This window comes from Orcinus orca, chromosome 3 (assembly GCF_937001465.1).
Source record: "Orcinus orca chromosome 3, mOrcOrc1.1, whole genome shotgun sequence".
NCBI lineage: Eukaryota > Metazoa > Chordata > Mammalia > Artiodactyla > Delphinidae > Orcinus > Orcinus orca.
The window spans coordinates 26,843,833-26,988,011 of NC_064561.1; the positions used below are offsets into that span (position 1 = coordinate 26,843,833).

The 144,179-nt window shown below is 47.6% G+C and overlaps 1 protein-coding gene and 1 pseudogene across 3 annotated transcripts; both read left to right on the forward strand.

The window, feature by feature from the left end:
* Positions 1-7,223: 7,223 nt before the first annotated feature.
* Positions 7,224-119,880, forward strand: SH3PXD2B (SH3 and PX domains 2B). Of its 3 annotated transcripts, XM_049708092.1 has the most exons (15): positions 7,224-7,466; positions 38,551-38,631; positions 52,131-52,206; positions 59,052-59,128; positions 72,078-72,169; positions 80,434-80,459; positions 87,447-87,581; positions 92,400-92,504; positions 94,039-94,122; positions 97,430-97,547; positions 100,612-100,838; positions 102,888-102,937; positions 103,814-103,933; positions 113,339-114,850; positions 119,595-119,880. In XM_049708092.1, the coding sequence occupies exons 1-15, from the start codon at positions 7,392-7,394 to the stop codon at positions 119,730-119,732; spliced, it is 2,916 nt and encodes a 971-aa protein (XP_049564049.1). In that variant the 5' UTR covers positions 7,224-7,391; the 3' UTR covers positions 119,733-119,880. The 3 variants fall into 3 exon arrangements, with proteins under 3 accessions (XP_049564049.1, XP_049564050.1, XP_012389292.2); XM_049708093.1 differs by having other exon boundaries at positions 113,339-119,880; XM_012533838.3 differs by lacking the exon at positions 94,039-94,122.
* Positions 38,741-38,840, forward strand: LOC117202238 (uncharacterized; annotated as a pseudogene).
* Positions 119,881-144,179: the final 24,299 nt, after the last annotated feature.

Sequence of the window (144,179 nt, forward strand, 5' to 3'; positions counted from 1 at the left end):
ATGGTCTCCTGAATGGCTCCTGGTTGGGGGCTGGTCACCAGAAAGACCAAGCCATCATGATTAGAAGCTTAGAATTTTCAGCCCCACTCCAATCTTCCAGAGAGGAGAGAGGGGCTGGAAATGGACTTAATAACTTATCATGCCTACGTGAGGAAGCCTCCATAAAATTACAATTGTAGGGGGTTCTTTGAGCGTCCAAGTTGGTGAACACATCCACAGCAGGGGGGCAATCCAGCCCAGCTCCATGGGGACAGAAACTCCTCTGCACAGGACCCTCCCAGACTTTGTCCTATGTATCTCTTCATCTGGCTGTTCATCTGTATTATTTTTTTTTTTCCTGGTCTTATTGAGATAAAATTGACATACAGCACCGTCTAAGTTTAAGGTGTACAGCATGATGATTTGACTTACATACATCATGAAATGACCACAACAGTCAGTTTAGTGAGCCTCCATCATTTCATATAGATACAGAATTTAAGAAATAGAAAAAAGTATTTTTCCTTGTGATGAGAACTCAGGATTTACTCTCTTAGTTTTCATACATAACATACAGCATTGTTCATTGTATTTATCACGTTGTACATTACATCCTTAGTATTTACTTATCTCATAACTGGAAGGTTACAACCTTGTCTACCTTCATCCAATTCTCTTTACCCACCCCCAACCCTGATAACCACAAATCTGATCTCTTTTTCTATGAGTTTGTTTGTTTTTGAAGCACAAAAATTACAACACTGTGTTAGTTCCTGTTACACAACATAGTGATTCGATATTTCTATACATTTCAAAGTGATCATCGTGATAAGTCTACTTATGATCTGTCACCATACAAGGGTGTTATATAATTATTAACTATATTCCCCCCACATTTCACCCCCATGACTCATTTATTTTGCAACTGGAATTTGTGCTGCTTAATCTTCCTCACCTATTTCTCTCCTCTCCCTTCCTCTGTATTCTTTATCATATCCTTTAATACACCGGTAGACATAAATAAGCATTTCTGTGAGTTCTGTGAGCCACTCTAGGAAATTAATTGAACCTGAGGAGCGGGTCATGGGTAGCCTGGGGACCTACTACTTAAAATTGGTGTCTGAAGTGGGATGGGAGCAACCTTGTGGGACTGAGCCCTTAACCTGTGGGATCTGATACTATCTCCAGGTAGATAGTGTCAGAATTGAATTAAATTATAGACACCCAGCTGGTGTCACAGAGAATTGCTTGATGTGGGGGGAAACCTCCAGATATTTGGTGACCAGAAGTAAAGTGTTCTGTGTGAGTAGTAAAGGAGACACACAGGAGAGGAACAGTTGTAGGAGGGAAGAACTGCAGTTTTTCTTAATACAGATGACAATGGTGATAAGTGCTGTGAAGGAAATACACGTGGGAGAGATATGAGGGGGGCTACTTAAGGAAGAGCCACCAAAGAGATGACATTTAAACTAAAGCCTGAAAGACAGGAATGGGCCAGTTGAAGGAAAAGCATTCCAGGAGGAGGGAACAGCATGTGCAAAGTGGTGAGTGTTCTAGGAATGGAGAGAAGGCCAGAGTGGGTGGAGGGAGTGTGCCAGGGGAGGGGCATGAGATGAGGGCAAGAGGTCAGCAGAGGCCAGATCCTGCTGGTCCTTGAGGTCTGGGGTGAGGACTTGGCTTTTATAGATATTATCTAACTGGTCTTTTCTAAAGACCCATCTAGAGGATGGCTTTACAGGGTGTCTTTGTCCTTTTGGGCTGCTGTAGCAGAATGTTATACACTGGCTGGCTTATTTTTTAAAAATAAAACAGAAATTTACTTCTCACAGTTCAGGAGGCTGGGAATTCCAAGATCAAGGTGCTAATTTAGAGTCTGGTCAGGGCCTACTTCCTGTTCATAAATGCCTGTCTTTTCACTGTGTCCTCACATAGCAGAAGGGACAAGGGAGCTCTCTGGAGTCTTGTTTGTTTATTTATTTATGAAATATTACATTTAATAATAAAAGACTTAGGAGCCCTTTATAGCTCATATACATTTAGATACAATGTAGTAACATAATGTTTCACTGTTAATTTTTGCAGCCTTGGAATTTTTGTTTTCACTGGGCCTCATTTTCAGTCTCTGAAGTTTTTGCTATTTACTGTAAATAATGAGCTCATGAATAAATGCAAGCTGATGTTTTCTTTACATTTACATTTCTAAAAATGTTCATTCATAAGCTTCCTTTTGCATATATCTCATGACTTTTTGATTTTACACAATTTTGTTTTTATAATTGAAGTGTAGTTAATTTATAATGTGTTAGCTTCAAGTGTACAGCAAAATGATTCAGTTATACATATATATATTCTTTTTCAGCTCCTTTTCCATTATAGGTTATTACAAGATATTGAGTATAGTTCCCTGTGCTATACAGTAGGTCTTTGTTGTTTACCTGTTTTATATCTAGGTGTGTGTATGTTAATTCCAGGGTCTCTTTTTTTTTTTTTTTTTTTTGCGGTACGCGGGCCTCTCGCTGTTGTGGCCTCTCCCGTTGCGGAGCACAGGCTCCAGACGCGCAGGCTCAGCAGCCATGGCTCACGGGCCCAGCCGCTTCGCGGCATGTGGGATCTTCCCGGACCGGGGCATGAACCCGTGTCCCCTGCATCGGCAGGCGGACTCTCAACCACTGCGCCACCAGGGAAGCCCCCAGGGTCTCTTTTAAAGGGCACTAATCCCATTCATGAGGTCTCTACTCTCATGACCTAATCACCTCCAAGAGACCTCCCAGCTCCAAATACCATCAAATTAGGGATTTGATTTCAACATGAATTTTGAGAGGACACAAACATTCAGTATATAGCAGAGAGACACCTGTTAATGGAGGGGAGCGGATACAAACATTTAGAAGACACCAGCCCTTCCTCAAGGGGGCTCTGGCTTCAATGGAAAGAACACAGGTCAAGCAGCCCAGTAATTCTGAGTTCACATCCCAGCTTCACCACCTTTCCATGCTATGACTCTTGGCACCTTCTCTAAGCTTGGTTTTCTCACATGAAAATGGGGAAAATAATTCTCACACTGCAGATTTTGGGGGCAAATTAGGGAAATGGATATGGAATGCTTGGGGCTGTACATAGCACTTGGTACGTGCTGGATAAAAGTTACATTACCACACACACAACTCTTTAAAAAGTAGGGAAAAAGGGCTTCCCTGGTGGCGCAGTGGTTGAGAGTCCGCATGCCGATGCGGGGGACACGGGTTCGTGCCCCGGTCCGGGAAGATCCCACATGCGGCGGAGGGGCTGGGCCCGTGAGCTATGGCCGCTGAGCCTGCGCGTCCGGAGCCTGTGCCCCGCAACGGGATAGGGTTAGATGAAAGCAGTACTGAAAGGATCAGGTAATGGTGGCCTTGAATGCCAACCTAAAGCACAGGAACATCTGTGAGCAGTGGGGGGTTCTGAGCAGGGGAGCATCATGAACAGAGCTTCCTTTTCAGAGCAAGATCATTCTGGCTTCCAAGAAAGAGGAAGAAGATGGGAGATGGGAGGAAGGAACTCATGATTGCCTTCTTGCCGCTGAGGAAACTTCACTCAACCTCTTCCCTGCTCCTGGAGGCTCTGCCCTGCCGCCTGGGCACCTGGAATTTTGCTTTAAGGCCTGTTTCCTTACAACCTATGACCTATTCCACAGGACCACATGTGCCTGGCCACTCGGTATTCGCAGGCCTGGCCGTGTTAATTACGAGCCTCTTGCCGTGCCAGCCAATCAGACAGCAGTTGGGGGTGGGGTGGGGAGGAGTCTCTTTCCAAGGCTCCTGCTTTGTCCTGCAAAGAATCCTGGTGCCTTCTCAGAGGCGGTTGACAGAAGCAGAAAATGAGCAGGCCTCAGCTTCCTGGGCCTGGCTGCCCATCCTGGAAAGTTGGGATTTGGAAAGGTGCAGCCTGCCAGCCCGGCAGACACTAAAAATCACAAAAAGACCAGAACTTAATTTACGCTGATGGACTCAATGCTCCTCGAATGTGCAGCCCTCCTCCCAAATAAACCTGCCATGTGGAATTCTGTGGTCCACTGGCTCTAGCATTGATTTTCTATGGTCTGTAGCTCTCAGACTTGCAAAGTGCGCTTCTGAAACAGGAATTTAGAAGGATAAAGTCAGCTAAAGCAGCGGATTTACCATCTTCTCTACCCTGTCTGCTCCACACTACAATCAGGGAGAATGCCAGTGTTCCCAGAAGCAGTGTGGATAGAATGGAGCTTGGCGTGAAGACGTCTCTGGGGCATGGGTAGGGACAAAACAAGCCCAGCCTGGAGTTCTGATTAACCAGGCGGGTGAGGACTGAGTTTCGAGTTAAGGAGATGGAGATGGGTTCATTCATCCTACAAGCATTTCCTCAGGGCCTCTCTGTGCTAGTCTGTGCCGATGCTGGGGGGATTTGAGACAAATAAGACCCATTCCAGCTCCTTGGGAGCTCAGAGTCGGGCAAAGTCATCAGTTACAGCCCAGTGTGATGGCTGCAACAAGACACAGTGTTAGTGAGGGAAGGAAGTGATATCTGGGAGGCAGAGGTTCCTGGAAGAAGTGACATTCAGGCCGGGCTTTGAAGGCTGAATAAGAGGTCACCAGCAGAGAAGGTGGGGAAATAAATAGCTTATGCCAAGGCATGTGGGTAGGAAAAAACAGAATATGTTTTTTTCTGGAGATGACAAGTCATTTCTATTGTTGGGAGAAAATGGAGACAACTGGTGGCAGGTGAGGTGGGACACGCAATCAGGGGCTATAAAGAGGGTCCGGACTGGGAAGAGTGAATGTAGGTCAAGGCAGAGTCAGAATTAAAATTAGCTTTGGGATTTGGATGCAGGTTAAAAGGAGATATTTAGGGGTAACAGATTGGCTGGTAGCAAAGTAACAAAAATACACGTGCTTTACCTGTGTTATCTCATTTAGAGCTCAGAACAAGCCTATGTGGTCAGTGGCTATTCTTATCCCATCTTACAGATGCGGAGATGGAGGTACAGGCAGGTCGACTTGTCCAAGGTCTCACACTTGGTAAGTGGTGGTTGCCAGGGGCTTAGGGAGGGCGAATGGAGAGTTAGTGTTTAAGGGGTACAGAATTTTAGTCTGGGAAGATCCAAAAAGTCCTGGAGATGGATGGTGGTAATGGTTGCACAACGGTGTGAATGCACTTAATGCCGCGGAACTGTACACTTACAAATGGTTAAAGTGGTAAATTTCATGTCATGTATATTTCACTACAATAGAAAAAAAGAAAAGAAAAAGGAAGGGTGTGGAAAGATGCAGGTATTGTATCTCTGCTACGGGCAGGTGGAGGAAAGGTTTGTCTCCCCTGGCCAGGTCTGCCACAGCGCAAGAGGTGAACACACTCGGGAGGGCTGGGGACTGGCTCTGCTGCTCAGGGTGCGACTGGGGACAGGTCTCATTGCCTTTCTGGGAAAACCAAGGAAGCCGGCGGATTCACAGACTTCCTGTAGCATCTGCCCTCTGTGGTTCTGCCTTATTAGGAGGGCTTGGCTCATGCAGAGGATTGAGGCAATAGGCACAGAAAAGCCAGGCCTTCAACATACTGGACCTTTCCACACTCTTTGACTTGCAATTATGATTCAGAAGAAGGTGCCTTACAGGAGTTATATCAATGAGGGTCCCAGCATGAAAGAAATGCCACCCACAAACTGGGTCACAAAGGAAAGTTTATCAAAGAGTTCATTTATAAAGGTGTGGGCAGGGCTTGGGGAAACCAAAGAAGGAGGGTGCAGTATTGGCAGGACAGTTACCACCCTTAGAGGGAGCCCTGAGAGAGCCGGTATGGGGCAGGTACCTTTGGCAGGGACAACCCAGCAGGAAGGAAGCTTGGGAAGTGAATACCCAGACCTCTCTCTTCTCCTGCCCTCAGTCTCCTGCCAAGGACCCCCACTAACCAAGCCCAGCAGGAAGCCAGAGGACAGGAAATCCATACCGGCCAGCCTCCAGAACCAGAGCAAGGTAAAACCTGGCACGAAAGTCAGAGGGGCAAGTGGTGGGGCAGATCCAAAGTGAATCAGCACCAAACTCTCCAGTGGCCTGGCCAGGGCTGCTGAAAAGCGTCCTTTCTGGATGACTCCCACCCTCTTTCAAAGACTGACCTTGGACCCAGGGTGGTAAGGGGCACTGGGCTCTTTCAGGCCTGGAGGGGAGCTGTGCGGTTTGTTGGAAAGAGCCCTGCTTACTGCTTACTAGTGTGAGAACACTGGCCAGGGGCCTAAACCTCCTAACCATGCATTATGTGTACACTCATTCAGATGTTTGCTCAGCCAGTACCACCTGAAAATGACTCAGTGCCCAGCCAGGGCTCTAGGAGGCACTGGATAAAGAAATGTGGAGCAGCTCCGGCCACCCTTAACTTTAACTTGTGAAATATGGCTCAAGCCAGCAAGTGATGGGGTCCCTCCACCAGCTCTGTGACTCCAGAGGCTGCTCTCAGTCACCTCCTCTGTAATACGGGTCAACCACCTTCCCCCGACCCCCTGCCCCCGCAGTTGCCCTGAGAATTCAAAGAGAAATTTTCAAAGAAAAGCAGGAGGCACTGCAGCTGGCATAGAGTGAGGGCTCCACATCTGGGAATCAGTGGCCTTGTTAACAGGCATCCACTGCCCCTCACGCATTCACCACCCTCTTACCCTGTTTTGCTGCTACTCTTGTCATTATATCATACTTGCATTTGTTGGGGGGGGTGGAGAGGGGGCGGCTTTTCTTGCTCCTCCCTGAATCCCCATGGCTTGGGGCTGTTTACGACTGCCAACATTTATAGTGCCACCGACGTCACATGCACTTAATCTTGAGGACAGCCCCGGTTGGTAGGCTGTAGCACTAGGGCCATTTTACAGATGAAGAAACCCAGAGAGCCCAGAGAGGTTAAGCCACTTGCCCAAGGTCACAGAGTCGATTAGCAGCAGAGCCGGAGTTTGAACCCTGGAGTCTGGCCCTCACATCCGGCGCCAGACCGTGGGTATCAGAAGGAGTGAGTGCGGGAATGAATCCACCGGTCAATCAGTGATCGCAAGGCGGATGCGCGCCCGTCCCCTCCCCCAGCCGCGGGGGCTCGCCGCCAGGACAAAGGCCCTGACGAGGCCGGACGTGGGCCAGCCGGGTCCGCGCTCCGGGGGCGGGCGTGGGGGCCGGGCCCTTTAAGGGGGGGGCGGGCCAACGACGCGGAGGGCGGGCCGAGGGGCGGGTCGGGGGCGGGTCGGGGGCGGGCGGCGGCGGGGCCGGAGGGCGCGCGGAGCGAAGGGCGGCGGCGGCGGCTCGTGCTCGGACCGGGCTCTGGATCCCGCTCGGCCCCCGGATCCCGCTCGGCCGGCTGTTCCCGGCCCGCTGTGGCGCGCCCCAACACCCTGCGTTCCCCGCACCCGCACTCGGCCCCGCGGAGGAGAGGCCATGCCGCCGCGGCGCAGCATCGTGGAGGTGAAGGTGCTGGACGTGCAGAAGCGGCGGGTGCCCAACAAGCATTATGTGAGTGCCGCGCGACCCCCACGCCCCCTTGAGCCCGTGCCCCATCGGGGGCGACCTAGAGCCCCCACGGCTCTGAAAACTTCTGCCTCCTGCTCTTTCTCCCCCACCTCCCCTCCTCTCCCCTCTCGGCACTGCTGCTGCGCGGCCCGGGTCTCTCCCGGCTCCTCCCTCTCTCCCCCTCCCCCTCCTCTCTTTTGCCCTGTTCCGCTCCTCCACCGTGTCCTCCCGCCTCGTCCCCCCCTCGTCCCTTTGCCGCCCCTCTCCCCCTCTCCGTCTGCTCCTTGTCCCCCCAACTCCCGTCCTGCCCATCCGTGGAAAAGTCTGGCCGGTGTAGGGAACAGAGAGACAGAGAGAGGCGCCTGTTCTCAGGCCGCCCGTCCTGTCCCTCCTTGTCTGGAGGCGCTCAGACCCGCAGTGCCCAGCCACAGGTAGCCCCAGCAGGGATCGCCAAGTTGGCTCCGTCCTTTTGGAGGAGCCAGCCGGAGCGATAGAGATCTCTGAGAATGGATCCTTTGAGTGCCTGCACCATTAAAAAGTTTTTTTAAAAAAGAAAAAGATCCCTGCCCCTTCTCTCCAATAACTTCTGTTTAAAAATGTATGAAAGTTTTCTCTTGGTTATCTCCCTGGCAAAATGGGAATCTTGTTTAGAGCTGGCGGGGACTTGAAAAAATGGGCCAGTAGCCTCATTTTGCAGACGGGACCCTCAGATGGGCTGAGGCGCAGGGAGGCTTCAGGTTCTGGAAGAAGGAGGAGCTGCATTCGGTTTTCCCTGCCTCTGGAAGGTGTACCTGGGGTAGATGGTGACCCGCCAGATGGGAAGTGGGTTCCACACCAGCCTAGGAGCTGAATCTGTGGGTTCAAGGGGCCCTTGGACTACCTCAGAGATTCTGGGTAGAGGGGTAATGGGGCTGTGTGGTGTTGGGCCCAGGTGAGGCCTTGGGGAGGCCTCTCTGCAGGAGGGAAGGGGGCTATGGTGTCTCTGGTGGTGAGAAGGGAGCAGTGGCAGCGCCTAGCTGCAGAGAAGTTAACCAGGAAGGAAAAAAGAGCAAGAGGGAGGGAAAAAAAATCCTAACAAAGAAGTATAGAACAATAAAGAGCAAGGGGCGTTGGCTGGCTAAACTCAGCTCCTTGACCTCCCTGCAAGTCGTCTTGGGATCTCTTTTCTTAAGAGGCTCGTTCTTATAAAGCAGATCTACATGCCTTACACGAATAGTCTATACAATTCTGAAAGGAGATAGCGGGGAAGCCACTCTGCACTCCCTACGAGAAAGGGTGTGCTGTGTGAGCCTGTATTGTTATTGGCTGGGCAGCCAGTTATTCAAGCCTTAGCCAGGCGGTGGGAAGCTATTTCCTGGACCTGTGGCATCTTTAAATAGAGTGAAGTTTCCCTTGATTCCAGAGCTGGGCTAAATTGTCTCCCCCGCACCCCCTTTCTTTTTAACTGTTTCAAATGCTACCAAATCTTGGTTCCTTGTTTGAGCCTGTTGAGTGTATAACTGAGTTGCCTCTTTGCTATGAAGACAGTTTTTACCAACATGGCAGACAGGAGGAAGTCTGAAATTCCCCATGCTGCCTCCCACCAGATCTGTGAGCTGGGAACACCAGAATACATACAGCCTCCAAGAAATGAGCATCATTATCCACTCTCTCCTGTCCTCTCTCATCACACGACTATCAGGCACAGGTTCTTAAGCCCATTTGACAGATGAGGAGACTAAGGCTCAGAAAGATGAGGTCCTATGCCTGAGGTCACAGTCAGGGCCTGAACAGGAATGCAAATACAAGTATGTTCGACCCCAAAAAGTGTTATTCCACCAGGTCACACCACTTTGCAGATTTCATACCCCGTAGTTTCCCTACGCAAAGTCCTCTTTAAAACTGGGAATTTTGCCATCATTTGTGATCACTCTGAGGCTTTTCATTCTGTTTAGATCCCTCCCTGCCAGTTTTTTGGAGGTGCGGCAGCTTTGAGGGGCATCTCTGTAAGCCTTCAACCACTTTTTAGGGGTTCCTTCAGACAGGTCTCTAAATATTAACATGGATTTGGGTTTAAATCTTGGCATCCAGCTTGCTGTGTAGCCTCTCTGACCCTCAGTTTCCTCATCTGTAAAATGGGGGTAATGGTGCCCACTTCCTAGGAGAAGGGATCTTGTGACTGACAGGGTTGACATTCCATAACCGTCAGATGCCTGCCTCCCTGCCCTGTGGTATCCATGTTACTCTGACTGGGAACATGCCAAAGTCACATGAGGAGGGATTTCACCAAGAATTTATTTTTCTGCATGTGGGTTTAGGCACTCCTGTGATGCAAGGGAGCCCCCTCCCTTCTGGCCAGCCTTCTGGGTTCATCGGATGAATAGGGGCAATGGGTTGAACTGAAGCCTGAGTCATCCACAGGAACAGAGAAAGTTAAGTGCTGTGATGGCAGGAAACCCATCAGCAACTGCCAGTGACCCCTGCTCCTGTTGCCAAACCATACCTGCCCCTGCCACTCTAGAAAGAATGGGCATGGAGGTAGCTATTGGCATGGGTCTGGCCTTTTTTCCCATTTGGTATATCCTCCTCTCTGAAGTTGGCCCAGCCACTCTGGAGAGATGGCATGAGCGGAGGAGTTGGACAGCCCTGGGCTCAGCCACTTCCTGCTGTGTGACCTTGAGCTGGTCAATTTACCTCTCTAAACTGCTTCTATAATCTGCAAATTGTAAATAGTGCTGCGTCCCTCTAGGGCAGAATTTCTCAGCCTCAGCAGTGTTGATATTTTGGGCCAGATCGTTCTTCGTTGTGAGGGGCTGTCCTGTGCGTGGTAGAATGTTCAGCAGCATCTCTGGTTTCTACCCCCTAGGTGCCAGTAAGCATCCCCCTCCCTAATTGTGACAACCAAAAATGTCTCCACACATGTCCCCCAGGAGGGCGAAATCACACACACCCTGGCTTCTAACCGCCCTGCCCCAACCACTGCATGAGAACATACAAGTTAGTTACTGAGGCTTCCCACCACCTGCTCCCTATTTACAGCTACTTCAGCCTCCACCTGTCTCATCACTCAGTTGCCTGGGAGCGAACAGGTCACAGGTGCTGTAGATCTCGTTGGAGAGCTTCACCAGGAGCTCAGGGCTGCCCATCAAGGCTGGGCCACTTGTTCCACCTTAAATGGCATCTTCTCCATGATCAGGGCGGCATCTTCATCACGCCTGGCCCCAGCCTCCTTCACCTGTGGGCAGAGACATCATCAGTGGGCCCAAGGGCAGAGCCATAGGCCACATCTGGAGAATGCAGGGGCAGAAGCTCCCAGGGCCTCCGAGATCCCCATGGGTGGGTAGGGATCATTGTTGACAGTAGTATCAACAGTATTATCATCTGGAGAAAGCTTCCCTGGAGCCACTGCACTCTGTCTGTTGGCGTTTCTCTGCCTGCATCTTCCTGCCGTGGAGCCTAGGGCTTTCTAAATGAATGGAAAGGGGGCTTTCAAGTGTGACACCCTCCCCAGCTAGGTTATCTTCCAGCTTGAGGGGAGGAGGAAGTGCTCCCTGTAGGTTTTGCAGGGTTTTTTTGGATCGCCCCATTTCCAGCACTGGAGAGGGAGGTACAGAAGCCTTGGGGTTAGAAAAAAGTCTCCCTTAGCAGGGGCCAGGAAATACTGGCTTGCTCTGTCTTAAGATCTTTAGATGTTAAGAAGAGCAAGATGCTAGAAGTAGTTATAGAAGCAGTAATCTTAGCAGCTGAAATTTAATCCATTGTTGTGGGCTAGGCACTAGATTAAGCTCTCTATGTGTATTTAGTCATCACAACAGCCCTTTAAAATAGGCACTTTTCCGATACACTAATACACGATTTCAAGTATACAGATACATAGGAGAAGTTAAATATCTGTCAGTCTACATCCAGCTGTCAGATCTTTACGTTTTGCCCTATTCATTTCAAATCATTTTTATTTTGTAAGAAATGAAATATTGCACATGCAAAGCCCCCTGTGCACCCACTCCAACAGTCACCCCCCCCGAAATAAAAGCAATATCCTACATTTGGTGCTTGTCATTCCCATGCACATTTTAAAAATAGACCAATAGATATGATTTTTTTATTCAGTAGCTTTACTGAGGTATGATTTACATACCATAAATTCACCCATTGTAAGTGTACAATTGGCTGATTTCTTTAGATAAATGTGTGGAGCTGTGCAGCCATCATCACGATCCAGTTTTATAACATTTCCATCACCCCCAAAAAGATCCCTTGTGCCCTGTGGCAATCAGGCCCCTTCCCAGCTAGGCCTCGTGTACCTTTTAATGTTTGTACCTTTTCAGCAGTCCCCAAGATCTTGTATGGAAAGTTTTAAAGCTACAGAACATTCCACTTTTGAGATCTATGTTGGTACATGTAGCTTCAGTTCATTTTAACTGCTGATTCATATTCCATTTATGAATATACCCCTGTCTATTCGAGCTCCTGTAGGAGATTTTTAGGATACTTTCTTGTAGCTGCTTCCTTGCACGTACAGCTGAGGCGGGATTGCTGGCTCTTGGGGTTTGTGCATTTTCACCTGTGCATTTAACGTCCCTGGGAGCAGTGTCTGGGGGTCTCTTTGCTCTGGCTCCTCGCTAACACTCCGAATTGTCAGACTTTTTAGTGGGTACGGAATAGTATCTCATGGCAGTGCTTGTTTGCATTTCCCTGCTTGCTAGTAAAGTTACGTATCCTTTCACACCTTTGTCAGCCTTTTGAGTTTCCTCTTCTGTGAATTAATTGCCCGTTTTATCTTTTGCCCCTTTTTTTGGTATATTGAGTTATTGGTTTTCTGTTCATTTATAGGATTTATTTATACACTCAGGATCCTGGTACTTCAGATAGTTACGCTAGTGTTCTCGTTTTCCCCTTGAGACTGGAGGCTCAGAGAAGTACAGGCACATGCCTGAGGTCACACAGCAAAGAGTGGCAGCGTGGGGATTGGCGTACGTGTATGCGGCAGCCCTGGGATCCCACCCCTGAGCCAGGTGACCTTGGGTGGATCATTTAAGCCTCCAGGCCCCAGTTTCTCCATCCTGGCCCTTCCCTCATCTCACTGTTCATTCACTCAGCCTGGACTGATGAAGCACAAGCTGCCACCAACCCTTAGTCATTCTCACCCCAGGGAAGCTCTGGGTTGATGATGCCCCTGGAGTGATGGGTTGGCAGGCCCTGTGCTGCTGGCCTTGAAACCTCCCTCTCCACCTGCCAGACTCTAAGAGCAACGGGTCTCTCCTCTGAGCAGCTGACTTTTGCAGGATGGGTCACGCCCTTATTAGGCATTATTATCAACATTCTTGTTTCAGTCTGTGGGAGACCTCTGGCTGGCAGGCTCAGTGGTCTGGAACAAACTGAATGTGCTGCCCAAATTAGCTGCGTTCTGTTTTCCAGCCTGCCCCATCCCCTGCTGCCCCCAGCACCCCAGCCATCCTGGCACCCTGTTTTGCAGAAACATGGCATGGCAGGCGAACAAACTTGAGTGGAAAGAACTTGGGTATCAGAGACAAACATTCAAGTTCTGCATGGTCTTGGGTGACTGACTCAACCCCCAGCCTTAGTTTCTGTATCTGGAAAATGAGGACAGTGTCACCCTTCTAAGATGATTGTGTGCTTGTTTAGATGATGTATGCATTCAACCTATTCTCCATCCCTCCTGCCGAGGGATAAATGCCAGCTCCTAGCACATTCCTTACGGACGCACCATTACTGCATGAAGAAAGGACCTGGATTTGAGTTCTCTTCATGAGCTCCTGGGCTGGGTGACCTTGCAGACAAGCTCCCCAAGGGTCTGTAAAATGGGGCCAGTAATAGCGCTTACCTACAGGTATAGGGCACCTCTCACACACTGCTGATGCCTTCTGTATAAAGGGCACTCAATCAGTGGTAGTCATGAAAACTAGCATTAACGATAGTAATAGCCATGCTCCTCATCTCTGCCTCTCTCCTGCCTCCTGCCCTAGGGGCCTGCTCTTTGTTTTCCATGCTTTTTCATTCATGAGGCATTTCTGGGGTGCCGGGCCCCCAGGCAGAACACCCTGCTGCCCTGGGACAGGCCCGTGAGCAACGCAGAGCCCGCCTACCTCCTCTACAGGTGGTTCTTGTCCTGCACCCTGTCTGCGTCACACAGAGGTAGTACCCTCAGTAGGCGTTAAGCCCCCTCGGGTCGGTTTTTTTTTAATGGCTCTTGCTTTCTTCGGACTGAAAAATGATGGACCTTGTCACCTGCGCTGTGCCATCCTGTTCCCTCTGGTCCATGGTTGCAAGAAGCCAGGCCTCTCACCTCACCTGCCGGGTCCTCCTCAGCCTGGGCTCTTACACTCTAGGCTCTTGCAGTTGTCTCAAGATCAAAGCGGGTGGGGCTGTCATATCTTAAGAGTTACTTGAATGTCCCTTTAGTTCAGACTTGGAACCTGGGCCATTCCTTGCTTCTGGTAAGCAAGGAAAGTACACCAAACAGCATGCGTTCAGATCCCTGCCCTGCCACCTACCAACAGTGTGACCCCAGACAAATTACTTACCCTTTCTGTACCTCACCTGTAAAATGGGAATAATGATAGTTCCAATCTCTTAGGGCTGACGTGAGGATTAAATGGGCCTGGCATAGAGTAAGGGCTCGATAACTATGAGCTATATTAGGAGTGTACAAACATAGTATCATTTATGATAGTAGACGTTGGGGGCCACTTAAACACCCATCTGTAGAGAACAAGATAAATGAAACGTACTGTATCCACGAGCTAGAATACCATCGAGCTGGCAAAAATTCCATCTTCTGTCACGGGAATATGAAATAGTAAAAGCTGTTGGCAAAACAACGTGCTCAGGCTGACTCGCACCTGGTTACAAGCGAAGGCGCCTGTGAAAGCACAGAAACATAGCTGATAAAATATATGTCACTTTTTTTTTTTTTGCTCATCTGTGCATTGCATTTCTCTATTTTCCAAATGTCCTGTGGGGAACACGTATTCCTGTTTTTAGTAAAACTATAAAAACAGTGAATGCTCATTTTAAAAGAGAAGCAGTGCCACACCGTGACGGCTCCAGCCAGGTTCCCACATCCCCACCACTTCATCCTGTCCTGAGGCAGCCGAATCCTCCAGCTCCTCCAAGAGCCTGTCCTCCCCGGACAGATGCTGGCCTCCGAGACTCTCCCCCAACTCCTGCCATGGAACCAGGGCTCTGGATGTGGCTTTCCAGTCCTCCAGCCCAAGAAGTGGCAAGAGATGAGTTTAAAATACCACAAGGGGAGGAAGGCCTGAGCAGATGCTTTTCTGGTTGAAATGCTCCTTGCTCAGTGGCCTGGCCCTCCCTCCTGTAGTGCTTATATCTGAATAGGTTGGAAAGACTTGCAGGCCGGAGTTCAGCCGTCTGCACCCTGAGGTCAATCAGGTTAGAGTTGTTGCCCCACTCCCCTGGGCAGATCATCCAACCGCTTGTCACCCACCCGGAGGTGCACAGGCGTCAGCAAGCGGCAGAGTTACCACATTGCCAAAAAAGGCCTAGGGGACCACTCCATGCATGGTACTACTTCTCATCTAGGACACTCATATCCTGTTGCAAATCATGCGTGCTTTTTTCCTTGGAGAAAGAGCTCTGATAGGGTGAACGGTCTTGGTTGGTGTGACTCAGTTTTCTCCTTCCCCTGGGAGGCCAAGGCCAGCTGCAGGTCACTGCAGCTGCAGGAAAGGGAGCCACTAGATGAGCATCCTGTCGGCCTGGTGGGCGCAAGTGATGACGCATGAACACCCTTGGCCCAAGGAGAGAAGATGAGGCTTCTTCAGTAGGCCACGTGGCCGGAGGGTTGTGAGCATGGCTTCTGCGCCCAGCAGCTGGGCTCTGGTCTGAAGTTTGAATTTCAGAGAAACATGTAATATTTGGGACCTACTGTCATCCACTCGCTGTTGGCCCTGAGCCTTCTCCTCTGGGAAGTGGACAGCTTTGGTGGGGAAATTAAACGACCTTTTGTTCGGAATGCCTGAGAGGATGCCGCTGGGGCAGCCGTCCTTGCAGCTTCCTGGCCCGGGGTACTGCCCAGAAACTGGGGCCCTGTGGTCCCTTTCACAGAGCCCTTGCCAGTGGGGTCATCCAGATCCTGGGTGGCAGAGCTGGCATCCCTGCCCCCTGCCAGGACATGGGGACAAGCTGACGTGATAGACTTGGGAGGCCTGGTGTCTCCTGCCTGGGGGCCAGTGGGCAGGGGCTGGTGTGGCTCACTCCTCAGGGACTCTGCCAGGAGCCCGCAAGCCCGAGCCTTGCCACAAGCCATCCTTCTTCTGCCCCATTATCCAAACTACAGGGCATTCTCTCCTCATACGTGCTGGCCCAGGTGCAGGCCTGCAGGCGGGCGATGAGCCCAAGCCCGGGGCCTTCTTTAAACGGTGAAGGGAGAAGGGACCAGAGGTGCATCTGTCGTGCATGTGTGTGTGCGTGCGCGTGCGCGCGCCCATGCGCAGAGCTCTCCCGCCTGCTTTTGCAGGTGTCTCCCCGGCCATCCCAAAACTTAGGGCTGTTAGATTTACCAAATGAAAATACAGGATGCCCAGTGAAGTCTGAATTTCAGATAAACATGTAATATTTGGGACCTCCTTATACTAAAAAATGATTCATTGTTTAGTTGAAATTCAAATTTCCTGGGGCATCCTGTGCTTTATCCGGCAATGCTGCCGAGACTACCACTTTCAATAAAACAAGAACCAAGAAACCTTCGTACTTTGTAGTACTGATAATGTTTCTTGAGAATCCACTGAACAAAGGTAAGTCCCTCTAGGGGCCAGGCACTTTTGAGCACAGGGATGATACACAGATATGCAAAGCGGGGATTCAGACCTCAAGGAGGTCAGTGTCAGGTAGAGACAGGTAGACAGCCTTTCAGGGCTAGCCTGGAACTTGGGAATGAGCAGGGGCCTGTGCCTTAGGGTTTGGGGGAAGTTGGACTTGGAGAAGGCAACGCAGTGCAGGTGACCCAGGGCTGGTCACAAAGCATGGGAGGGATGCTGTCAAGTAGAGAAGGGTAAAGGAATTTTAGGCAGACAGAACAGGAGGGAAAGGAAGCTGAAACCCTGGCATGTGGCGTGTTTGAAAAAAGCAGGAGAGATTTGAGTAATAGAGATGGAGCTTGACAGGTGGCTGGGGGCCCCAAGGATCTGGGGGCTTCGGACTGGGCCAAGCCTGGTGGAGGACCTAAAATCCCACAAGCCACGTGGTGTGGCATAAATACATACATACATACATACATACATACATAAGAAAGCATAGACTCTACCCTCAAGAAGGCCACGCCTTCCCCCCCACACACACGCACACACACGTGGCTGGGTGGCCAGGGCTCAGGATCAGAGGTATCCAAGATGGAAGTGGTTGGGAGGAGCTGGGACTCAGGGGCACTCCCCCGGCTTGATGGGCTGGGGGAGCACCTTTCACAGGAGAATGGAGGGGGCAGACACAGACAGACCTGGGAGAGAGAGAGAGCACCTGTCCACAGGAGGACTGTGCAGACAGTGAAGATAAAGTTAGAGAGGGAGGGAGGGATGGGAAATATTAAAGAGGTCTATGATAACCAGTAGGAATTCTGAAATTTGGGAGGGATTAAATAACTCCAAATTCATTTTGTTCTCAAGACTTAACAATCATTTATTGTTGCTATTATTATTGAATAGCTATCGTTTATTTGAGTGCTTGCTGTACGCTCCAGGCTTTTCATGCTTTATGTCGCTGGATCTGAGCAGCAGTTCTGTGAGGTAAGGAGTATTAGGATTCTTGGGCTGCAAGTGACAGAAACGAACCTAACGAACTTAAGCCATAGGAAATGTATTGGAAAGATGGCTCTGGCAGAACTTGGCTCAGCCCCCAGTCACAGAAAGGACAAGGAGTTGAAACTGCTTGTGGGCATCAGAGCATCACCAGAAGCAGGCACCTGCTCCATCCCTCAGTCCCTTTGGCCACTCAAGAGTCCAGTTCAAGGAGGAGAGAATCTGATTGGCCCGGCCAAATCACCTGACCATCCTTTGGTCAGGCAAGGGCAGGATACTGTGATCCACAGTCCCACTGAAATTGCCAATAGTTGTAGGAGATTCAGAGCACTGTTGCTGGAAGAAGGGGGCATGGAGCCTGGACAGGTGGAAACAACAGATGTCTGCTACATAGGTACTGTTATTAGCCCATTTCACAAATGTGGAAACTGAGACTTGGAAAGATAAAGTACTTTGCCCAGGATGACACTCGGCTCTGTTGCCTATCATTGAATATAAGGAAGGGTATAGTCAACTCACCCCCTAGATTTGAAGGGAAACGTTGCCTTAAAGCACATAACAAGAGTATTTTCTACTCTGCTTAATTAAGCAGAATTGCATGGACCCCCTGCCTACTGCACTGGCAAAGAAAGCCAGAAACCCACTCAGTGGCGTCAGCATTTCCTCCTCCCCAACCAAGGTGTGAATCAGCAGCCTGTGGCTTCGGGCCACCATTGGCTGCCAGTCAGTTGCACAGATGTGTGTTTGTTGTCTGCCCTGGGCTAGGCCTGGCCCCAAGCCGAAGAGAGGCTGAGATGACCAGGCAGCCTTTGTCCTTATAGAGGTCACCATCTGTTTGGAACACGTCACCACGGCATAAGGGCTGTGGTGGGGCCTGCAGTAGGGCTCTGGGGACAGGGCAGGGGTCTGAGGCCTGGACTGCCCATTCCCCATTCCCTGCTGGACCAGAGAGGTGGCGCTCTGAGCTGGGGTCAAGAGGAGGTGGGTGCTCTGGAACAGGGAAAGCCAACTGGCAGAGTTTTTAATATGGGTGGAATTCGGAGGGTCCTTGAACTTGGAAGGGGGAAGAGTACATCTTTATTCTCACTAACCTCCAATAGCAATTTAGCACTGCCTTCCATTATGAATGAAGGCAGCGACCCTCAGTGATATTAGTAATACCTGTGACTTTGTCACCAGTAGAAATTCACAGATATTTTCACATCACTTTACAGTTGTTGCATTTATCCTCATCACTGCTTCAGAACTGTGATGTTATTCGACCCACTGCTGGATTTTGTTATTTATTGCATTAATAAAAGTGTACATATGTTCATAATTTTATTTTTTGAAACATTTTTATTACAATTCAGTATTTCATTTGGAATGCTATGTGCTTTAATTTAGTCATTTTTAAATCATTTTGAGAAGCGGACCATAGATTTCATCAGATTGCCAGAGGGCTCCGTGGCACACAAAAAAAGGTGAAAAACTTCTGGGTAGAAGTTTCAGAGTTTGGACTTGGAAGTTAAGCATGGATTTGACCTGCCTCTGCTGGTGACCAGCAGAGTGTGTGACCTTAGTAAGTGACTTAACTTCTCTGTGCCTCAGTTTCTTGCTGAGAGAATTTTTAATGAAATGGGGAAATGCTCACCATGTAACACAGGTGAAAAAGATCATGTATATACAATGTGATCTTAATTTCATAAACTACTTCAACATATAGAAAAAGGGTCTGGGAAGAAGTATAACCAAAGCTTCGTCTCTGGTGGTAGAAATGTGGATGCTTGTTAAGAGCTCAGCCTCTGCCATCAGACTTTATTACCAACTCTGTGGAACAGGTTACTTCACATGCTGGGTCTTACTTTCTACCACTGCTGGGTGGAAACAGTAATACAGTGTAGCTTTATAGGAAACACATCAAGACCATTGGTGGTTGTGAGCCGTTACATTGTTTTACATTGTATTATATGTTTATGTATTATCCCAGGTTTCTCTAGAGAGGAGAGGACAGTGTAGGACAGCAGAGTCAGGAAAGCTTCCTGGAGAGAGGGAGAAAGAGGGGACCCTGCTTCCCTTTTCCCTTTTTTCCTGTCTCATAGACTAGTGTATGAAGCGCAGGAAGCTGGCAGAGAAGTCCACATAGGGGTTCACATCAAGGCTGGGAGGAATAGTCTCTGCCAGATGAGGAGCCCAGCAGGGCATGGGTACAGGGGTGGCCAGGGAACCCACAGAACCTGACCATCAGGACCACATACGATTTCATGTGGGAGAAGGGGCTAGCTACTTGGCTGTACAAAGTTTGGAACCCACTTCTGCAGCCCCCCTACTTTATCTGGTGGAGGAATCCCTACTCCCCTTCTGATACCAATAGATGGCTGTCCCCAGGGTTTGAGAGCTCAGTCCCTCTACGTTCTCATCTAGTTCTTTTCTCCTCTTTCTTCATGTCCCCAAGCCCAGTGGGACAGGAGGATGAAGCTGCATTTATATGGAGGGGGCAGTTGTTTAGGGAGTATCCTAGAAATCCTAATTGACCCCTTTCTGCCTGTCACCCAACCAGGGCACTCAGCTTTGATGCTGAGGTTCCTAGTGGACCAAGCCCATCGTGGTGCTCATCCATTGGATATGACTCTGTTGACTCGTCTCCTCCTCTCCCACCAGCCCCTGAATCCCTCATAGTCTAAGGACAGGTGCCAAGTGTGTTCCTTGAATGAAACCACAACTTCTTGGGCTCCCTCAATCCCTGGGTCCCGTGATTCTAGGATGATGACCATTGATGTTATCCTTCAGCTGACTCAGAATTGGATTCCTTGTGATGACCCCCCACTGACACCAGACTGAGCACTGTATCATAGTAGTTAAGGCACAGGCTTTGGAGGCAGCCAGACCTGGGTGTAAATCCTGGCTTCGTCACTTTCTACCAGTGCTATTTAGGGTACGTCACTTAAGCTCTCAGAACCTCAGTATCTTCATCTGTAAATGGAGGAGTCATCCCAGTTCCCGACACATAGTAAACACTCAAGAGAAAAGTAACTAATTCTCAGTCTAGTCCAGTGGACACAGATATAATATTATAACCCCTTGGGATGCTACTAGGTTGAGCCATATGAAATTGTCAATTTTTGACTTAACAAGTGGCAACTTCACTTAGTTCAACCTAATGATCTGGGTTTGATTTGGGCCTGAGGAACTTACTTTTGCATGGAAGGGGGTAAAGGGCCACCACTGTACCAGGTATCTTACAGACATTATCCCATTTACACTTTACAACAGCCCTGAGGGACAGGTAATACTATTCCAGTCATCCCCTGGTATCCACGGGGGATTCGTTGCAAGGCCTCTTATGGATACCAAAATCCACAGATGCTCAAGTCCCTAGTATATAATGGTGTCGTATTTGCATATAACCTTTGCGCATCCTCTCCAATACTTTAAATCATCTCTAGGTTACTTATAATACCTAATACAATGTAAATGCTATGTAGATAGCTGTAAGTACAATGTAAATGCTATGTAAGTAGTTGCTGGGTCACAGCAAATTCAAGTTTTGCTTTTTAGAACTTTCTGGAATTTTTTTTTTTTTTTTTATCTGAGCTTGGTTGAATCCTTGGGTGCCAAGGGCTGACTGTATTAGCATCCCCATTTACCAAATGGGGAAACTGAGGCTCCTAAGTAGCTTGCTCAAGGAAGTGGTATAGCCAGGATTGGAACCCAGGTCAATCCAACTGAAAGTCTGTGCTATTTGCATTGCTGCTGTCTTGAGACTGGGCTACCTGTTCCACATGGTGTGGCTAGCGAGTTCACAGCATTCTCTTGGGCCTCCTCGCCCAGGAGCTGGCAGCTGTAGCCCAAAACTCCCCGAGACGCTGCCTGTGGGACCCCACATTTCTTGTTCTGGTTTAGACAGTCAGCTTCTGCAGTTTTCTTCTGCTGTGTCTTTGGCTTTGGTTGGGGGACTGGAAGGGGCATTCTGGAGTCAAACAAACCTGGGTTCAAATTCTGGCATCCTCCATAAACAGCTGTGTGGCTTTGGACCAGCCCTCTGACCCCTTTGAACATCAGTTTACTATGGTGTGAAATGGGATGGATAGTAAGCTTCACTCCATAGGGTTCCTGAGAGCAGAGTACTGGGGATTTCACAAGTGCTCATTAGTATTGGTCCTCAGCTGGAGAACTCCTATGCATCCCGCAAGATCCAGAGCAGTTGTTTTTTCATCTGGAAAGCCTCTCTAGGTACCACCAACAGAATTAGCCCTCATCCCCTCTGTGCTCCAACAGCAGCTGTAAAGCGCTCCTTAGGGGGCCTGTGGCCTATGAGAAGACTCTACTACTGTCTTTTCTGTTGAGTACCTACTGTGTGCCAGGCACTGTGCTGGGCCCTTTAGGTGTGAACCAAGACCCATCTGACCACATATGTCAGGCTTTTTTCACCATGTCCCACAGCCCTGGTTTATTTTATTTTATTTTTTTGGCCACGCCACGTGGCATGTGGTATCTTAGTTCCCCGACCAGGGATCAAACCGTTCCCCCTGAAGTGGAAGCACAGGGTCTTAACCACTGGACCACCAGGGAAGTCCCCCATGGCCCTGGTTTAGATCTTAGCTCTGCCACATGCTGGCTGTGTGACCTCGTCTGAGCCAGTGTCACCACATCCCGTGACGTAACATAAATGAAGGACTTAGCATAGTGCCCAATCAGCCCAGTAAACGTGGCTCATTTTGATTCTTTTTCATTACTCAGACAGCTTTACTCCTACTGCCTGTGTGCCTTGCACATAGTGGGTGCTCTCGTTGGCCGCCCAGTTCTCCCCCTAGGCAACCCTGCTAACACAGGAGAGGCCCTCTCTCGGCTCCATTTCCTGCATTGCCCCGGGCTCCTCTGAGGCCTGGCAGCCTCGGAGATCTCCACGAGGCCTCAGTGCCTGCCTTGGAGGCTTTCCTAGAAAGCTAGCCTTCAGGTTGGTTTCGGCCGAGCCTGGCTCCAGCTGCCAGCACCTCTGCTTGCCATTGGAAAGCTCCCCGTGCCGCTTCGGGCCAGATGTGTGCAAGGCTGTGAGTTGGCAGCCAGAGGCCCGGGCTGGCGCTGCACACCCAGTCCAGCAAGTGTTTCCACCAGCTCCGTGTCTCCATCTAGAAGAACGGAGGTGCTGCACCCGGCCGGCCCTGCAAGTGGGTCATGCTGCTTGCCATCTGGATGAGGCTCCGGCAGTCATGGAAGGATGGGCTCCAGGGAGAGGCTGTTGATTGGATTTCACAGAGTGACATTCGTGACTTTTCCCTTTCACTTAGTTCACCTCAAAAGATTTGAGTTGGCCGGCCTGAGCCACCAGCGCCTCACCTCTGTAATGGGGTTATCAGTGATTGCACTCAAAGCTTCCTGTAAGTCAGGCCATGTGCCAAGCTCCTGTCCTGCATTAGCCTGTTGAATCCTTAGCCAACCCTATAAAGTAGGTACGACTATTCTCTCCATTTTACAGATGAGAAAATAGAGGCTCGGGGCCATGAAATGACTTGTGAAGTCCCACAGCAGCTTTAAGCTGTAGAGCTGAGAATCATACCTGGGTACCCTAAAGCCAGTGTCTGTCTTTTTTTTTTTTTTTAATGACACTAAGGAGTGATTTTTATTTTTAATTTTTGACTTACATGTGTGCAGGAAAATTCCCTTTTTTGGTATAGCATTCCATGAGCTTTTATACATGCGTAGGTTCTCGTAACCACCGCCCGAAACAGGATGCAGCATAATTCCATCACCTCCTAAGAATTCCCTCGGGCTGCCCTGACTCTCAAATGGTATGGGATGCTGCCTCCACCTGCAGTTGGAATTGCTCCTGCGCTGTTCTCTTTTTCTCCATCTCCTGTCCAGAGAGGTCTTGGGGTGAGACGTGGACTTCTCTCCCAGGGCTGGGCCCTGTGCCTGCATTCTTCTCTGTAACAAAGCTGGTTCTGTTTCCAGCACCCTTGGCAGTTGAGCTGTTCACTCAGCCATTCCAAGAGCATTGTTACCCCAGACTCAGAGAGCCTTGAGTGAGGTCACCTTGATTTATGACCGTGTGGCCCTGTCTTGGCTTTTTGTCTGTCTGTCCGCCTGTTGGTCTCCCACCAGGCAGTTCCTGAGAGCCCAGTGTCACCAGGCACTGGAAAGATTGTGGTGAATGAGACAGACCTGGCCCCTGTCCCTTGAGGGCTCCCAGGGGAGTGGGGTGACAGTCACGTGAACAGAACAGCACACCCAGAGGAATGTGTGCTGAGTGACGGCAGCCCTAGTGGCTGTGGGAACCCAGAGAAAGGAGGCCAGACCCAGACTGGGGGTCTCCAGTAAGGCTTCCAAGAGGAGGCAGCCTCTAAGCTGACACCTAGGAAGTGAAGAGTTGCTACAAAGGTGAAGGGAGAGAAGATCCTCCCTCCAGAGGCAGTGGCAGGTGCAAGGACCAGAGGCAAGGGAGCACCTGGCCAGGTGCCCCGACATGCCTTTGTTGTCTTCCTCCACTAGGCTGAAAGCTCCAGGTAGACAGGGACTTCTGTCTTCCTCGTTCACGGCCATATCCCCAGCCCTCGGAAGGGAGCCTGGTACACAGTAGGTGCCCTTGTCTGTATTTGCTGAATGAATGAATGAACGAACTGAGGTGTTTGAAGCAGAGGAGAGACACGATTCAATTTGTGCTTTAGAGAGACCGACCCTGTCTCCCACCTCCTGGCCTGGCACCCCTCTGCCCCCAGGTACAATCTGTGACCTCAGCTCCACCACCTACCTGAGTGCGCTGGGGACAAAAAACATCTTCTCTGCCACTCACACCACAAGCACTTGTCTTTGGGCCCCATTCCAAGCAATCACTTAATTGAAAAGAGAAAAATTGGCAGCCGGCCACCCCCAGAGTGTCACTTGCTGTGGCGCCTGAGCTTGGTGATTCCTGATGCTGACTTGGGACAGGAAAGCTCTGGCCTGGGACCAGGAGAGCCGAGGCCTGGCCTTGAGGGTCTGGAAGGAGGAGAAGGGACTTAAGAGGCTGAAGGAGCTGGGCTTGGAACTGAAGTCGCTTACTTCCCAACTGCGTGACCTCAGGCATGGTGGCATCCTGGGTTTCCACCTCCCCAACCTGAGGGCGGACCCCCCCCTTCCTGCCAGGTGTTTCATGATGATTGACAGGATGTTGGTAAAGCACCTTGCACAGGGCCAGCGCATAGCAGCAGGTTCCCCAGCATGGTTGCTGATTTTATCTCGGCCCTCCCGCCACTCATCCTGGTCCTGCCTCACTCTGACATGGCACTCAGGCGGCAGTTCTCAGGATTAAACTTAATGTACCTTCTTTAAAAAGATAAATATGCGTTCCTCAGCACTTCCGGTGGCGATGCTGCTCTGGGTGTTAGGAAATCAAATACACTGTGGGTGTTGCAATTCCAAAAAGAGGTTGGGAGTGCTGACCTACATAGGCCAGATGCTGGGCAGACAGCTGGAGAGAGCTGACAGATCGGAACCAAAGGGAACGTGTGGTCTCCACGGGGACAGCAGAATCATGTTTCCCATTAGTTAAGCCGGTGGAGCCCATCCAACTGCCTCTGCCCTCTCCTCACTCTCCCCCCTCTCCTTGCTCTCTCCCACTCTCCTCCACCCTTCTCTCTTTCTCTCCCTCCCTCCCTCCTACCCCCACCCACCCCCGCCCCAGACTGTGTCCTCCACCTTAAGCCTGGGCAGCAGATAGCCAACGAGGTGGATCTGGAGCCCAGCCAGTCATTCCCAAGCTGCTCCCAGAAACCCAGCCAGTGTGGGAGCTTTATTGGGGTGGCCGGGGAGGTCACACTTACCTTTTAAAGCTGGTTTCTTAAACCAGGGTTTATAGACTCTTGGACTCCCTCGGACATATTCCCAGGAGCCCTCTCTGCAAGGAGTGGGTTCATCTAGATCTCGAAACTAACGGTGCTGCTTGATTTCAGGGCTGCACGTGTTTTTGTATTTAATGAAGGTTGCTCTGGCTGCAGTGCAGGACAGCTTTAGTTATCCTGGGCTAAGGACTTGCTGCAGAAACTGTGTGATCCGTGGGCAGAAGCCATAGCCCCTCAGTATGCTGCGTGAGAGACAGAGTTTTTCCTCCCTCTGGCTAAAAAGGGCTCTGATGTTTCTCAGGTCTGTGAAACAGCATTCTGGAGTGGAACTCCGACATCCTCAGCACCTCCCAAGAGGAGCCCTAGGTCTGGTTCCAACTCTCCTCCTTGCACGCTGTGTGGCCTTGGCAAGTCCCTTCCCCTCTCTGACCTCGTAACCCCAACTATAAAATGAGGGACGGTCTAGAGCAGGGTTTTTGTATATTTTAAAGTCTTGGAACCCCCAGCTGTCGGCCTGAAGCAGGCGAAGGAGGACTGTGGGCAATGGAGGAGCCCAGGCCCTGTCTAAAGTCTCCACTGATGGTTGCCTTGTGGCAGTGCGGACCCACAAGGTCTGGCGATTGGGCCTGCAGGCTGCCAGGTTACACCCTCTTCCATATATAGAAGAGCTAAAAGTGGGAGTGCCTCGTGGAAACCAGGATGGAGAACCCAGAGCCCGACCCACCTCACCAGGAGCCTGGGGCTTCTTGCAGGACAGTTTGACCGCTGGCCTAATCACCTAAGAACTTTCCAGATTTAAAGTCCTCTGGGGGAGTCGTTGTGCAGGAGGCCCAGAGGGGCATGAGGAGCTTGCAAGGAAATTTGGATACTGCCGTGGAAGTGGGAAGAGTCCATAGCTAAGAGTGGAACCCTTAGTGAGTCGCTACACCCCTCGGTTCCTTTGTTTGTTTGTTTGTTTTTAAACAGGATGAGACAAGGTGTAGTAAGTGTCAGGAGTCAGGAAGGGCTTCGCGGGGAGATGCTTTTTTTTTTTTTTAAGATGTTGGGGGTAGGAGTTTATTTATTTATTTATTTATTTATTTATTTTTGCTGTGTTGGGTCTTCGTTTCTGTGCGAGGGCTTTCTCTAGTTGCAGCAAGCAGGGGCCACTCTTCATCGCGGTGCGCGGGCCTCTCACTATCGCGGCCTCTCTTGTTGCGGAGCACAGGCTCCGGACGCGCAGGCTCAGTAGTGGTGGCTCACGGGCCTAGTTGCTCCGCGGCATGTGGGATCCTCCCAGACCAGGGCTCGAACCCGTGTCCCCTGCATTAGCAGGCAGATTCTCAACCACTGTGCCACCAGGGAAGCCCCCCTCGGTCCCTTTGTTAAATGGAGGGGTTGCTCTAGAATCAGGGATGTGTGCCGTACACATCCTCCCAGTCCCAGGTGCCCAGGGCAGACATTGCTAATGGAGCACGGATCTCTGTCTTGCTGATGTTCCTTTCTCACAGCCCTTGCAGGAAAACAGCCCCAACTCTCTGTCCCACTGGTGCCCTCTCTTTAGATGTTTTCTTTGGTCTCCCAGGTCATTCCAGGTTCCCCACCAGCACTGTAGAGCCAGGAGAGGGCTTCCAGCTTGAGAAATGTGGGCTTGTTGGCCTGTAAACAACAGAGCCCCAGACAGAGCGAGAATGGCAAGGAGTTCACTAAAACAGCACCGCCCTCATTGTTGATCATCCTACCGGCACCATCACAACGTTTGGCATAGCCACAAACCCCCTGTACTACATATTCTTAATTCAGTAGTCTTCAAAGTGACTCACTTTTTTACTTCAATTATTTTTAAAGGGAAACTTTAGCTGTCCACCATAAATGGAAAACCAGCAGCCCTCGCTAGAAATAGAAGGAAACTAAATAGAAAGGAAGAAGAAAATCAGTGTGTTAAAGTTCTTCCTGGCAAGCGTTGCCTGCCGTGAGGTCTTCTGTCCCTTCTTCAGGAAATGAGACCAGCAAGTGTTGGAAGGGGTGTTGAAAAGCCGCTATTGCCAACTTTCTGAGCCAGTCAGGGCCGGAAGGGAATGGCAGAGACTAACTTTCTCACTATGGGATTCCCTGCAGTTTAGTGCCGAGCCCTGAATCACCTAAAACCGGCCGGTGTGCCCGAGCTCCTGCATACGTTGAGACAGTGATCTAAGGACTGTCACTTTGAAAAGCGCTTGGACCAGACCCTCCCCCAGATTTAAACCTCTGGCCACTGCAACCCAGATCAAAATGTAATCACTTTGTCATGTGACTAGTGCAGAAGCCACACCCCTTCTAATTAATATCAGCGGGGAATTACAACCAGATTCTTTGCCAGCCCTAGAAACCCCACCATAGAGATTTGCAAAGCAAAGTGAGATTGGAGGACATTCCCCCGTGCCTCGGGGATCTTATTCACTGGGCAAAAACACCTTCTCATGTTCTCTAGTTCACGTGATGAAAGCATATGAGATCACAGTGCTCCGGAGGTGGGGCAACAGCTGTTTCATATCATCCTGCCCTGGGGATGGCATATCGATGGAGTTCTGGGGCCTTTCCAAGAGTTGCGGCCATGGGCAGAGGTGTGGGCCAGTGGGTCTGCAGGGATAAGGCATGTCAGTTAAGCAGAGCTGCCTGGAGCTCGCCTGTTTCTGTTACGTAGCCATGCCCAGGCCTGGCTCCAGCTGTTGTCCAAGGGCCTCTAAGCTTTGTTCTGTTTTAAATCTTTATTCATGGGTGACCTGACCTTAGAAATGGAACATAAATTTCTTTGTGTCTAGTGGGATCCCTCCAGGCACTGGGAGCCCACACTCCATTGGGCTGGGTTGGACCTGCCAAAGGAGGTGACTGTGGAGGAGTTAGGAAGCATTTGTGGAACATTCTCCCTCAAATCCCAGCCACAAGCGGAGATTCTAACCAACACAGATTCCATTTCTGGAGCTGTAAAAAAATACCTCATTCGATCTTTGCCTGTGAGGTAGGAAGGATGAGTGTCCTTATCCCCATCTTTCAGAGAACACAAAGGCTCAAAGGGGCAAAAGACTTTCCCGAACTTAGAGTGAGGTCAGGGCTAAGACACCCTCTGCCAACTCCCAGCTTCCTCCCATCCCACACTCCCACCTCTGTCATCAGCTGTACCTGCACCCAGGAGGTGCTCCGTGATCTGGAAGGATGTTCCAGAGGAACGGCCCTAGGACTGAGCCGAGATAGTGAGGGAAGATGGGGTTCAACCTTGGTGTTCCAGACGAGAGAGTGTGTCAGAGACACATTTCTTCCTGTTCTCCTAGGAAAGTGACATTTTCGTTCTGATTATAAAAGAAAATACACAGTAGAAAATCTGGAGAATACAAGAAAGCTTCAAGAAGAGAATTTTTAAAGTCTTAACATATTCCTACCAACCCAGAGCAAACCATATATATACATGTTTATATATATATATATATATGTATATATATATATGTATGTATATATCAGTGGTTTATAGACATACACACACACTTTATATACAATATAGTCCATCCACATTATTTGCCGGTTCCATATTTGGGAATTTGCCTACTTGCTAAAATTTATTTCTAATCCAGCATCAGTACTTGTAGTGTTTTCCCGGTCGCTTGCAGATGTGGGCATGTGCGTGGCCGCAAAAACCGTGTGGCCTGAGGTGCATTTCCCCAGCTGGGGTTGAACGAGGCAACCTCTGCCTTCTTGTTCCAGCTCTTATACTCTGAACAGGTGTCTTTTTCATGGTCTCTTTATTGCCACATTGTATACATCTCGTGCTTTTTTTGGTCATTTCGCTGTTTAACATGGCCTCAAACCTAGTGCTAAAGGGCTGTCCAGTGTTCCTAAGTGTGATGTGTCTTTTGGAGGTGTTAGGTAAGCTTCGTTCAGGCATGAGTTACAGTGCCACTGGCCATGAGTTCAAGCTTAATGAATCAACAATATACATTAAATAAGGTGTCATTAAACAGAAACGTACAGCAAGGCTGTGTATTGATCTTTGGATGAAAATGTTGTGATCAGAGGCTCACAGGACCCCAGCCCTCATTTCTCCTGGTTCTGTGTTCACTAAGTCGGCCTTCACCGTAATACACAAATGAAATATACACAAGCACACACATACACTTATATACTGTATACATAATTTTTTTGAGATTAGATTGTTGTTTTAGACTGTTCTTTTACCTAAGATAATGCCTGAACTTTCCCCTGTATCACAGAATTCTTTTAGTGGCACACAAACCTTCTTCATGCTAAGAGGGAAATGAACTAGAAGGCCAGTCCCCTGTGTCATAGCGGCCCTGGGTGGGCAGGTGGGCCCTAGAGGCAGGAGCTAGAGTGTGGACGGGAGCCAAGCAGGGCTCTCCCTGCCTCTCCTTTCTCTGCCTCTCCTTCGTTCGTCCCTCTCTGCAGACCAAATGTCTGTCACAAACTGGAGGTGGCTCAGGCCGCAGGAGCATCCTCTCGGATGGAGCTGATATATTCAGGTCTGATTTCAGGTTCCCGAGAAACTGACCATGCCTGGACCAGTCAGCTGTGGCTGTGAGATGAAACAAGTGGTACTTCTCATGGAGGTGGGGGTCCACAGATGAACTTTTGGCATCTGCCAGGGGGCTTTTTTCTTTTCTGTCTTCCAAAAGCAGTCTAAGTTGAAGAAAAGTGGCCTCTGGAGGCCCTGGGACAGGGTGGTCCTCAGAGGACAGGGGTCACTGTGGCCCAAGCTACATGACACCTAATTCCATCTATGAACAGGTGGGATTTTTGACCCTCTTTATGGCAGCTCCTGGCAAGTCAGACTGACCTGGGACTCCCTGGGATGGTCCTCACCCCCAGGTAGAGGAGGGAAGGCCAGGGCTGCTAGAGCCCCGGCACCAAGCAGGCTCACATGTGTGGTGGCCCAACATTTGCTCCCCTGCACTCAGGCTGAGGCCCAAGGGTTGGGGTGGGAGGTGGCAGGGTCTCCCCCCCAGACACCAACGGGGAGGGATCAGGGCCCTGACTCACCCAGCAGCTGGGAGACCTGTGCCCCAGACTCAGGTGAGCTGGACCTGTGTTCCCAGGCCCTGGAGGGACAGTCCCTCTGCACCCGCCTGGGGCCTGGAGAAGACAGTGGAAGAGGCAGCGCCGGGGGGAGATGGGGACAGATGGGGACTGGAGGGTGGGCTGCAGGAGGGGCTCACCTGTAGAGACAACGAGCAGGGGCGAGGTCCCCTCAGCTCTATGTCCCTGTGTTTAGCTCAAAGTGAGGAGGAGGATGATAGCTTCTCTTTATGGAACATTTACTGTGTGCCAGGCCCCAAGCCCAGCACTCTCCATGCATTTTCTCATTTAATCATCACACTGTAACGATCCCCGTTTTTTACGGAGCAGGAAGCTGTGTCGCAGAGAGGTAAAGCTGCTTTCCCAGGACCATGCAGCTAGTTGAGATGGAGGCAGAGGGTGAATCCAGGCCCTCTTAAGCCCTGAACTCAAAAGCCTCCCAGCAGGCTCTGAGGAAGAGGTAGAAAAATGAGCAGCCATCTCGTTGGTCCAACGGTGGCCCAGCTACTGGGTGGGGGCGTGATTCCCTGGTGCAGCAAGGCCGTCAGGGTTAGAGGTAACCTGGGTCAGAGTCCTTGCTCTGCACTGTGTAGCCTGTGACCTCAGGCAAGTCACTGCACTTCTGCGCCTCTATCCCTCTCTAGGACAACGTGGGAGGTATTAGCCTGGCCTGCAAGCTCGCGAGGATTTGGCGGAGACCAAGACCCAGTCATCTACCCACCTCGACCCCAAGCACCCTGGCGTGGCTGACTTAGAGGAAGTTTAGAAACCCAGGACTTCTGGCCCTGGTGACGCAGAGGCCCTGTGAGAAACCCGGACCTGGGGAGTCTAGAATTTGCAAATCACGCAGGCCCTGATGCTGAGGTTGTGTAAGAAGGGATTTTGCTGGTGGCTAATTCCGGTTTAAGGCCTCCTCCGTGGCCCTCGGACACCAGTGTGGTCTCTGTGCTTGCTCATTCCCAGAGGGAGGGGTTGTGGTGAAGCAGGACAGGAGCCAGAGAGGGCTTGACTTCTTGGCATCTTCGTGTCTTCTTCATTTTTTTTCCACAAAGTACAGACTTTCCATTGTGCTCAGAGCTGGGCATACAGCATTCGGTGTATGTACAAGACAAGCATGGTTCCTGCTGTCAGCAGTTGCTGTAAAGTGTAGTCGACTTTGTGATGGGACAGTAGGTGCCAAGGGGCATGCACCAGGGAGACCCAACCTGATATTGGTGGGGCGGGAGCAGTCAGGGAGGGTTTTCTGGAGGAGGTAGCACTTGAGCTGTGCCCTAGGAGTAGACTTGTAGACCATCCCACATTCTGGATTTATCTGATTGTTTCCTGACGTGTCATTTAGCTTGCTCCTCTCCCTCCTGTACTTCCTATGAAGTGAAACTTAGGTCAAGAGACTTGAGATTCAGGTTAAATATTTTGGTGACGATACTTGACAGAAGGTTTTGTATACTTCCTATTGCATCACCTCAGAGTCTAATTATCCCTCTTATTGGTCACGCTAGGTTTGATCCCCTATTACAGTTGTGGTCGCCAGATCTCTCCCTTGAAAAGGGACATTTTTCCCTTTGCTACGAGACTAATCCCTGGGGTGATATCTTCACCCCGTATGACTCTCCTTTTCTCCAACAACCTTTCACCCCATGGTTCAGCCTCCATCAAGGATCTTTCCAGAGTGGCTGTGCCGTCTTTTTATCCCCCCAGCAATGTCTGAGAGTTCAGGTGGTCCCACATTTTGGTCAGCACTTGTTTTTGTCAGTATTTTTTTCTATCTTAGCCATTCTAATGGATGCGTGGTGATCCTTCATCATGGTTTTAATTTGCCTTTCTCTAATGGCTAATGATGTTGAATATCTTCTCATACACTTACTTGCCATCCATATATCCTCTTTTTTTTTTTTTTTTTTTTTTTTTTTTGCGGTACGCGGGCCTCTCACTGTTGTGGCCTCTCCCGTTGCGGAGCACAGGCTCCGGACGTGCAGGCCCAGCGGCCATGGCTCACGGGCCCAACCGCTCCGCGGCATGTGGGATCCTCCTGGACCGGGGCACGAACCCGCGTCCCCCACCTCGGCAGGCGGACTCCCAAGCACTGCGCCACCAGGGAAACCCTCTCTCTCTTTTTTTTTTAATAAATTTATTTATTTTATTTTTGACTGCGTTGGGTCTTCATTGCTGCACGCAGCGTTTCTCTAGTTGTGGCGAGTGTGGGCTACTCTTCGTTGCAGTGTGCGGGCTCTAGGTTTGCAGGCTTCAGTAGTTGTGGCTCGCAGGCTCTAGAGCACAGGCTCAGTAGTTGTGGCACACAGGCTTAGTTGCTGCACGGCATGTGGGATCCTCCCGGACCAGGGCTTGAACGCGTGTCCCCTGCATTGGCAGGCAGATTCTTAACCACTGCGCCACCAGGGAGGTCCCCATATATCCTCTTTGATGAAGTGTCTATTCCGATCTTTTGTCTATCGTGTAATTGGGTTGGTTGTTTCCTTACTGTTGAGTTGTGTTTTTTTTTTTTTTAATATATTCTGGATATAAGTTCTTCTTCAGGTATGCAGCACGTGTTTTGAGGGCTACACCAGGGAGAAAGTTATAAGTGTCACTTCCAGGCAGCATGACATGCACTATGTAAATCTCTGAAGGAAATCTGCTTATTTATTTATTTACTTATTTATTTAAATTGTGATAAAATATACATAACATAAATGTTACCATTTCAACCATTTTTAAGTGCACAGTTCAGTAGCGTTAAGTACATTCATATTGTTGTGCAGCCGTCACCACCATCCATCTCCACGACTCTTCATCTTCCCAAACCCATTAAGCACTAACTCCCATTCTGCTTTCCCCAGCCTCTGGCAACCACCATTCTACTTTCTGTCTCTATGAATTTGAAAACTCTAACTACCTAGTATAAGTGGAATCACACAGTATGTGTCTTTTTGTGACTGGTCTTTTTCATTTAGCATAATGTCCTCAAGGTTCATCCATGTTATAGCATATGTCAGAATTTCCTTTTTTAAGGCTGAATATAATATCACACATTTTGCTTATCCATTCATCTCTCAGTGGACGCTTGGGTTGTTTCTGCCTTTTGGCTATTGTGACTAATGCTGCTACGAAAAAGTCTGCTTTTAATTGCTTAACACCAGGCCACTGAGTATTAACTGGGTTTGGGATATAATCCAAAAGCCAAGGTCAGATGTGTTAGGAATGCTTTGGTTGCAAGTAACAAAAACTAACTCATACTGACTTTAAATAAGAAAAAAGGTTTGGGCTTGTGTGTGTGGAATGTCCGGGATGCCAGGTCCAGGGGTTCAAGCAGTGTCACAGGACATGCCACTTTTCTCTCCCTCTGAGCTCTGCTTGTTTCTGTGCTTTCTACATCTTAAATCACGGTGTAGAGTTCTCCCAGCTCGCCACTGCAGTGGCAAAAAGGGTCTCTTTCCTGATCATGCCATCAGAAGTCCCAGAATTGAGTCTCATCAGCCTGGCTTGGGTGACGTGCCCATCCCTGAACCATTGTTGGGATCAGGGACTGGTAGATTCTGGTTGGCCGGGCTTGGGACACATGATACTCCCTATCACAAAGACTAGGGGCGGGAGAAATGTGACCCTCCAAGGGAAATCAGGGGCTATTACCAAAAAGAGAGAGGAGGTACCAGATAAGGAGAAATACCAGATACCTGCCATGAGGGAAAAGCGAACTGCACAGCTCATGTGTGCCGGGCATTGGCAAAGCCCTATATGTACCTTAGTTATTGCAGTGAGTCCTCCGGGGAGATTGCTGTCCTCATTTTAGAGAGAAGGACACTGTGGCCAGAGAGACTGGTACCTTGTGAGTTTCACCAAACAGCAGGGCTGGCATTAGAACCCAGTGCATGGGCTCTTTCACCAGCCCCCAGACCGTGGGCAAGGCCAAAGCCCTACATTGGGACAATTCTCATCAAAAAGTTAGATCTGTGCCTAAAAATGCAGACATTGTGCTCAGAGGTTGATTCCAATAAACCAGTTAGATCTGCTACAGAGTTCTTGTACCATAGGGACAGACTTTAAAAATTGTAAACAGGGCTTCCCTGGTGGCACAGTGGTTGAGAGTCCGCCTGCCGATGCAGGGGACGTGGGTTCGTGCCCCGGTCTGGGAAGATCCCACATGCCGTGGAGCGGCTGGGCCCGTGAGCCGTGGCCGCTGAGCCTGTGCGTCCGGAGCCTGTGCTCCGCAACGGGAGAGGCCACAACAGTAAGAGGCCCGCGTACCGCAAAAAAAACAATTGTAAACAAGGGCTTCCTTGGTGGCACAGTGGTTAAGAATCCGCCTGCCAATGCAGGGGACATGGGGTCGAGCCCTGGTCCAGGAAGATCCCACATGCCACAGAGCAACTAAGCCCATGCACCACAACTACTGAGCCTGTGCTCTAGAGCCCGTGAGCCACAGCTACTGAGCACGTGTGCCACAACTACTGAAGCACGCCTAGAGCCCGTGCTCCACAGCAAGAGAAGCCACTGCAACAAGAAGCCCACACACCGCAACAAAGAGTAACCCCCGCTTGCTGCAACTAGAGAAAGCCCACGTACAGCAACAAAGACCCAACTCAGCCAAAAATAAATAAATAAATAAATAAATAAATATTGGGAGATTGGGATTGACATGTATATACTAATATGTATAAAATGGATAACTAATAAGAACCTGCTGTATAAAAAAATAAATAAAATTCTAAAATGCTGGATAAATAAAATTTTATAAAAATTAAAAGAAAACTAGAAAATATTACTGACAGAAATGAAAAAACACCTAAATAGAGTGACACACCTAAAAAAAAATAAAACTAAATAAATAAATTTTTAAAAAATTTTAAACAAGAGATCAAGAATGAATTATGTAAGCAGAATTTGTTTTTTCTGTTTATGGGTGTATGTTTTGGGTTGGTTTTAAAATCTTTGATGATATTTTATTTTATTTTTTTCTTGTTTTTAATCCACATTGGCATTGTCCTTCACAGATAGTCATACAGACTTTGTTTATACATCCCCCAGGATGGGGACCTTTGGTAGGGTATTTTCTGGGACTCCATTTACCCATCTGGAAGGTGGGGCCATTGGGTTGGCTGAGTTCCATGGTCCCTTTCAGATATGGAAAAGCCCCCTTGCTAGTTTCCCTGCCCTTTTTCAAAACCATTTTCTGCACAGCGGCCAGAGGCATATAGATGGATATTTTTTTAAAACATACATTAAATTATGTCAAACGCCTCCTCCCCAGCCCCCTGCACCCCTCAGAACTTCAATAGAATAAAAATCCCTCACCGTGGCCTATAAGCCCTATAAGACCCTTGTGATACAGCTGCTGCCCCTCCTGGCCACATCCCCTTCCCTGACAGCTCTGTCCTGCCATAATGGTCTTCTGGTTCCTCAAACATTCCAAGCATTTTCCAGCCTGCGTGTCTTCATTTGTACTTTGCATTCTGTCTGGAATACACTTTCCTCAGCTCTTCCCCAAGCCAGTTCCTCAGCCTTCAGGTCTCAGTTCAAAGGCTGCTCCCTCAGAGCAGTTCCCTTCCAAGAACACCCTCCACCACCATCCCCATCCTGCGCTACCACAGCAGGCTTTGGGGTCCTTCCTAGCACTTACTGTAACTTAAATTATATACATATTTCCTCATCTGATGGTTTATTGCCCATCTTCCCACTGTCCAAGGGCAGGGTCCGAGGCTGTCCTGCTGCTCATTGTAACCCAGCACCTGGCAGAGGGCCTGGTACACAGAGGTGTTTAATAAATGTTGTAGAGTGAATGAATGAATGGGAGCCACCCTAAATCGACACGCTGGAGGCTTGCTTAAGCAGCATTGATGTTTTCTTTCTTTCTCTCTCTCTCTCTTTCTTTCTCTTCGTTGCTGCACCTGGGCTTTTCTCTAGTTGCGGCTAGTGGAGGCTGCTCTTCGTTGCGGTGCGCGGGCTTCTCATTGCGGTGGCTTCTCTTGTTGCGGAGCACGGGCTCTAGGCGCGTGGGCTTCAGTAGTTGTGGTGCACGGGCTTAGTTGCTCCACGGCATGTGGGATCTTCTTGGACGAGGGCTCAAACCCATGTCCCCTGCATTGGCAGGCGGATTTTTAACCACTGCACCACCAGGGATTCCCCTGTTTTCTTTTTAATAAGACTAATGACTATTCAGGTGGCCTTGGAGACAGCTCTTTTTGTCGTAAAATCACTTTTCCAGGGTGACTCTGCCTCCCAAAGGATGCCCTGCCCTGTCTTTTGGCTCTATGAGGTACCCAGGACTAGTGGACACAAACAAGGCAGGGGGAGGTGGGATACCTGAATCCCTGGCGTTGAAATAGTCTGTCTTTCTGAACTGGGGCCGGGTAGACACTGGGGACTCAGAGTGAAGGGTACTAAGATTTCTTGAACTTTTCCTCTCTGCAAGGAGCTCAGAGCTTGACCTCTGATAATCATCACAATTCTATGTAAGATGGGTTCGATGACCCCGTTTTACAGATGGAAACTGAGGCCCTGGGGGTTAGGAAATTGCATGAGTCTAGAGTCCAAATGCCTTCCTTCCTGCCTTGCTTCGCTGAAATGAAATAGATGTTGGATTTAGGGTGGTTGTTCCTGGTGAACCCCTTAGCTGGGCATTCAAGGGCACCTCCCATCTTGTCTTGATTTGTCTTTACATTTTTCATCTCTTCTCACCTGGAAAATCTTCTCCCATAAGTCCCTGGTGTTCACAATGGGCTCTGGCTCTGGCCCCCCATAGCTCCTCCTTTTCCTGTTTTGAATGAAGGTATCCTAGCAAGAACTCATTTGGGAAGAGACTTTGTCTAAAACCGCTTTGGAAACCACTGCTAGGCGTGGTCCCCCATACTCCCTGAGCTCGTCTTTGCTCCACCATCATCCCTTACCACCGACGGTCTCTTCTTTCCTCTCCTGCTATCTAGATCTACATGTCCTTCAAGGTACACCATGATGACTTCAAGCTTCAGAGATCTCTCCCGCCCCCCTTCCTGCATCCGTCAGGACTAAATTACATGTGTCAGAAACCCAGCTTAAACTGGCTTCAGAAATAATCCCAGAGTGTGGGTGTTGCCCAGGATTTACTGGCTCAGGAAACTGAACAGACAAGGAGTAGATAGAGCTACAGGCAAAGCTGGACCTAAGGGTCAGACTGTGTCATCAGGATTCCACTGATACTGGCCTCATTCTCAGGCAGGCTCCTCCCAAGCGATGATGAGATGGCCCCCTGGCATCTCCATGTTGCATCCTAACAGCCTAGAAACCTCAAAGAAAGAGAGCTTATCTTTCTCAGGGGTCAGAGCAGAAGTCCCAGGGCTGATTCTTACTGGCTGTGATTGGCCGGGCGTGGGTCATGTGCTCACTCCTCAACCAATCACTGTGGGCAGTGGTACCCACCTTGGTGTCTAAGGGACTGTGTTGAGGTAGGGAAGGAGGCTCCCAGGAGGAAAGTCAAGGCACTCTGGTTGAAGGAAAGGTTAATCAGTACTGGGCAAAAAATAACAGACGTCCCCTGCGTCCATGTTACTTATCTTCACTTATGCACGTGCTGTCTCCGCAGCTTACCCTCCACTCACAGAGGCAGGGGCCCTGCCTGTGTACCCCCCTGGCCTCTTTAACAACACTTAGCCCCTCGTGTTTATACAGCATTTCTCTGTTTCCAGATAGCTTTCACATATGTATGTTTTAAGTGTCAAAATTACCCTGTAACCACAGATAATTTGTGCAAGCCAGGAATGGATGTGCTGATCCCTTCTCCCTTGAGTATCCAGGTGGTGTCCAGGGCCACCAGAGCCCCCAGCCAGATGCTGTGACCTCCTGCTGCCACCTTGGTTTGCCCGAATTTGTTGTCAATGCATTATTTTCTGTGTGTGCTGTGTGTGCTGTGACAGAGATTGAAAAACGTGGCCCTGTGGTTTATAAAGTGGCTGCCTCCATCCTCCGTCTTAATCGAGTCCTCACACTATGCTGGGAGGCAGCGGAAACAGATGCTGTTAACCCAGTTTACAGATGGAGAAACTGACATGCAGAGGGAAAAGATGAGTCAGCCCAGGCCCCAACTGGAGAAAATGGCGTGATGGCGTAGCTTATGAGAAATACAAGAGAGCTAAGAGCCGCAGGTTGCTGTGCCTTCTGACAAGTCCAAGTTTTAAGAATGATACTGACAAAAGAGCCAGCCCTGGGGCTTTCTGAATCGAGTGGGGAGTAAGAGATCGTGAGAGTAACAGCGTCTCCTGAGATGAGCAGGGTGCTTATGCTTTCCTATACCTGATTTCATGGAATCCTTTGCACAGCTCTCAGAGGTGGGGGGTATTTAGACCTATTTTATTGAAGAGGAAGCTGGGGCTCAGAGAGAGCAAGTAACCCGTCCAAGTCATACCGCTGGTCAGGGGCAGAGCTGAGATTCAAACCCAGGTCTTTCTGACTCTGAACTGCTTTGGTCTTGAGTCCTGGAGATGGAAAGACCCCCTTGGTGTTCACGCCTGTCTCCATCCCTCTCTGCAGGTCTACATCATCCGTGTCACGTGGTCCAGCGGCTCCACGGAGGCCATTTACCGGCGCTACAGCAAATTCTTTGATCTCCAGGTAAGGATTTGGGGTCTCCGGTGAGCTGCAAGGTGGGGAAGAGTTTATTTGGACTTACTTTCCACTTTGACTTCACAGCCACAGTGTTCTTGTTTAAAATGATGTCTATGCACTCACCTCAGCAGCACATATACTAAAATTGGAATGATGTAGAGAAGATTAGCCTGGCCCCTGTGCAGGGGTGACACGCAACTTTGAGGAGCGTGTCTGGGGACACGCTGGGGACATAAGTAACGGGCTGTATTGCCTTATGCTTTGATATTCAATGTTTTCCAAATAAAGGCTCCTGTTGAGTGCTCCAGAACGCAGGCTGACCTGGAGACCGTTTCTGTTGGCCTTGAAGTGCAGATCTTGAACTGGTGTAGTCGTGTTGAGTGCGTTCAGACCTCGTGGACCTGTTCTGATCTCAAGACAGACCACGTCTGTTGCCTCACCTTGGCCTCCTCTTCCCATCAGCCTCCTCGCTCGGCTCCTAAAATGCCTGCCGTGCTCCCAGGGCACCGTGCTCGCCTTCTCCTCTCCTCTGAGGCCTTTGCATTAGCTCTTCCTCGCCTGGAACACCTCCTGCCCCCTCCAGCCCCCTCGTTGTCTCATCCTCTGGGAAGCCTGGTCTGACTTCATTCCCTGGCCAGCGAAGGCCACCTCCTCTGCACCCCACAGCTCTGCATCCCTCTCTCCTGACTCTGTATTGAAGTTGTCTGCCTGTCCCCCTCTAAACTAGGACTCTCATGGGCAGGAACCACATCTTCATTATCCTCTCTTTCCTTCATGTTTTATTCAAGGACACTGTATGTATCCAGTGAATGTTTGGTGAATGAATGAATGAACAAACGAAGGAATGAACTATAACCCCCATGAGCACCGCCAGTCTCACAGGAAGCCTATGTGGACAGCTCTGTGTCAGCCCCTCCCCAGGAGGGTAAAAGATCTCTAATCAGCATTATCCTGACGTCACCAAAGGCCAGCAACTCAAAGCAAGTGTGTCATGAAAAGTCACAGTGCCTGATACGATGTAACAAAGTTCTTTAGAAAACACAGACCTCAGGAGGAGATGGGAACTTGCCCGGCTTCCTGAATCCATGAGTGTTCCCTGCCACTTGGTGAGGGGCTCACATAGCTCACAGGCCAACGTAAGGCCTCATCGAGATGACTGTCTTCTTTCCCTCTGGGTACCAGTTAGGATGCTTTGGTTGCAAGGGACAGAAACCCAACTCAAACTGGCCTAAGTAGATGGGGGGATTTAGGGGGCTGGTGTGACAGAATGTCCTGGGAGAAGGAAACTGGCAGGCTTCAGGTGAAGCTTGATACAGGGTTCTCCTCTGTGTCCTCTCACCCAGCTTCTTCCTCTTGTTCTGAATTCCCAGTTTCCTGATGTTGCTTTATCCTCAGATCCCACATGGTTGCACAATGCTCTGGGCTCACACTTAGCAGGAAAGAGTGAAAGGTCACTTTGCAGAAGTCCCAGCAAACACAGTGTTGTGTTTCATAGGCTCATCTCGAAGCCAGTCGGTATGGTTGAGGAATGTGATGGCCAGTGGGCTTATCCGGTCCCTGCTCTGCCTCTCAGTCAGGGAGGTGGGGACTGAGACCTGGAGAGAACAGCTGTGATCCGATGTAGAGAAGGCATTGTGGGGACATCAGGAGACAGCCCGGGTCCTCCACACACCAGCCTGTCTTTCTGCCTTCCATGTTCTCTCTGGAGGTGATATTAACCACCGTCATCCTTGGTTGAACAGACCTAATCTGTTCCTAAAAATGTCAAAGAGAGAATTTTCAGAGCCTGTGCGCCAATATTTTAAAAGGGGGAGGGGAGATAATAATGTGCCCCTAACCTGTTTCCCCAGTATCACCAAACAATCTACATTATAAATTGCCAAGTCATTGCATACTGGACAGAAGTTGACACCAGTTACCTAATTACTTAATATGTAATGAACTCATAAGTGATGTTTTGTGTTCACTATGCAACAAACCAAACAGTATCATATACAAATGATATTTTTCTTCTGGTCCGCAGCAAACATGTACCAAATGTCAGTACCCAAAGAGGCTCTATGTTAAAGATGTTAAGATACCATCTAAAAGGGACTTGGCAGGAGCAGACACGGGCATGGGCGGGGGAAGGGCTGACCCTGGAGGAAAGGCAGGAAAGACGATAGCAGTAATGCCCAACACCTCCGAAAGTGGTCCTGCGTGAGAAAGACAGATCCATACCCCCTTGCTCAGATGCAAGAGTGATTGATGTGATCCATTTCGGCAGGTCTTTAGAGCGTGGGTGTCGGGTAGATATTTTGCAAGTCGCTAGACTGATTTTTCATGCACCGAGGGTCCATGTTACAGGGGCAGCAGTGCTACCTATATTTTTGCTTTCAGAGGCCTCTTGCCTGCCTGATGCTTCCAAGAAGGAACAGAGGGGGCAGAGATGAGTGACATGGGTGATTGCTAGCCTAGGGCTTATTGGCACCCACAGAGCAGACACCCACTCAGCTAGCTTAGGCAGAGAGAAGTGGGGGTGGACTGATGAGAGGAGGCCAGTGTGCCCCCACGGAAACCAGAGCCAGGAGTACAGCCGGCCTCACAGGGGCCCAGAACCAGCGACAGAATGACCCACTGGAAGCCTGGCAGCTCCCGGGCCGTGTGTCCCGTGGCCACAAGCTCTTCCATCGAAACTGCTCCCTTTCCCGCCAGCCCCTCTGGACCAGCTTCTTCCGCCAAACAGCACCTTCAGTCCCCAAGTTGAAGTGCCCTTCCCTGGGTCAAGGCACTGGAGTTGGTGGGTTCGGCTCCAGTCTCTGGAAGAGAGCATCTGAGTGTCAGCCTCCTGGGTCAGAGTCCACCCCCCCGAGCCTGCTAGCTGTGGCCAGAGGGGTGGGGCGGGTGGGACAGCATCATCTAGAGGAGGAGATTCAATGAGAAGAGGGTGGGGAAGAGGCCCTGGTGGCGCGGACAGAAATGCTCGCTGCTGCCCTTTGGCAGCCTACAGGCCAGGCGGTGTGTGGGGAACTTGACTGTGTTACCGAGTTCCCTATTCCAGCCTCGCCCGGGGCTTCAGACCTTGACTTCTGGGGTTAGGCAAACCTGGGTTCATTCACATCTCAGCTTTGCCTTTTCAGGTCTCAGCTCAGTGTCACCGCTGTATGTTTCTGAGCCTCAGTTTCCCCTCCACACACTGTATTAAGAATGAAAGCACTTTGCTCACATCTGCCGTGACAGTTCAGTCAGTTGTGCTTTGCTCGGTAAGCGTTATCTGTCATCTGCTGTCGCTCTGCTCACATGGGATTTGCCCAAGGTGACATTGTTTGGGAACGTTTTCGAGCCAGGGTTGGATCACAAGGCATCCTGGTCTGAAGCCTGCATTCCCTCCACTCTCCTGTTCAAACTCAACTTTCTTATTTCTACCAGAACTTAAAAGTGAGGTTTCCTCCCCTCCAACCCCAGCATAATTAGTAAGAATTGGAGGTTTGCTGCAACATAAATAGCTGCCTTAGAGTCTCCTCCCGTAACAAAGTCTTCTAAAGACGGGGCTTAAGCCAGCTTTAAAGAGTCCCAGATGGGCAACTGGAGTGGGAGAGTCCTGGAATTCCAGAGGGTCCTGCTGTCCTGGAAATGGCCTGCCCTGCCCCCGAGCCCCGCACCTGAGAGAGGGAAGCTGGAAGAAGGGGCTGATCCCAAGGACCAGGCAAGGAGGCCGGCCCGCATGGGGCTGCGACACCCTGAAGTTGGATGGTTTCATGATTCCTCCCTCCCTGTCTGGCGAGTAGCCTGGGCTTTTGCAGCAGTAACTTGGCTGAGAGCATGGGGAGGGTCAAGCTTTCGTGGAGGAGCAGCTCGGCCAGTGTGGCGTAATGGAAACAGCAGGCGACTCAGTCAGGAGACTTGGGGCCCAGCCACCTGTTCTGTGTGGCCACGGGCACACCCCTTAACCCCTCTGTGCCTGATGGTGATTTCTTCATCAGTAGCATGGGGCTGATGCTAGGGAAACAGCTGGCATTCCTGAGGTACTGCCTGCTCAGCATCAGGACGTAGTGACTCATTTAATCCTCATGTCAAGCTTATCAAATGATACAGATGAAGAAACCCAGGCTCAGAAAGGTTAAGTCATTTGCCCAAGGCCACACAGCCGATGAGCATTAGAACTCGGCTTTGAAGCTGGGCAGGCAATACCGGGGTCCACAGTCTTGGTCACGCTGCTCTTACCAGTGGCTACTTCACGAGGCTCCTTTGGAGTTAAAAGTGATGACGTGTGTCCGGAAGAGGCAAATCCATAGAGACAGAAAGCAGATTAGTGGTTGCCGGGAGCTGGGGGGAGGGAGAAAGGAGGAGAGACTGTTAATGGGAACTGGGTGTCTTTTTAGGGTGATGAAAATGTTCTGGAATTAGATAGTGGTCATGGTTGCACAACCTTGGGAATATTCTAAAACCCACTGCATTGAACACTTGAAAAGGGTGCATTTTATGGTATGTGACGTATATCTCAATTTCTTTTTGTAAAAAAGTGATGATGTGTGTGAGAGCAGTTTCTGGGCTGTCGAGCCCTGAGCTAATGTCAGCTGTTGGGATTATTGATAGGCGTGGGTTGCTGCTAGGAATTGGCATGAAGATTAGAGCAGGCGGTGATGCCAGTTTAATAGAGTGGTTAAGACCCTGGGCTTTTATCCAAATGCTGCCACTTCCTGGCCATGAGACCTTGTTTTAGTCAGAAGTGTTTTAGTTGCAGATGACAGAAACCCAGTCCATATGGATTATTCAAAAATTACATTGATTAGCTAAATGGAACTGAGAAGACTAAGGGCAGTTGGCTTCAGGTATGGCTGGATCTAGGTGCCACAGGGTGAACCAGGACCTGCCTTTCTCCACTTCTTGGTGTCCTCTGTGTCCAGGCAGGGTGTTGTCTGGTATGGTGGCAGCCACAGCTCCCAGCTGTATCCAGCGGTCAGCTCAGTGACTTCAGGGAAAAAGAGAACACCCCAACGGTTTCAGCACAAGTCTCATTGGTTCATCTTGGGTAATGGCCAGGCCAGTCAGGGCCAGCCCAGGAACTGGAGTAGAATCAGCATCACATCCATGCTGACTAATAGAGGAGTAGAAGATTCCCCAGAGGAAATCAGAGACCTGCTGCCAAAGAAGGGAAAATAACCTGTAGATGACAAAAAAGTAAATGTCCCCTCTGGTGGGGGCAGGACACTCAGGCAGAGGAAACAGTCTGCAGAGAGGCCGCTGGGGTAGAAGGAAGGAGCATGACTCAGGCTCCTTCATGGGAAAAGAAACTCACAGTCACCAGCAAGAAAGTCCCCTTTCTGACAGATCACCTTCTGATATGATTTCCCAACTCCCTTGTCTTAGCTGGACTCTAATAGTCATGCCTACCACTACTGGTTAACATCTGGCAACGTGTCTCACTCACGTGAGGGCGCTCTGGCAACATGTCTCACTCACGTGAGGGCACAGGTGGTAGAGCCCTGGGCTTGGAGTGGGAAGACCTGGTGTCAGGTCCCAGCCCTCTGTCTGACTGGCTGTGTGGCCTTGGGCAGGGCCCTCAGCCTCTCTGAACCTCTCTTTCTGCCCTCATCTCGGCACACTCTGGAGAGTCTATCAGAGTGTAACAGAGGGAGCTGGCCTCCGAACAGGGCACTGGGTGGGGACAGGAATGCCTGGAGAGCTGAGGGCAGCGCCTAGCGGAAATGTGGTTGGTTGAGTGATGTCATAACAATATCGGCGACTGTTTACTACAATGCACTAGATGTCCATATATACGCCATCTCATGTAGTCCTCACTTAGAGGCCTGAAGTCAGTGTTGTGTCCACGTCACAGATGGGGGAAGGGAAGCTCAGAGAGGCAGAGTCACGTGCCTAAAGAGGAGCATGGCTGGACTCAGGCCCAGGTGTGGTTGAGTCTGAAGCCTGTGCTCCTGCCTCCCGAAGGTCCAGGATTGCCTTCGAATCTGTCTGCTCTTAGAGTTCTGTCCTCTGAAGGCCCGTTCGGTACCTCCCTGTGAGATGCGGGCATAGTCTATCCTGCAGAGGACTGCTCTGAGCAGAGCACGAGCCCTGCACAGACACACCTCGGATGTGTGACGGGTACACTTTACCCTGTGCCATGTGACCTTTGCCCTCTGAGTTTTCCCACTAGTTCATTGCATCCCCCAGGCCGAGGGTCATGGTCATCCCTGGAGCCAGGTCTTCCCTCACAGAGGGCACAGTGAAATGTTTGCAAGTGTTCAAAGAGTGTCCTCTGTGCCAGCCAGGGAACTCAGGCAGGGCTTGCTTCCTGGAGGAGGTGACATCTGAGCAGGGTCTTGATAATGAGTAAGGAGTTGCCCCACTGACAGGATGGGGGAGGGAATCCCACACAGAGGAAACCATGTGTGCAAAGGTGCAGAAGTGTGAGAGAGCAGGACTGTGAGCTGGGCATCTTGCAGAATTCCGACAGTGGGGGTGGCGCCAGGGGGATGCACAGAGCCAGCTGGCTCACCCTGCCCGGCAGGGAGTTCTCGAGAGAAGCACCAATGACATGTGTCCTGGAAGCAGGAACACTCCATGCTTAGGGGACCGCTTCCAGGCACGGGGCTTTCCGGGGGATCCGTTTCCCAAACGCAGCACATCCCAGAGCTGAAGGCAAGCCGGAGGCGGCATCTTGACCTGTGCCTTTGTTTTTCCCCAGAGAAGGGAACCGGAGACAGGAGAGGCTGTCCCAGGTCACACAGCAAACATCGTTTGTTTCCAGTTTCTGTTGAGATAGAACTGGCCTGTCCCCCTTCTGAGAGTTTTGTAGCCCCAGATGCACTTAATGAGCTTTGGGGACTGTCTGCCCAGAAGCCCCCAGGCTCCACCGCAGAAGCCAAGGGGAAGGGAGTGTTTTTCTCCCGTCTTTTCTGGGAGCAGGTGTAGGAGGGGCAGGGCTGAGGTTCTCGCTCCCTAGGCGGGCCTTGCCCAGCTGGGAAGACATCCCAGCGAGCTCCTAGTCAACACCTGGCCTAGGATTCCACCAACCATCTATACCCAGATACTGCCTTTGCTGAACCCTGAGACACACTCTTTCCCCAGACATTGTCTTCTGAAATTGGGGTGTGCCTCCCACATGTTTTATATGCTTAATGGAATATTTGTTCCCTTCCATCTGAAAAGCCGTTGCCGTATTGATGGTATAGAGCTGAGAAAATACGGTGGCTGCCTTTTCTTCACACAGCACAGTCATCCCTTGGTATCCCTGGGGGAACTGGTTCCAGCACCACTCCCTTCACGCCCCTCGCCCAACAGATACCAAAATCTGACGATGCTCAAGTCCCTCATGTTAAATGGCCTGGCATTTGCTTATATCATCCTCCTGTATACTTTAAATCATCTCTAGATTACTTATAATACCTAATACGATGTAAATGCTATGTAAATACAAGATAAATGCTATGTAAATTGTTGCCAGCCATGGCAGAATCAAGTTTTGCTTTTTTGGAACTTTCTGGAAGTTCCCCCCGCCCCGAATATTTTCGATCTGCCATTGGTGGAATCTGCAGATATGGAACCCAAGGATGTGGAGGGACCAACTGCAATTCTTAATTTGGAAAACAGAAAGAGGCAAGGTGTGTTGGTCAATTGCGTCTAAGGCCCAATGCAGGTTCTGTTGCCGCCACCTGGAGCATAATTTCTCCTCTCCTAGACAATGGCTGACCAAACCAGTTAACCACTTTTTCATTCATTTGTTCATCCATTGATTCATTCATTCTTTGCATAAATATATCCCAAGTGCCTACCACGTACCAGTGAGGGGGGCGGGGCAGGACACAGGGCAGCCTAGTAAGGGGGTCGGGCTGAGAACATGCTGCCCTGACTGGGAGGGACAGCAAGGAGGAAAGAAGTGGACGGACAAGGAGGGGCGGCAGGCTCCAAGGGGCATGTCCAGGGGCATGCCGACATTTAGACAAAGCAGCTCATCGAGGGGACAGAGTCCCCAAAGACAGCCAACCACGTGCTGTAGAGCAGGCCCAGCTATGTTGTAGCGTCCTGCTCTGAGAACCACGCAACTCCCCGCCAGCCTGCAGCTGCCCGCGATGGTCACCCCGGCCCTTCTGCACTGCCTGCCCTTGCTCTTCTGGGACGCGAGGCCTTTGTCATAGTGAGGGAGTAAACCCCTCCCAAGTCCAGTCTGCCGCTAACACAAACCACGTGTGGACCTCCACGCCAGCCTCCACGGTATTTTCCTTGGACAGCCTGTCTCCTCTCCCTCCACCACAAGCTGTGTCTTAAAAACTGCTGATGGAGTGTTCTCTCGTTCCCCTTGTGATGTGGCAGCTTGACGTGGCTCCCCCTCCCTTCCTACCCCCCAAGACTGACTCACTTTCCTCCTCAATTTTCAGTCCCCTGCACCCTCAGCCCAACTTCCTTTTACTATCTGGGGGGAGGGGTGTGGACTTTCCAGTTTCCAAGGATACCGTCTGCAGTTGGACTTTGCCCGGCATGCCTCTGGTCCTGCCGCTGCAGACATCCCGGGTCTGGGGGGTCCCTACAGAGGGTCTGGAATGCCACCCATGTCTGTTTCAAAGCCTGTGAGTGCCAAGTGTGACAGTTCCCTGGATAGAAGCAGCCTGTGGCCTGTGAACCCAGACACACTAAGACCAAAAACAAAACAGCTCGCAGGCCTCTGATCACCTGTCCTCGCGAATAGCAGTCATACAGATTGCAGTTACCGTTGACGGGAGGATAAAATGAAATAAAGCTAGATACGGCTAAAAGAAGAGAATGAGTCCAGCCCTGTGCCACTAGTCACGTGAGGCTATTTCAATATAAATTTAAGTTAATTAAAATTAAATAAAATTAAAACGTCAGCTTCTCAGTCGCGGGAGCCACATTTCAAGTGCTCAGTAGCTAGCCCTCCAAGGGCTGGTGGCTGCCATAAGGGACAGCAGAGATATAGAACATCTCCATCATCGTAGAAAGTTCTATTGGAAAGCCCAGCTCTGGCCACTGAGGAGACCTGGGTAGTCGGAGGAATTTTACCAACCTTAAAACACAGCCTCATTGTGGAATATTATTCAGCCTTAAAAAGGAAGGAAATTCCAGCACATATTATGAAACGGATGAACCTTGAAGACATTATTCTGAGTGAAAGAAGCCATACACGAAGGACAGATACTTATATGCAGTGCCAAGCATAGTCAGATTTATAGAGATAGAAAGTAGGATGGTGGTTGCCAAGGGCTGGAGGAGAGGAATGGGGAGTTAGTGTTTAATGGATATAGAGTTTCAGTGTGGGATGATGTAGAGGTTCTGGAGATGGAGGGTGGTGATGGTTGCACAACAGTGTACTTAATGCCGCTAAATTATACACTTAAAATAGTTGAAATGATCGATTTTATGTTATGTGTACTCAACACAAAAACACACACACAGTCTCAGTAAATAATGAACATTTTTCCCAAATAATTCTCAGAATAACATTCATTGCAGGCAGAGTGCAAGGAGGGGGCATTTCTTGTTGAGCACCCAGTGCATCCCCACTTAACAGTTCACATACAACATCATTTACACAACCCCCCTGCCCGGCAGACTGTGTCTGTCATTCTGCAGGTAGTGAATCAGACTCATCAGGCGAGGTCTCTCGCCAAGGACACACAGCTGGCCTGAGGAATCATTAGGATTAAACCCCAGGGCTGTCTGGTCCCCAGGGATAATGTCTGTGGTTAGAGTTTGCAACATTAAACCCAGGTCCGCTGCCTCAAATTAATAACACTTGGGGAGACACTTCAGCTCTTTGAGCTCCACTTATTTGGATAGAAGCAACTGAGGACACAGGGTGGGAGAGTAACTCTCTAAGACAGAGCTGTGAAGACCACAGGGAAATACAGTGCTGGGCAGGGCTTCTTAAGCCAGTGTGTGCACATTCAGATAGGGACTCAGCAGGAACCTGGGAGAGCGCATATAAGTGGGGTACAGTGGACAGATTACCTTTAAAAAAAAATAGTTCCCCTGAATGGTGTTCCAACACTGTCTTCACAAATAAAACTGAGAAGGAAAAAAAAAGATAGTGTTAGGTCAAACCTATAAATCTCTAAAAAGATGCTGCAGCTAAGATTGATTAATCACCCTGCCTTTAAAAAAGAAGCACGCTGTTTGCCTGTGCATGGAATATGAAACTTACCTGGTCTCAGGCTGATTTTTCATGTTCATGTGACACTCCGAAGCTGCCTAAGAGAGTGATCTTAGGGGAAAAGAATGGGATTTAGATTAAGATACCTGAACTGGCTGGACCACCACTTAGCTGTGTGACCTCAAACAGTTCATTGTGTCCTGCTCCCCAGTTTCTCCATCTGTGACATGGGGGTTGTCCATTGCTTTCACAGGATTATTATGAAGGACAGATAAAATCATATGTCTGAAAAGGATTAACTGTAAACAGTCAAACCAGTTAGCAGTGGTTACTAATTATTATTTAATATTAGTAATGTGAATATTATTAATCAGAGGTACTCAGCAAACATCTGAAGCTGCCCCCACTCCCAAATTTCACTCAGATGCGTTCATTGGTCTAGCCAATTTTTATTGAGTGCCTACTATGTGCCAGCATTGAAAAGCTCCTGGATTCAAAAAGGGAAGCCTCCCTTTCCAGCAAGGCCCACTGTGGCCTCACCAGCTGCTGAATGATGTTGAACCAAGCATTTCCCCATCACCGCACAGCACAGAATAGGGGCCAGTTGGAAATCACAAATAAAACCACAGCCTCATGGGCAGCCCTTTAGGGTTGCCAGCCAAGCTGAGTCTGACCCTCCTACGCAGGGGTGTCACATAAAACAGTGCTAAGGAGGCAGGGAGCTCCAGCCTGGAAAAATGGCCCTGTTTCCTGAGCGCTGGGGAGCAATCCTTTTTAATTGCCTTAGTAGCATCTCAGAGGCGGGTGAGGCAATGGCAGAGAAGCTGTGGGCTTCTGTCTCTGGCCCTGCCCCTTGCTGGCTGCAGGCCCATGGCAGATTTCTTCACTCCTCTGGACTTCAGTTCCCTGGATAATAATGTCCACCTTGAATGGGGTATTCTGCAGATTTCGTGAGAGGATATGTCTAAAGAATCTAACCTGTGCTTGGCATGTAAACTTGTTTCTCTTCTCTCCCACTTCAGGTCTCTCCTCCCTCCCCCTACACTATAGCTGTGCTTACTTCTCCAGGCTATTCGAAGCTGCTTTTATGCTATCAGAGGGATACATCTTTTTTTTTTAATTGAAGTGTAGCTGATTTACAATGTTATGTTAGTTTTAGGTGTATAACATAGTGATTCAGTATTTTTTTTTTTTTTTTTTTTTTTTTTTTTTTTTTTTTTTTGCGGTACGCGGACCTCTCACTGTTGTGGCCTCTCCCGTTGTGGGGCACGGGCTCCGGACGCGCAGGCTCAGCGGCCATGGCTCACGGGCCCAGCCGCTCCGCGGCATGTGGGATCTTCCCGGACCGGGACACGAACCCGTGTCCCCTGCATCGGCAGGCGGACTCTCAACCACTGCGCCACCAGGGAAGCCCTGATTCAGTATTTTTGTAGATTGTACTCCACTATAGGTTATTAAAAGGTAATGGCTATAATTCCCTGTGCTGTACAATATATCCTTGTTACTTATCTATTTTATACATAGTAGTTACTATCTGTTAATCCTATACCCCTAATTTGTCCCTCCTGCCTTCCCTTTCGCCTTTGGTAGCTACAAGTTTGTTTTCTATGTCTGTGAGTCTGTTTCTGTTTTGCATAAACATTCATTTGTATTATTTTTTAGATTCCACATATAAGTGATATCGTATAGTATTTGTCTTTCTATGACTTATTTCACTAAGCATAATATTCTCTAGGTGCATCCGTGTTGCTGCAGATGGCAGAATTTCATTCTTTATGGCTAATATTCCATTGTATGTATGTATGTGTGTGTGTATATGTCTATGTGTATACACACACACACACACACACACACACACACCCCACATCTTTGTTTTTTTTCCTCTCGTGAATTTGTTTTTGTTGCTTCTTAATCCAGTTGTCTATTGATGGGCATTTGGACTGCTTCCATGTCTTCGCTATTGTAAATAGTGCTGCTATGAACGTTGGGGTGCATGTATCTTCTTCAGTATATACCCAGGAGTGGGATTGCTGGATCATATGGTAGTTCTATTTTTAGATTCTTGAGGAACCTCCATACTGTTCTCCATAGTGGCTGCATCAATTTACTTTCCCACCAACAGTGCACAAGGGTTCCCTTTTCTCCACATCCAGAGGGACACATCTTGAGTGCCAGAGTGACTTTCTCCTTGAGGTAAAATGATGGGCGGGCCTCTCACATTCAGCCATCACTTCAGGAGGCTCAGGACTCCCTTTTCTTCTGCTTGAATCCTGGGCCCATATACTAATCAGGATGGGTTACGATATGCTGCTATGACAACTAGCCTCACTGTACACAGGGTTTATTTCTCACTAGGGCTACATGTCCATCAGAGGTTGTTGGGGGCTCTGGACCCTTGCTGGCAGAGAAGCAACACTCTGGAGCATGGCCATCACGTGGCAGATGGAAATGAAGAGTGGTGAAACAAGCACCAGTCCTAAGTCTTCCACCCCAAAGTGAGCCACGTCTCTCCTGCTCACAGTTAATTGGCCACGTCCCACTTCAAGGGGGTGGGGATGTACAAATCTACCAAGCGCTCAGGAGAAGAACCAGAAATCTGGTGACAGCATTTATGACCACACAGCCCAGCTTTAATCTGTAAAGCCATGTTGGCAGTTGGTATCATTATGGCCAACTAAGGATGAGGCCCGAGGTATGTCACTTCCCCCGACCGCAAGTAGCAGATCCTGGTGACTTTGTATATCCAGTCAGATACTTCACATTTATTCCTTAAAATGTCAGAGAGGCATTTAACGTTATCAGAAAACATGAAAGGTTTTCGTTTTGGGTGCCCCATCCCTGTGCTTCCTCTAGCCTCACAGCAAGCCTGCACCTACCTCTCTAGATGCTTCCTACACCACCCTGCAATGACCATTCTACTTTTCAGTCTCTCTCTAGACACTGAATCTTTTTATCGCTGCACCCCATGTGCCTGACACAGAACCAGGCATGGAGCTGAGCTAGCCTGGGGAATTCTTAGTGGGGCAGGGGCGTGTCATGATCTCGCAGGTAATGATTAATTGAGTCTCCATAGTTTGTTCCTGAACACAGCCTGGCAGTTCTTAGGAAACAGGATGACCTGCCATCTGTGGAATTCTGGGGGCTCTGGGGCTGTTGTTCATGCTTCAGGTCCTGTGGCTGGAGCGCCCGGGGGAACTGAGAATGGTCTCTCCCAGCTCTGAGCCTTCACTAGTCTGGCAGCTGTGGACCTAGAGGATTGTTTGCATGGATATCCTAGGTCCAGTTGACACTGCCTTCCCCATTAGTTTGGAAAACTGAACAAAGTGAACTTTTAGATATCGAATCACACAGTTCACATAATTCCTTTAAAACGTCAGAGATGCATTTATCAGGTTTTTTGGTTATTCTCCCCATTTAGATGCAGATGTTGGACAAATTTCCCATGGAAGGAGGACAGAAGGACCCCAAACAGCGGATCATTCCCTTTCTTCCAGGTAAGTGAGACACATGCTCTCAGATGGGGCCTCTGGGCTCCCAACACAGCTCTCAGATCTCTCCCCTCCTCCTCCTTGAGGCATTGTCCCAGTGACCAGACCTTAGTCATTTGTTGAAATCAGTGCCTAAGGATATGGGCTTTGGAGTTAGATGCTATGCTGTTTACCAGCTGCTTGACCTTAGGCAAGACACTTCACTTCTGGGATCCTCGGTTTCTCCCATCTCTAAAATGAGAATAATTCAAGGTCATACAGTTTGTGTAGTGAGTGGCATCTATTATAATGGCTACTGTATTTGTTTTCTTTCTTTCTTTTTTTTCAATTGGGGTATAGTTGTTTTACAATGTTGTGTTAGTTTCTACCATACAACAAAGTGGAGTTCCCTGTGCTATACAGCAGGTTATTAGTTATCTATTTTATACATATTAGTGTATATTTGTCAATCCCAATCTCCCAGTTCATCCCAGCCACCCCCCACCCCCTGTATTTGTTTTCTGTCGTGCATAACAAATTACCACCCAGTTAGCAGCTTAAAAGGATACACATTTATTATCTCACAGCTCTGTTGGTCGGAAGTCCAGGCAGGCTCAGCTGGGTTCTCTGTTTAGGGTCTTAAAAGACCAAAGTCAAGATCTTGGCTGGACTGGGCACTTACCTGGAGGTTCTGGGGAAGAGTCTACTTCCAACCTCATTCAGGCTGTGGACAGAATTCAGCTCATTGCAGCTCTAGAACCCAGATACCTGTTTCCTTCCTGGATGTCTGTTGGGAACCCCCTCAGCTTCCAGAGGCTACCTGTATTCCTCATCCATCTTCAATCTGGCAACAGGGCACTGAATCTCTCTCCCGTGCTTGGAATCTCTGACTTCCCCTCCTGCCACCAGCTGGAGAAAGCTGTCTGCTTTTAAAGGCTCATGTGATTACCTTGTACCCACTTGGCTAATCCAGGATAATCTCCCTCTCTTGAAATGAACTGAGGCATATCATATAACATGGAGTGAGATTCCATTGTATTCACAGGCTCTGAGATTAAGGTGGGACATCTTTGGGGGGCCATTTAAGAAATTCTGCCTGCCTGCATACCTGCCTGAGTGGGCCAAGCACCTTCTGAGTGTCAGGCACTGTGGAGGAGTTAATGCAACCATGGCTGGTCCCTGCTCTCAAGACATTCAGTGTCCCCTTCCCCCCCAAAAAAATTCTTACCAAAGGAATAATGTCAAGGCTTCAACTCAAAAAACTGGGTTACCCAAACCAATGTTATAGCTTCAACTAATAATAGCTACCATTTATTAGATCTCTGTTGTGGGCCAGTCACTGGGCTAAGTGCTTTACATTCATCAGCTTGTTTAATCCTTAGAACAATCCTGAAGGGCAGCCATTACTATGCCCATTTCACAGATGAGGAAATTGAGGCTCCAAGAAATTATCATCACTTGCATAAATGGCAGAGCTGGGATTCAGTCACAGGTATGGCAGGCTCAGAATTCATGCCCAAAGTCAGACAGCCCAGGTTCAAATCCCAGTGCCCCTAATCATCTACTCTGTTTCCTTGGGTAAATTACTTAAGCACATGGAGTTTCATTTCTACATTTGCACATTGGAGATCATAGTTGTTCTTAAATGATAGAGTTGTTAGGAGGATTAGGTAAGTGCCTGGTATGTAACTAGCAGCAATTAAGCACTTCCTAGTATCTTTATGTACAGGTAATCGGCAAATTGGCAATCACCCTAAATTACAAATATTTAGAGCTGGCCAGCCCTTTAAATCTTTTTCGTAATGCAGACAAGGGGGCAGGCACTGAGATGGATCACCCAGGGGCCCATTCTCCCCTCCCCCACTGCAGGATTCTGCAATCAGCACATCGTGTCATCATTGAGTGAGTTTAGAGACAGGGTAGATGTATTTGCCAGGCCCCCATTTACCGGGAGATCATTGGCCTAAAAAAACCTCATGTTTTTAGTTCTTCCACGGGGAGAGAACACTGGAATTTTTTTCCTTATTGGAGGAAAGCCGGTATGCCAGCTGCAGTAGCCACATCTCAGCACCTGAAGCATGTGCTTTGGAGTTCAACAGGCCCAGTCCTGTGACCTCAAGCATACGACATCTCCCCCCCACCTTTGAGCCTCAGTTTCTCATGTGTAAAATGGGACAGTGACCCCTGCTTCACAAGCTTCTCTCCCTGGCACATGGAAGGTTCTCAGTAAAGGCAGAAACAGGGTCCTGGGACATTCCTTTGGAATTTTGGGGACTTTCATGTCTTGGAGTCCTACTTAAATGATCAATCTGGAGATTTAAGTTGAAATGGGCTCTAAATGTATATTTTTCTTCAAGGAAAAAAAGGAAAGCAGTGAGTTATAGCTCTTTGCTGGTGAAAGGCAAAACCAGCTGTGGAAAAACTTCCCAGGACAGGGAAGAACTTGAGCCGACCCTCTCCCCAGCCCCTGAAAGCTTTCATGGTTACGTAATCCTTTTCCACCCACGAATTCATGAAAATGCTGTTCTCAGGGACTTGGCTCCGTTGTCCCTGCTCAGGACACCCACTTGTAGCTTGGAGAGGCCCCGTTGGGCCCTAAGACCCCTGGAGCATCCCTTCCCAGCCCACCTCTTAGCTTTTCCTTGAGGCCGAGACCAAGGGCAGGGATGGGTGGGAGAAACGTCCCCTCTCCTAGGGGTCAGTTTTCTGCCAAGACTGCCACGTCAGCAGAACAAAAGCGAGTTTCATGTTAGCACAAAGGCCGGGAGGGGGGCGGGTGCGGGGAGAGCAGCCCTGTGCAATTTTCCATCCCAGCAAGAGCTGGGGAAGCCAACTTGGCAAAGGATGTGGCTTGAAAAATAAGAATTACAGTTTGGCCTTCCTCCACTATGGAAAACAAAAGCCTGCTCGTTCCCACCAAAGGCTGTTCTCTCCTCTGATCACCCTTCCCATTCCAGGAAGGCTGGCCTGAGGGGAGGGCTGGGTGCGGGCTCACTAGCCCTCCTTCTCCGTGACTCACACGGAAGCTTCACAGCAAGCAGCAGATCCGCATTTCACCTGGAGGCACCGGCCAGGGGGACGCTGGCCCCTCTGTTCTGTCCCACAGCCCAGGGCCTGAGCGGTAACTCCACTCCGCTGTGCTGTGGATAAATGATGAATTAGCCTGTCAGAGGCAGGTCTTAAGAAACCAAGTTAGGGGTTGAGGACAGGAGAGGTGCTCTTCCTTGTAGAATATAAGGCAGTATCATGTAACCTATTTTTCAAACAAAGTAATTACCCTTTTTTAAGCACCTAGGGAGGGCCAAGCCCTGTACTGGTATATCACGGAGATGACTACTAAGAGATAGGGGCTGCTCTCCCATTTTACAGATGAGGAGGCTGAGGCTCTGCCAGGTAAATGCATTTCCCAAGACAGCACAGGAAGGAATAGACCCCCTGGGATTGGCTTGGGGCCTCACTGACCCTGTGGAGCCTGTGGCCTCCCCGGCACGTGCTACTCCTGCCGAGGGGACTTCCTGTCCCCACTGCTGGCAGGGCACCTGACATGTGCCCAGAGACTCACTGAGGCCACACAGGAAGAGGAGTGACATTATTGTGCCACACCCCCAGGAGACGTTGAAGGCACCTGAGTTCTTTTTTTGTTTGTTTTTTTAACATCTTTATTGGAGTATAATTGCTTTACAATGGTGTGTTAGTTTCTGCTTTATAACAAAGTGAATCAGTTATACATATACATATGCTCCCATATCTCCTCCCTCTTGCATCTCCCTCCCTCCCACCCTCCCTATCCCACCCCTCTAGGTGGTCACAAAGCACCGAGCTGATCTCCCTGTGCTATGCGGCTGCTTCCCACTAGCTATCTATTTTACATTTGGTAGTGTATATATGTCCATGCCACTCTCACTTTGTCCCAGCTTACCCTTCCCCCTCCCCATATCCTCAAGTCCATTCTCTAGTAGGTCTGTGTCTTTATTCCCATGCCTGAGTTCTTGGTCCTCTCCCAGCCCCTGCAGGCCGGGCCTCGGGCAAATTCTCTTGGGCCGTGGTGGCTCTGAGGTTGCCCTGTGCCAGGGCGGTGCTAGCACCATGCCCTTTGTAAATTTTTCGAGTCAGGTCACAGCCTTCTCAGTAAGAGACCTGTAGACCCCTCTCTCCACCCTTCTTCTGATTTTATAGAAGGGGAAATTATACCAAACTGGGACCAAAATGTTTTTGGTAGGCACCAAAATGTTTTTGGTAGGCACCAAAATGTTGTTGGTAGGCACCCCTTCTCCCATTTTGAGAAATAGATTAGAGGGCAGGAAGCGTTTGCTCTGTAGGATTTCTCTTCACAGGCACACACTTCTTATTTTTCCTGAAGGTTCAGGATTCTCCTAGGAATTCTGATCTTCAAGTGGTCCCACCCATGAGGGTGGTGATTATTACTCCCACCCAGGGAAGGACTGCCCCACCCAGAATGTCAGCAGGGGCCCTCCCTGTTGGAAAGCACTAGTGCCAGGAAGGCAGGCCCCCAGGGCCTGTGCACAGAGGGCTCACACAGAGCCTGCACCTAGGGAGTGAATGAGGGAATATCATCGGCTCTAGGGAGGCCAGGTTGTAAACTCCTTCCCACTTCGCTGCATAATTTGCTTTTTTCGTTTTAAATGACATGAACATTTTCTGATTCCCAAAGCAATCAATATTTATAGTAGGCACTTTGCAGAAAGTATAAAGAAGAACACAAAAAGGCTTTGTCTTCTACCCTCGGAGACAAGCACTATGAACCCTGTGAGGCATTTTCTTCTAGATTTTTTTCTCTTCTAACAAGTGTGGTGTATCAGAAATTTGACTCACTCATCAGAATTAAACCCATCACCATTATAAAGAAAGGAGATCCTTGTTATTAAGGAATATAAGGAATATGTATTTCATCTCATTGTGGGTTCTTTTTTAATTAAATGGAAATGAACACAAAAAGGATTTCTATTAGGTTGACCATATCTACTTCATTTCCTGATTGTGCCTTTTTGCCCAAGAGCACGTTGTCAGATTATTTTAAATGTGATCTTAACCATATGGTCTTTTTGGGTACAAATCTCCCTGACCACCTTGCATTGCAAATCTTTAAAAGTCAATAGGCTGTTTCCCATCATCCCTTTCGATTCTGTCCTATGATGAAAACTCTTTATGGGCCTTTCCTGCCGTCTTGTCCCTGCTCACCCAAGGCTGACCCATGGAGACAGCAGTCTCACCAGCACCATCTCAGATGAGTGGTTAACCTCTCCTCACCCTGCCAGCCTCGTAACCCAAATTCTTCTCCAGGACCTACCTCCTTGGACCAGAAGTAGGTGAAGTTCTTAGTAGGTCTCCATGCTCTGCAGTCTGGAGAGCTGTGGTCTCCCTGTGCATTCCTTTTTGACCCCTAGAGACCTCCTGGTCGCCCCGCATGAGCGTGGCAGGGGGGCTTGTCTCCATCCCCCACCTCTTTGTCGCTCCTTGATGTCTTATTTCTGATTTTCCAGCCCCTGCCTCTGTGACAGATCCAGAATGGTGTGGCCATGCTGTCTGGATCCTCAGTGCACGAGCTTGGCCACCATCTCCCCATGAGAGGACCTCCTTTAAGACTCTCGGGAACCCGCCGATTTGCTTGAAACAAACCTCACCCATAATGTTTCAGCATCTTGGGTATTTCCTGAGACCCTCGGTGGCATCATTTATATACTTGTCTTTGCCTGTGACCCATGTCCTCTGCCCATACGTCACACTGGAGGTTCTGGTACCACACCCCAGGGCTCAGATGTCACCCGGCAAGTAGTGAATGGGCTATTAGTATTCGGTGTGGTAAGAGGGCTTGGAGCCCTCTGTTACAAACACTTACTGGCGAAGGAATTGAAGGGATTTGTCGTTCTGGCAGGTGGAATCCACCTTCATGCATTGATCAGACGTGAGTGCCATGTGGCAGGGGCAAAAAGTTGACTAAAGCCGAGTCAGTCCCTATTTGGGCGGAGCCCCACGACTAGTAGGAAGGAAGAAGACATGTAAATCGACAATGTGATGTGTACAATCAGAGACAGGAACTCTTTTTGTTTTTTTTTTAATTTTATTGAAGTATAGTTGATTTACAATGTTGTGTTAATTTCTGCTGTACAGCAAAGTGATTCAGTTCTACATATATATATTCTTTTTCATATTCTTTTCCGTTATGGTTTATCACAGGATATCGAATGTAGTTCCCTGTGCTATATAATAGGACCCTATTGTTTATCCATCCTATATATACTAGTTTGCCTCTGCTAATCCTAAACTCCCAATATTTACCGCCCCCCCCCCACCCTTGGCAACCGCAAGTCTGTTCTGAAAGAGATAGGAACTCTTAACCCATTTGAAGTGTGTAAGAGTTTCCCAGCAGGGGTAGTGGATGGGGAAGGTATTCCAGGCAGAGGGAAAGGCACAGAATTATGAGAGAGCGTGGAGTATTGGGAAAACATCAGACTAGAGCAGAAGGTATACAAAGAAAGAGGAGGGAGGGGGACTGAGCTGTTGGGTGAGGGCATATCTGAGTGTTCGCTGAACTGCTCACCGCATCTGATAATCTTATAGTTGGACAGGGGACCCCCGATCATCAGGTCTTCCTTCCTTGGTTTGATTTCAGCCTCCCTTATCTCACCAAAACTTATCCACTGAGCCCCACTCCCTCAAGCCCTTGCACTAGAGCTGTGAACAGGGCTTTGGAGGACCAAGCATGGGGTCATCCAGGCCCTGTGGATGTCCGGCAGCCAGGAATTTAGGTACCACTCAGGCCTACCAGAGGCAGCCACATCCTCATTCTCCCAGGTTGCTGAGAGCTTGTCAATGCTCCCTTACAACGCTGTATGCACTCTCATCTCCTGCAGGCAAAATTCTCTTCCGGCGGAGCCACATTCGGGACGTGGCCGTCAAACGCTTGATACCAATCGATGAATACTGTAAGGTAAGTCTGAGAAATGCCAACACTTCCCTGTGTCTCGTGTCTTCCCCGTGGGTAGTTTTGGGGTTTTTTTGTTTGTTTGTTTTTTCTTTTCCTTTTCTGACTACAGGATGCCCATTGTGAAAGGTCTGTACGGGTGAAAAAAATATAAAGAAATTAGAAAAACCAATCACCCATGATCCTTCAACTCAGAGGCAACAATTACGAAGGTTTTTACATATTTCCTTTCTCTCCTTTCTCTCTGCATGCATTTCTTTATGGTATTGAGATCATCCCATATGTGTTATTTTTGTTGCTCTTTCTCTTTTCTCTCATATTAAAAGAATTTCCCCATGCTATTAAAAAAAACTTCTTGAACCTGCTTTTAATGGTTGCATAGTATTCCATTGTGCATGAATGTTCTAGAAGTTATTCAGCCAACCCCTGTTGGACAGTGCAGCTGGCTTCCAATCCCTTAAATGTTCTCAACCACAAGGGGCCTCCCTGCCTTTTGGTTATGTTTTGTTTGATTTGAGGCTGAGGTCAAGAAAGAAGCATATTTTTCTTTTGTTTAGCTTCCCTACTCTTTAGTATTTATTCCTCTAACTTAAAATCACTAGCAGTTTGATTGGAGAAGGGTAGGAATAGAAAAAATGCCTTAACAATGGAGCAGTGAATGCTTTCTCCCCCTAAGATCAGGAGCAAAAGCAAAGTATATTTGCTCTCTCCACCTCTGATCTACATTTTACTGGAGATTCTAGCTGGTGTAAGCAGGCAAGAAAAAGGAATAAAAGGCACACAGATTAGAAGGGACTGCCTTGATTCACAGATGACCTGACTCTACTGTAGAAAACCATGAGGAGTCCACAAAAAAACCTGCTAGAACTTATAAATGAGCTTCGTGAGATTACAGGATTCAAGACAAATATTAAAAAATCAATTGTATTTCTATCTACTAGTAGGGAACAACCCAAAAATGAAATTAAGAAAATAATTCCACTCACAATAGCATCAAAAAGAATAAAATAATTAGGAATAAATTTAATAAAAGAAGTACAAAGTTTATACACTGAAACTACAAAACATGGTTGAGGGACGTTAAAGAAACTCTAAATGAATGGAGAGACATTCCATACTCATGGATTAGGAGACTCAATAGTGTTAAATTGGCAATTCACCCCCAGTTGACACAGAGTCAATGCAATCTCTGCCAAAATCTTAGTAGGCTTTTTCGTAGAAATGAACGAGCTGATCCTAAAGTGTATGGGCTCAGAATAGCCAAAACAATTTGGAAAAAGAACAAAATTAGAGAACAAAATTGTACTACCCATTTTCCAAACTTCTTATGAAGCTACAGTAATCAAGACTGTAGTACTGGTGTAGCACTTCCCTGGTGGTGCAGTGGTTAAGAATCCACCTGCCAGGGGCTTCCCTGGTGGCGCAGTGGTTGAGAATCTGCCTGCTAATGCAGGGGACACGGGTTCGAGCCCTGGTCTGGGAGGATCCCACATGCCGCGGAGCAACTAGCCCCGTGAGCCACAACTACTGAGCCTGCGCGTCTGGAGCCTGTGCTCCGCAACAAGAGAGGCCGCGATAGTGAGAGGCCCGCGCACCGCGATGAAGAGTGGCCCCCGCTTGCCACAACTAGAGAAAGCCCTCGCACAGAAACGAAGACCCAACACAGCAAAAATAAATTAATTAATTAATAAACTCCTACCCCCAACATCTTCTTTAAAAAAAAAAAAGAATCCACCTGCCAATGCAGGGGACATGGGTTAGATTCCTGGTCGGGAAGGTCCCACATGCCGCAGAGCAACTAAACGCATGTGCCACAACTACTGAGCCTGCGAGCCACAACTGCTGAGCCCACGTGCCACAACTACTGAAGCCTGCGCACCTAGAGCCCATGCTCCGCGCAAGAGAAGCCACCGCAATAAGAAGCCTGTGCACCGCAACAAAGAGTATCCCTCCTCACTGCAACTAGAGAAAGCCCGTGCACAGCAATGAAGACCTGACACAGACAAAAATAAATAAGTAAATTATTTATTTATTTATTGGGGGGAGAAAGAAAAGACTGTGGTACTGGTGTAAGGATAGGCAGATGGACCACTGGAAGAGAACTGAGAGTCTAGAAGTAAACTCTTCAGATTTATACTCAACTGATTTTCAACAAAGGTGCCAAGAAATTCAATGGGAAAGGGTAGTCTTTTTAACAAATGATGGGATCATGGGCTATCCATATGCCAAAAAATAAAGAATAAATTTTTAAAATTGGACTGTGACCTCACACCATGCATAAAAAATCAGCTCAACTCAAAATAGATCATAGACCTAAATATAAAAGCTAAAACTATAAAACTTCTAGAAGAAAACATAAAAGAATCTTCATGACCTTGGTTTAGGCAAAGAGTCTTAGATATAACACCAAAAGAGAAAAATTGATATGTTCGACTTCAATAAGCTTACACATTTCTGTGCTTCAAAAGATGTCATGAAGAAAATGAAGACATGCCACAGATTAGGAGAAAATATTTGTAAGTCATATATCTGAGAAAGGACTTGTGTTGAGACTATATAAACAACTCTTACAACTCAAAAATAGAAAGACAACCCCAGTTTAAAAATAGACAAAAGAGGGCTTCCCTGGTGGCGCAGTGGTTGAGAGTCCGCCTGCCGATGCAGGGGACACGGGTTCATGCCCCGGTCCGGGAAGATCCCACATGCCGCGGAGTGGCTGGGCCCGTGAGCCGTGGCCGCTGAGCCTGCGCGTCCGGAGCCTGTGCTCCGCAACGGGAGAGGCCACAGCAGTGAGAGACCCGCGTACTGCAAAAAATAATAATAATTAAAAAAATAAAAATAGACAAAAGATTGAATAGAAACTTCACCCATGAAGACACACAATGCTTAATAAGCACACAAAAAGTTGTTCAACATCATTAATCATCAGGGCAATGAAAGATATTGCTGAGATGCCTACACAGCCTCCAGAATGGCTGTAATCAACAAGACACACAAGGGGTGGGGATGTGAGAGAAAGCGGAGCTCTTCATTCTGCTGGAGACATATGATGGAAACCACTTTGGGAAGACAGTATGGCAGTTTCTTCAAAAGTGAAATGTATCATACGATTACTCTCAGGTACATACTCACAAGAAGTGAAAACTGTCCACACAAAGAATTGGATGCAATTGTTCATGGCGGCATTAATTCGAAATAGCCCCAAATTGGAAGCAATCCATATGTCTAGCATCTGGAGAATAGATAAAGAAAATGTGGAACAGGCATATGATAGAATATTGTTCAACAGTGAAATACTGATTAAGGCTGCAAGATGAATGAATCTCAGAAACATGATGCCAGATGCAAAAGACTATATGTTGTATGATTCCATTTACGTGAAATGTGCAGAAAAGGCAAATCTAGAGAAAGCAGGTCAGTGGTTTCCTGGGCCTTGGGGCAGTGGAAATGGAGATGGACTGCAAATGAGGTTGGGGACATTTTTGAGGTGATGGAAAAGTTCTAAAACTAGAATGTGGTGATGGTTGCCCAACTCTATAATTTGAATTTGAATCATTGAATTGTGTACTTCTAATGGGTGGATTTTATGGTGCATAAATTATACTTTAGTAAGTCTGTAGAAAAAGTTTGAAGGGGGAAAGTGTGGGGATAGACGCCCCTCTCTTGGCAGGAAATGTCATGGAAGGGCAGAAAATCACTCCTGATTGAGCATCTTCTCTTTACGAGACATGACCACATTTCATCCCTCCGATAACATGGAGGACGTGTTCTTTTTCCCTTTGTGTTGATGAGGAAATGGAGGCCCAACAAGGTTACTCACAATAATAGTATTCGAGACTTTGAGAGATGAACCCAACCCTTTTAGGACTTGGCACTCGCATACCACTTACGGCCTCTCTATGAAAGTACAAATTCAAGAGGCCAAAATAGTTAAGCATGTGTTTCCTAGAAGCAGTTAGACTCAGGCTCTTCTCTCTCCTAAGGATACCCTTAAAAAAGGGATGGCGGGCTTCCCTGGTGGCGCAGTGGTTGGGAGTCCGCCTGCCGATGCTGGGGACACGGGTTCGTGCCCCGGTCCGGGAAGATCCCACATGCCACGGAGCGGCTGGGCCCGTGAGCCATGGCCGCTGGGCCTGCACGTCCGGAGCCTGTGCTCCGCAACGGGAGAGGCCACAACAGTGAGAGGCCCGCGTACCACCAAAAAAAAAAAAAAAAAAAAAGGGATGGCGGTGAGGGGCGGGGCTCGTCACTCAGGCACAAAGACACCACTGCTGCCTCCCAGATCTCGGAGGAAAGTTCAGATCTTTGCTCTTTGTCCTTTTCCAAACCTCTAGAGCCTAAAATTCCTTTGTCCAGGCCCTGCTGGCAAGAACTTTGAACCCTTGCGGTCACCTTAGCCAGCTGGCAAGTTCCACCTGGTACCTTCCCAGAAACCTCAGCCCAAGCGTGCTCTCCTGCTTCTTCCCCAGCCCACCCAACTTCTCTCCAGTCACACCCTCCTCTCACCCAGGGCTTCCCGAACCCCTGGAGATTTGATTTGGAAAAGGAAATATAAAATCTTGGAGGGATAAGGGACAGCAGCAGCTGCCTGTATCTGGCTATGCTTGGAATGGTCCAGAGATCATGAATTGACCTGGATTAACCACAGGGAAGAAACTGCTTATGTTACCTTATGTTACATGAGCCGCATGCAAGTTACCACCCCTGCTATTAATGCATCATAAGAAGCAGAGCAGTTATTTGGGGGTTTTAGTTGGCCAGATTCCCTGGGCTTAGCTTCAAGGGTACTGCCCTCCTGGAAGGAGATGAAACCATCCCTTTTGTTACAAGGCCTGTGAAGTCTTTTAGAGACTGCATAGACCTTTATGTAACATTTGGTCTCTGTTATTGACATTGTTGTGAGCTGACTTAAGCCGATCTGATCTATCACTGTCAGCCTTATCTTGGTAGAAATTGGTAGTTTCCAATAGGTAAAGATAGAGGAAGGCTGTAGATGTCCCCAAACCTAGCTACCAGCTAGGAAGAAACTTTCTACTCTACCAGACCTATCATAAAGTTACAGTATTTAACATAGTATGGTGTTGGCACAACGATAGACAACTATTGGAACAAAATAGAGAACACAGAAACAGACCTATGTGTATTTAGACACTTTGATACTAACAAAAGCAGCTTTGTAGATCATTGAGGAAAGGTAGGATTCCTCAGTAAATGGGTATCCGTATTGGAAAAAACAAAAAAGATAACTAACCCCTGCCTTGCACACACATGGAATCATTTCCAAGTACATTGAAGACCTAAATGTAAGAGGTAATTATAAAAGGTTTTAGAAGATAAAAATAGGAAATATCTTCATAATCTCTAGGTATAGAGGGACTTCTAAAGACACAAAAAGTACCAAGCATAAAAAGATTCATTTATTTGACTACAGTAAATTTAAGGACTTCTGTTCATCAAAAGACACAATGAAAACGAGACTCGGGCTTCCCTGGTGGCGCAGTGGTTGAGAGTCCGCCTGCTGATGCCGGGGACGCGGGTTCGTGCCCCGGTCCGGGAGGATCCCACATGCCGCGGAGCGGCTGGGCCCGTGAGCCACGGCCACTGAGCCTGCGCGCCCGGAGCCTGTGCTCCGCAACGGGAGAGGCCACAACAGTGAGAGGCCCGTGTACCGCAAAAAAAAAGAAAAAAAGAAAACGAGACACAGCCAAATCCTGCCACACATACAAGCATTTGTTATCAAGCAGCTCCCTAAACAGACTCTCAAGTTGTTCTGTAAACTCAGTGAAATACCAGCTGTCTTGTCTGACACCGCTTTGCATGAAAGTTTCCTTAAGACAGATGCAATGGTATCCTAGTGGCAGGATCAGCTAATCCTAACCATGGTCTGACAGTAAAATCTTCAAGAAGAGGTAGAACACAGAGGGTTCAGAATCCTAGAACCAGGGTACCATGAAGAAGGATGTATAATGCTGGGCTCGCCGTGTTCTGTTCATGCAAGGGCCACCCCTCATTTCACCAGTGAAGAAAATTATTTCTGACACCTGTTATGCTAGTAAATAGAGGCTATAGTGTTGGTCAGAGGTGAAGATAGCTGAAGCCCCAAAGTAGCCTTTTCTCAAATGAGAACTTGTGATTAGAGTCTCCTACTTGCTGAAGTGTTCATTCCCGATGAGGGTACTTCAGATATTAACTCACCATTATTAGAGTGTAGGTTAAATCTAACACACACACACACACACACACACACACACACACCTATGAACGTGTGAGTGTGTATGCCCATGCTGTAGTATTTTATTTTTATTTTTTATTTTATTGAAGTATAGTTGATTTACAATGTTGTGTTAATTTCTGCTGTACAGCAAAGTGACTCAGTTATATATATATTTTTTTTCATATTCTTTTCCATTATGGTTTATCATAGGATATTGCATATAGTTCCCTGTGCTATACAGTAGGACCTTGTTGTTTATCCATCCTATATATAATAGCTTGCATCTGCTAATCCCCAATTCCCAATACTTCCCTCCCCCACCCCCTCTACTGTGCTGTAGTAATGGGTTGACCAAAAAGTTCATTTGAGTTTTTCCATAACATCTTACGAAAACCCCAAACAAACATTTTGGCCAACGCTAATGTTTTAAAGTAAACTCTGCAGGCAGTAAACAGTAGTGTTTACCAGACTCCAGTCCCTTGAGACCTCCCCTGAAGATTTTTACCATATTCTACTACCTATATTATTATTAATATTTTTCTTTATATTAATTCACTTTTTTAACGTCTTTAAAAATATATATTTTAGAGAAAATTTTATATCACAACCATAATGTGAAACTGGTATCACATACCCTAAAAGTAAAAATAAAAACAGTGGTGCAACAGCAACAAAAACTGTCTTTAAATCTAGCCCGCTTCTGTTGCTTACTACCAGAGGAAGCTCTGCAGAGCCTGGTCACGCTCACGGGAAGCAAGTTGGGGAAGTTCTTTCTTCTAGGAATTTTATAGTTTCAGGTCTTATGTTTAAGGCTTTAATCCATTTTGAGTTGATTTTTGTGTATGGTATAAGATAAGGGCCCAATTTCATTCTTTTGCATATGGATATCCAGTTTTCCCAGCACCATTTGTTGAAGAAGCTGTCCTCTCCCCGCCGTGTATTCTTGGCACCTTTGTTGAGGATCAGTTAACCATATGCATGGATTTATTTCAGGGCTCTTGGCAATGATCTCATGGATATGACACGAAAATCATAGGCAACAAAAACAAAAATAAAGAAGTGGGAATACATCAAACTAAAAAGCTTCTGCACAGCAAAATAAATAATCTATAGAGTGAAAAGGCAAACTACAGAATGGGAGCAAATATTTGCAAATCACATATCTGATAAGGGGTTAATCCCCAAAATATCAATATGTAAGGAACTTATGCATCTCAATAGCAAAAAGAGCTAATGCCCCAATTTTTAAATGGGCCAAAGGCTTGAATAGACCTTTCTCCAGAGAAGATACACAAATGACCAACAGGTATATGAAAAGTTGCTTAGTGTCGCGAATCAATAGGGAAATGCAAACCAAACCCACAGTATGATATCACCTCACATCTGTCAGCATGGCTAGTATCAAAAACAATAACATGAAGTAAGTCAGAAAGAGAAAAACAAATACTGTATGGTAACACATATATATGGAATCTAAAAAAAAGTGGTTCTGATGGACCTAGGGGCAGGACAGGAATAAAGACTCAGACGTAGAGAATGGACTTGAGGACGCAGGGAGGGGGAAGGGTAAGCTGGGACGAAGTGAGAGAGTGGCGTGGACATATGTACACTACCAAACATAAAATAGATAGCTAGTGGGAAGCAGCCGCATAGCACAGGGAGATCAGCTCGGTGCTTTGTGACCACCTAGAGGGGTGGCATAGGGAAGGTGGGAGGGAGGGGGTATGGGGATATATGTATACATATAACTGATTCACTTTGTTATACAGCAGAAACTAATACAATGTTGTAAAGCAATTATACTCCAATAAAGATGTAAAAAAAAAACAAAACAAGACAACAGGTGTTGGTGAGGATATAGAGAAACTGGAAGTCTTGCACACTGTGGGAATGCAAAATACAGCCACTATGAAAAACAGTATGCGGTTTCCTCAAAAAATTAAAAATAGAACTACCATATAGTCAAGCAATCCTATTTCTGGATATTTGTCCAAAGGAATTGCAATCAGGATTTGGAAGAGATATTAGCACTCCCATGTTCACTGCAGCACTATTTACAATAGCCAAGATGTAGAATCAACCTAAATGTGGCCTGTACATACAATAGCATACTATTCAGCCTTAAAAAGAAGAAATTCGGCAATACGCAACAACATGGATAAACCTTAAGGACATTATGCTAAGTGAAATAGGCCAGTCACAGAAAGATCAAATACTGTATGATTCCACTGACATGAGTTATCTAAAATCGTCAAATTCATAGAATCAGAGAGTGAAATGGTGGTTGCCAGGGGCTGGGGGGAGGGGAAAATGAGGAGTTACTAATCAACAGGCATGAAGTTTCAGGCAAGCAAGAAGGAATCAGCTCTAGAGGTCTGCTGTACAATGGCCAACAGTACTGTGCTATGCACTTAAAATTCTGTTGAAGACACAAACTCTCTCTCTCTAGCCGAGGCGTTGTGATTGAACTGAATCACCTTGCTGACTCTAAAGTCGTCCCTGGAAGCAGCACACTATTTTTTAAATATATATATATATATATATATATATATATATATATTTATTTATTTATTTATTTATTTATTTATTTATTTATTTATTTATTTTTGGCTGTGCTGAGTCTTCGTTGTTGCACGTGGGCTTTCTCTAGTTGCGGTGAGCGGGGTCTACTTTGTTGCAGTGCGCGGGCTTCTCACTGTGGTGGCTTCTCTTGTTGCAGAGCACAGGCTCTAGGCGCGCAGGCTCAGCAGTTGTGGCTCGCAGGCTCTAGAGCGCAGGTTCAGTAGTTGTGGCACACGGGCTTAGCTGCTCCGTGGCATTTGGGATCTTCCCAGACCAGGGCTCGAACCTGTGTCCCCTGCATTGGCAGGCGGATTCTTAACCACTGTGCCGCCAGGGAAGTCCCACAGCACCCTATTGTACTTGGTACAGTTTAGAGAGCCAGGGGGTTAACTGAATGTTTATCAAGCAGCTACTATATGATGGAAACCTTACAGCCACTTGCTCACTTGTTCTGTAGCACAACCCTCCAGGATGGGTGTTAGTTATTTCCATTTTACAGATGAGCAGACTGAGGCTCAGAGGTGATAGGACATGGCTAGAGCCAGAACCAGGAGCTGGATCTGTCTGACCTTTCACTATTACACAGGCAAGCAGGACTTGCCCTCCTCACCTCTCCTCTTGCCTCTGCATCGAGCAGCCACATCTGTCCAAAGAGCCAGGATTCCATGCGGAACAGAACCAGAGTTTTCTTGGAACTGCGGTTCTTTGTCATACTGACCAAACACGAGACAATTCTGGGGTATTTCAGAAGCAGAACTATTGCTGTGCCCCAGGTCATGTTTTTGCTGTTAGCCTGTCGTTCCAAAATGAAAGGGGCAAATATCAAAGCATTCGGTGCTGCCTTTTATGAGTAGCTTGGCTTTGTATTATGCTTTGGGGGTTTGGCTTGGCTTTTACCTCCTAGGATTTGCTCAAAACCTAAAGAGAACTTGGCACTGTCGGGAGGTTTCCATGGGCCTCGTTGTCCCTTCCGCACTGGTCCATTCAGGGTCTCTGCCCATTTCAGCAGAGATGCCCCCTGTAGGCAGAAACCATGGCCACCTCTGGGCTTACCCAGGGCCACGTGGCCACGGCCAAGCCTCTTCCTCACATCATTTATCCAGCAGATACTTTCAACCAGGCATCAGGGTCCTCCCAGCACTGTCAAGCCATGTGGGAAGGTGCAGGAGGAAATCCTCTGGATTTGGGGTAGAGGAGCTGGAGTCGCTGGGGGGCTCAAGTCCTAGTCACTTCCCCAGAACCTCTGTTTCACCATCTCTAAAGTGGGCCAGCCCTTTCAGGGTGACATGACATGATGCAGATGAACACATTTGAGGAGCCATCAAGTGCTGAGCCAACATAAGGGAATGTCGTGTTTGCAGTCTGGGGGGAGCCACAAGATTTCTGCCCACGAAGCAGCCAGGACACACCACGGTCCAGCATATAATCAGCCCCTTCATTATGTGGTTCCAACTGCAAGAGCTGCAGGATTTCAGAGGAAAGAGCGACCCACAGGGAGCCCCAAGACAGCAGGAAAATGAATACTCGCTGCTCCAAACCAGAAAGAGAAGAGGGTCAGAAATGGGAAGTGGGATGTATCCACTCTCTCCCTCTTGGGCTCCCTGCCTCTGGCCTGGAAAAGGCTGGTCCCTGGGGATTTGCTACAGAGCAGGGGATACTTCAAGGCTAATAAAAAAAAATCAGTGAGCCACAAATACCAGGCCCTTAGGTCAGCATCCTTCATCCTATCTTTATACAGCATAGAAAGTAGACAGTGACCAGGGAAGGCACGCTACTAAAACATGTCCACTTACCTTACAGATTTCCCCACCTTAGTTTTGGGCCAGGTCATACATCAGGAGAGGGGAAGTGGCTTAAAGTCAGAGCCTGACTCAAAGGTCATGTCAGGTCAGCAACCCAAGTGACTACCAAGGGGTGAATGAATAAACAAAATGTGTTGTATACATGGGATGGAATGCTATTCAGCCTTGAAAAGGAAAGACATTCTGACACATGATACAATGTGGATGAACCCTGAGGACATAATGCTAAGTGAATCAACCAGTCACTTAGACGGTAAATACTGTATGATTGCACTTATATGAGGTACCTGGAGTAGGCAAATTCATACACACAGAAAGTGGAATGGTGGTGGCCAGGGGCTGGGGAGGGGGAGTGCAAAGTTGTTGTTTGATGGGTATAGGGTTTCAGTCTTACAAGGTGAAAAGAGTTCTTGGATGGATGGGTAGTGGTGATGGTTCCACAACAGTGTGAATATACTTAATGCCACTGAATTGTACACTTAAAAATGGTGAAGACCTGCGGCTTCCCTGGTGGCGCAGTGGTTAAGAATCCGCCTGCCAATGCAGGGAACATGGGTTCGAGCCCTGGTCCGGGAAGATCCCACATGCCGTGGAGCAACTAAGCCCGTGCACCACAACTAATGAGCCTACACTCTAGAGCCCGTGAACCACAACTACTGAAGCCCATGTACCTAGAGCCCATGCTTCACAACAAGAGAAGCCACCACAGCGAGAAGCCTGTGCACCGCAACAAAGAGTAGCCCCCACTCACCGCAACTAGAGAAAGCCCATGCACAGCAATGAAGACCCAACGCAGCCAAAAATAAATAAATAAATATTTTTTTGAAAAGGTGAAGACAGTAATGATCTATGTGTATTTTACCACAATAAAATTTGTGGTAAGATTTAATTTCAAAATTAAAACTTTTTAAAACTTGGAAAAATAGGTCATCCAGGTCAAAATACCTCTGAAAGCGTTGTAGAAGGTACCACATTGGAGACCCCCATCTATCTTTCCATTAGTCCCTCATAACCCAATGCTAGGGTTGGAAAATCACTTTGTGAGGGGATAGCTTTTAGAGGCTTCTTCTACAGAAGATACAAGACATGTCTCTTCCACTCCAGACTCAACACTCAGCATGGCAAGAAGGCATATGAGAGGCACCAGGGAACTGAGCCCTGTCTGCAGAGAGAGCAGGGTCCCGCCTCACTCCACAGCACGCCTGTGTTGTTTAAATTCATGCCTCTGCACTAGCCCTCTCCCTGCACAGAAGTTTATAATAGAGTGTGTGCACAAAACAACCCTACTACGCTCAGATTTGCATCCTCAGAACCTGTGCCAGAGGGGGGCTTACGTAAACATTTGTTAAACTAAGCTCTTTATTCATTTTGAGCCATGTCTTGGTTTCAAATCCTTTCATAATGGGATGTACCCTATGATTCTGTCCTGTGTCCACAGAAATCAGTGCAGTGCTGGGCATAAAGAAAATGTCTATTGAATCACTGAATGAATACCTGTTCGTAGAGAAACCAGCATAATAAATGCCTGGGCCCACTTCGTGCCCCTCACCACCTCCTCCAGCCCATTGGCCAAGGACAGATGAGGCTCCTGTAACTGATGAGCCGAGGGGGCAGATTAACATGGACTTGGGCATTGGGACGTCCCGGGTGTTTCAACCTTTTGTTAATCTGGGAACTTCTAACTTCTACCCAAATCATAAAATAGTCCCTTCACTTTCACACTTCAGATCCATGAGTTGGGACATGCAGACATGTTGGAAATAACCTAAATGTTCACCGGTAAGCAGCTAGTTGAATAGAACATGAGATATTTATCTAATAGACACCAGTATCCAGTAGAGATGGTGGTGTAGAAGAATAATGACATGGCATGAAGTTCACAATATTTATTTTTATTGAAGTGTAGTTGATTTACAATGTTATATTAGTTTCTGGTGTACAGCAAAGTGATTCAGTTATACATACATATATTCTTTTTCATATTCTTTTCCATTATGGTTTATTACAAGATATTGAATATAGTTCCCTGTGCTGTACAGTAGGACCTTGTTCACAATTTATTGCTTTGTCTAAATATGTACATATTATTTGTCCAAATATGCCTGTAATATATATGTGTGTATATATACTGTGTGTGTGTGTGTGTGTGTGTGTGTGTGTGTGGTCCCCAAACCAGCAGTGGCAACATCACCAGGGAACTTGCTAGAAATGCACATTCTCAGGCCCCACGCCAGACCTACTGAATCTGAAACTCTGGGAGTAGGGCCCAGCCCCCCAGTTGATCCTGATGCCTGCCCAAGTCTGAGGACTCCTGACTTAATGGCATTCCTGACACCCCTTCCCTTCCTTTGGGCTCACCTGTGTGTCTCTTCTCCAGGCCCTGATCCAGCTGCCCCCCTACATTTCTCAGTGTGATGAGGTGCTGCAGTTCTTTGAAACAAGACCTGAGGACCTGAATCCCCCCAAAGAGTAAGTTGGTTTGTGGATCTCCTTAGAGCATACCCTCACAGCCCTCCTTCCTGCTGGGCCGGCCAGCCCCAGGAGGAATGGGAGGAAAGCTAAGTAAAAATTAACCTAGATTACATCAGTGAAGCCCCTGCCGGGCCTCACTTCATGTAGCCTTCGTAGTGACTGCAGGTAGCCATAGCTGAGTTTTACAGGTGAAGGAAGCTGGCTGAGTGCACTACTGAATTCCCTAATGCCCTGCGTTTACCCACCATACCTGAACAGGGGAGACGGTGAGCCCTCGAGGCAGAGACTGTGTGCCCTGTCCTCAGAGGTAGATGTGCCCAGGACCACCAGGGATGTGAGTGAGTGACTGACTGAGACCTGCTCCAGGTCCCATCGCTAGTGAATGACGGGGCCAGGGTTTGATGTCACTTCTCCCCGCAGCAGACAGGCTGCGCTCCCAGATGCCAGGCAGTGCATCTCCCCAGCCCCCCAGTGCACATCGCACAGAATCTCAATACCAGCTGCCTGCTGGCCTTTACACGCCAAGAGCTGACGGCACCAACAGCTGTGCCAGCATGAAACACTGACTGATGTGTGATGCTTTTTTAAAAGCCCTTTTCGGGGAAAGGCTTCATATGCGTCTGCAGAAAGAAAGGATCTGTCTAATGGAGAAATCGCAGTGGGGGAGGAGGACACAGACCACAGGTGCTGGGCTGTCCTGAGTCACAGGAGCAAGAGCTGGCAGGGTTAGGGGTCCACTGGGGCCCCGTCAGGAAGGGCCGAGAAGTACCAGCCAGGCGCTGTGGCGGGAGAAGTGGGAACTGGTCCTCTTAGTTCTGAGTGTGACTCACTGCCCAGGACAGCAGTGATGACCCAGGCTTACATCGGTTCAGCGTTCACGTGCTACGCACTTTATGTAGGTTGAGCTAGAAAAACTCATGTTGCTTTCTAGAAGGGAATCTGGTGAACTCACAAAGCTTACTTTTTAAATAGACCTGTAAGGAAAGCAGCAAAGAGCTTTAACACATGAAATCAGGCCATTTATATATATACACGCGGCTACATGCAGAATCAAGTTCGGAGATCACAGAGGGTGAGCTGATCGCTCAGGACTAATGGTTTAACTACCACACAGATGAAACTTTCTACAGTCAACATATTGCAATAAATACCATTTCCTGTGACAAGCACGGAGTAAGTGAATGCAGCTTCTCAGAGCCAGCACACAGAAGCATGGGAATGACATTCCGTAAGGGACCACAGTAAATCTTTTGAATCAAAACATTGCAAGGGAACGTCTTGCCAACACATGAATTTTTTTTGAAAAGATACAGAATAAGTGTAAATCTGCTAATGGGCCTGCAGCCCATCCTGGCTAATATTTCTGTTCTTGGTGTCTTTAGCATTTGTGCCTGGTAAACAAACAGTCCCCAGCTTTTATGGACATAACAAGACATGGTGATATATTCTCAAGGGACCTTTGTCTACAGTGCTCCCAGGAAGTCAGGGTTAAACTGCTAACTCAGGCTGGTAGCCCCTGGCTTTGATTCTAATTTCTAGGTGAAGTGAATCAAAGAATATGGAGCTTAACATATTCAGTTTCTACTTCATTCTATCACAAAACTGCCAGGTAGGAGCTGTCGTTCCCATTTTACAGATGAGGAAGTTGAGGTTCAGAATAAGGAAAGAGACTTGCCCAGGGTCACACGGGTTGGAAGAGGCGAGGTGGATCTTCCCCAGGTCTGCCTGAGTCTTCACGTAAGCTCTGTGTGTGTGTGCCTCCCACAGAAGGGACAGCTGGGCTTAAGAGACAGAGTCTGGGTGAGTCTGGGTTTGCATTTGGATACATCCAGGTTCACATCTCGCCTCTACCACTCATGGGCTGTGTAGCCTCGGGCCTCGATTTCACCCCTCGTGAAACGGGAATAGCAGTGAGCCTTACGATTACATTGATGATGGAATGGCTGCCGCAAGTAAAAATTCCAGGAACCTGCCAAGTGCTCGAAAAGCGGTGGCCCATGGTATTTTTCCCTCTCTGGACACCCAACTGTAGGTGTGTTTACTCCCAGAGTTGTTCAAGACGTCCAGTTGATGGACCTTCACAAGGAAGGTTGCTTGGCCACTTTTAAGCCGAGTGGTTCTGGGCAGCCTGTTCCCCACCCCTGCGCCTGTCTCCTGTCTCGTGGTGACATCTAGATTTTCTTCCACCTCGTCTCAGCCTCCCAGAGATCTTAACTTCGGGGAGGATCGTGGACCATTTGGAGAATCCAATAAAAGCTTTCTTCCTTCTCCCGAGAAAAATGCCCCCTGTTTCAGGAGGTCCTCAATTGTGCCAAACCCCATTCAGGGACTTGAGGTTAAGAATCGCCGCCCAGGCGCCCCTTCTGAATGTTAATGCTCAGATGTCTTTGGCCTCCTGCCTGGCGAGGGTGGTGAGTGGGTCCCCAGCTCCGAGCAGGCATCAGCCCAACTTTTCGACAGAGATGGGAGAGAGCCAGGCCAGGGGCAGCCTGCTGTGCTTGAGAAGAGTCCAGGCACCTCCGTGCAGGAAGGAAGGACACTGGGGAACATAGGGTGGGAGCCAGCCCTCTAGAGGAGCCGGCATGTCAGGGAGGCTGTTTGGGGGCTTCGTCATGCTCTCTGGTGCCCACAGCCCCACGTTCCCCACTTGTTGGCTGGCTTGGGCTTGCAGAAGGAACATAGGACTGGGAATTCTAGACCTGGCACTGTTCCCGGTCCGGAGCACCAGCGTTGTTTATCCATTCAGGAAATAGGTATCGAGGACCTGCTGAATGCCAAGCCCACGGGCTGGGCACGGGGGGACAAAGAGATGACATGGCAGATGCAGTCTGTGCCCACAGGGAGCTTCCGGTCTGCTGGCCAGACAGCCAGCTCTTCCATCCGGGCAGAGCAATCCCTTCCCCTCCCCTTCTGCCTCGCTTACCTCATCTGTGAAATGAGACCACGTCACCTGCCCCACCCACATTATGGGGTTATTGGGAGACTGAAATGAAATAATGGTGGGAAAATTAGGACATGCTCAGCAGCTAGTTTTCTGGAGTTTGGGGGCTGAAATCGTGGTGAGCCCCCCTGGGTATTATGCTTGATAATTCAAAAGATAGACCTGTTCCCCAGTTTCCTGGAGTTAGAGTTTTGTTCTTATACTTTTAAGGTAAATCTATTTCCTCACTTCTTCAATGGGAATAGTAATACAGTCATCCCTCATTACCAGCAGGGGGGATGGTTCCAGGACCCCCCATGGGTACCAAAATCCACAGATGCTCAAGTCCCTTATATAAAATGGCATAGTGTTTGCATATAACCTACGCACATCCTCCCATATACTTAAAATCATCTCTACATTACTTATAATACCTGATACAGTATAAATGCTCTATAGTTGCCAGGCACACAGCAAATTTAAGTTGTGTTTTTTGGAACTTTCTGGAATTTTTTTCCTGAACATTTTCAATCCGAGGTTGGTTGAATCCATGGATGTGGGACCCACAATCACTGTGAGGCTTGCATCTATGTGTGTGAAGTGCTGAGCACAGTGCCTGGCACATAGTAGGTACACAGTTTTCACATCTCCTTGGCTGCCAGGGCCAAGATGCTTGGGTTCTGCGATCTTTTATGAGATGGTAAGAGAGAAGCTAATTGGTCCATTTGATTGTTGTACATCACTGGAAGAAGTGGGTACCATGTGGAGATGCTTCTTCTCATATGGGAGGACCAGAATCATCTCAGGCCTTCCAGATGGCTCTCCCTTCCCCCACATCTCTGGGCGAAAACCAGCAAAGACAGGGTCAACCATTCAAGTGTGTTAACTCCCCAAACATTTCCCACAACTGCCACCCACACTGAAAGTCCAGAAAAACAAGCCTAGTTCCTGCCTTTGGGGCCTTAGGGGCCAGTGGACATATTTTGAGCTTTTTTTTTTTTTTTTTTTTTTTTTTGGTATGTGGGCCCCTCACTCTTGTGGCCTCTCCTGTTGCGGAGCACAGGCTCCAGACGCGCAGGCTCAGCGGCCATGGCTCACGGGCCCAGCCGCTCTGCGGCATGTGGGATCCTCCCGGACCGGGGCATGAACCCGCGTCCCCTGCATCGGCAGGCGGACTCTCAACCACTGCGCCACCAGGGAAGCCCTGAGCTATTTTTATTATTGATATGTACAGGCTGTTTATATAGTAAGGAGTTAGCCTTTTCCATATTTGTGGTAAATATTTGTCCCTTTTATTGTGCATTTATATCTTGTTCCTGGATTTTATGATGTACATAAGTTTTATATTTTTGTGAAGTCAAATCCAGTAACCAATTTTTTAGTTGTGATTTCTTTCATTTGCTTTCAGTCTAAGGACAGTCACCATTCAGACACAAGATAGTTCCCTTAATTTTTTTCTAGTTGATTTATGCTTTGTGTTTTCTTTTAATATATACTCATTAAATCGATTAGAATTCATTTCAACATTTGGCATGTGGTGAGAATCTAAAGTTTTTTCCTCTGGTTAGAACCTTTTGACCGGCTAGAAGAAATCTTATTGCTCTATTTATTTAAAAACAAAAAAGACCACAATCTGTAGTGTTTAATGATCACTTCCCTTTCTTCCTTCAGGAATAATACAAGAGAAAAACAGCACCTGCCCTCAGAGGGGCTTCTATACTTGTGGGAAAGGCCACGTGAGCATGTGGATACGCGTGGCCTGTGCGCACACAAACACATGCACAAATAGAACATCCACTAAAAATACAAAACACAGCCTAGGCTGTATACCCCAAGAAAGCACAAAGTAACAGCTGAGATAAGCTAACCAGCATCCTGCTGAAATAGATGTATTTAGTTCCAAGAGGCTTCCTGGAAGGAAAGGGAAGTTTTCAATCTCTTTGTGTGTTCCCCTCTGTGTGACCTTGGACAAGTGACTTGACTTCTCTGAGCTTCTCTTTCCTCATCAGTAAAGTGGGCATGGCTAACCTTGCTCTCATCTTGGTTAGGCAATATCCTGCTCATAAAGGGTAGTGATAGTGTCAGGCACATGGCAGGTGCTTACCTAGTGATGCCTTCCTGACCTTAAGCCGGACTTTGAAGGAAAAGGGAGGGAGGGAAGGAGGGAAGGAAGGAGAGAGGGAGGAAGAGAGGGAGGGAGGGAGGAAGGGAGGGAGGGAGGGAAGGAGGGAGGGAGGGAGGAAGGAAGGGAGGAAGGAAGGGGGGAGGGGAGGGAGGGAGGAAGGAGAGAAGGAGGGAGGGAGGGAGGGAGGGAGGGAGGGAAGGAGGGTGCTGAGAATCCCAGGGGTGGCTTTGGGGCCACAGCAGGCAGCTTCAGCTGGGTCTCGGTGGTTTAGGCAGTAATGAATGGTGAGGGCAGGTGCTCAGTGAGGTTGGTCCCTTGGTCAGGATTCTGATGCTCAGACCTGAGTTAGGGCTTGTGATGGAGACTGGGAGTCTTTCCTAGCAGTTTCTAAGGAAAGAAATGAATGGTGCTCTTAGAGGAGCACCATTTTCGTTACCATTCCTGGGTAAACTTGAGATCGCCCTAAGCATGTCGCACAGAAAATAACGTGCCTGCTTGAGCTCACACAACCTGCTGCTTGAAACCGAGAGCCCCCTGCTGCCCCTCAGCCCCGTGCTCCAGCTAGGACAGCGAGACAGCTAGCAGGGGTACGCGGTAGTGTGGGAGCTGGGATTTCAGGTATCCCAGCCCATGGCTCAGGCCGCAGCCTGGATGGCAACGAGGGAAGAGGGCTTTACGTGGAAGTAGACTTAAGAGACCTTTGCTGGTGTGTCCTGGAGCCAGCAGAGGCAACTTGCCCCACAGGACAGTCCAGGGTGTGGTCAGGAGAGTGGGCTCCAGCCAGGCTTCCCGGGTTCCAATCCTGGGAGAGATGCCTCACCTCTCTGGCCCGCAGTGTCTCCACGTACGAAATGGAGTGACCCTTAAGGGTTGATGTGAGGGTTCTGCGGGCCAGTCCAGGTAGCATTCTGACCGGGACGCTGTCCACAATGAGTGGCAGGAAATGTGAGCTGGGATATTCCACTGTCCCCCTCCCCCTCCCCTGCACAGGAGAGTGACACTGAGTGTCACTGGGTCATGGCTGGCCAGAGGACATCACTACTGACTGGCCCAGCCCAGCCCCTCCTTCCAGACACACAGGAGGGCAGCCCCAAGCTCCAGGGCTTGGCTTAGCTCCCTGCTCCCCCACTTTCGAGGTTACACTGAAAGCATTATTACATGGTGGTTAAAAACCCAGACTCTAAAATCAGACACTGAATAGACATTGCTTCAAAGAAAATACAAAAATGGCCAAGAAGCATATGAAAAGATGCTCAGTGTAGCATCCTTAGCCATCAGGAAATGCAAGTTCCAACCACAGTGAGATACCACTTCACACCCACTAGCACGGGTAGAATCAAAAAGGCAGATAGCAACAAGTGTTGAGGATGTGCAGGAACTGGAACCTTCCTATGTTGCTGGTGGGAGTCTACAATGGTGCAGCCACTGTGGAAGACAGCCTGGCAATTCCTCAAGAAGTTAAGCCTAGGGACTCCCCTGGCAGTCCAGTGGTTAGGACTTGACCTTCCAAGGCAGGGGATGCAGGTTCGATCCCTGGTCGGGGAGCTAAGATCCCACGTGCCTCGGGGCCAAGAAGCCAAAACATTAAAGCAGAAGCAATATTGTAGCAAATTCAATAAAGACTTTTAAAATGGTCCACATCAAAAAAAAAAAAATCTTAAAAAAAAAAGTTAAGCTTAGAGTTACCATATTACCTAACAATTCCATTCCTACATCTGTAATCAAGAGAAATAAAAATATATGTCCATACGAAAACTTGTGTGCAAAGTTCATAAAAGCATTATTCATAATAGCCGAAAAGTGGAAACAACCCAAATGCCCGTTGGTTGATGAACAGATAAAGCGTGGTTTATCCACACAGTGGGATATTATTCAGCCATAAAATGGAATGAACACTGATATGTGCTACAACGTGGACGACCCTTGAAAACATGTCACATGAAAGAAACCAGTCACAAGAAGCCACCTATTATATGGCTCCATTCATATTAAATGTCCAGAATAGACAAATCCTTAGAGATAGCAAGCATATTAATAGTTGTCCAGAGCTGGAAGGAATGGAAATGGAGAGGAACTGCTAAGGGGTACAGGGTCTCTTTTGAGAGTGATGAAAATTTTCTGGAATTTGCTGATGGCAGTGGTTGCACAACTTTGTGAATATACTAAAAAAGTTAGTTCTACACTTTAAAAGGATGAAATTTATGGTATGTGAATTATATTTCAATTTTTTAAAATGGAGATAGGCCTGGGTTCAGACCCTGGCTGTGCTTTTTGCAAGCTGTGTGACCTCCGGCAAGTTACTTAACTTCTCTGTGCCTCATTTTCCTCATCTGTAAAGTGGGCACCAAGAGAGTACTTATTTCCTGTGGTTATTATGAGTATTAAATGAGTGAACTAAAAGTGCCTAGCAGGGTCCTAGCACAGGGTAATAACATTTATTAGGAATTTTGTAGTATTAGCTAATGTTACTGCTGCCACAATATCTATCTCAACCCAACCATCCTATCACCTCCCTATCACCTCCCTTTACTTTTTATAACATCGGAAAGCTTTTTACTAACGGGATAATTTACTTAAAAGTATGTTGTAAAACCTGATTTGTAACATTTTGTTCATAATGCAGTTGTGTGTATAAACTCTTGACGTGGTTGACAAGTGTATGGGAGCGATTACTCATTCTGTATGGATTCTAGCCCATAATAGTGTCCTCTGTGTCACCGTGAGGGAGATGTGCAGGGTTCACTGCTAGCCAGATGTCTCCCCGGTTTTAGTATATTCCACTCACCACCGAGCGCTTCCTGCTCCAATTGTACAGCTCAGGGCACTGCTCGTAAGTGCAGCAAGGCCTCCACCGTGCCTGATGAGGTGGGCGTCAGCCTCAGTGCAGCGTGAGGTCCTAACTCCTGTTTTCAGACTGCATACCCACCTCTACCCCCTGCCTATCAGCTCCTCCCCAGAGCCCCCTACTCTACAAATAGAGTGGAGATGCTGGTCCCCAGGGCACCAGAGCACTTATCAGGCACAGGGAGAAGATTAAAAGGAATTCTTTTTTTTTATTTTAAAGAGTCTAGGTCCCTGGGACTGGCTTGGATTTACACTCATTCACTGGAGGTGTTGTGGGCTGGAAAATCTCAGTTTTCTAATGGAATAACTCATAGCAATACAGAAAAGGTATTGACTCATTACTCTTTCCCACCCCTTTTCTTTCCTGTACAGGGAACATGTTGGGAAAAAGAAATCTGGTAAGAATATTTTCCATTTTCTCCTACTCATTTGGTGTTTAGCATACCCCTACTGAGCGATGTCCAGGCCCTGGGCACTACATGGGGGATACAGTGATGTGGATGGATGGATGGATGGATGGATGGATGGATGGATGGATGGATGGATTCTGAAAGACATTTGGGGCTGAGGGGACGGCGTGCAGGCTGGGAGGTGCAAGCATACAGTCGATTTGGGCCTGATCCATTTGCCAGCCTTGGCACCAGGCCTGGCTCTGTGCTTCCTTCCATCAGCCACTGATCTGGGCGGTGACAACTGCTCTTGCAGGCAGCTCCCATACTCACTTCACTCTCCCCACAGTCAATTCTCTTCCTTCCTAACACCCTTTCCATTCCCTGGACAGCAGGACCCTTATGTCAAAAAAGAGAAGGTGAGAATTTGAATATGCACAGAGGAAAGATTTGAGTTCTCACAGGCCTGGGCTTGATAAGCTTAGATTCACAATCGCCCAGCTTTGTCCTCCTGCAACCCAAGAACATCCTGCACATCTGCAAAGGCCCTAGCCCATACCACATCTGGAGCCAATGTGGTCTTCAGAGCTTTCTGGAATTCTAAATTCTTTATCTAGAACTCCAGGAAGTTTGAGGAGGTTGATAAGGATGGGTGGAGGGGAGGCCAAGCAGAGATTCCAAAAGTGGAAAAGGATGCCTTCTCTCGTGGGCCTCAGTTTCATCATCTGTAAAATGGGCATAAGGATAGTAATCTACCTTGCAGGAGTATTATAGGATTCATAATAATATGTATAAAGCACTTAGAACAGTGCCTGGCATGTTGTAAGAGACACGTGTTTGTGCTGTTTTTATGCTACTGCTATTAATTCAGAACACCCAGGTGTTCTTGTCCAGCATCAGCAACAATTCCAAATTCAACAACTCTGGTCCCTTTACTGCTCCCTGGGTACAAGGCCTGTGGTCAGCTTTATGGGCCCCAAGGCCATTCCTGCAAGGAAGAGTGGAGAGGAATTGGATTTCTTCGCCTCAAGGTATGGCATCTGGAGTGAACTCCGGTCTTTTCCCAACCAGTCTGTTTACAGCTCTGCTTTCTAGCTTAATAGGTACTGGCCGGAGCTGTGGCATCCTGCTAAAGCTACAAATAGCCCTTGAGCCCTGGGGATAATGATATGTTTCTTAGAAAAGAGCAGAGAGGAGAAGAGAAGCAGACAGTCTTCGTCTGGTCACAGAGTTTCTGGCTTTGAGTGTGCAGAGACTTTCCCGGAGGGGACGGGTGGGAGGGAGAGAGGAAACAGACAGCTCTGGTTTGTGAAAACAAAAGCATTCAGTCAGGACAGGCTTGATGAGGGGACTGGTCTGGAAAAGAGAGAAGAAGCTCTAATTTGTGGTGACCACTGTTACATCATTCACCTGCAATGATGGGGGATGGATTTATTTATAGTTCGACTGGGTGGAAAATAGCATCTTTCTTCATTCAGACTAAGAACCCATGCTGGGACTTGCCTTATTTTTTTATCTGACCTTTGAACACTTCCTTTATGTTAGAACAAGGCTCCTTGATTAAATTGAAAAAGGATTTAAGGTTGACAGCCCAAGCCCTGAAATTTCTGTGTGAGAATTCTGAGTTGACGAAGGCTTATCTCGCTCCAGAATTTCCCTGTTGTGGCTGACTGCCTGGCTGGTTCCTGCAGACTTTGGCTAATGTGGTCTCAAATCCTGCTCATTCTGCAGGAAAAAAATCTTCCCACCAAAATTTCACAGATCATGTGATTATTTAAGGAGCACCTTTTCTTCCTGATTTTTCTACCGTTTACTTATTGGAATATTCTCTTGTTTACTGGCTCTTTCAGCAAGACTGGCAGTATAGTGAATTTCTAGGAAGAAAGGCCTATCTTACCATTACTCATCATTTTAAAAATTCAGTGGTAGATGAGGCACTTTACCTGTGGCGAATATTTTATGTTTGTTTGGGGTTTTTTTGTTTTTGGCCACGCTGCATGGAATGCGGGATCTTATTTCCCCGACCAGTGATCGAACCTGAGACCCCGGCAGTGGAAGTGCAGAGTTTTAACCACTGGACCACCAGGGAAGTCCCATGAATATTTCATAGCACTTCCTTAATGATAAAATCACACTTACACTGTCAAAGCTCCTCCTTTCTCCTGGACTTTTCCTTCCCTCTTATTCCCTGCTGGACCACAAGAATGACATTTCTCATCTAGGAATACTTTGATTTCACACTTGTAGCTCCTAGAACTTAGTTCTATCTGCGTCAACTTTTAGCTACTGCAATTACTATGCATTATAGAGCCTGGTTGCAGTATCACACTCCACCAGTAGATGTCTCCACCTAACACCTAAATGGTCTATGTAGCCTAGTTTGAGACTCCTAGTAGATCAAATGAGTGGTGTTTTGATAAGTTGAGTGCTCTGGATAAAATGAAGGCAACCTGCCCTGGAAGAACTGATCCTGAAAAAGCAACTCTATGCACTCTTTTCTGAGCCACTTAATGGCAGGAAACTACTCTAAAAGCTACTGTTGGACTTCCCTGGTGGCTCAGTGGTTAAGACTCCGCCCTCCCAATGCAGGTGGCCTGGGTTCCATCCCTGGTCAGGGAACTAGATCCCACATGCATGCCGCAACTAAGAGTTTGCATGCCACAACTACGGAGCCAGCAAGCTGCAACTAAGGAGCCCGCGAGCCACAACTAAGGAGGCCACCTGCCACAACTAAGACCTGGCTCAACAAAATAAATAAATATTTTTTTAAAAAAAACCCAGTGCTAACGCATTCTTATAAAAAGTAAACAAATAGAAATAAAAGCTACTGTCATAGAAGAACAGGAAGGATATGTAAGGCTCAGACCTGGCCCCTGAGCAAGTCTTGGAAGAAGTACCAGCCCTGAGCCCTGTACCAGCACATTATGTGCTCGTGCCAGCCTAGAGTCCTCAACCCTGTTCCCTGCCCTCCTCATTTCCTGGCTTCATGTCTTGTTTGCAGTGAGTCCCCCAGTTCCTTTCCCTGCTCATAGTTAACCCAAGTCAGTTGGCAGCTTGGTTAGGAGAGCTGGTGCAGAAATGAATAGATCAGCCCATTGATCAGAATCCTGGGAATTGTATGTGGTCCAACTGGGCCACCATCAGTTGTTAAAACCGGGTAGCAGCAATTGAACTTTTTGGACAGAGTAACCTGGCTTAAGTGGACCTTGACTTATCCAAAGTCTCTGTCCCTTCTTACAGGCAAGAAGTAGTCTTTGGTCGCTTGTAAGATAGGCAGGTGCCTGCCAGTAACTCAGCGCTGTGTGTTCTCAGGAGGAGGCCTGAGCAGTGTAGGCCAGGAAGGGTTTCTAGGTGTCTCCATTCATCCTTTGTTCATTCACGCCACAAACGTTCACTGAGTCTCTGTGCTGAGTGAACAAGACACAGTTATTCATTCAATGCTTATTAAGCACCTACTGTGTGCCTGACAGTGTTCTAGGTCCCCAGGAAATGCAAAAGGCGTTTCCACCACGGGAACACCATGTGGGAAGTAACCTCACAGTCTGGTAGAAAAGACAGGTACGTAAACAAAATTAAATGTTGTAAGTGCTGTGAGAGAAGGCATTTGAATGTCTCCCTGAGGTTGGAAGTCATTTAAAGCTGTTTTAAAATATTCATTCTTTCATTCAAATATTTATTGAGCCTTTGTAGATGCCATTCAAGTTCTAGTCCAGGGGTTGGCAAATGTTTTTTCTCTAAAGGTCCAGATAGTAAATATTTTAGGCTTTGCAAGCCCCATGCAGACTCTGTCACTAATAATAATTTTTTGTTTCCTCTTCCTTTCATTCTCCTTCTTATTCTTTACAAATCTTTAAAAGTATAAAAACACATTCTTAGCTCCCCTTGCACAAAAATGGACCATTTTTGTGACTTTGGAGCAAGCTCTCTGGCTGCAGTATGAAGGACGGACTGGAGGGGCAGGATGGAGACCCATCACGGTGTGTCCCACCTGCACACCCCTGGCCACAAGAAGCCTTTCTCAGACCCTGGTGAAAAGGGTGTGGCGTAGTGAGGATGTGGGTGAAGCGAGGTGATGGAGTGCTAGCAAGAAGGTCCTCCCACATCAGACCCATGGCTCTGCGGGAGGGAATCCTGACGGCTGCCACAAGGGGCAGCAGAGATTCCCCACACGTGAACACAGACACGTGCTGGCCCCTCCAGCCCACTGCCCGCCTGCCTGGGAGACCTGGGCTGTCTCTGGCCACTAACCCGGGCAGCAGGCTCAGCTTCCAGCCTGACTGTGAAGTGGGTGCTTCTCTCCACTCTCCAGTTCTTTGTCTCCAGTTGAAGCACAGGGAAGCATGGCTACCTGGATGCAGCCCACGTGAGGTTAAAACAGAAGGGCAGATGCATTCCTGGGGTTCTGAGCCCTGAGGCAGATTATATTCTGGGATAAAAACTGTGGACCCCAGTCTCTACATATTGCATTCACTGGGAAATGTGTCCCAAGCTCACAATGACCAGGACAAGTGACCAGGAGCGCATCTGCCTGCGCTCATTCACACAAGAGCACCTCTTAGAAGCACAGTGCCGCGGGGTTGAGGAGACAGTCAGGAGATCACTGTCTAGAGGGACAGCAGAAAGGGGGCAGTGACCAGCCTGCTCTGGGGCCACTAAAAGATGGAACCGCTGAAGTAGCCGGGCTGTCTTGGGCGGTCTGTCATGCTTGAGGCTGGAAGGAGATCAGCTCTGCGGCCTGACCTGGGTGGGAGGTGACAGAGGAGGAGAAGGCTGGCAGTAGTGAAGATAACCCTGAGAGCTGCAAAGACATAAGACTTGGGGGGCGGTCATGGGGACCTGTGGGGTAGGAGAGCAAGATCTCAGACTAGCCTTCCTTCCTATCATCTTTTCTTTCCTCACCTACTGCCACCAGGTGGACCTGGTTCAGATCTGGCCTTGTCACCAGGTAGCGGTGAGATCTAAGGCAAGTCACCTGATATGTCTGAGCCTCTGTTTTCTTGTCTATAACGTGGGGGTGGTAATACCCACCTTCCAGGGCAGTTGTGTCGAGGTAGTTTATGTACAGTGTATAGCCTGTGATAGGCATTCATGTGGGGCTACTTCCCTCCCAACCTACTTCTGAACCTTCATCCCACATCTTCCATCTCTTTTTTCTCCTCTCTTTCTCTCTTCTCATGCTTTCTCCACTCAGGGTGCAAGGGGCAGAGTTGCCCCGGGGCCCTCCCATTTCCCTCCGTTACCCTCAGCCTGGGAGGGTGAATGGCTAGAACATGGTCACAGAGCCAAGAAGCGGTGACCCTTCTTCACCCGGCTGCAACGCCCTGCTCTGATTTTCCGCATCAGACATGGAGAACGCGTGGTTCTAACAGAGGGCTTTTGTGCCGCTTCTAGATGCCAGAGGCTGGGGTGCAACGGCGTGCTGGTAAATACTTCACGACCAGCTCTCTGATGGGAAGCCCTGCTTTGTGGCATTTGCCATTTTCCATGGTGTAAATACTCCCACCATGGCCAATTTCAATAAGATACTTCCCAACAGAGTTGGGAACAGATGCACAAAATTGGCTCATTATGGGTGTATTTGGACACAGAAATGTATAAATGGATATTTCAGTGGTTTATGGAAACAATAGAAGGGAATCCTTTGAATCAGGACTTTCAGAAAACCAGGGCCCAGTGGCCACAAAAGCCAGTCTGCCTTCCCATCACATTCAGCTGCTGCTCTAAAAGTGCTGCCCCCTCTCTCTGGAGTGTCTGAACTCAGATGTCCCTTTACATCATCCATATTCTGTGATATCTTTTCATTTACTTATCAGATATGTCTTAGTATTTAACCAGGGCCACACAGCGCTACATCCTGTGGAAATGGCCTCCCCAGGGGCTCCTCTGCCCAGCTGCCCCTGCCCTGGTCCAAAGCTACCATCATCTCTTGTCTGCAAACACCATGTCCTCCATCTGGTCTCCTGCTTTCTTTCTTGCCAGGCTGTAATCCAGTCTCCATGTGGCAGCCAGAACTGTCTTTTTAAAGATGTAAATCTTGTCATTCCCTTCTTAAAGCCCTTCAGTGGCTTTCTACTTCAGGGTTTCAAAAAAATCCGAACTTCTTGCCTTGGCCCAGCATGTCCTGCCTGCTCTGACCCATGCCTGCCAGGGTGATCTCATACAGGACCGCCCTCTGCTCACTCCTGGACTTCAGCCAGTTCCTAGAAGGCTCCAGGCCCTTTCCCATCCCACAGTCTGCCTGCACCACTCTGTCCCCATTCTCCTCATGCCTCCTTGCCTCCAAGGTCTTTGCTTTATGTCACCTCCCTGGAGGGGTCTTGCTGACCACTCCATTTAATGTAGCATCCTTTTCCCACTCATTCTTTGTCTGGCATCCTGGTTGTTTCCAGCAATGCATCAATCAAAAACTAGTATTATCCTGTATACTTAGCGATCATATATACTTGTGTACGTGTCTCTCTCCCCAGCTAGACTGAGCTACTTGAGGCTAGGAGTCATGTCTGTTTCATTCACTTTAGTATGCCCAGCATCTAAGAGAGTGTTTGGAACATCACTGGTGACTTCGTGAATTAATAGATGAGTGATTTGGGTTGGATGGATGGCAGTGGATAGCTAGACAGATGGATGTTTGGTTGGATGAATGATGAATGGATGTTTAGTTGGGTGGACGATGATGGGTGAATAATGGCAGATGGATGAATGGATGGATAGATAGGAATGAATGAACTTTCCCACTACGCTGTCAGCTTCTTCAGGCCAAGTACCACATCAACTCTGAATCCTTAGTGCCTAGCACAGTGCCTGCACAAGGACAGACACTTGGTAAATTTTGGTGGTTGAGTGAGCAAATGAATGAAAGAATAAATGGATGAGGTGACCCTGGGACAAGTCCTGTCACAGCTTCGTTCTCTATTTGGAATGTCCTCCTGACCCACCCCACCCCCTGGCTCCTGTTCCTTCACACATGGGTTGTGTGTTGGCATTTTGTATCCCCAGGGGGCGACCTGACCTCGGTGGACCCCATGGTCCTGGAGCAGTACGTAGTGGTGGCAGACTACCAGAAGCAGGAGAGCTCGGAGATCAGCCTCAGCGTGGGGCAAGTGGTAGACATCATCGAGAAGAACGAGTCAGGTAGGAGACCTAGACCACCTCCCTTCCACCCTACACTCTCACCAAGCCTCTGGGACAGGAAACGCTTGGGAGTGCAAAAGCTGCAATGGCCAATCCAGGCTGCTCCGTTTCCACGGATCTGGTTGATGGCCTCCTAGAAAGCTGGCCTTGTTTGATCACAGTGCTTGAGTACTCCACTTGGTCACAGCTCACCAGCATCCTGTTGGGTCAGGGGTTATCGACTTGTCCTGAGGTTCACATTTTAGGAACATTCCTTCTGGTTTCAGAGTACTTGGAGACACGGAGTCCAGCATTCCACTGGAGATTTGCTCTGTTGATTTGCCTTTGGCTACCATGGGAGTCCTCATGAAGGTTCTGGCAGCTGTGGGCTCTGGTGGGATGGACACACTGCCTCAGCCCACCTGCCCTCAGAGGGACCACTGGCCACATACAGGCAGACCTCAGAGATATTGTGGGTTTGGTTCCAGACCGCTGCGATAAAGGGAGTCACGTGAATTTTTTGGTTTCCCAGTGCAAAAAAAAGTTACATTTATACTATACTGTAGCCTATTCAGTGTGCAGTAGTCTTATGTCCAAAAAACAATATACATACCTTAATTTAAAAATACTTTATTGCTAAAAAATGCTAACCATCATCTGAACCTCCAGCAAGTCGTAATCTTTTTGCAATAGTAACATCAAAGATCACTGACCACAGATCACGTAACAAATATAATAAGAATGAAGAAGTTTGAAATCGGGAGAATTACTGAAATGTGACACAGAGACATGAAGTGAGCAAATGCTATAGGAAAAATGACACCAATAGACCTGCTTGATGCAGGGTTGCCGCAAACCTCCAATCTGTAAAAAACACATTATCCGTGAAGTGCAATAAAGCAAAGCACAGTAAAACGAGGTCTGCCTGTACACTGGCCGGGACAGAATGTGATGTGACTGAGACACTTAGCCTGGGTTTCCACCTGAACTCCGCATTTCACAGCCATCCAGGTCACTTCGTTGAGGAGGCTGCTTCCAGGATTAAATGAGGCAGTACATAGAGAGTGCCTAAGCCTGTGTTTGGCACATAGGTACTCCAAAATGCGTTTCCTTCCCTTTTGCCTTCTTTAGCCGCAATAGGGCATTGGTACCATTGAAGACAGAGAGCAAGGAGCAGGGGATGAGTGGATCCTCTCCAGGAAAAAGTGGCATTAAACCCCCACTGGCTTTGTTGTAGCTAAAATGTGACATTGACTAGCAATATTAGTGGGCCAATCTCCGTGATACCCCAGTGGCTAGTTAAGGTCCAACAAACAGGGAAAGACTGTTTCCGGCAGCCTCTGCAGCATGTTCCCATTAGTCAGGAGATGAGCAGTAGCCAACCAAAACTTCTTGATTACACAGTACAGCAGTTGTTATCCCTGCTTCACAGCTGAAGACACCAAGACTCCAAGTGACTCAGTCACTCACCCCAGATCTTGTGACAGGTTGCCGAGCTGGAGTTCCTAACCAATTCCAGCTGGCCCCGAGGCCATGTGACGTTCTAATTCCTAGAAATGAGTACAGGCAGTCTGTGGGTATGACTGGGATGCTCTGTGGGGATGGAAGAAGGGAGCACCCACCCCCCCCCACCCCGCTTTGCTTTGCCAGCTTGAGCGACGTCAGGAAGAACACGTTGCTGGGAGAAGGGGAGGAGGCAGGATGGGGTGGGGGCCAAGCCTGGTGTGTCCAGAGGACAGCAGGGAAAAGGCATATGTCCAGATCTTCAAGTGGCTAACAAACTCAACATTTGTTTTCAATTACCTTTTACTTACCCAAGTAATATATGGATATGTTCTTCTTGAAACATTAATGATAAAGTTAAAATCTATTTTTTTCCGCTAGCTTCAGGCCTAGTCCCCTTTCCAAACCCAGACTGCCCTTCTATCAGTTTGGGGTGAATGCTTTTTGATAACTGTATACACACATGTGTATAAATATGTGTACAGGGATAGGACTTCCCTGGCGGTGCAGTGGTTAAGAATCCGCCTGCCAATGCAGGGGACACGGGTTCGATCCCTGGTCCAGGAAGATCCCACATGCCACGGAGCAACTAAGCCCTTGCGCCACAACTACTGAGCCCGCGTGCTGCAACTACTGAAGCCTGCACACCTAGAGCCCGTGCTCTGCAACAAGAGAAGCCACCGCAATGAGAAGCCCACGCACCGCAACAAAGAGTAGACCCCGCTCGTCACAACTAGAGAAAGCCCGTGCGCAGCAACGAAGACCTAGCGCGTCCATAAATAAATAAAGAAATAAATAAAGTTATTTATTTTTTTAAAAAACTCTATACAGGTATATATGTATGTACACAGTGTACACATTTGTACACATGTGTGTATACATATATGTGCACATGCGTACATATATATAACTATGTACACACATACATACACATCGTATTTCATGCGTCTATATATAATTTTGTAGGTTTTTTAAGCCCAGTGGTGTATCATTCTATACATTTTGACCTGCAACATGCTTTTTCTTAAGTCAACATTTAGCTCTTATTCTTTTAACATCTGCATACTATGTGAAAATATGGCATACTATAAGCCATATCTTCCTTTAGTATGAACAGTATATCTGTGTGCACATTGGTGAGTGTTTCTTTAGGTTAGATACGCAGAAAACTGCTGGACCATAAGATACGCATACTTTAAATGTTAAGATACAGCCAAATGACCTGCTTCCAAACTGTGGCCATACCAATTTACTCTCCTTCCAGCAATGTATGAGGCATTTGTGCCAGTAGTTAAGAGCTGAGGCTGTGAAGCCAGATGGCCTGGGTCGAATCCCGGCTCTGCCGCTTTCTTTGTGACCTTGGTCAAGTCACTGCCCGTCTCTGAGCTTGGCTTCTCCATCTGTAAAATGGGGCAGTAACAGAATGCAGCTCACAGGCTGCTGTGAGGACTCAGCCTGTCAGTAGTAGATGCGAAGCACTGAGACAGTCTGGCGCATCTTTGCTGTCATTGCTGTTGTGACACGTTCCTTAACCCCGCGCGGATACCTACAAATAGGAGTCCTTAGGAAGGCATATATGGCATATTTCTGATTTCTGGTTTTCTGCAGGTTTATCAACCCCATTCATTCACACAGACACACGCGCACACACACACACACATGTGTGCGTGCATGCACACACACACACGCGCACACACACGCACACACGCACACACACACACACACTTCCCAGCCACCAAAACGTGTATTTTAAAAGGTGCACCCAGTCAAGTAAAGCAGAAAGTGGCTTCTACCTCAGGGAGCTCAAAAGCAAAGGCCTCCCTGTAAGACCAGGAAGCTAGTCCAGAGTCTGCCCCTTCCTTCTCTTCTCCTTTGGGGTCTCCGGGGCCTGGAGGTTTGTGATCTTGGGGAGCAGATCCTATTTTTCCATTTATGCAGTGCAGAGCCAGCTGGGCCCTGTATTAACTTCCTGTGGCTGCTATGACGAATTACCACAAATTCAGTGACTTACACCAACACCAATTTATCATCATATGGTTCTAGAGGTTAGAAGCCCAAAATGGGCCCCAGTGGACGAGAAAAAAAGGCAGTGCTGGGGCTGTGTTCCCTTCTGCAGGCCTGGGGAGCATCTGCTGCTTTGCCTTTTCCATTCTCTAGAGGCCAGCCACACCCCATGGCTCGTGACCCCTTCCTCCACCTTCAGAACCAGCAGTGTTGCCCCTCTCTGTACCTTCCTTCCTCAGCCACATCTCCCCCTGACCCTCCTTCTGCCTGCCTTGTGATTAAACTGCGCCCACCCAGATAAGCCAGGATAACCTCCTATTTGGGAGTTCAGCTGATTAGCAACCTTAACCCCATCTGCGACCTTAATTCAAACCCTTTGCCATGTGCATTGTCATTCTGCCTACCACAGGCTCCATGAGAGCCCTTTCTCTAAAATGGGAGGGCCTGAGTCTCAGTGAACGGCTTCTCAAACTGTTATATCTGCGGCCAGATTTACCTTGACATGAACAGATGCAAAATCCGTGTCTCAGATAAGTTATGAGGGCAGTGGTTTCAGTATCAGAGAGCGCTGGGTGCAAGTCGCAGCTCGGCCGTAAGCCGTGTGAACTTGCACGAGCCTTGCCTCTTGGAGCCTCAGTTTCCTCGTCTGTGCAGTAGGGATGATAATGTGAAGATGATATAAGATAATGCAAGGGGCTTCCCTGGTGGTGCAGTGGTCGAGAATCTACCTGCCAATGCAGGGGACACAGGTTCGAGCCCTGGTCTGGGAAGATCCCACATGCCGCGGAGCAGCTGGCCCCATGAGCCACAATTACTGAGCCTGTGCGTCTGGAGCCTGTGCTCCGCAACAAGAGAGGCCGCGATAGTGAGAGGCCCACGCACCGCGATGAGGAGTGGCCCCCACTTGCCGCAACTAGAGAAAGCCCTCGCGCAGAAACGAAGACCCAACACAGTCAAAAATAAATTAAAAAATGAATAAAATTTAAAAAAAAAAAAAAAGATAATGCAAGTAAAACGATGAGTGCCTTGCACACCTTAGCGAAGGGAGCTACGTTCTTTGCTCTCCTCCTTTAGGACAACCTTTCTCCCCACCCCCATCCCCGACTCCCCTCCACAGCCCCGTCCCAGGCTCAAGAGCAGGTTTCCTGTTAGCCTGTCTCTAGCAGTTAGCAGTCAGCTCACATGGGTAGTTGTGTTCTACTAATAAAATGGAGACTTTTGAGCCTGACGCTGAGCGTTGGTTCCTGCAGCGGCTGAATCTAATATTGTATTCTGACGCCCGGCCCTCACACCTGACCCAACTGATATCAGTCTGCACTCTCATTTTCCCAGGTTGGTGGTTCGTCAGCACGGCTGAAGAGCAAGGCTGGGTCCCCGCAACCTGCCTCGAAGGACAGGATGGTGTGCAGGATGAGTTTTCCCTACAGCCTGAAGAAGGTAGGAAGCAGCCGGGGCCTCGGGCTCGCTGGGGAGACCGTGAGGGCCGGCGGCACCCAATCCCTTCCCTTCAGCCTCTGCCTCCCAGCCTCCTAGACTAGAGCCTGTGGACATGAAGCCAGGCCCTGGGTTTGGGGCAGAGCAAGCCCGCCCTTTCTTAGGGGCCTTGGGGAGCCAACCCAGGTGAGCCTGGCTGGAGCTGGGGCCCTGATACCTCCATGGGACCTCAACGGCCCCCAGCCAGATCGCTGTCAACACCTCACTCTTCCTCCCTTGAATTATCCTGATGGCCAAGGTGCTGGGGCTGCTCCAAGCTCATTTACAAGACATCTGAAGCCATCCGTAAAGATCTCTGCTTTGTCTGCTTTCTGTGTTGGTTTAACGGCCCTGACTGGGTGTCAGGATCAGAGCTGACCCTCCTAAAGAGTGGTTCCCGCTGTGTCAGAAATCTTAAGGCTCAGCCAACCCCCCTTTCCCCCCAGGAGCATTCCTCAATCTAGAGTATGAGTTCACTTTAGCTAATAAACGGGAGGGTTTTGGAATCAGACCTGAACTTGACTCTCACCACCGAATTTGAATTGGTCCCACTTACTGGCTGAGTGGTCTCGGGCCAGCAACTTAACCTTTCTATGCTTCAGCTGCTTCCTCTGAAAATGGGAACGATGGTATCTACGTCATGGGATTTTTTTTTTTTAATTAAATGAGATCCCACATGCAAAGCACTTGGCAAAGAACCTAAAACAATGAATAACTAGGAACAGTTATTATCATAGAGCTATGCCTTACCTAGGGTTGAATATTTGGGGCTTTTAGTTGACTGTTTAGAAAACACAAAGCCACTTGAGTATGTATTTAACAGAAAAGAGGGTAAGGAGAAGGGATATTTCTATGCTCAAAGGTTAGCAAAAAAAAAAAAAAAAAAATGCATATGTGGTTTGCGTTTAGTTTTATTGCAGCCAGCACCCGCAGAGTAAAATGCCTTTTGTTTTGCTCTGCGTTTGTGGGGCCCACCAGGCTCTAGGGGCGGCGCTCATGAGGAGAAAGTACAAAAATCAACTCAGATTAAGGGGTAGTCGTGTGCTGCGTGGAAACTCTAGCTCCCTTAGACAGTTAATGATTCCTACCACGGGGCGTGTCTCTGTAAGGGACTGATTATTGTCCCCATTTTACAGATGAGAAACGAAGCTCAGAAAGTAGAGACACTTGCCCGGGGTCACACAGCTAGAAGATGGGAGAGAGACCACATTTTCCTAAGGGTTTGTACATTTCTTCCCCCTGCCATGAGGGCTTCTCTTAGTGCCTCTATAATCATGCTAGGAATAGCATCGTGTCTATTGGGTGGCTCTTCACTCAAGGTCAAGGTTCGTACTCAGGAATTTGGTCCTTCTGAGACACCTGGGGCGTGGCATAGACGCAGAAATAATTGCTCCTGAGAGGGAGCACGTGCTTGGTGCCGCCTTTGCCTCAAGACACTGGGACTGCTTTCTTCTTACCTCTGCCTTCTGCCCTTCGCCTCCACATGCTGCCCGTCCAGTCTCATGGAGATACTGGTCTCTGCCCCAGCCCATGGGCCGCCGCCGGACTCTGGGGGACCTGTATGCCATCAGCTGGCGTCAAGGTGCCTACCTCAGAGTTTTCCTCCCCGCTCGGTATTCGGAACTGGGTCCCTGCATCTGCATGCTCTGGGACTGCCCGTGCCTGTTGCATGTGAGAGACGGTGATCTGGTCTGTACCCTGTGTGTTGGCATGTAGGTTTGGGAGGAGGGAGCTTAGGGCGTTTGTCAGCCTGGGACCCTAAAGTTTCCCAGGGTAAAAAATGATGCCTGGGGGCCCCTGTAATGCTGAGCCAGTGACCTGTTCCCTTCATCAGGTGCATTTGAGTGGCCAGGGAAAAGAAACCCACGTCAAACCAGCTTAAGCAAAAGGGAAGTGTATTGACTCATGTCATTGAAAACCCTCGGGTAGGGTCAGCGTCTAGCATGGCTGGATCCCGGAGCTTGAAAATGTCTGCCAACTGAAGAAAAATGCCCAACCTAGAAGTTGTGAGTTAAGTTTTATACAGGCACCTTACTGAGGACTCTAGCCTGGGAGACAGCCTCTCAGATAGCTCTGAGGAACTGCTCCTACGAGGTAAGGGAGGAAGCAGGATGCATAGGAGTTTTTGGCTGGAAAAACAAAACAAAACATGTAGTCTAACATCAAAAGATTACTGCTAATCACAAAAAACATATCTTTTTTTAATATAAATTTATTTATTTTATTTGTTTTTATTTTTGGCTGCATTGGGCCTTCGTTGCTGCGCACGGGCTTTCTCTAGTTGCAGTGAGCGGGGGCTACTGTTCGTTGCGGTGCGTGGGCTTCTCATTGCAGTGGCTTCTCTTTGTTGCAGAGCACAGGCTCTAGGCATGCGGGCTTCAGTAGTTGTGGCTCGTGGGCTCTAGAGCACAGGCTCAGTAGTTGTGGTGCACGGGCTTAGTTGCTCCATGGCATGTGGGATCTTCCCAGACCAGGGCTTGAACCCGTGTCCCCTGCATTGGCAGGCGGATTCTTAACCACTACGCCACCAGGGAAGCCCCAGATATCTTAAGTTAATGATTTTAGTGCTTTTCTATGAATGGAAAGATGCAAGAATCTGGTCTCATTGAAATGATTCCTTAGATATGCATCTGAACTATCTAAGGCCAGTATCCAGAGCACAGAATGCTTCCTGTTTTTATCCCTCCCAAATGCCCCTCAGGGTGCACTGTTGGGGGTGACTGCAGTGGCTCGTGGCTTGATGGCAGGCAACATTCTTTGTTTACTGGCATGGCAGACAACGTTCCCTTTCTACCTGTCCTTGGCACCTGAGGCTTATTCTCGCCACCTTCAGCTCCCATTCTCTACCTTGCTGGAACCATTGTCTCATGGTGACAGTAGTTCCAGGCACCCTTCAGGGGCACCCACCAAAGAAAATGCTTCTCCTTCAACACGATCAGTTGGTTCCAACGGACCCAGTTGGGTCATATGCCATCCCTGAACTAATCACGGTGGCCAGTCACTTTGGCCAGGCCAGCGTTATGCACCCTCCCCATCCCTCTGGGTGGTGGCGAGGTCACCCTCACCCAAACATGTGGCTGGAGGCTGGCAGTGCCACCAGAGGAAGAGCAGATGGATGGCAAGCAGGCAGTGTTACTCACCACGCAGTCTACAAGTTCTCCCACTTCCCTTTGTTAGGGAACCCTGAGCATCCTACGGAGCCCAGAGAGGGTCTCTGGTTGCTAGCGAATCCCCAGGAGTCCAGGGCCTGTAGTACCAACAGTACTTAGTCCGGGACCCAGGCAGTGCCCCTTCTCACCTGGCCAGACAAAACTTCTGTGCATCCACGGGGTTGAGTTGCCCCCAGCACCCTTCACAGCACCCACACCCCAGCCTGCATCTGTGAATGAGGAGAACAGCTGAGTGCGCTGTATACAGAATGTGTGCAGCTTGAGTCAGCTCAGCCCCCACAGAGCAGGTCAGGGGGCTAGATCAATAAATAAATAAACGTCCTGTGTGTTTTCCGCCTCCCTCTGCACCAGCTGGGAAGGCCACAGACAGCCTGTGGTGTTTTCCCAGCGAGAGAGAGAGAGAAAGAGAGAGAGGCAGCCCGGACACACTAACTATCAACGTCAGCCCACAGCTGGCTCAGTCCCTCCCTGCGGGCTGCAATGTAACCAAAACAGGAAAGCCGGCTCCTAGCCTCACTGGCTCCCCTGGGACACTCATCTGTTATCTGTCTCAGCAGTCACTGCTGACAGTGTTGGGGATGGGAGCTATTCTCTTGCTCTCTGGAGGGCCCTGCCTGAGTGTGACAATGAACGACCCTGCCAGTGGGGCCCTGCAGGGGGTCGGGGGTGAGGTCCTGCTGTGGGAGGGACACAGCCCGAGGCAGCTCTCTTGGCTTTGGGGGTAGGAGCAGGAAACCACTGAGAGTGGGATGGAAGGCACCCCAGTGGTGTTAATGAAAACAGAAGCAGGCAATCATTTCATGATATATATCTCAAATCATTATGTCGTACACCCAGAAGTCGATTATATCTCAATTAAAAAAATAAATTTAAAAAAATAAAATTGAAGCTTCAGGCGTGGTTGGATCCAGGGGCTTGAAAACAATGAAAAATGGAGATCAGCTACCAGCTAGGTAATGAGCACTGCTAGCTGTCTCCTCCCTGGTAGTGATTCCACCCCAAACCATATGCTGCCAGATGTAGCTTGTCCCTGACCCTCCACCACTAAGAACTGCAGAGGAGCCACAGAGGGTTTAACGTCCACCCCGCCCCTGCTGCAGCATGAGCAGGGTGCCTCCCACCAGGCCTTCGGGACTTGTTCATTTACTAAACATTGACTATTTTACTAAATAGTTCCTAAATATTCCCAGTACCGTGCCCAGTGCTAGAGATAGAGGAATGAACAAGACAGACTCAAACCCCTGCCTTCCTGGAGCGCTTACTCTAGCAGGGGAAACAGACATGGAACATAATATAAGTAAATTATCTGGTATGTTAGAAGGTAATTCCTGGTAAGGGGGGGAAATAAACCCGGGTAAGGGGGATGAGGGTGCCATGGGTCTGGGTATTACCTAAGGCAAGGTCAAGGAAGGTGACCTTGAGGCACAGATTTGAGGAAGGTGAGTGCAAATGTGTGATGCTGAGGGATTTCAGAGGAACTGACCTGCCATTTGTCCTGTGTCCTGTTGCTGCTTGCACAGGGTCATCCAGTGCTAAGTGAGGGTCGCTTATTGGGGGCCAGGGGCGGGGGTGGGGGGGTGGGAACAGAGATGGTGCACAGAAGTCTTTGGAGGAAATCCCTCCTTACGAGGGCATCTCTCAGATCACAGCCTTGGCCATCAACGTCCCGGGGCTTATATAGTGTCTTTGACTTACCCCACCATCTGTTTGTCCCCACAGAGGAGAAGTACACAGTCATCTACCCATACACAGCTCGTGACCAAGATGAAATGAACCTGGAGAGAGGAGCTGTGGTGGAGGTCATCCAGAAAAACCTGGAAGGCTGGTGGAAGATCAGGTACCCTCTGCAGCTGGGTGGGTTTCAGGTCATAGAGGCTCCAGCTGCACAGATATCTGTAAGCAGTTGCAGAGGAGGTGAGGTTTCAGCCTGAGCTATAAAAGGACGCTTCTCCTCTGTGCTGTTTGGCTTCCTTCCCTACCCATATCCTTCTCTAAAAATGCATAATAAGCAAAACCGTCTCTAAACACACTGAACCACCGATAGCAGTAACCCAATTGAGCAAGACTGGTCTCCACCTCCAGATGTGTCTCATAATGAGTAAGTGGAGGCTGAAGCTGCCCTGCGTGAGTGATTTCCCACTCCAGCCCCGCTCTGAGAGCAACAGGATGCTAAACACCACATGGACAGTAGCCCGTCCTAAAGCTGATCATTTGCCGTCATCTCTCAGAGTCCAGTGGAGACCGGCTTTCCAAACAGTTTGCTCTTTCACCCATGTGATGGAATTGAAAGCTCATAGGTAAAGGTGGCCAACTCATCGTGCTCTACTTGGGATTTTCCCAGTTTTAGTAATGAAAGTCCGGGGAACTCCCTCTTTGGTTACCCGGGCGGGCAGGGTGCAGCCTCAGGAAATTAGGGCAAGAGAAGAAGCCTGAGGTCCCTGCCACCTGGTGTCTGTGCCGTGATGTAAGCCGGACATGAGGCAGGACACTGGGACCACTCACATGGGGCTGAGTGTGTAACCCTTAATTCATTCAGCAAACCTACACCAAAATCTATTTTGGGCCAAGCTGTCTACTGAAAGCTGGTGAGTAACAGTGAGAAAGAGACAGTAGTTCAGACCCACAGGCGTAGAAGGCAGACTCAGACACAAGTACAGGGCAGGGAGGCGCGTGGGGCGTAGGAGGGCTGCACAGGGGACTTTGGAGCACAGAAGAGGGCTCCTCAGCCCGGGAGTCAGGAAGGCTTCCTCAGAACTGAGGTTTGAAGCCGGAGTAATGACAACAGTAACTCACATATCTGGATTATAGGTGTTACCTTGCTGTGTAACAAATTATCCCAAAACTTAGTGACTCTGGAATTCTGGTGGCTCGACTGGGCTCAGGGTCCCTCATGAGGTTGCAGTGGATGTTGCCACGGTCATCAGAAGCTTCGACTGAAGCTAGAAAGTGACCGAACCAGGTTTTGAACCCCTACCTTTCTGACCCCAAAGCCCCCTCAGCATTGCATGTGTTGCCTCTCTGCTTATGGCTTTGTGCCCCAAGTGATGAACTATCTCATAGTGATGCCCGGATTGTGTGTAGTCTGACGTTTTCCAATTAGCACAAGATTTAGTCCTTCTCAGGGGATATTTTAAGATTGATAGACACCAAACTGAAGATTTCTGCCTCCTTTTAAGTTTGCTTCTTGTTATAAACGACTTTTTTTTTTTTTTATTGAAACGCAGTGCTATTTAGTTCTTAAGGTGATTCTTGACGAGATGTGACCCTGCCATATATCATCTCCAGTCTGTTAGATGTCGTCCCCAAAGGTGTGGGCACCTGTTTTGTGGTTCAGACCAGTGGGATGCTGGCAATTTTAACAGCCAGCTCTCCAGGGGAAAATGCTCTTGAGTTGCCGTGTTTGCCAATTTCTGTGGTGTAAATACTGCCACCGTGGCAGATTTTAAGCTCCCGGTGTGATGGCACTAAATGCCGAGTTGGGAAGAGATATGAACAGCTGGCTCTCACAAGTGCTGTGAGCTGACTCCAGCACACCTCTGGTCCCAATCAACCCCTCTGGTCATGCTATTCAACCGACTTCCATAGTGCAGAGAATTAAATGATTGTTACATTCGTTCAGTCCCCTTTGGAATTCAGTGAGCTGGTCTGTCAGGGTCTCAGTCACTCCGAAGCTCAGTGACCTGTGGTAACCCTGGAACCAACCCCCGACCTGCTTTGTTCTCATCTGAACGCGTGTTTAATCTACTTGTTAAGCAATATGACTGGAGGCCCACCCTGCCTATGCCAGGCTTTGTGCCGGGAGCTGGGGCTTCTGGGAAGAGGCAGCAAAGCAGCACAGACTCTGGTGCCAGCTTTCTAGGTCTGGATCCATTTCTGCCAACCCTCAGGTTGGATGGATGAACTATAGCCATAGCTATCAAGTGCTTGGAACAGGAAGGACATGGAGTAGGTGCTCACTAAGTGTCACTTACCGTTATCATCATGGTCCCAGTAGTGACGACTGTACGGGGACAGTGGCTGTAGCAGAGCTTTGTGGCTGCTCACCCTTGCCAGGTCCACTGGCAGTTTGTCCACGTGTCCCCTTTTTTCTTCACTCAACTCACTGGGAGCGAGGGCCGTCACACACACAGACGAATCATCCATGATCCTCGCCCCCAGGAGCTCGAGTTCTAAGTGGGGAGACAGGACCGTCACAGCCAAGTGTCACTGGGTGTTATAGGTGCTGGGATTGTGGAGTGTGCAGGAGACAGTGGGGGGCACCGTGGAGGGAGGCTCGGGAAAGGCTTGAGAGGGGGCATGGTATTAAGCAAAGCTGGGAAAGAGGAGCACAAAAGAGAATGGGCTTGGGCTTCCCTGATGGCGCAGTGGTTGAGAGTCCGCCTGCCGATGCAGGGGACACGGGTTCGTGCCCCGGTCCGGGAAGATCCCACATGCCGCGGAGCGGCTGGGCCCGTGAGCCATGGCCGCTGAGCCTGCGCGTCCGGAGCCTGTGCTCCGCAGCGGGAGAGGCCACAACAGTGAGAGGCCCGCGTACCGAAAAAAAAAAAAAAGAGAGAGAGAGAATGGGCTTTCCAGGCAGAGGGTCTCTAAGAGCAGGGGCAGGGGGGTGAGAGATGGTGGAACTTTTGGGAGAGCGCAAGCTGTGTGGGGTGGGCGGGACCTGGGGGTTGCCGTGAGAGCCAAGGCTGGGGAGGTAAGGAGAGGCCAGATTGGGGAGGCCCAGCTGAGGGCTTAGGCTTCATCTGGAGGCAGCAAGCGGTGTACCAGCCCCTGGCCCTGGGCAGGTCGTGGTCCAGTGTTCCTGCCATCTGGGACCCAAAGTGGGATTCACAGTAGGAGTGCAACTTCTTCCCATGGGCCTGGCAGGGCAGCCTGACGGGCATCCTTCCCCCTCCTCCCAGGTACCAGGGCAAAGAGGGCTGGGCCCCAGCCTCCTACCTAAAGAAGAGCAGCGGGGAGCCTGTACCCCCAAAGTTGGGCCCCGGCTCACCCGCCCACGCGGGCGTCCTCGAGCTGGACGGCGTCTCCCGGCAGCAGAACTCGGTGGGCCGGGAGAAGGAGCTGCTCAACAACCAGAGGGATGGCCGGTTTGAAGGCCGCCCGGCGCCCGACAGTGACGTCAAGCAGAGTAAGTGCCGCCCACCCGAGCTCCCGGCAGCTGGGCACCTACTACGTGCCAGGCTCTGTGCCCAGAGGTCCTCACACGTTGTCCCTCATCCTCACGGCAGCCCTGCTGCCCACCATCCTGTAGATAAGAAAACAGGCTCACAAACCCCAGGTCACTCGTTCCAGTTCATTCAGCCAGCAAGTTGCAGAACCTGAGTGGAGAGACGTGGCTTTCCTACTCAAGCCATGTTTTTACCACCGTCTCATATCACCAGAGCTCCTGTTTCTCAAGCCCCTACTAGGTGCCAGGAATCTTATAATCAGTCTCACTGACTCCTTGTAACAACCTTTGAAGGACCTACTCCTTTTATTTTACAGGTTAGGAAACAGAGATGAAAGGGTTTGTCCAAGGCTACCCAGCTAGTGAACAGTGGAGCCAGGACTTGAACCCAGGTCCCTCTGACTCAAGTGCCAGTGGTCTGTCTGCAGGGCCTCATTTCTGAGCCAGGGGAAGGAAAAGCGGACCCTGTGTTGGGTTTATTCCGAAGATAGTTCTTTACTCATCTTGCTTTTCAAAGCTATTTTACCATTTAATGTTCCCAGCACACCTGAGAGTAGGTTCATTATTGTTGTCTGCTGCATACCCAGGATGCCAGCCTCAAGCATGTGACCCTGTACAGGGCAGAAGGAGTCTGTCTGTTGGGAAAGGACTAAAAACTAGCCACAAGGATGCAGTCACTTGCCCCTCGCTGGGCTTCTCCAGCTGTTTAAAGTGACTCTTATGGTCAGTGAACTTCTTGAGTCTCTCAGTTGTCTCAGCCACTTTGAGAAAACACTGACATGCCGTGGCAGGATCCTATCATGCGTGGCCAAGAGCATAGGAGGATTCCCATTAACACTAGAGGAGCGAGTGAAAATCTGAAAGCCCGTGTCTCTGTTAGGATATATAGGTTCAGATGCTCAAGCAAAGACTCCCCACTACTATCACACACATACACCCAATAACAATGGCTCAAGTAATTTAGATGTTTATTTCTTTCTCACCGAGCAGTCAGGTATATGTCCAGAGCTGCTGTGGCAACTCTATCCAGTCACGAGTCTTGTTATGCTGTATCTATCTCGTGTTGCCCTCATCCTCCTGGTCCAGGAGGGCTCACCGCCAGTCCGGCCAAGGAAAATGAGGCAGGGAGAAGTGGAAGGCTGGACTCAGAAGCTACAGACTTGTTACTCTTTCACATCCCATCAGCCAGAACTTAGTCACATGGCAGTACCTAGCTGCAAGGGAGTCTGGGAAATGTAGTCTTTATGTAGGCAGTCAAGTGTCTGGCTAAAACTCTGTTGTGATTTTTTTTCTAATAGAAGACAGGAAAAATGGGTATTTAAGAGTTTTGCAGTCTCCTCTACACGCCAACTACCAAACTACACCTCTGTGTAGACCCATGCTAAACCAGCTCTGACAGCATATGGGGTGCCTTCCTCAATGTTCTGCCCTTAGCCAGGAGCCTTGGACCACTGCAGAGTCGTCCTCTCCTTGATCCTGAGACCCAGAGCAGGGGCAGCCCAACTCCAGAGTAAAAACCCCTGAAGTCCTCAGTCCAAGTTTGTTTGGCTCTGTTTATGCATTGTTTAATTTGGGTGTGTTCCAGAGCACAAAGCCAGGGGCAGTACCATTAATGCGTGCTTGCCACATGCCAAGAGCCTCACCTGTATTGTTGACTTTCATCTCCACCACTGCTTCCAGGAGGCAGGCATTATCACCCCCTCTCCAGAAGAGGACCATGCAGCTCAAAGTCACATAACTTGTAGCCTCCCACCTCTGCGTTACTCTGAAGCCTGCACTTGTTGCCTTTGCTGGAAGGCTTTCCATTGCTCCAGGACTGGGCACCATCCCCTTGTTGACGGAGAGTCCTGAACCCAGTCTGAGTGTCCCCTTTCTAGTTGGGCTCTCCCATAGGAAGCGTCGCAGTCGCTCGCTGATGCCTGTGCTGAATGTGATGCCTCATCTCCTGCAGGAGAGAATAGATCTCTCGTGGTGTCCACCTCAGGAATTTTATCTGTCGTCTCTTTATAGGATCACCCAAGATGAGACAGAGACCCCCTCCTCGCCGGGATATGACCATAGTAAGTGGACCCTTGCAACTGGGGAGCCAGACCCTGACCTGAGATTAGCCCCCTGACAGTCACCTCGCCTTCTCCAAGGATGCACTCTTTCCTGCCCACACAGCAGCCTTGTGAAGCTAATCCCACTGACAGGTGGAAAGACTGAGGTCCAGGGAGATCAAACAGTTCGCCCATGGCTTTGTGACAGTTAGGTCTCAGGATGTACTTTCTGCTTCCTGAGCCGACTCCGCTTTATCTTAGATAAGTCTCCTTGAATAACGTAACTTGAAACCAAAATGGGATAAGGCACACGTTTCGCTTGTGGTCCCGTTCTGATCTCTTACTTTCATACTCCATTTTTAACTCTGTAAGCAGTACTTTGAAAATGGGCTTTCTTCTTTTAATGTCTGCCATTTATCGAGCACCTTTTGGGTGCCAGGCAGTATGCCAGTGTTTCACTACATGAACTCGTTGAATGCGCTCCGTGACCCCACCAGGTAGATCCTGTTATTACCCACATTTTACAGGAGATAAAACTCAGGCCTCCAGGAGGGGAAGGGATTTGCCCAAAGTCACACCAATGGGTCTAACTTGCAAACCTGTGTTCATTTCACAACACTTGTTGCCTCTTAAGTTCAGAGAATATTGTCTTGCCCCAAATTTTCATGATTATAGGCAAATGTCCCATGTTTTTTCTCATTGCCCTAAAGCTGAAAGGCCAGTGACCTATCTAGAAGACGATGATCTGAGTGGTCCCCTTTGTTTTGTCCTAGAATCCAAATGGGTCCGCCAGCGCCCCCTTGAGGGTGATTGTGTGCCCCAATCCCTTAGCGCCTCCCATTCAGCGCCACGGGAATGGACTTACAGTGGTTTTAACACTGTGTTTAATTGTACCAGCCTCGAGGTCTGCCCAAGCCTCCCATCCCACCCCAAGTGGAGGAAGAATATTACACCATTGCTGAATTCCAGACCACCATCCCTGATGGCATCAGCTTCCAGGCGGGCCTGAAGGTCGAGGTGAGTGGACGTGGTCTCACTTTGTCTACCTGTGATTCCTTTTTTTTTTTTTAATTTATTTTTTTTGAAGTATAGGTGATTTACAGTGTTGTGTTAATTTCCGCTGTACAGCAAAGTGATTCAGTTATACGTATATACGCATTCTTTTTCATATTCTTTTCCATCATGGTTTATCCCAGGATATTGAATATCATTGCCTGTACTATACAGTAGGACGTTGTTGTTTATCCATCCTATATATAATAGTTTGCATCTGCTAATCCCAAATTCCCAGTCTGTCCCTCCCCACCTACCTCCCCCTTGACAACCACAAGTCTATTCTGTCTATCTATGAGTCTGTTTCTGTTTCATAGGTAAGTTCATTTGTGTCATATTTTAGATTCCACATATAAGTGATATCATATGATGTTTATCTTTCTCTTTCCGACTTACTTCACTTAGGATGATAATCTCTGGGTCCATTCATGTTGCTGCAAATGGCATTATTTCATTCTTTTTTCTGGCTGACTAGTATTCCATTGTGTGTGTGTGTGTGTGTGTACACACCACACTTTTATCCATTCCTCTGTCAGTGGACACTTAGGTTGTTTCCATGTCTTGGCTATTGTAAATAGTGCTGCAGTGGACATTGGGGTGCATGTATCTTTTTGAATTAGAGTTCTGTCCGGATATATGCCATTGTCATATGTCAACTCTATTTTTAGTTTTTTGAGGAACCTCCACACTGTGCTCCATAGTGGCTGCACCAACTCACATTCCTACCAACAGTGTAGGAGGGTTCCCTTTTCTCCACACCCTCTCCAGCATTTATTTGTAGATTTTTTAATGATGACCATTCTGACCCATGTGAGGTGATACCTCATTGTAATTTTGACTTGCATTTCTCTAATAATTAGCGATGTTGAACATCTTTTCTTGTGCCCGTTGGCGATCTGTATGTCTTCTTTGGAGAAATGTCTGTTTACATCTTCTGCCCATTTTTCAATTGGGTTGTTTGGTTTTTTGTTGTTGAATTATATGAGCTGTTTGTATATTTTGGAAATTAAGCCCGTGTCGGTCGTATCATTTGCAAATAATTTTTTTCAGTCCATGGGTTGTCTTTTTGTTTTGTTTCTGGTTTCCTTTGCTGTACAAAAGCTTGTACTGCTTGTGATTTTTGATTCTAGGCACCATCTCCTATTCCTGTGTTCTTTTTTTTTAGTAGCAGCTTTATTGAGATATAATTCACATACCATATGACTCAGTGATTTAAGGTATAAAATTCAGTGGTTTTTAGTTTAATTACAGAGTTGTGCAACCATCACCACCATCAACGTTAGAACATTTCATCACCCAAATAAGAAACCCTGTACACATTAGCAGTCCCTCCCCACGTCCCCTCAATCCCTCTCAGTGCCCCTGCCCCAGCCCTAGGCCACCACTGATCTATTTCCTGTGTCTATAGATTTGCCTCTTTTCATCACCTCCTCCCTCCTTGATTGCCTCTCCTCTCCCCTTTACTTCCCACTTCTTTGCTTGTCTACTCCGTTCCCTGCGTGAAGGCCATCATAAATCCTTTCTCCCCTCCCATTTCTCTTTTCTTTCTCCTGGGGTTAGAGCTTGAAGGTGTTTCCCATGTTTCCAGGAAAGCCCGTAAGTAATGGGATAGCAGTTAGGTGCCGGCCACTGCACTAAGCACCTCACGTGCCGTATCTTGCCTAATCATATCGTCATTTACTCTTGTGAGGCAGGACTATTACAATTCCCATTTTTCAGAGGAGGAAGCTGTGGCTCAGAAAAAAAGGTGCTGTCCAAGGTCACACAGCCAAAAGGTGACAGAGTCAGGATTTGAACCCATGTCTATCTCCAGATTAGAACCAGGGCTATTGACAGCCTGCTGTTTATCTGCCCAGTATTTGGGGATCTCAGGAGGATGGAGACCGTATCTGTTTTTTACTTCTCTATCCCCACAGCTAGCACAGTGCCTGGCACGTGATAGATTTGCAATAAATGTTGAATCAATGAAAATCCATCTCCCCACTAGCCTCCTGCTAACACCCAGAAAACCAGGGAGTGTTTTCTTCTTCATTCTCGTCCCTAACCCTGGCCTTGGGGCTGGTCCACAGTAGGTGCTTAGAGAGCCATTCCTTTATGAATGAATGTTTGAATGAACGGAGGAAATAAAGAGTGAACAAATGATTACTGAGCCAGTGCGTAAGTGTGGCACGTGTCCTAAGGGTCTTTAGTCACTTCTCTAGGCCTCCAAAGAACCCACCATTTTCCCTCCCGCTCTGACACCTCCTGCCCCCCCCTCCCCCTCGAGTCCCAGGGCAGCTGCCCAGTGAGCCCGGGAGGAGGCGACTTCCCGAAGGTGCATCCTGGGTCTCACCACCACTGATTCTGCCCAAGCCTCTCTAGAAAGTTCTCCTCAAGCCAAGTGTCCTTTAATCCATGCAGACAGCAGGAGGGCTGTCTGCAGGGGTGTTTAAAGAACCTGGGTTGAAGCCTGTCAAACTAATTTTTTAAAATGCAAATCCCAATCCTCCCAGAGAAACTGAGGGGACGGTGGAAATACCTCCAAGGCTCTAAAAGGCTTTTTATCTGCTCCTTTTTTTTCCTCCCAATCTGTTCTTTCTAATTTCAAATCCACAGAGAGAACTCACAAGGCATCTTGCTTGTGCTTCAAGATAATTCTGTGCCCAGTTCCCCCATTTTGCTGTTTAAAACATGTATGTTATTCTGACATGAAACATATGCCTGTCTCTTAACATCTTTCCACATCAAGGGCTGTTCTTCCTCCCATTGCTATTCAGCCTTATTTTCACTGCTTTCCTCTGAACCCCACTGGTTCAGCTGGCCCTTCCCCACCTCTCTTGCTCTCTCTGCCTTTAACCTTCCTTTAACCCAGCTCCTAGCCCACTACGTGTTTTCTTATAGAAGGCTCTCAAGGCCATTCTTAGAACTGAACTTGGCATATCAAAATCCACCTCATTCTTCAAATCCCTGCCTCCTCTGGGAAGCCTTCCCAGGTTCACACTGGGGTCCCTTCCTACCCTTCCGTTAGCTTCTATGGGACCATACATCTCAATCCTTAACTAAGGACAGGCCCCCATTTGTGTACATAATGCTTTCTTGACATTATGAAAAATATTCTCCCCTCATTCTTCAGTGACTGAGTTTTGAATTCCAGTCATCTTCCCTTGGCACTTTGAATAGATTGTCCCATTCTTTTCCTGCATCTAGTGTTGCTAGGAAGCAGCTACTCTCCACCTGGTCCTTGTTCTCTTTTTCATTAGCTGTCATTTCTCTGATTTTCTCAGGAGCTCCTCACTGTCTTTAAAATGCCGACGTTTCACTAAAGCATGTCTAGGTATGTTTCTTTATTTTTATATCCTGCTCAGCATGTGGTGGGTCTTTTCAATCTAAGGACTCAGGAGATCTTCCTAGAAATTTTCCCACTTTTACTTCTTTTTTTTTTTTTTTTTGGGTAGGGGAGCCCCACCGCATGGTATGCAGGATCTTAGTTCCCTGATAAGGGATCAAACCCTTGCCCCCTGCAGTGGAAGCACAGAGTCTTAACCACTGGACCTCCAGGGAAGTCCATCACTTTTACTTCTTTAAATAATGACTCTCTTCACTCTTTTTATTCTTTCCTTTTGGAATGGTTATGAAACAGTATGGGAGCTTCTGCCCCTATTTTCCATGTCTCTTAACGTTTCTTTCATATTTTCCACCTTCATCCCTTTGTACTGCGTTCCTAGAGCATTCTGCTTCATCTTTTAGTCCATTAATTTGCTCTTTAACAATTCAGTCTGTTTCTTATTTTATTTCAACAACTATCATTTTTATTTCCAAGAGCACTTATTGATTCTTTTTCCTAGTTACGTGTTCTCGTTTCATAATAGCCTGTTCTTTCACGATGTCGATGCCCTTCTATATCTGTATAAGGATATTAAATATGTTATTGTTCATGATCTCTCTCCTCGGTTGTAAATCCTTTGCAGTGGTGTTGGTATTATTTATTTCAGTTCTTTTCATGGTGCTAGGACTTGTCTTGGGCAGTACAAGAAGAGGCAGCAGTCAAACAGCCCAGTTGGGGAGTGTACACAAGGGGCTGGTTGACTTCCACCGGCTTCAGTGCCAGATGGGGGACTTCTGAGCCAGCCACTGAGCAGTGTCTTGTCTCTGACCCAAGCTCATTCTTTCACTGTTCCACTCATGAGCAATCACCTCCTTCATACCACCTACCCTACAGGAATGGAACAAAGGGCATGGAGGGGTCAACCAGCCTTGTTGCTTCTGCCGTGGTATCCCAGTTAATCCCCTGTCACTTGCCCCTGGGCCTTCCTAGTCTCAGATCCTACCCCCTCAAAGTCTGGCAGACCTCACACTGCTACTACCTTTTGCAACAAAACCCCCTGCAGTAGTCCTGGGCCACAGCCCCCCTTTGCAGCTTCTGCCCATCCGTGATTCCTCACAATTCCTAGTCCACTAACTTCTCCCCTTCCTCTTTCTGCGCTTGGCTTTCTACTGATATTCATTTGTTTCCTGGCTTTATTGCATTAAGGGGAAACTGCTGTTCATTCCATCTCCCATCTTGAAACCAGAAGTCTGGCTTGCATATTATAAAAGTTTTTTTGTTTGTTTGTTTTTTCCCAAGAGCACTGAAGAACATGATAAAACCTTCTTCTCCTTTAAGACAATGAGTTTCCAGCATTTTTTACAAACACACACCATTGTTTGAGCGTGCTGGCAAACAGGGCATTTGCCAATACGCACCAGCACTCCCTGGCTCAGAGCATTCGGAAATCCACCTAGGGGCAGCTCAAGGTGTTCCGGACGATGCAGTGAAGCTGAGGGCTGACGCTGTGTGCAGTAGGGAGTAAATGGATCCCTGGGGTCTTCTGGAGATGCTGGGGAGTCTCCCTCCAAGGCTGCACCCGCACTTCAACCAGAACCATTCCCTGTCTCATTTCTGGCTTTTATTCTGTCTGTTTTTGCTAAAGCTGAGCCAATAAATAGCTCACATACCCAGCATTCTTTCCCAGGAAGCACAAATGTGACCCATCCTTGAAACTTCTCTGCTTTACTATTGTTCTGTGATGTCAGCATAGGTTCTGCTAGTGATGACTTGAAGGACTTGAGTGAGAAGTAGTTGACCCTACAGTTTTTGATTTAACCGAGAGTTCTTATGATAAACACTGTATCCTTTGTTTTCTTCTCCTCCAGTTTTGCTTCCTGGTTCAATTCAACATCATCTTAGTGTTCAGGATTCATGAATGGAACCACAGTATTCCAGCAGTGGAGCTACAAGGAATACCTTAGTTCCTTGCTTGGTCCATGTATCTTCAAAACATGTTTTACTAATGATGATACGATGATAATGATGATACAGACACTTATCTGTGCCGAGTACCTTATGTCCTTCATAACTAATCTTCAAACAAGTCCCAAGAGATCGATACATTGAGCCCATTTTATCTTTATTTATTTATTTTTTTAAATTTATTTATTTATTTATTTTTGGCTGCGTTGGGTCTTCGTTGCTGCGCGTGGGCTTCCTTTAGTTGCGGCGAGCGGGGGCTCCTCTTCTTTGTGGTGCGCAGGCTTCTCATTGCGGTGGCTTCTCTCGTTGTGGAGCACGGGCTCTAGGCACGCGGGCTCAGTAGTTGTGGTGCACGGGCTTAGTGGATCTGTGGCTCCGCGGCATGTGGGATCTTCCCAGACCAGGGCTCAAACCCATATCCCCTGCCTTGGCAGGCAGATCCTTAACCACTGCACCACCAGGGAAGTCCCCAGCCCACTTTACAGATGTATCTGAGACAAAGAGAGGTTAGGTAAATGTCCAAGGTTACATAGCCGGTAGGTGGTGGAGCTGGGATTTGATCCCAAATCTCTCTGGTTTTAAAGCCCAGGCTATATTCTTTCATCTCCATTCTTGTGACTTTGCATTTGCTTTTACAGGCCAACCTTGGAGATATTGTAGGTTCGGTTCCAAACCACCCCTATAAAGCCAGTATCACAATAAAGCAAGTCACATGAATGTTTTGGTTTCCCAGTGCATATAAAAGTGTGTTTGCATTATATTATAACCTATTAAGTGTGCAATAGCATTATGTCTAAAAAAATGTGCAGACCCGCCTTCCCTGTGGCACAGCCCGTGTGCCACAACTACTGAAGTTTGCGCACCTGGATCCTGTGCTCCGCAACGGGAGAAGCCACCACAATGAGAAGCCTGAGCACCTCACTGAAGAGTAGAGAAACTAGAGAACGCCGCAACTAGAGAAAGCCCGCGCACAGCAACGAAGACCCAACATAGCCAAAGATAAACAAATAAAATAAATAAATTTATTTTTTTTTAAAAGTGCAGACCTTAATTAAAAAATACTTAATTGCGGGGCTTCCCTGGTGGTGCAGTGGTTGAGAGTCTGCCTGCCGATGCAGGGGACATGGGTTCATGCCCCGGTCTGGGAAGATCCCATGTGCTGCGGAGTGGCTAGGCCTGTGAGCCATGGCCGCTGAGCCTGCACATCCGGAGCCTGTGCTCCGCAATGGGAGAGGCCGCAACAGTGAGAGGCCCGCGTACCGCAAAAAAAAAAAAAAAACTTAATTGCTAAAAAATGCAAACCATCATCTGAGCCTTCAGCAAGTCATAATCTTTTTGCAATAGTAACATCAAAGATCACTGACCACAGATCACCATTACACATAAACAATGAAAAAGTTTGAAATATTGTGAAAATGAGCAATTTGTAACAACAGCAAAAAAAAAAAACAATACAGTACCTGCAAAGCGCAATAAAGTGAAGTGCAATAAAATGAGGTTTGACTGGGGACTTCCCTCGTGGTGCAGTGGTTAAGAATCCACCTGCCAACGCAGGGGACACAGGTTCGAGCCCTGGTCCGGGAAGATCCCACGAGCCGTGGAGCAACTGAGCCTGTGCACCACAACTACTGAGCCTGCATGCCACAACTACTGAAGCCCACGTGCCTAGAGCCCGTGCTCCACAAGAGAAGCCCCCACAATGAGAAGCCGGTTCACCATGACGAAGGGTAGCCCCCGCTTACTGCAACTAGAGAAAGCCCTCGCACAGCAATGAAGACCCAACGCAGCCAGAAATTAATTAATTTAAAAAAAATTTTTTTAATTAGGTATGACTGACTGTATTTGTAATAGCTCTTAGCTTCTATTTAGTAAATGAAAACTCCCATGCATCGCAATTAAGGACACAAATGTTGAGAGCTTCTGCCATAGTACATGGTAGAGTGTAAGCTTAGCAAATCCTCATTGATAGATTTCATTTTGATTAATTGTTCTATTTTCATTTGCTCACGTACATACTTAGTCTTACAGTTGTTGAATTCACGGATGTGCTGACAATGACTTGTATGCCCAGAATCACCTTCAGTCATTACCAGAGCTACCAAGTGTTGATAAGATGCTGGTCACCAGCACGTAAAGGGCTTCCATTTATCAGTACCCTTTCCTGGAGAGACTCCAGTGGGACGTGTTAAGTATATGCCCGCCACATGCCTGCTGCGTTCTCAGTGCTCTCCCCTGTAATTTAATACTAATAGGTAACATTTTCCTTTCAGCCTTTACCAAGTGCTATTGCACGCATTAGCTTATGTGGTCATCATGGAAACCCTACAAGCAGGCATTACTGTTCTTACCATCCTCTCTGTTTTGTGATGTAGCATCTCAGGCCTGTGGCTTACCCAGGGCTGTTGAGGCAGCCAGAACCAGAACCCAGGACTGCAGCCAGAGGCCAGCCTCTGCTCCTGCACTGGGTCTGTGGCTGCCTTTCTCTCTGATCTGGGTGGCAGAGCGCAACAGCAGAACCATACCCACAGCCCTCAGCCCCTAGCGCTTTCTCACCTCAGGCACGGCTCCCCCGCCAAGCAAGGTCCACTTTCCAGGACAGGGCTGGGTAGTAAAGCCTCAGGCTCTGGAGCCCACCAGGCTGCCTTTGACTCCCGCCTCCACCACTGACTTTCTGCGTGACCCTCTGCGAGCTCCTCAGCTCTCCTGAGGCTTGGTTCTGCATCTGTACAATGGGATGACAATCCCCATCTCATCAGGTGGTTGTAATCATTAACCAGCTCTCCTGTGCACAGAGCCTGCTGTGGTATTGCTGTTTATTAGTTTGCTCAGGCTGCCATCACAGAGGACTGGGTGGTTTAAACAACAGAGATGGATTTTCTCATGTTCTATAGGCTGGATGTCCAAGATCAAGGTGTCAGCAGGTTTGGCTTTTCCTGAGGCCTCTATCCTTGCCTCACACCTGGCCACCTTCTCTCTGTGTTCACCCATGGTCGGCCCTCATTCTGGATGTTCTGTGTGTCCTCATCTCCTCTTATAAGGACAACAGTCATAGTGGACTAGGGCCCACCCTAATGACCCCATTTTAACCTAATTACCTCTTAAAAGGCTCTGTCTTTGAACGCAGTCACAATCTAAGGTACAGAGGTTAGGGCTTCAACATATAATCTGGGGGGGACTCAGTTCAGCCCGTAACATGCAGCGTGTGCACCTTTCACCCGTGTGAATTTAGCCACATGGTACTAAACAAAAAGGAGACAGGAAACATAAGGTATTAAATAACATGAGTGATTCCACCCACCGTTCCAGTCAATGGGTGTGTATCCCAGAGGGAGAGGGAGATGAGATGAGTTTGTTGTACCTCCATCAGCATCAGTTCCCCTGTTCCTAAACATGAGCTAGGTGTGCTCCCCACCTTTCAGGATGCACATTTTTCATACGGCATGGCATATAAACACCAGCCAACTGCTTTGTCTGGTGCTCAACCAAAGGAGCAGTGATCAAGGCTAGTTTGGGCTGTATCGGGGGTTCGCCTTGAACTTCTTCAGGATTTTAGCAGACACCGCTGGTGGCCTGCCCTCTATCCCAACCCCGCAACTGCTTCCTACCTCCTATGCCCGCCTAAGGGCATCACCCAGAAAGGGGGAGGGTTAATGTCTTGGGGAGGGGGAGGGACTAGGGGTCAGGAGATAAGTGTCCCCACCCCCAATGTCTGATTCGGCACAGTCTCTCAGAGGATCCCTGTTAAATTAAGCCCCACTGGCCCAAGAGCATTAACTGCTCCTAACTGGCTCTCCCTTTCCTCAGTTCCTCACTTGGGCTTCCTGGAATCATCTCTCAGATTAACTACCCACACCCCAGTTCATATCTCAAGGACTGATTTTGAGGAAATCCAAAATTACACGAGCACCTACCCCCATGTAAGATGTTTCTGATACACAGCAGTCTCATAGATGGTCCCCCATAGATATTGTCTGGGAATCTGACGAATGTAAAATCCCTGATTCCAGAACCCCAGCTGCATGTGGGTTCTCCCAGACCATCCTGGCCCACTGGCCCTGACACCATACCTACTCAGTGCTTTCCTCTGGCCTCCCTTCCAGGTGATCGAGAAGAACTTGAGCGGCTGGTGGTACATTCAGATTGAAGATAAGGAAGGGTGGGCCCCAGCGACTTTCATCGATAAGTATAAGAAAACCAGCAATGCCTCAAGACCCAACTTTCTGGCTCCCTTGCCCAATGAGGTGACGCAGCTCCGGTTGGGAGATGCAGCAGCAATGGAGAACTGCACGGGCAGTGAAGCCGTCGGCCCGTCCCGGCCCCTACCCGATGCACCACATGGGGCTGTGGACTCCGCCATGCAATGGTCCAAAGACTGGAAGGGTGGTAAGGAGGTCCCAAGGAAGGCATCTTCAGACACGTCCTCGTGTGCAGGCTACGAGGAGATCTCGGACCCCGACCTGGAGGAGAAGCCCAGCCTCCCTCCCCGGAAAGAATCCATCATCAAGTCGGAAGGGGAGCTGCAGGAGCGACAGAGGATGGAGCAGCTCAGAGGTTCTTCACCCAAGCCTCCTGGCATGATCTTGCCAATGATCCCAACCAAACACACGCCTCCAGCCCGGGACAGCAGGAGACCAGAGTCCAAACCTGACAAAAGCAAGTTGTTCCAGCTGAAAAATGAGATGGGGCTGGAGTGTGGCCATAAAGTATTGGCCAAGGAAGTGAAGAAGCCCAACCTCCGACCTGTCTCCAAATCCAAAGCTGACCCACCGGAGGAGAGGCCGGAAGCTGTTCCCCAGAATCCCTTCTTAAAGTCCAAACCTCAGGTTAGGCCAAAACCAGCTCCTTCCCCCAGGACAGAGCCACCTCAGGGCGAAGACCAAGTGGACATCTGTAACCTCAGGAGCAAGCTCAGGCCTGCCAAGTCCCAAGAGAAACCCTCGTTGGACGGAGAGAGCAGCCCCCAGGCTGGGGGAGGCCAGGACGTGGCCATCAGCCGTGGCTTCCTCCCAGGGGAGGGGCCTGGCCGTGCCCAGGACAGGACGAGCAAACAGGATGGGCTCAGCCCAAAGGAGACGTCCTGCAGAGCCCCTCCAAGGCCGGCCAAGACCGCAGATCCTGTGCCTAAGAATGTGCCAGTCCCTCTCCAAGAGGCTTCCCAGCAGAGACCTGTGGTCCCTCCTCGGAGACCACCACCCCCCAAGAAAACCTCCTCGTCGTCCAGGCCCCTTCCAGAGGTCAGAGGGCCCCTTCCAGAGGTCAGAGGGCCCCTTCCAGAGGTCAGAGGGCCGCAGCGGGAGCCCACCGAAGGCAAGGCAGCTCCTGTCCCAGGCCGGGCCCTGCTTGTCCCCCCAAAAGCCAAACCTTTTCTCTCCAACTCCTCAGGGGGGCAGGATGACATGCGAGGCAAAGGTGGGCTGGGGCCACGGATGATGGGCAAGATGGGAGAAAACAAGGAGAAAGTGGCTGCAGCCCCCTTCCCCAATGCAGACGGCCCCAAGGACTTGTATGTGGCCGTGGCCAACTTTGAAGGAGACGAAGGTACCAGCAGCTTCCAGGAGGGGACGGTGTTCGAGGTCCGGGAAAAGAACAGCAGCGGCTGGTGGTTCTGCCAGGTGCAAAGCGGGGCCCCCTCCTGGGAGGGGTGGATTCCTTCCAACTATCTCAGAAAGAAGCCCTAGCCTGCTCCCTTCCTGCCTGGAAGTCCTGCACGACCCTGCCGGCTTTACCTACATATTTAATATGCCTCTTAATTTATCATCCTCCACGCAGCTTCAAAGGAAGGAATACTGGAATACTGTGGTTTCTTCCCTTCTCTGGGTGGAGAGGGACCCCTCCCATCACAGCGTCCCCTGGAGGCTCAGAGGCCACACCCCTTTCTCTCTTCTCAGCATCCCTGCCTTAAGGCCAGTGGCATTGCCACCCAGCTTCCCTGCCCACCCAACAGCTGGACCATGACTCTCTGAGGTCTCTAGGACCGGAATCCATCATCTGGAGAAACTACAGAAAGGGTCTCTTGTTGATCGGATCAGGCAGAGTGTGGGTAGCCCTCTGCCGACCCAGCACCCCACCCAGTTCATTCATGTCAAGCAACTTGATTCACTCAGTTTCCAAAATGCCTGGTCCCAGAAAGAACTTCATCCCGTAGAAGTCAGCTCCGTTGCCAGTTCCAGGGAGGTGGTGTCTTCCCCGAGGCCTCAGGTCCACGGGCCTCTCAGGTTCAAGCAGATGCAGCTGCCCCAGGAGTGGGCCTGGAGGTCCTCCCAGCCACGCTGCCTCCCTTCTGTGCTGGGACCCTGATCAGTTCTAAAGGAGTGCTTCCAGCTCCGAGCATGCTCCCCTTTTCCTGCTGCAGGCTGGGGTCCAACCCAGGGCTTTTAAACAAGAATCCCCAGCCCGCTTTTGGGGGGGCCTTTCACTTCTGCCTACCTAGAGCAAGAATCTCAAGGTTTGTTTGAATAAGGGGACCGTTCACAAGCCACGCCCCTTGGGAGCTCCTCTTTGCTGAGTAGCTAGTAGGTGCCAAACGCTGTACTTGGCACTTTACCTTCATGCTGAACCCTCACAGCAGCCCTCTCTGATACTATTACTCCTGTTTTATAGATGAGGAAACGGGTTCAATGGGCCCAAGGGCACACTAGCTGGGAAGAGGAGCAAAGGGGATTTGCATCCAGGCTGGCCTGACTTCCATGCCTGTGCCCTTCCCCTGTAAGAGGCAAACCAGGCGGGGAGACGGAGACGCCAGCTGGCTGCCCTGGACTGTGCATGTGGGGGCCGGGTGGCTGCTCCCACACCCAACACCCCTCCAACCCATTGTAGCATCTACTGAAGGCTGCCCTGGACCCCATATGGTTGCTCCACACAGAGGCTGCCCACGGCCCTGGTGCTGCCACAGAGCCCTGTTTCCTGCTCCTATGCTGGTGCCCACCCCAGGGGATAGAACTTATGGAGCAAAGGGAGCCAAGGTGGTCTCACATGCCAGCCTTGAGGGACCCTGGTGGCTCAAGGGCCAGCAGCGGAGTCTCCAGCAAACTGGGCAGAGTAGGCAGTAGTCCCATAAGGAGATGGGGACCCGAGGGCCAGGCAGAACCTCCTGTCTCTGCTGCTGCTTCCTGCTCCTCTCTGGCACTCGAAGAGTAGTTTTCTCTTTTTTTCTTTCCATGCACTCTCCCTCTCTGTGGTCTCACTGGAAGGAACCCGGGGCAGCCCTTGCACCCGTTTTGACTGATGTGGTTCACTGAGTCACGTAGAGACACAGCTACACTGCAGAACGAGAATCAGGACCCAGGGTTTCTGGCTTCCAGCCCAGAGCTCTTGCCTGGGGTCCAGGCTGCCTTGGGGGGTGAGAATGCAGCACCCCTCCTCATCCCACCCTACTCTGCAGGACAAGAGGAAGTGGCCCTCTGGCCCTGCCCCCAGAGATCTCTGATGCAGAGTAGTCATCTGCTGCCATGCTTTTGGGACCACAAGAGCAGCTTTCCCAGGGATGCTCGCCGTCTACCTGCAGTGCCAAAATTTATGTGCAGACAGCTCTCTTCCACTCTCCCCTCCCCTCCCCACCCCTCCTCACTGCCACATGGGCTCTGGATCCTTCCCTGATACACAATCGCATCTTTATTCCTTCCTTCAGTAGGTCTGTAAATCCCACACCCCGAGAGTCTTGGGACAGGGCCCTGAGGTGCCCTGCCACGCCCACTTGCCCCCAGCCCTGTTCCCAGAACCTTGGGGGGAAGATGGCAGCCAGGGGCAGAAGGGAGAATGGGAGAGGGCCATCCACCCTCCAAGGTCCCCTCACTCGGGAGGAGGCCCCACAGCACGTTTTCCTGAGTTTTTGACCCATTTTGGTTTAAACACCATTCGTGAAGCTGTTATGCAGGATTTGACTACATTTCAAAAGACAAAACTCTAAATTTTTTTTTCTGATTATCTCTCAGCTTTCATTGACCTTTTCTAGTATTTTGCGAGTGCCTACTATGTACTAGGCGCTGGGTGTAGACCAGGCTGCGAGTGGCTCCGTGCCTGGCTGTGAAGAGCTTTGATTTTTGTGTGCAGATTCCACTGAAGGCGTTTGTCTTTGGCTTCATTTCCTCTTCCCAGGGGTCAGCTGGGTGGGAATGGACTAATTCCGCCTTTTTCTGGATAGAAAATTTTCCCTGCACATGAAAAAGTAATCAGCCTTTTTATTGTTATTATTCTGGCGTGAACTGAAGGTACTCAAGCCACATTTCTCTCTGTTCACTGTTCTTTCCTCAGGACACATCTGTGGCCTGAGGACTCCTCTCTCCAGCTCCTCCTACCACGGTGAGGGTACTTCCCCAGGCAGCTGCAAGGGACGGTCTTGATGGCCAACGGCTCTCCCTAGCTGTCCTCACCTGGGGGCTTAGGTTGATACCATCCAGGACTGTAGCCACCATTCTATGCGCATTTGATAGAGCAGATGCAAAATCCCCTGGAGTCACCACCGTGGCAAATGTCCAGGGCCATAGGAATAACTTTTGTGCCAGCCTCCGGGCAGGTTACCGGTGCCTACGCACGCTCCGTCCTTTAATCTCATCCTCACTTCAACCCTGTGAGGTGCCTAGGATCAGCCCCAATCTGTCATGAGAGCACTGAGGTTCAGAGGTTGAAGTCAGCGTCATCCAAATATTGACCAAGCTGAGACTTGAATCCCGTTTTTTCTCCCCAGTGCCCGTGACGTTTCCTCTGCCATCAACAATGACATGTTCATGGTGCTTCCAGGGAAGCAGGTGACCCTCCCTCTCAATTTAGGTTTTTCCTCTCCTGACCCCACCATCACACATGTCAGTAGGTCACAGGCCAAATGCCAGCCCAGAAAGGCAGGCAAGGATGGATTTTATTCCTTTCCTCACCCCCGCATACTTTCTCGGGATGGCTGTTTTATCTTACACCCTAGGGCAAAACTACAGCTTGTAGTCAGAACGCCAAATCTTTGGAAAATCTGCGTTTTAGGACCACCCCTTGATAAAATAGGCCTTTACTCAAGTTTTTTACTCAGAATTTCTTTGCCATTTGGTGGGTTTATGTCCTTGTCCCAGGATGAGACTTGGGGAGCTGGGCTGCAGCTCAAACCATTTTTAATGCCCTGCCCTGCCAGGAAATTGCTAGCGCCTCACCAGGCTTCCAGTAGTCATGTTACATGTCATCCACAAAGCCTCACCACGTGATTGATTTCTTAGACAAAGTTCTTGGCCTTAAAACATTTCTGGGCCCACAGGGGATTTCCTTCCCAGGTAGAATGTAGGAAAACAAACTTGCCACATTAAAGGACAGATGCCAAATCTCCCCAAGGTTGGAAGACCCTACTCTTAGGCTGAGGGATGGACAGTCTAGTATTTATTTCGTTTGTACTGAGTACACGGCACTGAGTGGGATGAAGTAGAAATCGCTCCTGGCCTCAGGTAGCTGGCAACTCAACATCATCAAGAACGAGAACATTCGTGCCTCGGCTTGGCTCCCGTCCTTTCATTGTTTCTGAGTTTTTAAGTGTCGGGTCAGGTCTTGCCCTTCACTTTGGGCTGTGATAATGTACATGTAACAGCCTGAGTCACGTGGCAGTCTTGTCCCCTCCTTGGTTGTCAGGCCCGTCCTTCAGGGCTTCTGCTGCAAACAACCATACCAGACCATAGATGAAGATTCCCTATTGCCAAACAGTGTGGCCTGAATGAGTAGGAAACTGGCTTGCGTTGAGGCCTGAGGGTGCGGCAAGCCCTCCGTTAGCCTGGAGGGATTGCTCCTAACTTGGCCAAGTAACGTCTAGATGGACCTTAGCCCGTGAAGGTCACAGACAGAGTTGTGGAGTTGTAGAGTTAAAACCAGGAGGCTCCAGAGTCTTTGTCTGCTCATGGACCACCTGCTGAGGACCCTTCTCACAGACTTGACCGTCCAGCCCCATGGGGTAACGTCTGCTTTCTGGTGCTACCTTGTGGAGTTTTCAAGCCACCCATCGTGTTTCCACATTCCACCTTTCCCGTTTTTATCGTCTGCTCCCAAATAGGCCTTCTTGGCTCCAATCAGGAACAAGGGACTCAACTTCTGTTGTCCTTGAAGAGGCCAAGCCCAGTGCCACAGCCAGTAGCCTTCACTTTCAGGTCTTCTATAAACGTACAAGAGGAGGTGCACCCACCAGGCTTATGATGGCAATAAGCAATCCTAACACAACTAAGGTGTCCATATTTTACCCCAGTGTACGCCCGTCTGTGACATTGTGCCCATGTAATTGTTAGTAGCAGCACCCCTTCCACTCACGGGGTGATACCAAACTGGTCACCTTGGCTACAACCCACATTTCCTGCTTCAGGGAGCCACCAAGTAACTAGGCCATTTCTTGCATCCCTCCAGGAGCAGTGGGCTCTGACAGCATTGCCCCACCACCTCGCGTCTGCTCACAGGATGATGCTGGAGATCTCTGGACATCTCAGCACTCCTCATACCCTTGGCAAGCTGACACATTCTGGTGGTGTCTTTGTTTCCTTTTAACACACACGAAAAATACATGAGGATATATAATGTGAGGGGGGAGGGGTGATGAACAATGAATTAGCTGTAGCATGTATAGACTATATACTTTACCATTAGACTTTTCTTTTTTTTTTTAATAAAAAAAAGTGCTTGACTGGTTTCAAGCTTCATTGTGAAGATGTGTCTATGGATTTTATTTGGCTGAAGAAAGGGTGAGTAGCTTTGTGCCCTGGCATCTTGGCCTGGATTTGGGGATCAAAAAACAGAAGCCTGTGTGAGCTAGGTTTGGGCATTGCTCAGAAATAGGGATGACTCCTCTCTCTGGGCCTTAGTGTACTTTGATTCTTTTAACTACAATGTCCAGAAACCAAGAGAAAGCTTCCTTGTATTCACTGGGTATCTCCCACATCTCGGCTCTGTGCCGAAAGGTGGAAAACTTTACATGTCCAGGGAGTTTGAACCTCTCGCTGGCATTGCCTGATGGGCAGGGAAGTAGGAGGGTGCAGCCACGTTTGGGCCACAGGGACTGCCCAAGCCGCCTGCTCCCAGGAGGTGGAGAGCATTGCCTGATGTTTTATTACTTTCCCAAAGGCAGCGCCAAGGCAAAACCAACCACCGGTGCGGAGCCTCCTTGGTCCCAGCTGAATCCAAAAGGACACCACCACCCCACCTTCCTAGGAAGAGAAGAATAGAACCAGCAGAATCCCAGCGCAGAAGTTCAAAGGGGAGGATTTCGATACAATATTCATCCCACCTTAGAGGAAACAGTTTAAAGCAATGATCTTCTGGTGCACCTTACTTAGGAATAATCTTCCTTCATATATTAAGCTCTGTTCCCATAAGAAAGGAAAGTCATTCTGTGGTTTAACACCACCACCCATACCCCACACACCCCGGGAGCGTTTTGTCCCAAATCTCCTAAACCAGGAGTGCTTAGTCTCAAGAATACATCTGGTAATGACCATGGCATGGGCTTCCCGGGGCAGGCGTGCAGGGGCCCCTGAGCCTCGTGGGATGGGATGGGAACTGGACCGCGGTCAGCAATCAACCTGACTTTGTGTCTCTGGGGTCTCTTACCCACTATCTTCCTTCAGTTCTGACTTGGAACTGGCGCACTCACCACTGCTCTCCTGTTCCAGGAATGACACACCAAGCACGTACCGGCTCACACACCTGCAAATGCTCTTCTCTAAGGGGTCATGGTGAATCTGGGGGTCCAAAACTCATATCGAGGGGCCACTCTTCTCCCAGTCCAGAGCGTTTAATGTCCACTCCTTCTCTAGTTCGTGTCTATCTGGTCCAGGTGTGCCGCTTCACCATCTGGCAACCCATGCCTCCCAATCATTGGTTCTCAAATTTCAGTGACCAGAAGATTCAGTCAGGGAGCTCGCCAAAGTGCACATTCCTGGGCTGCGTCCCCCAAAAGACAGAATCAGCAGGAATCTGCATCCTTAAAAAGTACATTGTGAGGAAATGGTCTGCATGCTCCACTCTGAAGAGATGGCCAAACTCCGCCCCTTCCTTACCTGGCACAGTATGTGTTCAAAAATGGTGCCTCATGCTATCATGATCAATGGCACCATTATTTTTCTGGGCATTTGCAGTGTTCCAGGCCTATGGGGCACTTTACCTACAATTTTCTTTCATCCTCAGAATGCTCCCTGAAGTAGATATCTGCATTTTACCTATGAAGTTGCTAAGTTTCAGACAGGTGAAGACACTGGCCCAAGGTCTCGCATGGCTAGTGTGTGGCGTGTCTGGTCCTAAAACTGGCTTTTTTAACCCGTACTATGCCCCCTCCCAAATGCTAATCAAGGCACATATCTCATCCTGATGTAATTCTTTCCTGGATTCATCATATTCAAGAGCTACTTTCTCTTTCCAAAACCTAACGCTGTAATTAAGGGGGGAAATTCTAATTTTTTTGAGTACATGCTATGGGCTGGTTACCTTATAGATATTATCTCTTTAATCTTCACTACAATTCTACTAGGTAAGAGTTGTTATACCCATTTTATGGATGAGGAAATTAATAGTCTGAGAGATTGTTTACACGTTGTCACAGCTAGTATGAAGATGACCTTGGACCTGTAACTCCTTAATAGACCATCACAGTTCCCAAATCTATAATCTTTCCATTCAGCATTTTTTAGTGTTTTCCAGAACAAATGTCAACACATAACGTCTGAAATAAGTGTTCTGTGGGGGACTTCCCCGGTGGCACAATGGTTAAGTGGTTAAGACACGGGTTCGAGCCCTGGTCCGGGAAGATCCCACATGCCGTGGAGCAAATAAGCCCGTGCGCCACAACTACTGAGCCTGCGCTCTAGAACCTGTGAGCCACAACTACCAAAGTTTGCATGCCTAGAGCCCGTGCTCTGCAACAAGAGAAGCCACCGCAATGAGAGGCCTGCACACCGCAATGAAGAGCAGCACCCACTCGCCACAACTAGAGAAAGCCTGCACGTAGCAACGAAGACCCAGTGCAGCAAAAAAATTAATTAATTAATTATTTTTTTAAAAAGAAAGTGTTCTGTGGACACATTCGTTTGAGCAATGCTTCGTAAAATTAAGTTAAACAGTTTTTTGTTTTGGGGGGGTTTTTTGCAGAACTTCTTGAAGCTCCTTGCATAAAAACATTCAGTGTGATTATCTGAGAGGGGCGTTATCAATACCGGGTTCTTCAGCTGTACTTGACTGTGAAGCCATTCACAGAGCATCTAGCAAGGGCAGTATTTCATGTCATAAATTCTGGAAAATGTCGAATTTTACATTTCAACTTTACCTTGAGTTCTTTTTTTAAAATTTATTTATTTTTATTTATTTATTATTTTTGGCTGTGTTGGGTCTTTGTTGCTGCGCGCAGGCTTTCTCTAGTTGCGGCGAGTGGGTGCTACTCTTTGTTGCGGTGCGTGGGCTTCTCATTGTCGTGGGTTCTCCTGTTGCGGAGCACGGGCTCTGGAGCGCGGGGGCTTCAGTAGATGTGGCGCACGGACTCAGTAGTTGTGGCTTACGGGCTCTAGAGCCCAGGCTCAGTAGTTGTGGCATACGGGCTTAGTTGCTCCGCGGCATGTGAGATCTTGCCGGACCAGGGCTCGAACCCGTGTGCCCTGCATTGGCAGGCGGATTCTTAACCACTGCGCCACCAGGGAAGCCCTACCTTGAGTTCTGAACCACAATCCTTAGCCGATTCCTCCTAATTCCAGCTGTAACTCCACCCCTCACTGCAGCCCAGGCTTCAATGCTAACATTCACAGCATGGTGAGTACAAAATACTTCTTTGAATGGACACATGAACTTCAAGGTTTCCTATTTGCCATTGGTCTAACTTTGAGCTCTCTCAGTGGATTTCCCCATAGTAAGATCGCCACTCAAGTAGGAAACTGTTCAGAAAATAGCTGCCGGGAATGGAATTTGTTTTCTGGCTCAAAAACAAGTTTTCCTTTAGAGGCCTGTAAGTTAGTGGTGGTGTTCAGAACATTTAGATGCAAGTTAGTAAAGCCAAGGTTCATCTCCTCTTAAGACCCAGGAGGCCCAGATCCTACAATAAACTGTGTTCTCCTATTCTTTTTCAACTATAGGGAACTTGGCCACATACTTGTACAGCATAGTATAGAATAGTGGTCTTCAGATGGTTTTCATTGTGTACCTGATGGTGTATTGATAGAAAAGTGCTTAGCATATATGCAGTAATAACTATATAAAATACATATGTTACTAAATAGATACATCATGTACAATATTGTTAGGTGGAAAATTCTCACACCCAATGTACCTAAAGGAAGAGCTCCATTAGCATGATGCTCCAGCCCTTCCTCCCTCTCCCTAGGGGAGAAGGGGGAATTATCTAGATGATTGATATTTAGGGAGGCAGGAGCCAGGCATGCATAGCTCAGCCCCTCCCTCTCTCTTCTATGGCGACAGATGTCCTCAGGAAGCACACCTTCCCCTCCGTCCCTGACAGTGGGAGGCTTAGTGGTAAAGAGGACCCCACAAAAGGCATCCTGTGCTTTTCAGGGGCATCTGTGACTGGATCAAAGAACATGACTATTTCTGGAATTCAGCCTTAGGAAGCCCATAACTGCCGCACACCTCACCTAAGACAGATTCTCCCACGGCTCTCTCAAGAATAAAGGTGGCATTTCGTTCTCCAGTCCCCAGATCCCTCTGTCTCTCTCAGTTACTTGGGAATTGAGGTGAGGTGAAAGGGGAGCAATTTATGAGGCTCCTAAAAAACTGTCTATTGGCTACTGATTTAGGCTAATTTTAGCTGATTTATTATTATTATAATTATTATATATTATAATAAAATACATATACAAAATTTAAAGCGAAGGATAAGCTAAAAATACATGTAATGAAAAGATCTAATTTTTCACTGAGCTCCAATGGCTTGTCTTATCTGCCCGCCCCCGGGATTCATGGACCCTACTTTGTAAACCACTGACAAAGGAACCATGACCGACTTTGGGGTTAGACCTGGGTTTGAGTTCTGACTCTGAAACACACCTTACTTCTCTGATACTCAGTGTTCTCATCCATAAAATAAAATGGGGACCATAACACCTTTCTCACAGAGCTGTTGTGACGATTAATGGAAATAATACATGCCTAGCGCACAGTAGGCACTTCTAACAGGACATCATAATTATTATTGCTTCTGTGAAGAGTCAAGAAGAATGAACAGTCTTCAAATTTTCACGGCCTAGTACAGGAGTTGGCAAACTTTTTCTTAAAGAGTCAGATAGTAAATATTTGGGGCTCTGGGAGCCAAGAGGCAAAACCAGAATGTTATGCAAGATCTTACATAACTATTTAAAATGTAACCATTTGAACATGTAAAAACCATTCTCAGTTCTCTGAAAATACAAGCAGTTTGATGGATTAGGCCCAAGGGCTATAGTTTGCTGACACCCTGGTCAGGTGTCTATCCATCTCCTAGTTTATTACTTTTCTCTAAATGAAAGTTTCCCCAAAGTGTGTTTATGGAACATCAGTCCCTCACATGATCCTGAAAAAGCGTTGTGTGGTCAGATCCATTTGGCAACCACTTGCCTGAGTATTCTCCAAGCCTCCCCACTTGGAATCCGTGTCACACACTAGCACGGCTCTGAGAATCCTGCAGTAAAGAAGCTGTTTAACCTGTTTAATCCGATGTGCCAAAATGTATTTCACAACAGAATTTTTTTTTCACGTAACATTTATGAACATCCCACAGAACATACTTTGGAAGATGCTGCTGTAGATCCTAAAAATTGATGGCTATGCAGAATCTTATTATTATTATTATTAATCTTATTAATCTTATTATTACTTATTATTACTTATTATTATTATTACTTATTATTACTTATTACTTATTATTACTTATTACTTATTATTACTTATTATTACTTATTATTATTGAGTTTGTGCTCCATCATGATGCATCCACGTGAGAAATGTGGCTTGGATGCTGTGTGTTAGTTACTATCTTCTCAGAGTAAACAGGCCAACTTGGTCTTCAGTTTGCAAGAGCTGCAGGTTTGCTGATTTTTCTCCCTATGTTTATCTCGGGACCAATACCATACTACCTTTGTTACTATAGCTTTGTAATATAGTTTGAAATCAAGGCATGTGACGCCTCTAGCTTTGTTCTCCTTTCTCAAGATTGTTTTAGCTATTCAACATCCTCTGTGATTCCATACAAATTTTAGGATTGTTTGCTCTCTGTTTGTGAAAAATACCATTGGAACTTTTATAGGGATTGCATTGAGTCTGTAGACTGCTTTGGGTAGTATGGACATTTTAACAATATTAATTCTTCCAATCCATGAGCATGGAGTATCTTTCCATTTATCTGTGTCTTCTTCAATTTCTTTCCTCAACATCTTATAGTCTTCAGTGTACAGGTCTTTCACCTCCTTGATTAAACTTATTCCTAAGGTATTTTATTCTCTTTGCTATAATTATAAATGGGATTATTTTTCTTAATTACTCTTTCTGATAGTTTGTTATTAGTGTATAGAAATGCAACATATTTTTGTGTATTGATTTTGTATCCTGCAACTTTACTGCATTTGTTTTTAGTTCTAACAGTTTTTCTTGGTGGTGGTGGTGGGTTTTGGGGGGGCTTTTTTGTTTTGTTTTTGTTTTGGTGAAGTCTTTAGGGTTTCCTATATATAGTATTATGTCATCTTCAAGTAGTGACAGTTTTATTTCTTCCTTTCTGATTTGGATGCCTTTTATTTCTCTTTCTTGCTTAAATTGCTCTGGCTAGGACTTCCAATACTATGTTGAATAAAAGTGGTGAGGGTGAACATGGAACATTTTTATTTTTATTTTTATTATTTGGCTGCGTCAGGTCTTAGTTGAGGCATGTGGGATCTTTTGTTGCGGCATGCGGGCTTCTCTCTAGTTGTGGCATGCGAGCTCCAGAGCGCACGGGCTCAGTAGTTGTGGCGTGTGGGATTAGTTGCCTCACAGCATGTGGGATCTTATCCCCGACCAGGGATCGAACCTGTGTCCCCTGCATTATAAGGCAGATTCTTTACCACTGGACAACCAGGGAAGTCCCTGGAACACATTTTTGAGATAGAGTTCCTTATGTTTAAAAATGACTTTTCAAAGTTGAGTTTGTACCCACTCATTTTAAAGATAATAAAATTCTTATAGGCTCCCAGTGTTTAGACTTAAATGAGTTTAAGTATAATGTTACCTAACATAAACCAGGCATAAACATGTTCCTTTTGTAGCGAGGATACAAATAAAATTGAACACTTTTCGAGGTTAGACACACAGCTACAAAACCAACAGAATTTATCTTAACACCATTAACAGGAGAGCTGATGTTGCTTTTTTTGTTCATTTGTTTTAGTGGTAAAAATATATATATATATATATATATATATATATATATATATATATATATATATATAAGCTAATCTGGCTTTGCTGAAACTATATCTCCACTAACAATGACGGGCTAGAAACAACCACATTGGAGCAAGTTTTTTTGGAGTCAATGTGTCTATATATTCTGTGTATTATGACAATTCATTTTTCTCTAATGGAAATACTGGGAAAACCTTTGTTAAAGCAGCACATCATGGTGCATTTAGCCCTCATTTGGTGTAAATACATCACTTATGTCTGCATAAGTTTTTTTTCTTTTTTCGATTTTTTTAAATTGAAGTGTAGTTGATTTACAAAGTTGTGCCAGTCTCTGCTGTACAGCAAAGTGACTCAGTTATACACATATATACATTCTTTTTTTATATTGTTTTCCATTATGGTTTATCACAGGATACTGAATATAGGTCCCTGTGTTATACAGTAGGACCTTGTTGTTTATCCATTCTAAATGTAATAGTTAATACATCACTTACATATTATCTTAGTCTATTCAGGTTGCTGTAACAAAGTACTATAGACTGACTGGCTTATAAACAACAGAAATTTATTTCTCACAGTTCTGGAGGCTGGAAGTCTGAGACCAGAGTGGTTGTCAGGTTCTCATGAGGGCCAGACTTCTGGGTTGCGGACTGCTGACTTCTCATTGTATGGTCACATGGCAAAAAGAGAGCAAGCTAGCTTTCTGGCCTCTATTATAAGGACACTAATCTCATTCTGAGGGTCCCACCCTCATGACCTAATTACCTCCCAAAGGCCCCACCTCCAAACACCATCACATCAAGGATTAGATTTCAACACATGAATGGGGGGTGGGCACAAACAGTCAGTCCATAACATGTATTAAATTAAACTTGGCCCTGTTCTCGTTAACCCATGAAACTGAAAGTACTAGCCTGGGACCACAATTCACTTGCTAACAGAATTATTGCTGAGGCCAACATTCAGATGATCTAGAATATGCCTATCCATTTTTAAAAAAATATTATCAAATGGAAATGCAAAATTTAAACATTCTCATAGAGAAGTTGTATACCCAAGTTAAGAAACGCTGTCTTCCTTTTTAATCCTAACCCTCTCATTATCTTTGCCAAGCCCTAGGGATGAGCAGACAAATGCTCTCCAGTGGGAAAGTCTTTTTACCACCAACCTCCCCACTTCCTGTAAGCACCCTCCATGCATGGAGGAGGGCTTACAGAAGCTCTGTGTATGTTCTGGAAGACATTTGAAAGGTGCTGGGATCACCTGGCAACTCACTTTCACCCCGGCAGGCTCCCTGGGAGCACACAGCAGCAGTGTGTTAAGAGATACTCAAAGCTGCTTCTGGGACTTGATTTTTCCCCAAAAGTTGGTGATAGGAAAAAAAGTTGGGAGTAGAGATGTAAGCAATTTCACCAGGAAGTTATTTTACACATTTTCATATGGAAGCAAACAGGGATATGTTACGCTATAGAATATAAAACTCGCCTGCATTTTTAAGATAAAACTGCAGACTTCAAAGAAATTGCTTCACTGGGCTGCTTCAGGCCAGGCCCCAGGCCCCAGGCCCCTTGAGAGAACTTTAATAAGCAAAGTCGAGGAAACTAAGCGATTAACCACTCCTGCCACTGGCAAGTGGGGCAAAGCCAATTAGGAGATTTCTTTTTTCCAGGTGCACCTCTGCTCGTTGGGCTTATTATCAATCAAAACCAGATGTGCCATGGGGGACACGCTGTAGAGATTCTCAGAAATACGTTCCATGCTGGTGCTCTAAGTGTAGGCAGAACGGGTTTGTTTATAAAAGCAAATGCTTCCAAGAACCTCCTGCTTTGCAAAAGTCTTTTAGTTCTGGTCCTGTGATGGGTAGTGCCTCCATTAAGTTCTGCCTGTATTTAATTACCTTAAAAAAAAATTCATAGTTTTTCAGCTAAGGGATGCAAGTCTGGGGTCGGGGCCGGGGGTGGAAAGGGAACTCCTGGATTCCCAAAGGTGCCCCTCGACTATTCAGAATCAGGACCAGGGACTCATAGAAGACCAAGGTTTGGTGTTCAGGTGCTACCTCCTCGTCTCCTGCCCTCCCCTACCAATACACATACGCAGGCCCGATGAACAGGATAAGGGTTTCCGCTTCTGTGCTTATCACTCATCACTGAAAGCTGGACATTCCAACATCAACTAACGTGTCCCTTCTACGTGAGCTGAAAGACGGCTGCCCAGGGCCAGGCTAGCAAGTGGCCCAGTGGCAGGGAGAACAGAGAGTCAGCATCCCCTTACAGACCGCTCTCTTTCAGCCTACGGGGCCCATGTGTCCCCTTCAGAGTCAAAGTCTGCCCCTCCACTCCAATAGTGGGTCAGTAACATCAGCCAAGAGCATACCCTGGGCTATGTGGTTCCCCTGCCACTCACGTCCATCAGGGATCCAGCGTGCCCTGGATGAAGTTCCTTCCCAGACGTCCACACGGACTCCAGCAGATCCATGACAGACAGACTTCCAAGGGGGCAGAACTGCTTTGGCATGAGGTAGCTGAGTCCTGATCCCATAGGGACAGTCCTGAAACCTCCATCTTCATGCATGAGAGCACAGGGGCAACCAACCTAATCCTGGGCCTGCTCTGGGCCAGGTTCAGTCCTGGGAACTGAGGACAGAGAAATAAATAAGAAAAATATAGCCTAACTGGAAAGACTGCCCTACAGACAACTACAGGTAGGAGAGTTATAAGAGAATACTGCACAAAATGTCTGAAGGACACAGAGTGGCAAGGGAAAGCTGCCTAGGGGTGATGATTATTAAAAGCTGTCCAGGGCTTCCCTGGTGGCGCAGTGGTTAAGAATCCACCTGCCAATGCAGGGGACATGGGTTCGAGCCCTGGTCCGGGAAGATCCCACATGCCGCGGAGCCTAGCGCCCATGCTCTGCAACAAGAGAAGCCACGGCGATGAGAAGCCCGCGCACCGCAACGAAGAGTAGCCCCTGCTCACTGCAACTAGAGAAAGCCCACGCCCAGCAACAAAGACCCAACTCAGCCAAAAATAAATAAATAAATTTATAAAAAAGCTGTCCAAAAGGTCAAAAATAGGGACCCCAATAGGTAAGGGCAGTGTTCCCTAAACTTGAGCTGAGTGGCACCCTCATAAATGTTGCTATGTCCACATCCCAACTGTATCAGCATTTCCTTAATAATTTACTTTGATTAACCCAAAAGTTAAATATGTTTCCTTAAAGGGAAGCTATATCATGACAGTTGGAAAGCCTGTATGGTTTTCCATAAATAGAAGGTAACTGTAAAAGTAAACACAATGAAATCAAAATAGTGTCACTGAGTTCCGGCTAGGTACAGTTAGTCACCAGTTAAAGGTTCTGACACTGAGGCTCTCTCTCTCTTTCTCTCCCTCTCTCTCTCTCTCTCTCCTAAAAGGAGATTAGCATGTGTTAAGGAGGTGTTAAAGACAAGCTAACACCAAAATTAGATTTTATACTTCATTAAAAGAACTATATAAAGAAGTATATACAGAAGAATTATGTAGATCAACTCTACTTCAATAAAAAAATAAAAATAAAACAGAAGAATTACAAGAGTACTGGAAATGGTAATAATTGTACACCATAAGTTGATGGCATTTCACACATATGAGAATAGCACCCCAAATGGCCTTTCTTACACTTTAAAAGATAGTGGATTAATCTGGATGATTTTGTGAGGTCTAGGGGGCACAGGACAATTTAACCGCACATAGACTAGATATGTTGAGAGAGGTGGACATGTCAGAGTAGACATGGCACCCTGAAGCTGGCAGCTGGGGAGCAGTACGTACATTTTCATAATTGCAAAGAGAAATTTGACCAGGATCACCCCATTTTCACCACTCTTTTCTGGATCTAATAATGCTTGTTGAGGTCCATGGTAGAAATAATTTTGTTTTGTTTTGTTTTGTTTTGTTTTGTTTTGTTTTTGTGGTACGCGGGCCTCTCCCTGTTGTGGCCTCTCCCGTTGCGGAGCACAGGCTCCGGACGCTCAGACTCAGTGGCCACGGCTCACGGTCCCAGCCGCTCGGCAGCATGTGGGATCTTCCCGGACCAGGGCACGAACCCGTGTCCCCTGCATCGGCAGGCGGACTCGCAACCACTGCGCCACCAGGGAAGCCCAATAATTTTGATTTTGATCGAAATTCTTTGAGCCTCTTTTCATAACACCACTGAATTTTAATAAGATGTTAAAACCCCTTTGTGTGGAAGGAAACAAAAGGAAAAATTTGTTCTAAAGAATGTTGCTCTAACACTTACCACATTGTGTGGTAATCCTGTGTTTATATGTCTGTCTCCCCCCACCAGACTGGCATCCTCCGGGCAGGGATCTCCTGTTACTTTTCTCTGAGTATCTGGTAGAAGACTCAGACGTTATAGAGCTCAGTGTTTGCTGTGTGAATGGCCCAGCGGATTGGGCGGTGGAAGGGGAAGACAAAAAATCAAATACTCTCCTGTGCTTCTAACCTATGTTGTCTTAATGGGAAACAACTTAGTTGATGGTGGCTACCATTATTATTATTGCTGTTGATATAATCACACACACGAATTATCAAATGTTTGTATAGAATGGACATTGTGAGTTTTAGCTGCCCATAATCTAGTTTCCTTTCTTCGGGTAGTATGACCCTCATTTTCCCCTGGGGAACACTCTTCCCCTACTCTCAATCCATGTGATTTGGAAAGGGCTTCACTCCTTGGTGCCAAGAATGGGCATGTGACTCAGACCTGACCAGTTAGTGCAGCCCAGTCTCCGGGCTACAGCTGGTTTACTAATGGGCACATGACCCGAGCCAAGCTAATGAAACTTGATCTCAGGACCTTTGCCAGAGATATTGAGGAAGAGGAACTATTTTCTGCTGGGCTTGCTAAACTGGCAGAATTTAGCCTATAGATGCTGGTGACCATCCTTGTCATCTCCAGCACAGAGCTTGCCTGAGAATGAAGCCTAAAGCAAAGGAAAGCAGAGAGCCAAAAGATGTAGAGAAAAAGAGTCTGGGTGACACTGAAAATCTGGATCTAGCTGTGCCTAAAGGTGATCGATGGTTGGTTTTTGGTTTTTTGATTTTTTGCTTAGGTCAGTTTGAGTTGAGTTTCCAGCAGCAGTCGCAGAGAGTCCTAATATACATAGGGAGTCAGCAAATATGTGTATCTTCAATCATTTTTTTGGATCAGACTTAGCTAAAGATGGAGTTTCACCAATTCAATTCAACAAACAGGCATTGAGGGCACCATGGAGAGTGTGAGGACAGCAGGGAAATAAACATGAATAACTGTCTCTGCCCTCAAGGTTCACATCTAGAAGGGAATACAGACTTCACTGCACTTTACAGTCATACGACAATACATCTGGTAATTGAGAGACTATGAGAGTAAAAGAAGAATAGAAGATAGACATCAATTCTGCCAATAGGATTGTCTGTGGGGAAAGGGAGTGGGGGGTGTTTGACCATAAAATAATTTGCAGACGTTTAACAGTGTTCTCTTCCCTGGATTCTGGAAGCCATTCACAGGATGCTTGTTTCAATTAGATTTTAATCACCCACAGCTCTTGCATTCCTTCAGTGAGTGCCTGATGTTACCCTGTGAAACATGCTTTACCGCCGGCTCTCGATGTGTGCAGTCCTGCCTCGTGGACACCTTGGAGACTCCTTGCTGGAGCAGTCCAGACAGAAGGCCTATCGCTCACATACCTCTAGAGGGGGCATATAACTCAGTTACAGCTCCGTCCTCCTGTTGTCAGCAGGTGTGCAATTTCAGCCAGGTGGGCTATGAGGTAAGGGTATCATGTTCACCCCTGCTTGCTTTTGCAAGCAGCAAAAACGCCAAACTCTACCCATCCGTAGCTCTGATACACAAAATGCCACGTGTCTGCTACGTAAAGCCCTTCAGTTACTCCTCACCTGCCCAAGATAAAGTCTAAACCCCTTTACCCTGACACATGAGGAAGGTGTGTGCCAGGCATTGTTCTAGGTGCTTGAGAGACAAAGATAGATAAAACCTACTTCCTATCCTCAGGCAAGGGAATCCCAACTCAAGCAGATTTACAGGGAATAGAGTGAAAATGTATTGTTTTATGGAACTGAAAATTCCAGGCAGTAGATTTAGGCATCGCAGGATCCAGCTCACATGGTGTTCAAGGCTTGGTTTTTTTCCCTGTTTCTCAGCTGTATTTTCCTCTGGCTTGGCTTGTCTCTTGGGTAGGCCCTCTCCTATTGGAAAGTGGCCCCAATTTTTCCCTTGACGGGGGTTCCAGGTAGCTCCAAGTTTATGTCCTCCCAAATTCGTGTTCAGAAAAAAAAAAAGATTCTTCTAAACCACTGTGGAAAAAAAAAGTCCTGAATCTGATTCTCATCTGTCCAAAATGGTTCACATGCCCATCCTAAACCCATCATGGTTTTAGAATGCACTGACTGGCTCAAGTCTAGGTCTTGGAACCACCCTGAAGTAGGGGATGGTGTGTGCTCCATCAGAACCATATGGACGGAGTCATGGGTGGGAGGAGTTCGTTCTTCAAAGGGAATTCAGGGCAATGTTACTAAGGGAAGAATGAATGAATACTAGGCAAGCTCAAACTACACACACTCAAATCTAACCTTTATGCAGCTGTTGCAGTAAGTCCATTGTCTAGACATAATACAGAGTGTTCTACGTGGAGTCCAGAAAATTGCGTTAGAGAGCAAGATTTTATAGGATCTCTTCAACATTTTCCAAGGGACAGAATACTCTGATGTTCAGAATTGATTCCATTTATCCAGAGAAAAGTATATCTGCTTATTTTCAGACTGGAGGAAGAAAAGATAGAAAACAGAGAACAGAAATATTCCTTAGGAAGATCCAGCGCCACCTGCTTGAATTATTTTCTTACCAAGCAACCTTCTGAACTTGGTCTCTTGAAAGTTCTTACCTGCGGCATTAGGAGGGAGACTGGCACATATGACCAGGACTGGAGAGTTATCTTCCCAGGCATAAATGAATAGTGTGGCATTCCATCATATGTATCTATTCCTTATCATTTCCCTGAGCTTTCACCCTCCATGAAAAAATAAAATCAGGTTCCTGAGCTTGGAAAACCTCAGCAAGTGAAGATGATGTCTCAATAAGGCAGGCTGGAAGAACTAGTCTATTGGCTACAACATTGCCCTTTTAAAGGAAAAAACAGAGGAAAAAATATTTTCATCCCTACCACTTTCTCAAGAATTTTTTTTAGCTTTCAGGGTCTTCTGTGTTTCCATACAAGCTTCAGAATTATGTGTTCTACTTCTGGGAAAAATGCCATTGGCATTTTGATAGGGATTGCATTGAATCTGTGGATTGTTTGGGTGATATGGTCATTTTAACAAATCAATTTGTCCGGTCCATGGGCACAGTATATCTTTCCATTTGTTTGTGTTGTCTTCAATTTCTTTCATCAATGTCTTAATAGTATTCTGGGTACAGGTCTTTTACCTCCTTGGTTAGGTATATTCCTAGGTATTTTATTATTATTATTATTTTTTTTTTGCGGTACGCGGGCCTCTCCCTGTTGTGGCCTCTCCCGTTGTGGAGCACAGGCTCCGGACGCGCAGGCTCAGCGGCCACGGCTCACGGGCCCAGCCGCTCCGCGGCACATGGGATCCTCCCGGACCGGGGCTCCGACCCGCGTCCCCTGCATCGGCAGGCGGACTCTCAACCACTGCGCCACCAGGGAAGCCCTATTTTATTCTTTTTGATGCAAATTATAAATGGGATCGTTTTGTTAATTTCTCTTTGTTTGCAGGGCCCTGCCTCAGGTGAAGCTGCTGATTGGGTGGGGCTGAGTTCCAGCAGGACTGGCAGCTGGGCCTAGGGGTCCCAGTATTGGCACTGGCCCGCTGGTAGACAGGGCTGGCTCCTGGTATCACTGGCTCTGGGGCCCAGTGGGTCCTGGGGCTGGTTCTGATCGGCTGGTGGCCGGGTCCAAGTCCTGGGCCTGCTGGTGTGGTGGTGGTGGGGCTGGATTCCCACTGGCTGGCTGCTTGGCTTGGGTGGTCCTGGGACAGGTGCCAACCAGCTGGTGGGTGAGTAAGCTCCCGGTGCTAATAGGTTAGAAGGAGGACTCCAAAACGGCACTTGTCGAAGCCAGCGTCCTTGTGGGGTATGGAGCTCTGAAAAATGTCTGTCGCAGCATCTGTGTGCCCAGGGGGAGTTCCCAGTTGCCTCCTGCCTCTCTGGGAGGCTCTCTAAGATCAGCGAGTGGGGTCTGACGCAGGATCTTTTCAAATTACTGACTCTGCCCTGGGTCTCAGAGCATGTAAGGTTTGGTGTGCACCCGTTAGGAACAGAGTCTCTGTTGCCTACAGCCTCTCAGCTCTCCCAAACTCAAGCCCCACTGGCTTTCTAAAGCAGATGTTCTGAAGGCTTGTATTTTGGTGCAGGACTGCTGGACTGGGGTGCCCAATGTGGGGCTCAGTCCTCTCACTCCTTGGAGAGAACCTTTGTAATTGTGATTATCCTCCCCCTTGTTGGTCACCTCCCTGGGGGTGTGGGTATTTTTTTTTTTTAATTTATTTTTATTTATTAATTTTGGCCGCGTTGGGTCTTTGTTGCTGTGCGTGGGCTTTCTCTAGTTGCAGCGAGCGGGGGCTATTCTTCGTTGCGGTGCACGGGCTTCTCATTGCGGTGGCTTCTCTTGTTGTGGAGCATGGGCTCTAGGTGCGTGGGCTTCATTAGTTGTGGCAAACGGGCTCAGTAGTTGTGGCTCACGGGCTGTAGAGTGCAGGCTCAGTAGTTGTGGCGCACGGGCTTAGTTGCTCCGCGGCATGTGGGATCTTCCTGGACCAGGGCTTGAACCTGTATCCCCTGCGTTGGCAGGCGGATTCTTAACCACTGTGCCACCAGGGAAGTCCGGGGGGGGGGGGTGTGGGTCTTGACCGAACCATGTCTCCATCCCTCCTACCTGTCTTGCGGTTGTTTTTGATATCTTTTTAGTTCTGAGAAATTGTTTCTGCTAGTCTTCAGTTTGATCTCATTGATAGTTTCTGTGTTAATAGTTGTAATTTTGGTGTGCCCATAGGAGGAGGTGAGCTCAAGGCTTTCCTACTCTGCCATCTTGGCCACTCACCCCCTTGCGTGTTAATATTATATGCTGTACCTTGCAGGATTCTTTTACTGTTTGAGTTAGTATTGTCATTTATTTCCTAGAGTTTACCAGGTACACTCTCATGTCTTTGGCCAAGAGAACAAGTTATAATTAATATTTTTTTCAATTCTTACGCCTACCTTGACTTTTCTTGTCTCACTGCATTAGCTGATACACTCAACACAATGTTAAATATTAGTGGAGTTAGTGGGTATCCTTGGCTTATTCCTGACCTTTAGTGTTTTTCACTTAAGTAAGATACTGACTAAGGTATATATATTTTATCATGATAAGGCAGTGTCCAGCCATTCCTATTTCAAGAGGGCTTTTTGTTTGTTTCATTCGTTTTTGTTTGTTTTTCTGGAATGGGTGTTGAATTTTGTTAAAGTTTTTAAAACACATATGGTGATAATCACATAATTTTTCTTCTTAGTTCTTATGGGAATAACAACATGAGTTTTCTTCTTAGATATAAATATGTCAAATTATATTGATAGATTTGTTAATGTGGAACCATCTTTGTATTACTTTAAACCCCTCTTGGTCATGGTTTATAATTTTCTTAATTTTCTGTTTGCTAAATTTTGGACTCTTAAATCAATATTTGTAAATAACATTGGTCTGTAATTTTATCTTGTGGTGTGTGGCACTTAACTTGCACTGTCAATGTTAACCTACATCATAGAAAAAATTTAGAAGCTTACCTTCATTTTCCTCTACTCTGAAACAATTTATGTAGCAATAGGGCTGTTTTTTAAATATCTGGTGGAATTCTCTTGTGAAGACATCTGAGCTTGGTATTTTGATGTGGGATAGTTTTTGCTATCATTCTATATTTCTTCCTTGAAGTTGATTTGTTTAAAATTTTATCTTTGGTGGGGGGTGGTCAGTGTGGTCAACTATATTTTCCTAAGACGTTGTTCATTTTATTAGGTTCACAGTTTTTGCATGGCACTGTGTATGTAAATTAAGGACTGTTTTATGACCTTCTGGCTTCCTCTATGTTAATAGCTACTTTTCTCTTGTCACTTCTTTCTCTACAGATTTCTGCTTTCTCCTCCATACACACTTTAAAAATTAAATTGCCTAGCTGTTTGCCTATTTTCTGACTTTATTCAAAGAAACTGAATTTTTATTTTGATCTACTGTTTTCTAGTTCTCTACTTCATTACTTCTTGCTTTTACCTTTATTATTTTTTCCCCTGTGGTTTCTCTTGTTCTTTTTCTAACTTAAATTGGGAATCTAAATAATTTTAATTTAATTCTATTTAATTTTATTGATGTAGGTTTTAGGGCTATGAATTTTCCTTGGATATATATATATGAATTTTCCTTGGGATATATATATGCCTTACACATATACCATAGATTCTAACATGTAGCAATTCTGTAATTTATGTGATTCTCTTATACCCAAGCATTGTTAAATACAAGGTTTAAAAGTTTCCAGGTAGGAAATTATGCCAGTTATCAAATTATTGCAACCCAGATCCAAAATCACTCTTCATTGCCTGCTTTGCAAAAATGGATATGAGCCCTTTAAATATTGCGCCTTTGTCAGTAGGCACAGTGTTTAGCTTTGACAATAGAGGGCACTGGAGAGATGCTGCAGGAGGAATTCCCATTGGCTGCTGCAGCATGGGTCCTCCAGGGCCAGGTTCCTGTGATGTGTGCACCCTGCCCATAGCCTAGCTCCTGTAGCACAAACCGCTTCTCTCATGCAGCTCCTTCAGGATACACAACTGCTTCAACACCAGGCTCCTGCAATGGCAGCAGCTTCTCCAAGATCCAACTCCTGCAATGCACAGGAACCAACACCTAGCAAACAACAGCTTCCCCAGGCACTTCCCCTCAGGTAGAGTCATAGCAGAATGCCTCCAGTGAGACAATTTCTAGCACCCTACAGGACAGATTTCTAGCCAGTCCTGGAGTGTGGAGCTCCAGCAATTTCACTGATGTAGCACAACAATAACCACTCTAGTACTCACCAAACCAGGGCCGTGTCCTCTCTGAGAAGGTCTGGCTCTCAACCTTAGAAGGATGTCTTCCTTAATTAAGAGCACTATCTCAGCCCCAAGGGACGTGGCTGCTTCTTAGTCAGCCTTTCCTCTGTTCTTTAGAGTTACTTTTCCCCTTCCAAAACATTGAAATGATATTGATACCAAAACTAAAGAAAAAACTTTAAAGGAAACTAACTATAGACAAATATCCCTCATAAACATAGATGGAAAAATTCTGAACAAAATTTTAGCAAAGTGAATCCAATGGTATATAAAAAAGGACAAACATCATGATCAAGTCAGATTTTTCCAAGGAATTCAAGCTTGGTTTAACATTTGAAAATCAATCAGTGTAATTCATCATAATAACAAACTAAAATGGAAAAACCATATGATCATCTCAGTAGATGCCCCCCAAAAGTATTTGGCAAACCATTTTTTTTTTTTTTTTTTTTTTTTTGCGGTATGTGGGCCTCTCACTGTTGTGGCCTCTCCCGTTGCGGCGCACAGACTCCGGACGCACAGGCTCAGCGGCCATGGCTCATGGGCCCAGCCGCTCCGCGGCATGTGGGATCCTCCCGGACCGGGGCACGAACCCGCGTCCCCTGCATCGGCAGGCGGACTCTCAACCACTGCGCCACCAGGGAAGCCCTGTTTTGTTTTTAAAGATTTTTTTTGATGCGGACCATTTTTAAAGTCTTCATTGAATTTGTTACAATATTGCTTCTGTTTTACAACCTTTTGGTTTTTTGGCCCCGAGGCATGTGGGGCCTTAGCTCCCCAACCAGGGATCGAACCTGCACCCCCTCCCTGCATTGGAAGTGCAGAGTCTTAACCACTGGACCGCCAGGGAAGTCCCAAACCATTTTTGATTTAAAAAGAAAAAAGAAAAACTCTCAGTAAACTATGAATGGAAAGGAACTTCCTCAGTCTAATAAAGGGCATCTATTTAAAACCTATAGCTAACTTTTACAACTCAACAATGAAAAGAAAAGCCAAATTAAGAAACGGACAAAAGGTCTTGAACAGCCATTTCTCCAAAGAAGATACACAAAGGGCCAAAAAGCACATGTAAAGATATTCAGTATCATTAGTCATTAGAGAAATGCAAACCAACACCACAATGAGATACCACTGCACACCCAATGAAGAAGAAGAAGAGGAGGAAGAAGAAGAAGGAGGAGGGAGGGGGAGGGGGAGGGGGAGGCGGAGGGGAGGGGGAGGGGGAGGAGAATGACAACAACTTAACTTGCAACAATAGCAAGTGTTAAGGATGTGAAGAAAATGGAACCCTCATGCATTACTGATGGGAAGGTAAAATGATGTAGCCATTGTGGAAAACAGTTTGGTGACTTCTCAATAAATTAAGCATAGAATTATCATATGTCCCATCAGTCCTAGCCATCAATTGAAAACAGGTGTTCAAACAAAAATTTGTATGTGAATGTTCATAACAGCACTATTCACAATAGTCAAAAGGTAGAAACAACACAAATGTCCACCCGTTGATGAATGGGTATATCCATAATAAAATCCACAATACAATATTATTCTTCCATAAAAAGGAATGAAGTATTGACACCTGCTAAGTGAAAGAAGCCAGGCACAAAAGGCCACTGTACTATGATTCAGTTTATATGAAATGTCCAGAATAGGCAGGTTCATAGGACAGAAGGCATTCTAGAGGTTGCCAGGGGCTTGGAGGAAGAGGAATGGGGCGTGATTACTTAATGGGTACCAGGTTTCCTCTCGCAGTGAGTAAAAAGTTCTGGAACTAAACTGTAGTAATGGTTGCAAACATAAATGCTCTTAATGCCACTGAATTGTACACTTTAAAATGATAAACACCATGTTATGTATATTTTGCAGACTATTTAAAGACAAGCCTATAGCTGGCATCATACTTTATGGTGAAGATGAATGCTTTTCCCCTAAGATAAGGAACAAGTAAGGATATCTGAACTTACCACTTCCATTCAACATTGTAATGCCTACTAACCAGTGAAATTAGGCAAGGAACAAAAACACATACCAATTGCAAAAGAAGAAGTAAAATTCTCTTTATTCACAGACAACCTGACCATCCATTTAGTAAATCCAATGGAATCTCTGAAAGAGCTACTAGAACTGACAAATGATTTAGCAAGACTGAACAAGATCAACATCCAAAAATCAGTTGTATTTCTATGTAGTAGCAACAAACAGGCAGTAATTGGAATTATAAAAACAATATTGTTATTGATAACATCAGAAAATGAAGTCCTTAGGGATACATCTGACAAAAGATATACAAGACTTGTGCACTTAGGGAGTTCCCGGATGGTCCAGGGGTTAGGACTCGGTGCTTTCACTGCCCTGGGCCTGGGTTCAATCCCTGGTTGGGGAACTAAGATTCTACAAGCCACATAGCACAGCCAAAAAACAAACAAAGAAACAAAAACTTGCACAGTTAAAATTACAGAGCATTGTTGAGAGAAATTAAAGAAGATGTAAACAGAAATATACTGTGATATACTGTGTTCATGCTTCAAAAGGTTCAATATTGTTGGGTTTCCCTGGTGGCGCAGTGGTTGAGAGTCGGCCTGCCAATGCAGGGGATAGGGGTTCGTGCCCCGGTCCAGGAAGATCCCACATGCCACGGAGCGGCTGGGCCCGTGAGCCATGGCCGCTGAGCCTGCGCGTCCGGAGCCCGTGCTCCGCAACAGGAGAGGCCCGCGTACCGCAAAAAAAAAAAAAAAGAAAAGAAAAAAGAAAAAAAAAGATTCAATATTGTTAATATGTCAGTTGTCCCAAAGTCTATTTATAGAGTCAATGTTAATTCAATCAAAATCACTACAGAGTCTTTTTGGTTAAAAAAAAACATTGAAAAGATGATTCTAAAATTCACATGGGGGTACTTCCCTGGTGGCGCAGTGAGTAAGACTCCATGCTCCCAATGCAGGGGGCCTGGGTTTGATCCCTGGTCAGGGAACTAGATCTCACATGCATGCTGAAACAAAGAGTTCGCATGCCACAACTAAGGAGCCACGTACTATAGCTAAGGAGCCGGTAAGCCGTAACTAAGGAGCCCACCTACTGCAACTAAGACCCGGTGCAACCAAATAAATAAATAAATAAATATTAAAAATAAATAGATACGTAAAAAAATAAAATTCACATGAAAATGTAAAGGACCTAGGATAGTCAAAACTACTTTGAAAAGAAAGAGCAAAGTTGAAGGATTAATACACCTGATTTCAAGACTTATTATAAGGCTACAGTAATCAAGACAATGTGATCTTGGCATCAAGAGAGACAAATAGATCAAGAAACAGGGTAGAGAGTCCAGAAATAGACTTACACATATATGGACAACTCTTTTTTTTAAAATCAAAGTATAGTTGATTTACAGTGTTGTGTTAGTTTCTGGTGTACAGCAAAGTGATTCAGTTTTATATATATATATATATATATATGCATATACATATATATGTGTATATTCTTTTTCATATTCTTTTCCATTATGGTTTATTACAGGATACTGAATATAGTTTCCTGTGCTATACAGTAGGACCTTGTTGTTTATCTGTTTTATATATAGTAGTTTGTATCTGCTAATCCCAAACTCCTAATTTATCCCTCTCCCCCCTTCCCTTTTGGTAACCATGAGTTTGTTTTCTATGTCTGTGAGTCTGTTTCTGTTTTGTAAATAAGTTCACTTGTATCATATTTTAGATTCCACATATAAATGATATCATATGATATTTGATTTTCTCTTTCAGACTTGCTTCACTTAGTATGATAATCTCTAGGTCCATCCATGTTGCTGCCAATGGCATTACTTCATTCATTTTTTATGGCTGAGTAGTATTCCATTGTATATATATTGTATCTATATCTTCTTTATCCATTCATCTGTTGATGGACATTTAGGTTGCTTCCATGTCTTGGCTATTGGAAATCGGACAACCCTTTATTTTTACAAAAGTGCAAAGACAGTTGAGAGGAGAAAAGACAGTTTCCACAAATGTTCCTAAATGATGTATATTTATATTCAAAACCAAAATTACAGAAACCAAACTTTGATTCATACCTTACACCATATGCAAAAATTAACCCAAAATGGATAATAAACCTAAATGTAAAGCCCCAAACTATAAAGAGCAAAGAAGAAAAAAAGGGAGAAAGTTTTTCTGACTTTGAGTTAGGCAAAGAGTTTTCTATATGACACCAGAAGCATGATCTACAAAAGAACACATTGATTAACTGAACTTCATCAACATTTTTAAATTTTGTTTTTTCAAAAGACACTTTTAAGAGAATAAAGGGAATTCCCTGGTGGTCCAGTGGTTAGGACTCTGTGCTTTCACTGCTGAGGGCTGAAGTTCAAACCCTGGTTGGGGAACTAAGATCCACAAGCCGTGCAGTGTGACCAATTAAAAAAAGAGAGAGAGAATAAAAAGATAAGGCAAAGAATAGGAGTTAATATTTGCAAATTAAATATCAGATAAAAGAGTTGTATCCAGAAAATATAAAGAACTCTCAAAGCTCAGTAATAAGAAAACAACCCAATTTACAAATGGGCAAAAGATTTGAACATACACTTCACAAAAGATATACAAATTGTAGATAATAACAGGAGAAAATAGTCAACATCATTAGTCATTAGGGAAATGAAAGCTAAAAATACAGTGAGATACTACACACTTATTAGAATGGCTAATATTAAAAACTGACCCAGGGCTTCCCTGGTGGCGCAGTGGTTGAGAGTCCGCCTGCCGATGCAGGGGACACGGGGTTCGTGCCCCGGTTCGGGAAGATCCCACATGCCGCGGAGCGGCTAGGCCTGTGAGCCATGGCCGCTGAGCCTGCACGTCTGGAGCCTGTGCTCCGCAACGGGAGAGGCCACAACAGTGAGAGGCCCGCGTACCGCAAAAAAAAAAAAAAACAACTGACCCAAACCAAGTGTTGGTGATGATGTGGAGTTTTCATACAATACTGATGGGAATCTAAACAGTAAGGCCACTTTGGAATATAGTTTGGTAGTTTCTTTAAAAACAAACAAACAACTAGAGAATGGACTTGAGGATACGGGGAGGGGGAAGGGTAAGCTGGGACGAAGTGAGAGAGTGGCATGGACATATATACACTACCAAATGTAAAATAGATAGCTAGTGGGAAGCAGCTGCATAGCACAGGGAGATCAGCTCGGTGCTTTGTGACCACCTAGAGGGGTGGGATAGGGAGGGTGGGAGGGAGGGAGACGCAAGAGGGAAGAGATATGGGAACATATGTATATGTATAACTGATTCACTTTGTTATAAAGCAGAAACTAACACACCATTGTAAAGCAGTTATACTCCAATAAAGATGTAGAAAAAAAAAAAGAAGATGTGGTACATATACACAATGGAATATTACTCAGCCATAAAAAGGAACGAAATTGGGTCATTTGTAGAGATGTGGATGGATCTAGGGACTGTCATACAGAGTGAAGTAAGTCAGAAAGAGAAAAACAAATATCGTATATTAAAGCATATATGTGGAATCTAGAAAAATGGTACAGATGAACCGGTTTGCAGGGCAGAAATTGAGACACAGATGCATAGAACAGACATATGGACACCAAGGGGGGAAAGCAGCGGTGGGGGGCGGGTGGTGGTGGTATGATGAATTGGGCGATTGGGATTGACATGTATACACTGATGTGTATAAAACTGATGACTAATAAGAACCTGCTGTATAAAAAACCAAATAATATAAAATTCAACAAACAAACAAACAAACAACACCCTCCCCCCCAAAATGAACATATGATTGATCCATTCTACTGCTAGATACTTACCCAGGAGAAAGAAAAGGATGTGCCTATACATAGACTTGTACACAAATGTTCATAACAACTTTACTTGTAATCACGAAAAGCTGGAAAGAACCCAAAAGTTCACCAAGTGATTGGACAAACTGGCATAAACATACAGTGGAAAACTACTCAGTATCTAAAAGGAATAAACCCTAAAATATGGATGAATCTTAAAATAATTATGCTGAGTGAAAGAAGCCATACCAAACAGAGTACATACTGTATGGTTTCATTTACAGAAATTTTTAGAAAATGCAAAGTAATCTATAATGACATAAAGCAGATCAGTGGTTACCTGGGGACAGGTGACTCGGGAGATGCAGTAGACAGGGATTACAAAGGGGCATGAGGAAACCTTTTGGGGTGATGGATATATTCATAATGTTGATTGTGGTGATGGATTCATAGGTGTATATATTTGTTAAACTTATAAAAGTATACACTTTATGTGCAGTGTACTATGTTAAAATTTTTTTTAAAATCATGATGGCTGCTGACTGGAGAATGAATTATAGGAGGAGGTGGGAAAGGGTACAGGAAGGCCAGTTAGGAGGGTATTGCAGTAGCCAAAGTGAGAGATGCTGGTGGCAACACAGACAGGGAAAAAGAGGAGAGACTCAGAATATATTTAA

Excerpts from the sequence above, each read along its gene's own strand:
- SH3PXD2B (XM_049708092.1), top strand. The coding sequence starts at position 7,392 with ATGCCGCCGCGGCGCAGCATCGTGGAGGTGAAGGTGCTGGACGTGCAG. Across the intron at positions 59,129-72,077 it reads CAATCGATGAATACTGTAAG|GCCCTGATCCAGCTGCCCCC; the intron begins GTAAGTCTGAGA and ends TCTCTTCTCCAG. Across the intron at positions 92,505-94,038 it reads TTCCCTACAGCCTGAAGAAG|TCTCATGGAGATACTGGTCT; the intron begins GTAGGAAGCAGC and ends CTGCCCGTCCAG.